This window comes from Gymnoscopelus microlampas (genome assembly GCF_963454915.1).
Source record: "Gymnoscopelus microlampas genome assembly, chromosome: 18".
NCBI lineage: Eukaryota > Metazoa > Chordata > Actinopteri > Myctophiformes > Myctophidae > Gymnoscopelus > Gymnoscopelus microlampas.
In genome coordinates this window covers 23,537,676-23,669,084 of record NC_139955.1, presented here as the reverse complement: position 1 = coordinate 23,669,084, position 131,409 = coordinate 23,537,676, and the positions used below count along the sequence as shown (strand labels likewise).

The window sequence follows — 131,409 nt, the reverse complement described above, 5'->3', positions numbered from 1 at the left end:
GATTTTGTCCATGTAAGCTGCTGTTACTTTTATCGGATTTCCAAAGTGCTCCTCGAGTAGGTCTTTAGCCAGAACGTAACCTCTCGCAGGGGCCATATGAAGGCAACTGCGTACCAGGTCCCTTGACTGTCCCTTAGTAAACTGCTCAAGGTAATACAAACAGTCACCCTGGTCACTGGTTTTAGCCTCCACACAATGCTCAAAGGCTTTTATGAATGAACGCAACTTTAAGGGATCACCATCAAACTCTGGGATTTGCCTGCGTGGTAGGAAGTGAGAAGCTTGTGTTTGCACAAGGAGTGCCATCATTTCATTTTGTCTTTGAAAGAGATCTCTTGATGGTTGGTTGTAGTTTGGAGATGATGATAGAGTTGCATGGGGTGATTTTTGCCTTGTTTTCCTTTCCACAGGCCCCCAAGTAGATGTGGGAAATGGCGGCTTATTTTGTCGAGGGTTGAAACGATCCTTATCTTTGTGATGCTCGGATGCGACAGACATTAGTGGTGGCTGAAGCTGTTGTGAGGACTGCTGTAGGCCAAGAGTAGGCACTGTTTTAGGTTTAGCACCTTTCCTAAAATAGGACTCCATACCATCAGATTTCCTGCCAGTAACACTGCTACTGGCCTCCCGGAAGACTGTTATTTTAGCATCAGAGGCTGCTATTTGAGCGTTCAGCTCCAGCTGCTCCTTTCTCCTCCTCAGAGCCTCAGTCTCTTCCTCCTGTGTTCTCCTCAGAGCCTCAGCTTGTTCCTCCACTGCATGCACCTCCTTTAGCGCAGCAGCACGAGCCACTAGTGCGGCCCTTTCCGCCTCTGCTTTTATGCGTGCAGATGAGGTGGATGATCTTTGGCTCGACCTTGAAGCGGTGGATTTATGGTGTTTTGAATAAACTTTGGACGTAACATTTGAAATGCTGTCATGGGGCTCAATAGTAACCTCATCAACATTTCCACCATCATTGGTGGCAACAAAACACTCATTTGCATTTTTACCTTTGCCGGCGGCAACAAAACCCTCATTGTCAACCTCACCATTGTCATCATCATCATCAAAATCACCATCATCATCATCATCAAAATCACCAGGGGAACCTTGTACCTTGCATGTAAACCTGCCTTCATTCACCGCCTCGATAAACCCATCAAAATTCAACATTTTTGCATTATACCATGTTTGGTGTTTCTTTGCTTCAGCCTCAGGCAGCAAACCCATTAAAGTACCTTGAACCTTTTCGGCTTCACCATATAACCCCATAAATGATGTGCGAAATGTACCATTTGCCTCATTTGCATTTTGCTCCTTAAACAAGGCAATGATGTCTTCCTTAATTTTCAAAAGTTTATTCAGTTTAGCCTTTCGCTCCTTCTCCAAACCATCAATTTTCTCCAACAATGCTTTAGGTGTCATTTTTACCATGCGTTTTCCCAAAGCCCCATCCCCACCAACGTCAAGTTCCACCTCTTCATGAGCGCAAGTTTGCGCCTCCTCTTTCTCCATAATAAATAAATAAAGTCAATGCTCCGTGCTCCACCCGCAATACAGTCTAGTCCAAACAATACGCCTTAACGCGCAAAAGTCTTTTTAAGGCGCTTGTTACCAATGCATTGGATTTGTTTATGTTAGTGTGCACACATGTTTACAATGGCCATTGTTTTATTGTCTTATCGGCGCTGCGCCGCTAATCGTAGGCTACCACTAACCAAAACACTGACGTCCGTCAGCGTACGAGAAGGTGGTGTAGGTCGGAGATGGTGCGCACCCGACGTGCGGTACGGTCCAGTCGCGCTCACCGCTGGGCTGGCTGTTGCTGGCGTGCGGTGTCGTCTGTCGGATGTCCCCGGTTCGCTCCTGTAGCTCCGGGTGGCGATCCCTCACAGTACGGCACCTCGCAGCTGACCGCCCGCTGATGGCCCGCTGTCCGCTGATCGTCCGCCGTGGGTCCCCGTCTCCGCCGTGGCTCCGTCGCCGGTCGCCTCCGTCCACACAAACACACACGGCACGGCCTGTCCGTGCGCGTTCCTAACGAGCCTCGCTGATGTGATTTGCTCCCAATAAGCAAATCACCCCGAACTGAGGCAGTTTTAGACCTAAATGTAGCGTCAGTAAGTCCTATACTTTTTAGCCACTACATGGATGCCTGTGGCCAGGTATTACGTTCAGACGTGCGCTCTGTAAGAAACTGAATTCCAAACCGTAAAGTTGAGTTTAACAAAGGGGTAATTTATTCTCCGTCACTGTCAGCATACAAAGCATATATGTAACTTAAATGCAAGGAAATATACGCCAAACAGTCCTCTCAAACATGGCTCTCAAGAGCACAGTCTAAAACTGTGTGCCTCTGCCACAAGCAACACCTGCACTTGATTACAGAACGTGTTAAATACCATGACAACCCTTGGCCTTGGCCTTGACCGCGCCCCGCAGACGCAGTGACGTCATCAAAAAAGTAAAACAACAGAAAACGTAAATATGGCTCTAACACCGGCGGTTTTACTCTTATGCTTATGTTCCCAATTGTAACTTGTATGCCAGCGTGGCTTAAAGGATAAATACGTGGTTCATAAACCCAGGGTTCCAGGTTCAAAGCTCAGGTTTAGGGTTCAAACCTCCTGTAGAACATTTTCACTGTCCATCTAACTTCTAAAAGGTGGGTTAAGTATGACGTTCCCAATTGTAACTTGTATGCCAGCGTGGCTTAAAGGATAAATACGTGGTTCATAAACCCAGGGTTCCTGGTTCAAAGCTCAGGTTTAGGGTTCAAACCTCCTGTAGAACATTTTCACTGTCCATCTAACTTCTAAAAGGTGGGTTAAGTATGACGTTCCCAATTGTACTTTGTATGCCAGCGTGGCTTAAAGGATAAATACGTGGCTCATAAACCCAGGGTTCCTGGTTCAAAGCTCAGGTTTAGGGTTCAAACCTCCTGTAGAACATTTTCCCTGTCCATCTAAATTCAATATGGTGGCCGGGTTAAGTATGACGTTCCCAATTGTACTTTCCATGCCAGCGTGGCTTAAAAGATAAATACGTGGTTCATAAACCCAGGGTTCCTGGTTCAAAGCTCACTCAAAACAACTCAAATAACAACTAAACAAAAACTGAAAGGGTAAAACAACTAAAGTGAAACTGTGGTCAATACAAACTGGTGATGGAAAAAAAAAAACTATAAACAATGAAAAAAACACTATACAAAAAAAGAAAAAACATCGATGAAACTAATGTGAAAAAACTGCTCATAAAATCGCAAAACAGTAAATAAAAAAAAACTTTGCATAATATCTAAATTTCTTAAGCTCCTCCCCCTGGAGGTGGACTCCCACCATGCTCCTCCCTCTCCTACCGGAGCTAAAAGAGGGCGTGAGGAGGGAGGCGGGCTTCATCCATGCTTCTCGCCTTAAAAAGACCAAAAATTGAGATCTTCCCTGACCAAGATTCAAACCCACAACCATCCGCTTGTGAAGCCTATGCTTTTCTCTTGCACCACCAGGCCTTTCACATTATTTAGGATTTTGAGGTTATATTTAAAGTTAAAGCAAGAGGTGACAGGTCAAAAGACAAAAATCCACAGCAAACACCTCTACCCCTACAGAATGACTAAATCTACTAGATACACCCTCTGATGATCAGGGAAAGGGTTCATTATGCCACAACTGAGATTTAGGTTGTTTAAAACCATCTGTTAGAAAACCATTACTCTGACTGAGTCTGAACCCAGATTTACACCTTCATTGAAAGCAAACAGAGAGATGTTTCGTAATGTCATAAAAATTCAGACCCTTTTTGTCATTTATAAATTCCTTAGTTTCAGATGATCAAAACTATAGCAGTTTTGGTGTTAAATCAAGTAGGCTACATTGTTCTCACTTTGGACTGGACATTAGAAAATATGTCTGTAAAGTGTTCAACTATAGTTCCTCAAACAGAGCTGTATTATGACCACAGATCCTCTTTGATTAGCTGAATTAAGTTTGAGAAAATACCACTTTGCACTCATGGCATGCGGCATATCAATCAAATCAATGATCAATTATAGGCCGAGCTCCATACTTCGTTTTGAGGTAGTCTAGTGACTCAGGGATAACAAATTACGTAAATTGAATCCAACCACTTAAATGTAATGTATTTATTGCAACAACCAACCAAACGGCTGAGTTTGTAACAAAATGAGGAAACAAAGAAGGTTTAAATGATTTTTATTAAAACTAACTTAACCCCATATGGGTAACCGGTGTCCCTCAGCCCTCAGGGCTCAATACTAGTGAATTTTCTGTTTTGTGTTATTGTGGGGAAAGCTTTGGCTGAAAATAGCCTATCGACAAGCTCACAGCGTGTCGTAGTGAGCTTGGCTATTTTCACAATCGGCTATTTTCTGCTATACGTAGCTATCCCCACAATACGGATACTGGGGTGGTTAACAGTGCTTAAAGGGCAAGACCACTTTGGTAGACGTTTGGGTTGTGTAGTTACCTTTCCAAAGGTGGGCAAGAAATCTAAAATAATTGCTCCATTGATAATTCAAAATATGGTCATTGAATTACATTGTATATGCTGAAACAGCTCTCAAAGTCACTCTTTTAGCACAAACGAAGGCAAATAAAGTTGATTAGACAATATAAAACATCACCAAACCCAGTACCGTTTGTTTTTGAAATAAGGCTAACATCCTGTTGATTTTGCCATTTTTATTAAAAAGAAAACCCGGACTGGATCCGCAGACCAGGATTCAGATCTTCAAATAGTAAAATCAGCAGGAAGTTGACATTTTTATTAAAAAAAAAGAAAAGAAAACAGTACTGGGTTTGGTGATGTTCTATATTGACTGAATCGCTTTGTTCGTGTTCGTTTATGTGCTAAAAGCGTGACTTTGAGAGCTGTTTTACCGTACAATGTAGGCATATTTTGAATGATCAATTTCTATTCAATGGAGCAATTATTTTAGATTTCTTGTTCACCTTTGGAGTTACGTCATGTCAAGGTAGCTACACAACCCAAACCTCTACCAAAGTGGTCTTGTCCTTTAACAACCAAAATCCAAAAGGCGTGCTCCCAGTGAGCTTCATGGTGAGAGAGAAGACAAGAGTGAAGTCCAGCCACCGCTTTTATAGAGGACAATCCAGGTGGGCCAGATCTCCACTGATGACACACTCCGCCCTCCAATCATTCTGAAACACAGACTCCAGGTTAGTAACCATGACAACCACACCAGTTAGACCCAAAAGAGTCTTGAGTCGAACCAATTACTCCCGCGGAGACATCAAATTTCTCTTTTGGGCCTTAAGTCCCAAGACTCAAGGCTCAAAAGAAAAATTTGATGACTCCGCGGGAGTAATTGGTTCGACTCAAGACCCAAAAGAGAAATTTGATGTCTCCCCGGAATCATAGGAGGAAGTAAAATGTATAATAAGCCCCCCATTACCTTAACAGGGACCCGTGGGGTAATATGTGTGTGTGTGTGTGTGTGTGTGTGTGTGTGTGTGTGTGTGTGTGTGTCTGGAGGAACTCGACCATCTAGTCTCTCACTTCCCGGTCGACGGCTCTGGAATCATCCTTCTGGGTGACTTCAACCTCCCGACCGAGAAGCAGCTAGACCCACTACTGTCGTTTCTCGCCGCCTTCGACCTAGTCCTTTCCCCATCTCCCCCTACCCACGAGAAGGGCAACCAACTGGACCTGATCTTCACCAGAGGCTGCTCTACTGCTAACCTGTCCGTCACTCCTCCTCCCAGTGAAAAGGGTAAGAAACTCTCTGATCACTACCTCATGTCTTACTCTCTCTCTCTCTCCTCCCCCCCCCCCCACAGCCCCTCCCTACCCACATGATTTCCTCACGTCGCAACCTTCGCTCACTATCCTCCTCTGATCTTTCCTCCTCTGTCCTCTCTGCTCTCCCTGCCCCCGAATCCTTTGCTCTACTATCCCCCGATACTGCCACTGATCTTCTTTTCTCTACTCTATCCTCTTCCCTGGACCATCTCTGTCCCCTCACCACCAGGCCTGCACGCCAAACTCCACCTGCACCCTGGTTGTCGGACTCAGTGCGTACTGAGAGACGGAGCCTAAGAGCAGCTGAGCGTAAATGGAGAAATGGCAACCTCCCGGAGGACCTTCTTACCTTCCAATCTCTCCTTTCTACCTTTTCCTCCTCTCTATCAGCTGCTAAAGCTGCTTTCTTCTGCACTAAAATTCAGGCTTCTGCTTCTAACCCTAAAAAACTCTTTGAAACTTTCTCCTCTCTCCTGCAACCACCTCCCCCTCCTCCCTCCTCGTCCCTCGTCCCTGACGATTTCGCCAACTTCTTTGACAAGAAGGTGAACGATATCCGATCCTCATTCCCTCCTCCCCCGGCTGGTGCCCTGCGCACTACCCACACCCGTCCCTCTTCCACCCTCCCCTCTCTAGCTTCATCTACTCCTCTCTCCCCACCCTCCACCTCTCTATCCCACTTTTCTCCCCTTTCTCCTAACGAGGTCCTTCTCCTTGTTACCTCTAGCCGCCCCACCTCATGCTCTCTGGACCCTGTCCCATCCCCTCTGCTGCAGTCCACTGCACCTGAACTTCTTCCCTTCTTAACCCACCTTATTAACACCTCTCTGACATCTGGTTACTTTCCCTCTACTTTCAAGACTGCCAGAGTCACCCCCCTCCTCAAGAAACCGACACTTGACCCCTCTGAAGTCAAGAACTACAGGCCGGTTTCCCTTCTATCCTTCCTATCTAAAACTCTCGAACGTGCTGTGTTCAAACAACTGTCCTCGTATCTCCACCAGAACAACCTCCTGGACTCCAACCAGTCTGGGTTCAAAGTGGGTCACTCGACAGAGACTGCCCTCCTGGCAGTGGCGGAGTCACTCCATGCCGCTAGAGCGAACTCTCTCTCCTCTGTCCTGATACTCCTGGACCTGTCTGCAGCGTTCGACACAGTGAACCATCAGATCCTCCTCTCCACCCTCGAGGGGATGGGTGTCTCAGGCTCTGCACTCTCCCTGTTTGCATCCTACCTGACGGGTCACTCCTACCAGGTGAAGCTGGGAGGGTCTGTGTCAACCACACAGGCTCACTACTGGGGTTCCCCAAGGCTCGGTTCTGGGTCCTCTTCTCTTCTCTCTCTACACTACATCTCTTGGTGCTGTCATCCGCTCCCATGGCTTTTCCTACCACTGCTATGCCGATGACACCCAGCTGATCCTCTCATTCCCCCCCTCTGACACACACGTGGAGGCACGCATTGCTGCTTGTCTGGCTGACATCTCGGAGTGGATGTCGACGAACCACCTGAAGCTCAACCTGGACAAGACCGAGCTGATGTTCATCCCGGGGAAGGGCTGTCCTCACCGAGACATGGCCATCACCATTGAGAACGCTGTGGTGACGTCAACTCGGACTGCGAAGAATCTGGGTGTGACCCTGGACGATCAACTGTCGTTCTCGGCTAACATCGCATCAGTGACACGGTCCTGCAGATTCCTCCTCTACAACATCAGGAGAATTCGGCCCTTCCTCACGGAGAAGGCAGCCCAGGTGCTCATCCAGGCTCTTGTCATCTCCCGCCTGGACTACTGCAACTCCCTCCTGGCTGGCGCTCCGGCATCTGCCATCAGACCCCTGGAGCTTGTTCAGAAAGCTGCGGCTCGTCTGGTGTTCAACCGCCCCAAGTTCTCTCACACAACTATCCTTCTCCGTTCCCTGCACTGGCTCCCCGTAGCGGCTCGCATTCAGTTTAAAACCCTGGTGCTAGCCTATAGGGCAGCGAAAGGAACAGCTCCCTCTTACCTCCGGGTATTGGTCAAGGCCCACAACCCTTCCCGACCACTCCGGTCGGCCACCAAGGGGCGACTGACTCCCCCGCCACTCAACGGTCCTTCTGGTCGATCGACACGGTCACGACTTTTTTCTGTTCTGGCCCCACAGTGGTGGAATGAACTTCCCACTGATGTCAGGACAGCAGAGTCACTGCCCATCTTTCGCCGCAGGCTGAAAACCCACCTCTTCAGGAAACACTACCCTTCCTCTTTGCCTGGCCTACTTGTTGTTAACTAGTTGTACGAATGCTTGTTTTATTGTTGAATTGTTTATTGGATCTTGTTTAGTCAATACAATTATTTGTTTTTAGCTCCTGCTCATTTGACTACTTTGTCTCATCTGTTTAAGGAAATAGGTAGCTGATATATTGCACTTTTACCTTAGCGCTAGGTATGCTCTTGGTTGCTTGTTATTGCAGAAAATGCACTTATAACCTCTGGTGATTAGTAGCTTTCGTTCCCTACCTTTGTTGATTGCACTTATTGTAAGTCGCTTTGGATAAAAGCGTCTGCTAAATGACTGTAATGTAATGTAATGTAATGTAATGTGTGTGTGTGTGCGCGCGCGCGTGCGTGTGCGAGTTTGACACTTTTACCAGCCTTTACTTACATAGGATCCATTAAAAAGTTAAAAGTAGCAATAAAAGAGCCATATTTAATAATAACCACTAATTACTTTAAAATGATTATCTCTTTAAAATTCTATAACAACACTACGGTAATTACTTAAAAATGACTATCTCTTTAAAATTGCATTGGACTGGAGTTTATCCAGACATAAAGCGACAGTAAAAGAGTAACATTCCCATTTTCTCAGAAAGAGAGTTTTTTTGGGGTGTGTGTGGCAGAATCAAAGAGTGAGTGAGTGAGTGAGTGAGTGGGAGAGAGAGAGAGAGAGAGAGAGAGAGAGAGATGGGGTCAAAATAATGGGGTCAAATAACAGGGGTCTCCTGGTGAGAACAGAAGGGTTGGCAGATCTGTCTCTTAGTAGTGTTGAAGTGTTTTTTTTGTATGTTAGCCTTTAGTTAGAAAAGTAGAAATACTCCAGCATTTAAAGCTGCTTTATGTAACTTTCCTGCTCTACCCTGGATGTCTTTTAGATCTTTTGAGTTCTTCAGTAGTTTAGCCTTCAACATTTCAGAGCACACCAGCAATGAACTATGAGAGGAGTGGGACTTGAACATGAACTCTCTGTGCCAAAAATCAGACCATTAGACCACCACACCATCACTCAGTTATTTATTCTCAACATGTGCCCGTTAGCACTGTTGAAGTGTTCCTTTGTATGTTTACATTCAGTTAGTAAAGTTGAAATACTTCAGCATTTAAAGCCTCATTATGTAACTTTCCTGTTCAACCCCGGATTTGTCTTTTAGTGCTTTTGAGTTGTTCTTTGTAGTTTAGCTGGGCAAAGCTGGCAAAACTTTAAAGTACTCTAGCATTTGGTTCAACTACAGATGGCCTGGGACTTGACAATGGAAACTCTCTCCTGAAAGACTGAGGGCCCTATCTTGTGCGGCGCCTTATCCCTTATGCCCTTATTAGGCATAATACAAAAAAATACCTTATAAAATACCTCTAGTTTGAATGATAATGCAAAGACCAGCAGGTGCAGCCGGTGTATAAGGTGGATGTAAGGTGAAGCCTGCAGTGCAGCCGAAAGCATATAGGCTACTAATGTACAACATACTACACACAGTCTGCTATTTTCAGCCGACTATTTAGCATCTACTAAGTGGTAGGGTTGCACTTTGGACACACTAAAAAGTAGCCTGGGATCAATACCATTTTCGGGTTTCTGATTCGGTCTAAACCATATCACACGGCTAGTTTTAGAACGAATACCAGGCTTTCCTCCGCGGTGGAAAGACTGGTGACGCGAGGTTAACTATAAAAAGTAATTGGCATACTATGTAGGCCTATGTGGTTTTGGACTCAACCCTGGTCTAGCCTATTTCAATATATAGTAGCTGCAAGGTTTCAAGTTGAATTTTGCCCTCGCTGGCTAACATCATGAGAAACATCCCTGTCACTGTTCTGTTCTATAAAAGTATTGAAAATTGGAAATACTCCAGTAAAGTTAAAAATACCTAACAATAGTACTTAAGTACAGTACTTGAGTACACGTAAGCCTACTTGGTACTTGAGTAGCCTACATGTAAAGCAAAAATACCTAACCATTGTACTTGAGTACATGTACTCAGTACGTAGTTACTTTCCACCACTTACTATTGCTGCTTGGTTTGACAACCTACAGAGGGCAGTATAGGATATTTTATTCAAACAAACAAACGAGAAGCTCTGGGTTTGTTTGTTTTGTAACCCATTAATGTTAGATTACATTAATTGTACTTTTTTTTTATCCAGGTGAGGGAGATTTGCAGTCCAAACAGAGTACTGCAGGTGGATTTGTGGAAGGTCTGCTTGGGTCACAATGTTTGATTCTAATGAAATTTAAAAAAAGAAAATTAAAGCTTAATAATCTCAAAAATATGTCCAAATAATAATAACATTGAAATGTAAAGGTTAAAACTTCAAAATAAATAAATAAACCAAAAGGACCCATGGTAAATATTTCCTTTTTATTTATCTGGCAAAATAATGAAAAGGGAAGCATTTGGAAACATCCTCAAAGTTAACAGTCAGGAAATACAAAAATATAGATAAAGCAATTCTAACTGCTGATTGGATTTCTCTCCTCTCCAAATTAAAAAAGGGGAAAAAAGCTATGTTTCTTTGGATCAACATAATATATGGACTGTATACTTATCAGACATATTTTACACAGGATGTACAAATTTGTGTCCAAATCATGCAACCACTGACCCTCCAACATGAATCACTTGATCCAGCATTGTCCTTCCATCAGCTGGCAACTCAAACCTCTCCTTTCATTTGTCACATGACATAATTCTTCCATAATGCACACATAAACCCCCCCACCCATTCCCTCCCTTATCCTCTGACCCTCCAGTCCATCTCTGGTGAAAATGATCACAGCAATTCCTCCTCACGGCGCGTTAGGAAGCCTGGAGACCGACAGCATTTTAGCTCAGAATGCTCATGGCTCATTTACGTATTTGCCAGCCTAGCACGGTGCTTAGGTGCAGTTGATAGAGAAGGCCTGAATTGGATATGCATTAGGCCATGGACCCCATTTGAAAATATTTTGTGGCAGGGGCCCCCATAACATAAGATTTTCGCTGTTAGATTAGATTTAGTACAGAATTCTACAACTGTCTATGTGTAGTCGGGTGTGGAGAGAGAAACATCTAATAATCTATTGATCTGAATAGTCATTTTTATAGATTCTCTCAGTAGGCTAACTTCTAGCTGGTGAAATAATTATGAAATTATACTTATCCTCGTACTGGGGAGCCCCTGCAACCCCCTGAATGACCCCTGGGGGTCTCCCGATCCCAGTTTCAGAACCACTGACCTAAGTACAGCGCAAGGCTGTGACACGGTTGGTCTCCAGGCCACTTGTCTCTGCTCTGGATCACTCGTCCTCCAACACCACCCCACGCTTGGATGGCGGTATCAGGTGTTCAGGCAGCTTGTCAGGAAGCTCATGACCTTCCAGCTTAACCTTGATCAGATGTTTTGCGAGGGCAAACTCGTCAATATCGAGGAAGCCGTCTTTATCCACGTCTGCCAGCTTCCAGATCTTCCCCAAGACTATGTTGGGGAGCTTGGACTTCACCATCTCCTTCTTGGCCGTGGTAATCGACACTTTACCATTGATGGGAGAGAGAGTGTTGAAGATCTCATCATATGTGGGCTTATCACGGCCCACCACCCACTCCAGCTCATCAATGCCCTTGTTGGCCCCCTTGCCATATCCGTGACCGAAGGGCACGCTCATGGTCCACTCGAAGGCTCCACCCTTCACTACCTGGCTGGGCATGTTGGCCTCCTCCTGGCGAACCATGGCCATAAGGCGGGAAATGTCATTGGCCAGCATGTCCTCCACGGCTTCCAGCAGTTCGGGCTTCAGCGGTGGGAACTTGGCGAAGTCCTGGCCCTTCAGCAGCTCCTAAAATGAGGGAAAGGAAAGGGAGGGATTGAGGTAAAAAACAGGAATTGGTGATGGAAATAGATCTGTCTTGCCTGGCTACCAAGGGGAGTAAGTGCACAAGGAGCAGGATTTCCTGACACCAGGAAAAATAAATCTCATCTCCATCCTGCCCTGGAGGGGGGCAAGGGGAGGAAGAAGAGGGCAGAGAGGGGAGCAAGTGTAAAGGTTGGAAGTTCATTTTACTCCAAAACCAATATCGGTATATTTCACAACACCACTCCCTTAGGTACAAACTACAACCCCTGCAACTTGTTTAAATGTCATCTCACCTGCATCTTGATGATGTTGGGGAAGTCTCCAGGTGGGATCTGGTGTTCCTTTTCAATCCTCAAGTAGATTTTGCCCAGGTTGGAGATAAGCTCCTTCTTTTTGGAATCCTTCCCAAACACACGGGGCATCTCTTTCTTCAGGGAGGTGATGATATAGGCTTGCACCTGGACAGCACATCAAACCACAGATTGACACTTTCCCATTGCTTTACATATTCAACAGAAATAATAAAGACGGGGTGAATAACAGCATAGCTCCCATCAAGTGGAACTCAGACTTCATCTGGCCAGTCTATGACATCAGAAATCTCAGACGGTACTGTATGACATATAGCTCCATATTTGGGATAGGGTTCAGCCCAACCTGACTGCCATTCTGCTCCATCCACTATAAAATCAAACCTGGGGCGAAGCTTGGGGCCATTCCGGGAACAACACAAGTCGTTTCATTTATATAGGAATATAGTATACGGCACAAACGTGCCAAAGGTCTGCCAATAAGTTAAGCCAACGTGTAGGGTTAGCCAGGCACAAACGATATGTGACACTTCGCCAATCCGTAAAGATGGCGGTTTGGGTTGGCCAATCAGGGAAGGCGAAGCATACAAGCTCCCAAACACACCAAGACTTTCTGTGTCTTTCTCAGACCTGTGTGCTGACAGATACAGATATTCATGACATAGGTGTTTTTCGGTCCTCGGGTCATACAGTATGAGAGAGACACACACCAACTTTGAGACCAAACAGTCAGATGCATTCAGAGTTATGCCCGGGACAGACAGACACACACACACACTGAAAGAGATGAAGCCGTCTATGAGAGCATCTGTCTTTTCCGTCTGTCCAGAGATAATCTCACAAACCGCTGGTAGGGATGTGTAAAAGTGGAATTCGATTACTATAATTCTATTAACTAGACCATACCCGGTCGGTGCAGCGCATCCGTGGGGGGATATGCGCACATGATCTGGCAACCCGGGAGGCAGTTTGTCCCATAGCTGGGCAGCCGCAGCTATGGGACGACATTCTTTGACACAAAAACGCTAATTAGAAGCTGGGATTTGATTAAATTGAAAAACGGGCTTCACAGTTGTGTTCAGATGGTAATGGTCAATGGCTGTGTGCAAAATCAGAGCAATTGGTCCAGCCAGTGAGGAGAACCGGGTAGCTTCACCACCACCACTACAAACGCACGCACAGAGGTTACTAGAATTATAGTAGGATAGTAGGATAATGATTATTTGAATATTTGGATGACAATATAGCCGTTGCAACAGAATTATTATCATTTTTTACAAAGAAATTAAATATTCAATTATTCTGACCCATCCCTAACCGCTGATCAGCGCCAAATTGATTTAGCACACTGTCACTAGGCTAACATTCCACTTTTTGAAATATTTAACTAACTATTTTTAAAGGAAGTTAATGGGGCTCAGATTGCGCAAATCTGGGCATGGATAGACTCTTTCGGAGCCTAGCCGTCAATAGGGAAGTGAAAGGCGGTTGAATAAGAGTGAAACCTTTCCCAAAAACTGAGTTATACGTCATAGACGGGCCATAAGAAGTCTAAGATCCACATGAAGTCACGCCGTTGTTGTCCAATGTCCAGACTTGTTTTACAGACGGATACAGTGAGAGAGACAGAAAAGGCAGGGGAGAAAGGGGATAACATGCAGTAAAGTGCCTCAAGACGGATTCAAACCAGGTTGCGAGAAGGACTAACCTTGGCGAGGCGCGCCCGTTTAATGAGGTCATTAAGCTTGCGAAGCGCTGCATTGCGTGGTAGGGATTGGATGTCCAGAAACAGGTCTTGCGCCTCTGCTTCAAACAACTTCCTGTTGTCAGGGACCAATAGCGGCTGGGCCCAGAATGAGCCAATATACACACGTACCACCTGGAATAAAGTTTGACAGTTAGATTACTCCCCATCAAGTTGTCATTTTCAGTCAACACCCCCAGGGGAAGGAAATTCTTGACATGGGTCTCAGGCATGTTGACGCCACTGTCCAGTTGAGGTATGTAGTGTAAATGGCTACGAAAATACTTACGTGTACCAAAAAAAAGACACTCAGGATGTCAAGAGATGTACACAGGATGGTCAGGTTGACAATAAATCAACGCAGAATAATAACAAGCACTTTTATGCACAGTGTGCTCGCGTAGAGTGGGTGTGCAGTACACTGCTCTTCCAATGTCAGTGAATAATTATCCAGACCATCCAAAGGTTACAGTCTGGGTTTGGTTTATGATTATCACTATAGTCCAAACATTAACCAAACTAATCATAAGACATGGTAGGCCATGTGATTTCACATGATCTATATAAATTAATATGTGGTAATAAAACCTGTAACGCTGCCACTTCACTTGAATTGTCCACATTTGGGAGCTTTCCAAACGTCCTACACTTGAACACCTGTCACATCAAAAATCTGGTCCAGGACGACCCCTCTTATTACAATTGCTTACCTTCTTCTTTTATCACTGTACCCTTGAGCAAGCCTATGCACTAAAAAGGTTTTTTGTGGCCGCATTCTTCCTTCTTAGAATTGACAGACTGCTGACAATGCCCTGTCACACCTTCGGTGACCTCACCAACCATGTGCAAATTGTTAAGTGAATATAACAACTATTCCCACAACTGATTTCACAAGGCACAAGCTTGTATTCATGGTAGAGAATTGACACCAGTTCAACACTGGTCAAATATGGCTGCGGAGGTTACATACTGTGTATCCTTTGCTAGCTACTTTATCACTGTTGTGCAATTATCAGTTTTTGTGAAAATTAATGTAGCTGGCGAAATTGTACCTTCATTGTGTTTAGCCAACAATACTACCCAGACATTGCTGTAGAAGAAAATGAAGGATGAAAATATAAAACTACAGCTGTTTTCGTTTTAGAAAATTGAAAACACGTGCCGTTTTCTATTTTTGTGTGTGAAAAAACAACATCGTCATCTGAATAAAAGGGGGGAAATGCCATGGTTTCCCTTTAAAAGAACTCTGCCTTAGAAGAACCTAAAAGAGGGGTGCCTACCTCAGGCGTGTTGATGATTTTTCCCAGGGACCACATCAGGGCGCCATAGACCCTCATCAGCTGCTGTGTGCTGATCTGGTCGGCCTTATTGAGTACCACACGCATCTTGTCCTCGTGGTTCTTCAAGGCTCGTATGACCTCGGAGAACTCGTCAGAGATGTCCAGCTTATGAGCGTCAAACAGGAGGATGATGCGGTCTACACGCTCAGCGAACCACTCCAACACGGCAGCAAAGTCATACCCTAGAGGTAGAAAGGGGCATAATTAGTGTTTTTATCCCCCCCAAGAGCTGAACATAGAGCAGTGGTTCCCAAACTTTTTATCTCAAGACCCAAAAGAGAAGTTTTATGCCTCCCTGGACCCAAACTAGTGAAAATAGCAGATCTACAAGCTCACAACACGTCGCACGTAGATCTTTTTACTTCTTCTAAGTATTTGTTCACCCCTCTAATGAATTAATTTTTTATGGAATTCTTTTGAAAAACATTTGAATTTGTTTTGAACTTTTTTTGAAAATCTTTTGAAACAATAATTAAAAGACAAAATTTAGGAAACAAAAAAATAAAGGGGTATTTACTTGTGACCCATAACCCACTGTTTGGGAAACAGTGACATAGAGCATGGCGCTGATTCACTGTCAGGACTGCAACTGGCATTGGTTAGGAATTTATTAATTGTAAAAACAAGTTTGGGGTTTTCCCCTACTCACTTGTTGACTGGCATTTGGTTGTCATCAACTTGAAAGAAAAACAATATATTTTCTACATAAATCAAGCTCTGCAGCAGCTTACGTAGCTAGTTTAGACCCATTTAAGCTTTAAATATAACATTGAAGTCGGTTCACTTAAGGAAGGTGTACGGGCAGTGGTTCTCATACTTTTTAATATCAAGAACCCCCATAACTCTCAGATTTAGTAAGAACCCCCACAGGGAACCCAGAGGGTCCCTGGACCCCACTTTGAGAACCACTGTAATAAAGTAAACAGTATAAGAACTGTGTCTGAAGCCAAGTATGCTACTGTCGCTATCCAAGCCTCCAGAGGAGGGGCGCAGTATCACTAAACCTTCATATTGGCGAATACATGGGAGACTTTGTAAAGATGTTTATGTGCCAAGTCATGTACATTGCTCTCCCCCGTCTTCTCTTCACCTTACAGTGGGTGTATTTAAATAAGAGTTAAGATTAAATGGAAAGGTACATTCAAAAGGGAAAAGAAATGAGGGATAGAAATGGAGGACAAAGAGAGATAAGGAATTTGAATGAGAGATGGAAGAGGTTTCACTACAAAGTGCTTGTTTAGAGATGACTGAAAAGCTATCACTGTGATACTTTTGTAATGCACTTGTCGCCACAAATGCATTACAACAGGAAATGACACACCCACGCATGAGGTGTTCTACAAACACATTGCTAACCTATTCAAATATACTATGCACTTACATGCCTTTGGCCAGTTCTGAAAGAAGAATTGAAACAGTGAGAAAATGATAACACATCATTTTTCTGAGCATACCTCATTTTATGGAGTTGGGGAGAGAGAGGGATAGAATTATGGTTTTGATTAGTGTCTGTATCATCTGATCTGAGAAGAATGCTCTTGGTCTAAATATCTAAGCTGCCATACAATCAGTGCCAAATCTGCTGCACATGCATTCCAACAGACTGAGCTTTTGTCTGTGCCAGTGAATGTGTACGTGTGTGTGCCTGTGAGAAAGAGGAGGTAGACAAAGAGAAAGGGGGGAAGAGGGTCCAAAGTGAAAATGAAACCAAGTGAGTAGAATCAAGTCTAGTGAAAGAGAAAGATGTGCAGGAGTACAGTAACAATCCACAGAAAGAGTCAGGGAATATATATGAGTGAGTGAGTGAGTGAGAGAGAGAGTGAGAGTCAGCGAGAAAGAGAAAGAAAAAGAGAAAGGGAGAGAGATGTTATGGGGATAAAAGTGGAATTTTGGAAGTCCAACATTCTTGTGGGACACAGCTGAGGACATTCCCTGCTTCTGTCAAATGGCTGCTTTCAACACACATCCCTGTGCGGGCAGACAATGACAGCTGCTCCTCTCTCCCTACGGTCTGGTATCTCCCCACTCTGGCCCCTGCTTTACTAAAGACCACATTGACAACTGCTAGCGCACACACGTGTGCGTGTTAGCCAGGAATGTGCCCATACAACTTTTTCATCTAACCGATCCAAATACATGACCATTAGAAATTGGCTGCTACTTTAGTGCTGATCCTCTCAATTATATTTTGTGAACAGCCTGCACCATTTGTTAAAGAAACACTGAACAATATAACTCATTGTTACTGTGGTAATAGAGATAAGTCTCAACGTCCTTTTATCAGTGGAAAAAGGTGTGGCAACAGTGGTATCATATTTTCCAAATGGTGTGGCATCATATTCTCCAAGTGGTGTAATTCTCTTACTCATGCCATTACTATGTTTTAGTCTGAAATCAGCCCCATACCAGTACATTCCTTGTAAATACACACACAAGCCTGTCATACATCAGCTGAACAATCCAGTCAGCCATGTTTATAGTAGACATATGGTACAGTATGCCTGTGGAGTACAATACTGTATCTGTGTTTATACAGAAACACAGACAGATATGAAGATAGTGTGTGTGTGTGTGTGTGTGTGTGTGTGTGTGTGTGTGTGTGTGTGTGTGTGTGTGTGTGTGTGTGTGTGTGTGTGTGTGTGTGTGTGTGTGTGTGTGACGTGCAATGAAACAGGAAGAGTGAGAGAACCTGTGTGTACTGCATGGATGAGTGTGACTCCAAATGTATGCCTGCACAGTATCTATCTATATATCTGTGTGTGTGCGTGTGTGTGTGTGTTACGTGCAATGAAACAGGAAGAGTGAGAGAACCTGTGTGTACTGCATGGATGAGTGTGACTCCAAATGTATGCCTGCAGAGTATCTATCGCGCGCGTGTGCGTGCGTGCGTGTGTGTGTGTCTAGGTAAGTGACAGAGTGGGGACTGTGTGAGTGTGTTAATATAGGAGAGAGTGAGTATGTATCAATAGAGCCATAATTGTCTAAGGTATGTGGTATTCTCTGGCATCAGGTTACTTCTCTTTCTACTGAGCCTCAAAGTCTGGAAAGGGTCACCTCAGCGTACACAAGTCACTGCAGACTCACACACTTCCTAGTGTGGCTTATCAGAAGCCACTTATGCACGCTGACACTTGTCTGTTTACAGTCGCTTCATTGGCCTTTCAGGGTCTAAGCCAGAGATCCTTCATGCACTTTCTCTTGTCCACATCCCTGCCTGCTATGTCCTTTGCATTCTCCTTCACCTCGTGATTCAGTCCCTCCGTCTCTCTTATGCTTATGAGAAATTTGAGTCCATAAAGAGCGTATTGACTGACTATGTCGGGCCACTGTTTTTGGCTACACCTCTGCATTACTCAGCTTACCCTCGCCAAAGTAGAAAAAAAACTGTCACATCATGCTCTGCAACAGTATGTAATGTGTCCTCTGTAAGAGGACACATTACATACTGTTGTAAAGAGCAGGTACAAAAAGCAGAAGTCTATGTTTACTTCCCATGATACCTTCTCTTGCCATTCTGAAAACTCAGCAACATAAAAAGGGGATGGAAAATGTACTCCTGGTTGAAAGAAGGGGTGTCAGAGAAAGATGACATGTTATCACATGTCCTGAAGAAACCCAGGATGTGGCAGTTATGCAGTCAGCACACTGAATGGCAGAGGGCCTGTAGCCTGTAGTGACACTTAAGTGACCCTGGAAGTGAAGGAATTGTTTCAGTGAGTGAATTATTCTCTCTGGAATAATTTATTTCCTGAAAATACCAGAAAGACAAAAATAGAGAGAAAGGTACGGAGGGAAAAAAAGATACGACCAGGACAGAAGAGTGTGTGTGTGTGAGTGAGTGAGTGAGTGAGTGAGTGAGTGAGTGTGTGTGTGAGAGTGAGAGTGAGTGACAAGAGGAGAGATTATGATGACAGAGTGCATTTTCATGGACAAAATACCAGAGAGAAGTGCAAAACAAAAGAGAAGACAAGGAGGAAGGGGGGAGAGAGTGTGTAAAAACAAGAATATGTAGATTGTTGAGTATGTTTGCATAATGGAACATGTTTACTCTGGGCCTCCCTGAGCATATGTGACTGAAAGGCTTGGGATCAGGTGTGTGCAGATTCTTGAGAAGTAGGTATACAAATACTAAGGAAGGGTTCCGTGTGTGGTGTGTGAGAGAAAGAGCGAGAGAGTTGGCGTGCGTGTGTTAGAAATACCTCTGCTGATCCTCTGTTTCTCCCCTGAAAGGATTCCAGGAGTATCGATGATACTGATGCTCTCCAGGACTGCATTAGGCATCTGGGCACACATGAACCTGGTGGGTGGGTAGGGGGGCGGAGTGGGGGGGGGGGGGTCAGAGATGCGAGAGATAGCACGAGAGAGAGCGCAACAGAAAGTAACAGAGCGGGAAAGGGAGAGAAGGAACATGGGTGGGAGGGAGACGGGAGACAGAACCGGTCAGGTGAGAATGTTGATACACAAGCTTGGCATTAAAACAGACCTGTCCGCTTTTCACTGATGGTTGGCTTGCAGTGGAATGAATGACTGCACTAGAAAAGACAACTGGAGCACAAAGGGCCCTGGCTTCCTGTGAGATTCAGTCCCGCATGAGTTGTGGAAATGGTGTTTCCCCTTGAAACTCCATGAGGCGGTGGGGTGGGGGCTGTGCATGAACTGAATTAACACTCACCCCTGGCCGTTACTTGTGTGTAAACTAGGACTATATATGAATGTGATAACTGTGTCATATTTGGCGCCATGGAGACACTGTTACAAAGTGAATATTGGGGAAACATGAAAGTCAGTAAGTCACCCTAAGTACAATGGTTTCAATTCAGCTCTGGGGTTTTAAACTTTAAAAGGCTAAGCGGGGGTGTGGCATTGTCCAGCTGAGAACACGCACACACAGATAAATCGCATGTTATGAATGATGAGCGGGCTGCAAAGAACCTTCAGAGTACCGTACTGAGGACAAAGAGGGCGATTGTAAGACCAGCCCCACGCTTCAGAGTCCTCCTCGCTCTAGCGCTCATTCAGTCACTCTGAACTAATATTCAAAACATAAGCTTAGAGACACAAGGTCAGACATGGAGAACCCGGTCTTTACATTCCTGCGGCAACCGCAGTCAGGAAAGGCAGGCAGGCAGGCAGGCGCACGCACACACACACGCGCGCACACACACACACACACACACACACACACACACACACACACACACACACACACACCACAACCTCTAACAGAGGTCTCATACCACATGCAGGGAAAGGGGGAAAAAATCCAACGACAAACAAAAAGTCAAAGACATTTGAGAGCATGCATGTATATAGTGATCCTATACATAGTATTTTACTGCAGTGAACCGTCCTGCCAAATAAAACAAAAACATGTCGTTTTTTTCCCTCTGTCTCTCTCAGCCTATCGGTTTCGGGAATGATATCCAGTCGGAATCTTGGCTAAGGTTTTCCACTTAGCCATCTAGCCCAACATTTTCCACACACAGCCTCCAGCAAAGACAAAAACAAAACAAAAAAAAACCCTGTGATGAACTCTCCAGCAGAATACTCGGAAACAAGAGACTCCTGCAACGCACTGGGGCAGGAGAATCTCCTACTGGCTGAACTCCCATTCTGTGGAAATAATGTGAGGCGAAAGTGTGAAACCCGCCCCATTTGTGGGGCCGGGGTGCTCGCATCCTGGACAGGGTGAACATTCTGTGTCATACAGTCATGTGATTGGACATCGGGCTCCACTTTGACATATGGGGTTTTCCTTTTGTACCCTACCCCCTGTCCTATGACCCCCTCCCTCGCGCCGTAGACACAACTCTCCCAGGACAAGGGGAAATAGGCTGGCTGGCGTTAGCACTGAGGACGTGGACAGAGAGATTGCAACTACAACGCTTTTCTACATGTTTGCTTCCTGTAACATCTTGATGTGTGTATTTGTGTGTGTGTGTGTGTGCGCACGATGCACACTGCTTTTTCTGTGTGTTTGTGTGTGTGTGTAAGCCCCTATCCGAGTAAAGTTGCAGAGTCAGAGTCCTGGAATAACAGCCTGCGAATGGGACAGGACGGATCAGGACAGTGCAGGCCTGGGGTGGGCCAGAGCGGATCTTGCACTCTGCTGACTCGGGCCTTGCTGGCTACTGGCTCACAGAGAGCAGTCAGCGCACACAAACACACTATGGGGGCCCACAGCCTGCTCTGCCACACAGAGTAGAGGGCAGGAGGGGTATCAAAGAGTCAGTAATTTATGCTTTGGCGAAAAACCTTTTTTTCCAGTTGACTTGAAATATTTTTTTTTGTTTTCTTTATTTCTTTGCAAAAGCGTAAATTAGGATTTAGCCTTTCTGATCTGAGGTCTGGATCATTGCGATTGCTGTGGGGGGGGGGGACCCCAAATTAAAACTATGATGATATATTTGAAACTAGTGGAAAAACATGGAAATTCATAAAGTCAACCATCAGCATCCAGGTTTCTCAATCACACGAGTGCTATATTGTATATGTGGAGATCACCTGACCTAGCACTGTTTACTCTCCTCATAAATTACTGCTTCTGGTATGTGCCAGACCTATCAAGGTCCGGTAGTTAAAGGATAATCTGCAGGCTGAATAACTATGGTTAGAGAGCTGCATTATAGACCCATCATCATCATCATATAACTAGGCCCAGGGCCTGATACAATTCCGAAAATGTATCATGATTTCATTTCCCCCCCAAACCAGCAAATTATCAAATTGACCCTAGTTATTCACTATCTAGTTTTATGTGCAAGGAGATGCTCAGCCAAACCATACTTGGAGGCCAATCTAACAACTGTTGGCCTTGTGTAAGGAAAATGGAAAATTACAGAGGCACAGACAAAAACAGCCTAATTTAAAATGTGGTTCAATTTGCATGCAGTATGTAGGCCTACATTATAAGGTTATATGCCATCATGTCTACAGTGGTTATGTATTGGGACTCCACATACGGCGCTGTACAGATACCATACATCTACAACTGCAGTAATACTAACATCTTACCCAGCATGATTTACAATAGGCTCTTTTAAGTCCAGTGTATGACCATTGGACCCTCTATTTTGTGCCTCTGACGCAAAAAAAAGGCTGAATTCAAAGAAAACCACAAGTCCTGTGGTACCATGTGATTCAGTCCAACAATTTGACTAGGGGGGCTACAATGGACAATAGCCTATATTTACACAAGTTGTTAGCTGCTTCCTTCTGGGGTCTCTAGCAGGGGTGGGCAGCATTTATTTCCAGAGGGCCACACTATCTTCGATAAAATGAGTGAAGGGCCACACATTCATTGTACAATTGAATTGAAACTTGAAACACATACTGTAAGTGCTGAATGATGTTGAAACTGCATGAATTTGGTAGACATGCCAGACTACATTAGAATAAGGTCCTTGCTTTCACAACAACAATGTTCATCAACAAAATGTTGATCTTTCTCTTTCTTTTTGTATCACTCTGGTGTACTCTGTACGAGATTACAATGAATAGATCACATGAAACAATCCACGTCAATGCCGTATCTTATCTTATCTGATATGCACCTCTCCATAGGTCACTGATAAAACACATTGCATTCACATCGCATTCATTATATGATGAACTCACAGCAGACTGTTTCACTGTTACATTGTAAACATACAACATTTGAGTACATACGGATGGAGGAATGCAGGTATGTACTCAAATGGCAATTATGAATTAATATTAATTGGAGTTTAATTAATTTGTCTCAAAACCCGTAACATATGGCAGCCTTTTAAAATGTAGATATTTTTTTTTTTAAATTGGGGGGGGGGGGGGGGGGGCATTTCTCTTTTTTTTATGACTTGGCGGGCCGGATTGAGATGGTCAAAGGGCCGGGTCCGGCCCCCGGGCCGTATGTTGCCCATGTGTGGTCTATAGACTACTAAGGGATGAGTTATGAATTGTGTGGCTGTAGTCCAGGGGTGGGCAGCATTTATTTCCAGAGGGCCACACTATTTTCGATAAAATGAGTGAAGGGCCACACATTCATTGTACAATTGAATTGAAACTTGAAACACATACTGTAAGTGCTGAATGATGTTGAAACTGCATGAATTTGGTAGACATGCCAGACTACATTAGAATAAGGTCCTTGCTTTCACAACAACAATGTTCATCAACAAAATGTTGATCTTTCTCTTTCTTTTTGTATCACTCTGGTGTACTCTGTACGAGATTACAATGAATAGATCACATGAAACAATCCACGTCAATGCCGTATCTTATCTTATCTGATATGCACCTCTCCATAGGTCACTGATAAAACACATTGCATTCACATCGCATTCATTATATGATGAACTCACAGCAGACTGTTTCACTGTTACATTGTAAACATACAACATTTGAGTACATACGGATGGAGGAATGCAGGTATGTACTCAAATGGCAAATATGAATTAATATTAATTGGAGTTTAATTAATTTGTCTCAAAACCCGTAACATATGGCAGCCTTTTAAAATGTAGATATTTTTTTTTTTAAATTGGGGGGGGGGGGGGGGGGCATTTCTCTTTTTTTTATGACTTGGCGGGCCGGATTGAGATGGTCAAAGGGCCGGGTCCGGCCCCCGGGCCGTTTGTTGCCCATGTGTGTTGTAAACATAAAACATTTGAGTACATACGGATGGAGGAATGCAGGTATGTACTCAAATGGCAAATATGAATTAATATTAATTGGAGTTTAATTAATTTGTCTCAAAACCCGTAACATATGGCAGCCTTTTAAAATGTAGATATTTTTTTTTTTAAATTGGGGGGGGGGGGGGGGCATTTCTCTTTTTTTTATGACTTGGCGGGCCGGATTGAGATGGTCAAAGGGCCGGGTCCGGCCCCCGGGCCGTATGTTGCCCATGTGTGGTCTATAGACTACTAAGGGATGAGTTATGAATTGTGTGGCTGTAGTCCAGGGGTGGGCAGCATTTATTTCCAGAGGGCCACACTATCTTCGATAAAATCAGTGAAGGGCCACACATTCATTGTACAATTGAATTGAAACTTGAAACACATACTGTAAGTGCTGAATGATGTTGAAACTGCATGAATTTGGTAGACATGCCAGACTACATTTGAATAAGGTCCTTGCTTTCACAACAACAATGTTCATCAACAAAATGTTGATCATTCTCTTTCTTTTTGTATCACTCTGGTGTACTCTGTACGAGATTACAATGAATAGATCACATGAAACAATCCACGTCAATGCCGTATCTTATCTTATCTGATATGCACCTCTCCATAGGTCACTGATAAAACACATTGCATTCACATCGCATTCATTATATGATGAACTCACAGCAGACTGTTTCACTGTTACATTGTAAACATAAAACATTTGAGTACATACGGATGGAGGAATGCAGGTATGTACTCAAATGGCAAATATGAATTAATATTAATTGGAGTTTAATTAATTTGTCTCAAAACCCGTAACATATGGCAGCCTTTTAAAATGTAGATATTTTTATGACTTGGCGGGCCGGATTGAGATGGGTCCGGCCCCCGGGCCGTATGTTGCCCATGTGTGCTGTAGTCCATAGTTGAGTTCAGTCAAGCAGAACAAAGCGTGTTTAAATCTAGGGCTAGGCTGCTCTTTGAAATGGATTGAGTCCTGCTTTTGGGATTGATTTATCTTCCTGGAGCATAATATTTGCCAATACAGTGTTCAAAAAGTGAAAATACCACCCACTTAGCACTCCAGGCAGGCTAAAACTAATTCTAAATAACTGAAGGAATTTAATGGTATATTGTGTGAATTAATCCTAATTGCCAAGTAGGACTGTGTATTAGCAAGGACATCATGATACAATACATGATGATATACTCAACACAGAGCAAAAATGTATAAACAGAGCTACAAATACAACTTAACTTACTGCATACCACGTGGGTACTAGACCAGTATGATAATACTGTAAATACAACACATTATAGGATAATAGATCACAACTAGCTTTCAACACAGACACTCGGGTGCACATACACTCGGGTGCACATACACCATTAAAACAGCATTTAGCTGTCGGTGTCCACACTTGACCTAACACAAACGTATCCTAAAATCATCCTATTCAATCAGCTATTTGATAACTATCTAGCTAGCCAATTCCAGTGTCATCCCTACCTCAGCTGGCATGATCCTCTCTCCTAGGTATGGGAATAAAAAAATGAGCCTAGAGCCTACACCTAGAGTCACTCTAGGTGTAGTTTGTGATGTAAATAGCATCTGATCACTCAGGACTAGTACTGAACACAAAATGGCAAATAATTATATCAACATTACATGTTATTCTATCAATATAAAATGTATAATTACTCTATTGCTCTGGGTGTTGTCCTATTAATGCATCCTAATCCTACTGAATTAAATGTTTCAACTGCGGCGTGGGAACTTAATTGTCTATTTGTTCTGCTTTACCTGTTGAGAAACGAGTTCCCGAAGACGTTGAGCTTGCGGAATGGCTTCTTGGGGTCGACCACCAGAGCGTTGCCCGGTATCTTCCCCTCCTGTTCGCCGTGCATCACCGCGATGAACGAGTCCGTAGTGGGCTCGGGGCCGATCCGCATGCCGGGGAAGTCCTGCTCCATCAGGTGCCGAATGAAGGTGGTCTTGCCGGTGGAGTACTGGCCCACCAGCAGCACCATGGGCTTGTTGTCGAAGTCGGCGTCCTCCAGCGCCGGGGAGTGGAAGTCGTGGAACCGATACGCGTCCTCCAGAGGGAAGAGTTTGTTACGGTAGAGCTTCTTCAGCCCCTCCGACACATTCTGGAACAGCTCGGGGTCTTTCTTTCCGTTCTGTCTGAACATGGTGGTGTTTTTTGTCCTGTTACCGGAGGTACAAGTCCTTCAAAGCTCCTGTGAACCGGGTTCAATTGCGCGGTGTGGTTCTTCTTGTCACACCGTGTCAGGAGAGCAGCTGCCTGGTGGAATGAAGTGACGCTAAGGGCGAGGTCTTGGAAGTTTGTGTGTCCCCACCCTCCCTCTCTGCTCACACACACACAGCCACACACAGCCACACAGACCCTCCTCTCTGCTGCTCACACAGCCACACAGAACCAGTCAATCGTCCGGAGAAGGACACCCTCTTTTGCTTTGCGTTAGCTAGGATAGCTATAGCTACAATATACAAACACAACCACAATACACAACCACACGTAACTTCGAATTAATCTCGTCCACAAATAACTATAAATGATTAAGTATAGTCAATTTAACCCTGGTTCTGAGAGGTTAGCTTGCTGTGCTACTACCGGAAATGCACCCGGGCATCAAATTATTGCGACAAAAAACGAAATATATCCATGTATTCAAGGCTTCATGGGGTGTGCAATTGATAACTTCCCAGATTTTTGGTGTTTGCAAAAAGACTGCTTTCAATAAGCTTGTAAAAGTTGACCCTCCTTCGGTCTAGGGTGGTCATAGCTCAGGGGTGGGCAGCATTTATTTCCAGAGGGCCACACTATCTTCGATAAAATGAGTGAAGGGCCACACATTCATTGTACAATTGAATTGAAACTTGAAACACATACTGTAAGTGCTGAATGATGTTGAAACTGCATGAATTTGGTAGACATGCCAGACTACATTAGAATAAGGTCCTTGCTTTCACAACAACAATGTTCATCAACAAAATGTTGATATTTCTCTTTCTTTTTGTATCACTCTGGTGTACTCTGTACGAGATTACAATGAATAGATCACATGAAACAATCCACGTCAATGCCGTATCTTATCTTATCTGATATGCACCTCTCCATAGGTCACTGATAAAACACATTGCATTCACATCGCATTCATTATATGATGAACTCACAGCAGACTGTTTCACTGTTACATTGTAAACATAAAACATTTGAGTACATACGGATGGAGGAATGCAGGTATGTACTCAAATGGCAAATATGAATTAATATTAATTGGAGTTTAATTAATTTGTCTCAAAACCCGTAACATATGGCAGCCTTTTAAAATGTAGATATTTTTAAAAAAAAAATTGGGGGGGGGGTTATTTCTTTTTTTTTTATGACTTGGCGGGCCGGATTGAGATGGTCAAAGGGCCGGGTCCGGCCCCCGGGCCGTATGTTGCCCATGTGTGTCATAGCTGAATGGGTAGAGAGTCCCCCTGGGAAACTTAAAGGAGGGGTTCACCCAAAAAATGATTTATTTTCTATCAATTGCACACCCCATGAAGCCTTGAATACATGGATATATTTTGTTTTTTGTCGCAATAATTTGATGCCCGGGTGTATTTCCGGTAGGAGACACAAAGATTCTACTTTGTGTCTCCTACCGGATACATTAGCCGGTAGGTAGTGATAACTGCCATTAAGCTACAAGATTGGAAGGGTTATCATACCAAAATATAAACTAGAGACATGTAGGAAGACAAAAATACAAAAACTTTACGGTCACCTTAGGTGGTACCAAAATATGGCTTGGCCCCTGGACTAACATGTGTGTCCATGGATGGGAACGCAAAGAAGAACGTGATGCAACTGCTCCTTGGACATAACTGTAATTTCTGAGTAATGAAGTGGAAAGATACTTCAGAGAGGTTTCCTCACTCCTGGAAAGTGGAAATTAATCCATATGAATGGTGGAATGTTAACAGCCTCTATGATCTCATTGTCCCTTTCCTCAGACTGGCAGTGGCTACCATAGCATACAGTATGCCATCAGTGAGTAACAGGGATGTCCATTGCGTGCCATCTGCCGGGTGTTCTCAGCAGTGCAAACTAGATTGATACCTAAGCATGCTAATCTAATTTAATAAACATTATGTAGACTAATCTACAAGCAGCCAGTAGCCTGGGTAGGGTCAGGCAGCCAACCACATTTGAGCTGCACAGATTACGACACAATTGTTGTTACAAAAGGAGCCTAAATGAATGTCTACTATTCTGATAAATATTAATTCTGTGCATTTCTTTTCCCAGATTGGGCATGCGGATCACTGTATTTCAGCCTTAGATTACATCATTAATAATAATAATACATTTTGTATTGTTTTTATTTTAATAACGTTAATTAACTGAATATTGAGGACGGGCTAACAGATTGCACAACTATCTATTAGTGACATCCCTAGTAACATTAACAATTACCGTAGTGGTGGGAATTACCATTCATTTCAGTGTTCAAACCATTAGTTCAAATGATTCGTTCAACGTTCACCCCTCCTCACGTAGTCCAATGACAAAATAGGAACTTTTCTCTTCAGCCAGATAACTGAACCTTGCGTCACCAGGCTTTCCATACAAGGAAAATGAACGACTCGAGGAACAATAAACTCTTGAAGTGACCGAATTCATTCACGTTCAGACAAAAGACCAAATCATTTGAACGAACCATTCATGAACCTCACAACACTATTAACAACTTTGCCCAAAGCACCCAAAACTTTGTTAATTTCTCGTTTGTAACACTGGCCCTGGGAAACTACATAACACTATCCAAATCGATTGTTGGTTAGCCAACAAAAGTTTTTGCTTTTCAATTAATTATTGTTTTAAATTGACTATGAGACAACCACTTCCTAATGGTGTGAACAGCTGACAGAACGTTGACAGTTTTTACATGTCTCCTAGAACAATAGACTGTGGTCTATATTTGGTTTCCCACTCAGCCTTGCTACAGCCCAATAAATATTTTTTAAAGTAAAACAGGTAAGTGGACTGCCCATCCCCGTTTTACAGAACACATTGCACAGCAAGAATACTGCATTTCATCTCCTGATTTCTCACCTCGTATTGATCGTAAGCAAACATGCTGGCCCACCATGCTCTCATCTCTGGGTTGGTGAAGTCTGGGTAGCCTGCATTACCTGGAGAATGCAACAAAAAGAAACAAATTAGGGAAAGAGTACAGACAGTTCTGGGGTTAGAAAAATATTGCATGACAACCATGACTACCAGTACACTCCGATTCATTGTAAATGTAATCCGTTTACTTGATTTATGTTACTTGAGTGCAGTGCAACATCATTATTATCTCTGACAGTAGATTGAATCAAACCTGGCCAGCACCAGCCCTCATAGTCTCCACCATCTTTATTCTTAATGTAGAAGCCTTTGGAGCGGATCTCATTGTGGATCTTGTAGTTGCTGTCTACTTTGATATGAGGATCTACAATAGCCACCATCTATGGACAGATTCAGATTCAGATTCAGATGACTTTATTTATCCCCGGGGGGCAATTCAGTTTCTACAGATCTCACCAAGACATGACATACGTAGAGCAACAGTAAAAACACAAAACAGAGAACGCTCAGATTGATCGACCTAGTACATTGTACATTGTTCCTTGTATTTAAGAGTAGAGCAGCAGTGCATAGAAAGACATAGATATATGTATTCAAAAACACAGTAGAAAAAAGTACATAAGGTGCGTATACATACTGTAGTGCAGGTTTTTAAAAGTTTCATGTTGTCGTTGAGGTATACACACATAAATAAATATGACAGAGAGAAAGAATAAGAAGGACCATACCGGCGGTCTGACATGTTTAGCCCATTGAATACAACTCAAAGCATTATACCGTAGATTGTTTGATTTTCAAACATTTCATTTGAAGACCAGCACATTTAACTAATTTCAGTACAGTATGAAAATCAACTGGCAGAGAGTTGAAAGTTGCTTGAGATAGATAATCCAAGACACTCATAATAGTTACTCATAAAAATATTATTGCCTTTAAAAGTGTAGGTTTATTTGAAAAGTCTAGCCGAATATCCCGATAGAAAACTAACATTGGCTCAATTGTTCAGGGAAATGAAGAAATGTTTTCATACTCTAACTATCGAGTAAATGTAAACATGTTAAATCTAAAAACAAAGCCATTAACTAACAAATGGCCAAAGCTGTGAATACACAATATTAGTGGTGGTAAGGGCCTTCATGGGCAATGAGGATCCCGTTAAATTTTCACCCCTGGGTAGCTGCTGTTGTCACTTGGCACAGCGGTACAATGTTAATCGTCTTCCATTACCTTGCGTCTCTTGTCCATGATACCCTACAGCATCTCCTTGGGTGTGGCAAACTTGTGAGGGTCCCAGGTAAAGTAGCGCTTGCCGTCTGTGTGCTCGATGTCCAGCCAGATGAAGTCGTAGGGGATATCATGCTCATCAAAGCCAGCATCCACTGACCGCACATCCTCCTGGTCATTGTAGTTCCAGCGGCACTGGTGGTAGGCCAATCCAGACAGGGGAGGGAAGGCCTGGGTTCCTGAGCAAAGAAAGGACAAGACTAAGTAAGTAGGAAAAGGACAATGACAGCCGGGTGGACAAGCGTATGAATAGACACCATCTTTGAATGATGGTGACCGTTGAAAAATGATCAGTTTCAAGACACTTTACTTTCTGATCTCTTATTTGTCAATGTGCACGCTATATTATTTTCTTTAAGTATTTAACACATTGAGTGCCAGTTTTTTTTAAAAACAGGGTACAGTGAGTGCCTGGATTTTTAACCATTTTTTAACCTTTTTCAAGTAGTCACAAAATATTTTCAGTGATCACCGTCCTCACGGTGATCCCTCATTACACACACAGGGGTCTCGTACAATGCCATGAGATATTTCATTGGAAAAAAAAAAGTACACAGGAGCCGAGATACAGGCTTTTGAAGTCATAAGTTAACCAGGAAGTGGATTAGAGTCTAAATCTTCACAAAATGATATCTCCTGGTGCTGTGAAGGAAAAAAAAAAAAAAAGAAAACGGTCATAACCGTTTTTGGCACTCCTCGTTTGGATTATGAAAAACAGTCCAGACCGTTTTTGGCACTCAATGTGTTAAAAGAGCACAGGTCCAGCGGTTTGCGAGATGAGCTCGGACAAGCACACACACCCCGTCATAGACGGCTAGCCTCTTGCAGAGCCACACTATAAATAATATTGTTTATGCATGAGCCAGTCCTGCCAGCTCTTATTGACTTCAATGCATTCCATCGAACTTCCGGATCCAGTTTGCCTCCAAGTGCATCTATGGCACATGCTATGGTGTAGAAAATCTGTCCTTTCCTTATTTACAAAGCTTCACACAACTGGTCCAAGTCTAGACTGAGTACAATGCTCAAAAAGGACCATACTGGTGGTCTGGCATGCTTAGCTTATTGACTACGACTCACCATATACTTGGTGAGTTGGACAACGGCGACCTCTAAAAATAAATTAACAGCCAAATGGATTTATAAATGAATTACATTTTTCATTCATACACATCCATTTGTATTTTTGATGTATGGACAAAGCTATGAGTAGACAATGACATTTAATGCTGAGTTAGTTTCAAAAATCAGTATTGACAGTGAAAAAGCAGTTATTGGTGCACACTTGTAAAATTGCCAGGTTCTGGTTCAATATCAGGGACCAGCTAAATATGGAATTTGCACCCGAGTTGATGCCATGGAGACTACAGTAGTGTCTGCTGCCGTTCCAGTGCCTTTGAGCAAAGCAGTGATGCCTCATGTGGCCTGAACCCCTTCACTCAGACCTCTCTGAAAACACTATATAATTTTCAGAGCGGCGTGTGCATGTCAGTAAAAAAAAAAGAAACGCCGGTTAAATGGCCAATCAACTGATTTTCCTCTCACCTGTGAGGGAGGCGTACTGGGAAAAGACATCGTACGGCGTCGGTCCCATCATGATGAAGACGTCAATGATGCCGCTCTCAGAGATCCAGCGCACATCTGTCTGCGGTGTCTCGCTGGAGCCCTGCACATAGTCCAGCATCTTCCCAAACACTGTCTGCAGAGACACAAGTGCAGAAGGGAGCTGAGTGTCAGGGGGCGAATGTTTGAGCGTTTATATTTGTGCTCTGTGTACATATACGTACTACAAAGTGAGAGGATTTGCGGTGAACAGATTCTATTTGTGTCAATGGGTGTATATATATATTTTACTACTACGATGTATATTGCAAAACGTTGAGAGTTGCTTTTTAACTGTTGAGAGACTACTTATATTTACTCGACTGTTGATAGTTTGCACTTTGTCAACAGACCTTCAAGTATATGGATGAATACATGTGCAGACTGAGTGAGTGAGTGAGACTGAGATATATATTATCATAATCAATGTTGATAGGCTAGACACACTGTACACACATCCATTCTTATATCTAATCCACCAGTAGACTCATTAATTAGGCGGATTTCCATTGGCATGGTACCACACCACACCACACCACACCGACCACCACAGCAGCGGTTTCCACTACAATGAAGTGGGTAGAGTGGTGTGTAAGTGGTACTAAACTGGTGCCTAAAAAGTACCCAGTCCTGGGTAGGTCTGAGCTAGGCCAAGCTGGGCCACATGCACAGGTGATTTGCATTTGTATACAGGACAGTTGGCCACTCACCTACATTACATTGTTAGGCAAAAATTTACATTACAAATGAGTGTGAATGACCGGAGTCTGCTACTCATACCTGTGGATTTGAGCAGGGGTACTTTTGTGTAATGGAAACAGTAGATAATTTGAAGCGGTGCGGTTCTGGTCTGGTATATGCTGGACTGGACTGGTCTATAAGCCGTAATGGAAAAAGGGCTATTGTGTGTACATATCTGAATTTATAGTCACTGGTGCTAAATGTATATTAATTAGCTGTACATTGATATCTACTGATATATATATATGTTCTCTCTTTTAACAAAGATAAATCAGCGCAGTATTTTATTGTATCTTGACACATGAATCCCCCTCCAGGAATCAATAAAGCTTTATCTTAACTTAAGTGTCATGTGTCCGTTTAAAACTTTGTCCTGGCTGTTGACCTGCTGCTTACCTTTCCTGCAGTGTTAGAGCTGATGTCCACCCACGTCTCAGCAGCATTGAGCCAGAAGATACCCATGGTGCGCTGGGCATTGTGGGACAGCATGACTGGGACAGCACCATATAGAGCCATGGGGTTGTACAGCTCATACTGGAACACATCTAGGTTATACAGTCGGTATGGGTCTCCGGCACTGAAACAAACAAAACAAATAAACCAACAAATCTTAGAATTACAATACACCAAATACAGCAACTGCACTGATTTAGTCATCTCTACATACTGTAGCATGCAGTGGGAAGTACCAAAATGCTTATTTATCTACATCATTTATGTATAATTGATCTATTCATCTACCTATACTCATTTATTCTAATCGATCTATTCATCTCACTATTCTTTGATAGTCTTTAACCCATTAAGACCTGGAACTGTGTCATTTTTAGATTTGAGCTAAATCAAAAGCATTATTTTACACTTTGGGCTATTCAAAAATAGCAGATCTACGAGCTTGTAGCGCGGCACTCGGTGCCGCGCTATGAGCTTGTATAACTATATTTTTGAAAAATCGTGAAAACGTGTGCACATCTTTGAATATATTTTTTTTTAAAGAGCACATTTTTAACTCAAATCTTTGCTTCTGGGGTCCCTGGAACAAAATATTTTGATGAGGGTCCGCGGCCAAATACATCATTTTGGGGGTCCTTGACATGAAAAAGATTGAGCACCACTGATATAGAAACATACGTTTTTCCAGAATACTGTTGAGATTTAGGAGACATGTAGAATCGGCTTCAGGTCTCAATGGGTTAACAGCCTACTCACAGGTTCCACACAACATGAGTAGAGACTTTCAACCTGGCGTCACTATTTTTAGCATGCAATTGTAGGTAAACATTTTTACAAACTCAGGCTTGTTGTATACAGGGCTTAAGTAGTTGAGTGAGGTATGCACACAAACGTAACAAGGACATTTCAACACTTGATAGTTGATAGATAAGTCTCAGACTCACTCTGTGGTTTTGAGTTTGAGGTTGTCTGCGTGCTCTGGAATGCCATAGACATGTTCAACTCCCGGTAAAGAAAAGTCTAAACTGACAGACGAGGGTCCTGTGGAGAGAGAAACAACAATCAGGCAATAGAAACAGAGACGCTAAAAGCCTAGTTATACTTTTATGCAAAAAAAGTGCTAGGAAATCTGAAGTCTAAGTGGCCGCATGGTATAATGTCACGGACGATGACTTGAGGTTTTCAGTACCCGTCCCGGATACGTTAATGCTGATCAACGCAATGAGTTACATAATCAATTTAGTAGGGCTGTGAATCGTCTGCCATCTAACGTTTCGATTCCGATGCTTGGGGTCAAGATTTTTCAGATTTTTTAAAAACAAACGATTCTCGATTCAAAATAGATTTCTTTACGATTCAAAACATAGGATTTCAGGATCTACCCCAGTCTGCTGGCATGAAAGCAGAGTACATTTACGTAGATTTTATAATGGTTTATAAAAGGTTTTATCAACTGATAATAATGTAAACACACAAAGGTAAATCCAAGATCCAAAAATAAAATAATAAAAAAATAAAAGAGAATGTGTCTTCCAAACGGCGTCTTGCAAGACTTATTTTGGATTAATAACCTGGAGAACTCACTAGTTGAACATTTCGGGATATGTCACTCCTGGTCATTTAAATGGGTTATTTCCCCAACTACATTTAGGCAACTGTAAAACCATCAACATCAACTTTGGAGACCTACCATTGGGTTTGCCGTCTGAGTGTGATTTAAATGTTTCCTCCCACATGCCATCTTCTGATTTCTCCTCTTCTGTGTTCACTGCCTGGTAGGGGGTGATGGAAGGGGGAACAATGATGTTTTAAGAGCAGGGGAGAAAGACACGCATGTTAAGGAATATTGTATTAAAAGGGTTAAGAGTAGAGACAGAGATACTATAGGTTTCAGTTTCAATGCACAGTTTCTTACCTCCTCGCCCTGGTTTTCCGGATCAGCCTCCTCTTTCTTCTCAGCCTCAGCCTCGGGCTCTGCTTGACTGTACATTGGAGGATCGAATGGAAACAGAGGTGGGGTGGGAGAGACAGACAGTGAGAGACGTGTCACAACGGCACATCTTTTTAAGTGTGTATAGAGATCACATATAAAGGAAGCAGGGAACACAAACAGCCTGATGGATCTCGACTCTACATAGACTACCAACTAGTTAAGCAAAGTCCTATAGGATTTCACTCTAATGACAAAGGGGACCGAGCAAATCCCACCATTGTGGCTATTCCAAGCAAGGCATCGTGGGACTGCAACTCTAGAGTCTGTGAGATCAAACACTCACAAGGCTGCTTAAAAGAACCAACTCTACTATAGGGATTTAACATACAGCACAGTATAGAAGGGCCATGACCATCAGGAATACTGCATGTACTAGTCTTAATTCTTATTATAATTCTGTCAGGCACCAAATTTGGTCCCCCTCTGTATAGTTGCTTGCCAGTTAATCTTTGGCGGTTGAAGCCTGGCTTTGAGAAAACTTTTAGCAATATGGGAATTCTTTAAAGCTGTAAATAGCATCATAACCACAAAGAGATGTTGCCATTGGATTTGTGATACTTGGTTGTATAGCCTGAAAGTGAGACACAAATAAGCAGGTGGGACAAAGCCTACGGCATTACACTACTGCATCATTGCCCTGTGTATTACAAATTAATTAAAATAAAGCAAACGTAAGTTGCACTTCAGCCAGATTTTTTTCAGCCATCATAACTAGCTCTTGCAATTAAGTCGGCAAGAGCGACTTTCATAACTTAGGTAAGCCTGTTAGAATTGTTTGTGAAGCTCGATCAATCATGCAAATTAACCATCAGAGCAATTTGTTATAGGAAGGCTACTAGAATGACATTCTATGAAAAGTATGTGATTCAGTTACCATTGATGTGACAGAACAAGGACAAAACGGTGAAAATCACTTATGGGCCCACAGCGGGCCTTTATCCTTCAAGGTGATCATTCATTGTTCTTTCAAGATTATCATTCTCTTTTTTAAATATGGTGGGGGTCACCTTTCTAAAGATACAATAACTTTTAAATTGTGCCCCTAAAATATGAATATACCCCTTGAGATATTAACGAATCGATAGGCCATTTTTACCTGCTTTAACCCATTTAGACCTGTGGCCGATTTTAAAAACTCCTTCCTTTTTTTATAAAAAAACAAATATATATATATTAAATCGCAACATTTAAAGTGACACAGATGTTTTCCCAGTTTTAAAAAGGTATAACAACGTATAGGCTTTCCCGGTCTTAATGGGTTAAATACAATTCTGGATCATAGACTGACCTCTTGCTCTGTCTTATACAGTATATACACAGGCACAATCAAGATTTTAGGTGCTGTACTCTGTACTATGGCATATCTGTGATATCTAGCAGCATTGCTGCAGTATTGTAGTTCTTTGTCACTTACTACTACCTACTGGTTGGTTCGTTAGGGAGATGTAGGCGAGTACGTGTCTCCTCCGTTACACGTCACGCCGCCAGTCCCCTTCTTTTCACCAGACACTGAGGAGTCCCCCTGATTGTAGGATTAGCTAGTGCAGCAACAGAGATTGCCCTCCCCACCTGGCTTCCTACATTCAAACATGGCCAATTGTGTTGATTGGGACGCCCAGCAAAGCCAGATGCACCGTGGAGGATTTGAACCCCTAGTCTCCGCGGTGGTGGGCAGGAACTTTACCCTGCTCCACCTGAGCGCCCATTCCTAGATTTCATACAACTACGGGCAGCATTAGCACAAAAAACAGAACACACTTACAAAGCTTAAGGATCTTTACCTAGTGAATACCCTCTTGATATTATCCCACACGCTAGCCACTGTGCTAGTTACTTTATAGGAGAAACTAGGATGATAGGAGAAGAGGACAGAACAACGAGTCAGAGACAATACCAAAATAATAAAACACTTTTATGGGAACAAAAAGAGAAACATCCACTTTGTGAGGATGTGGATTTAAGAGAAAGGGCTGGTCAAGAGGTGTGTATGTGTTTGTGCGCGTATGGTCTCTCACGTGTCCTTGCGCATCCTCAGGTGCTCAAAGGCCAGCAGGCCACGGGAGTTAAGTGACATCAGCACTTCGCTGCCCTCCATGATGTCCAATCGGAAGGGCCGGGCACTGACGATGACCCTCTGGGACTCCGACCCTAGGGACAGAACCACTCCGTTCTCATCCTTAGATATGAGAGACAGGCTGAGAGCGCAATGGAGGAGAAAGAGAGAAGGTGACAGTGCGGGGGAAGTTCAGATTGGAAGTGAGATCATGGACAGTGATTGTCATGCACATGAAAAGACTTAAAATAAAATGTCTCATCAAACAATACAAACTCCGAGTCCACAAACAATACAGCCTAGTCGCAGAGTATCACGTTTTAGCTATATTCCCAATTGTAGTCAAATCAGTGAAAATGTCTCATCAGAAATTATAGAATTACAGCATAGATAGATAACAGAATAACAAGCATACGGACACACACTCGCACCATGTTCTACCATTGTGCACACTGACGTATCTGTCCCTCTGACAACAGCCGGCCACTATGTTATGAAATGTTATTTATTTCTGTGTGGACCCCAGGAAGAGTAGCTGCTGTTAAGGTAGTAGCTAATGGGGGTCCAAATAAACAAATAAACCTGTGAAACCCTTCCCTCCCCGAGCATCAACCAAGGCCCAGGGAAACTTACGGCTCCGTTGGCGGCTCATGGATGAGCACATCTGGGACCTCGTAGCGAGGCTTCAGGGGCTTCAGCTCATTAATCTTCACCCTTGTCATGTTGCCCTGGAGACGGTAGAGCTCCAGCAACAGACGCACCTGTCAGGTTGGTAGAGAGTAAGGTGCGGGATAGGGGTCAAGCTTAAAAACAAAAATAAATTCTCCACACCTCAAGTGTCTTGGTGACTGGCGCATAGGAGGAAAATCTAAAAGAGGTCAGGTCAATGTAAAAAAAGAACAGATTCCTGCACTGTAGGCTACTTTAACAGTGCAGTTTTGGTTACAAGGCCTTCAACGGTCAAGAATATAAAAATTAAAGTGGGGCAAGATATATAGGCTTTATTGCCAACCTGATTACCTTTTATCTGACAAAACCTTTTTTGAACAATGTTTCTAACAACATTTCAGTATGCATAATGTAAAGGCAATATGCAAAACAAATCACAATTTAGGCATAAGTGAGTGATGTGTTGTTGTTTACTACCTTGTTGTTATCATTGATGAGCTGCAAGGTAAGTCTAGTGTTGGTCAGCTCCATGGTCTCCAACAGGGCTCTGTATGGAGAATGGCCGGGCATCAACGCGCGTTGACGTCTAAGTGGATACACACAAGCTTGTATTAGTGATGACACCATTGTTGAACAACACTTTTATTTTGTCATAGGGAAAGGTCACTTGCGACTTAACCCATTGAAACCAGGAAAGCATCCGTGTCATTTTAGACAAAAATAGCAGACATAAAAGCTCACAGCGTGTCACTTCGTGCCGCGCTGCGAGCTTGTACATCTGCTATTTTTGTAAAAATCTTGAGTTTGAGAACTATTGATTTAGAAGGCATTTGTAGAATCGGCCTCAGGTCTTAATAAGCTAAGTATTGTGGTCATTTATTTGTCACCAGAGGAACTCACTTGCAGAAGGCACTCTGGTCGCAGGTCTTGAAATTCCCCCTGTCCACGGCCCATGCCCCACTGAGGCACACAGACAGCAGAAGCAGGACAGGCGCCATCCTACAAAGAAGTAAAGCAGCAAAGTCACATATAGCAGAGGTTCTCAAAGTGGGTCCTGTGGGGGGGAGGGGGGTCCCCAGCAAAAGTAGTTAATATAGTGTCACAATCATTTTAACCACTTGTCTTTTAACCTTTTATACTTTGGCTACTGAAAATAGCAGATCTACCAGCTCATAGCGCTATGATATGAGCTATTAGATCTGCTATTTTTCAAAAATCTGAAGTTTTTTAATACTTTTTTTTTTAAACAAATCTGTGCTTCTGGGGTTCCCTGGCACAAACTCTTTTCAGATGGGGGTCCGCGCCGCGGCCAAATACATATCAATTTGGGGGTCCTTGACATGACAGCGTTTGACAACCACTGACAAAAAGAATGATGCCACGTCCATGTCCGATAGATAGCCAGTTAAATAATAAGACCAGTGAAACACATGACCAACTAGCAGCCATGTGGACTTTGTTCTGTCTGGCAGAGTACAATAGTACATGTGTACTCTACTCAAATGAAAAGGTAGTGTCACAAAATGTCAGAGCAGAAGCAAAGCCACAGTATTTTCCGTGTCCACATCCTGCGTAAACATCCACACAATGTACAATTAAAACGTATTACACATCCATCTTCTATACTGGATAGACTAACTTATCGTCGAGACTGAGACTCTCATAAATGCAATGTTAATGTACTTGGATTGAAGCCAAGTAAATTCATTAACGTTAGCTAGGTATAAGCTAACGTTAGGTTATTATCAACCACAGCAACACACACCAACTATACCGGCCTAGTCAACACTACACCGCCAAACACCGCCATAACTATAACAGTTTTCATTCATTAGTTAACTGGATGTTATTATCTGCCTGTCCAAGTGGACCCCTGGGACATTAATTTAATAGCTCACAATTAAAGAAAGTTAGCATGCTAACCTGGCTAATGCTGTATAGCGGGCTCACTCAGTGCACACTGCTGGCTCAGTGAGTGTGCAGTGTTGCCAGGTTTTGTGAGAGAAATAAGCAACCATGTCCAGGAAAACAAGCCCAAAAGAAGCGACTACAGGCCACATGAGCACTTGCTTTAAATGCGTTGTGAGCTTGTAAATCTGCTATTTTCAAAAACTCTTGCAATAGAATGTGGAATATTGGGAATATATTTTTGAAACATTCTAACAACACAAATGCTCCCTAGACACTAAACATTTATGGAAATATGTGAGAACCACTTGTTTAAATAATTGTTAGAAAAAAATGGAAGCAAGCCTAAATAAGCAACTACACTTAAGAAAAAAAACGAACTTTACACTAAGACAAGCCCAAAGTCCCTTATAATAAGCCGACATGGCAACACTGCTCAGTGTGGCTGGCTTGTCAAGCCGCTAATTCAATCCCGGTTTGACGAGATTCGTCATTCTAACAGCTATTATTCACATCCATACCGGTTACCGTTTTCTTCTGATTTGTAACGTATCTCGCCTCAAATGTAATATGTGGCCCGGCGTACACTGTCAATATATCAAACAAATGTGGTACATATAAAGATTTAAAAGTGGGAATCGCTTTGTTTTACCTCTCTGCGAAGGCGGCCATCTTGATAGAGCTCAAGTTCGGCGCAGTGTTGCCATATTGTGCGAGAGAAATAAGCAACCAGGTCTATGAAAACAAGTCCTAAAAGAAGCCACATGAGCACTCTAACCCTATATTCATAGGCTATTTGAAAATAGCTCGTCACGATCTGCTATTTTCAAAGAAAAATCTTGGAGAAAAAATCTAGGAATATTTTCCAAAAAATCTTGTATGGGTGTCTCTGGCACAAAATATTTTCAGAAGGTTGGGTCTACAAATAAAATATATATATTAATTTGGGGGTGCTTGACATGAAAATGTTTGGGAACCACTGGTTTTTAAACAACACTAGGAAATAAACCCAAATAAGCAAATACACTTTAGAAACAAGCCCAAAAAAACGCAACCACCATATTTACAAGCAACTTTACAGAAAAAAATAAGGCCAAAGTCGCTTATAATACGTGGACATGGCAACCCTGGTTCGGCTCCGCCTCATTTCACTTACTGCTCGTCGTACGACAGAGCCGCGCGCCTAAAATAGTTGATCTACAAGCACACCGCGCGTAGCACCGCGACGCCTTGCGGACTTGTAAATCTACTTCTGACGCGCACGACGAAGCAAAGATGGTTGAGGAGACGAGATTTCCCCCCATACAATTTAATCTAAATGTTGATTTCACATTTCACCAATGGACTTAATGTGGATGTTTTTATTTTATAATATTTGCATAAATTATTTGCGTGTATGACTGACGCATATAATGTAATATAGACATTATCTGGTTTGTGTAATAATCGGGGAAAAGAAAGGCTCATCTTGTTGCTGTACATCTTTATCCTCTCAGGCTCGGACACGTCAGCTTGTAGCTGGAGGCTGTCAGCTCAGATTCAATCAAGTACACTGCACTGGATTTATGTCATTTGCATGTGCTTCATTGCAGTGAGGGAAAAAGTACTAACATTTTTAATAGTACTTGCAATACTGCAACGTAGAAATACTCTGTTACAAGAAAAAGTCTGGAATTAAAAAGTACTATTGGTATCAAAATGTATTTAAAGTACCAAAAGTATGCAGAATGTCCCGTTTCCAGTTTTTACCTAGTAACTAAAGTTTTCAAATAATTGTAGTGGAGTAAAAGTACAATATTTGCCTCCGAGATGTAGTGGAGTTTCTGTAAAAGTACAGCAAATTGGCAATACAAATAATATTTGTATTTCCAATAATAATAAATAATAATAAAAAAAGACCTCAAAATTGTACAGTACTTGAGTAAATCTACCACAGTGCAGTAGGATGGAGAATACATGTATGTGAATAGTTGATAGGAACCATAGCAGTAATTTAAAGTAATATAAAGTGATTGATCTACACATTTGTGTGTATTCGCCTAAATGCTGACATGACACAGTATTGAACAAAACATTTTATTTTTTTGACAAGGCATGTTTTGAATGATACCTGGGACAATAGCAAGAACTTTGTGTAAATCTAATAATAGTAGTGATCATCAGTAACCAAATTTGAGCTCCATTTCTTGACCTAGATATTACGCGTGGTACTTATGCAGAGTTCACAATAGCAGTGACAAAACAACAGGCTACAAGCCATTTTCAATGGAAGCCAGGGACATGAAGCTACAAACGTACACCTGACACATGGTGCTGGCGTGACAGGGTTGACACACTACAAAAAAAGCTCCAATGACGCATTAAAGCGTCAGTGTTTTTGTTTCACCATTTCTCACGCTCTGTTGCATGAATGGAAGAAAAACATTCTTGTCATTAACCCGTTCCCTGTGTCGTTTAAACCCATCCTTTTCATTTATGCAGTGTGGCTTGAGCAACACTTCACTGTCTTAGCGACATTGTAGCTGACCACATGTGTCATTTTGTAACTTTTGTTGCTGCTAGTGTATACACAGCATTACAGTAGGTCTCATTCATTTGTCCTCTGTAAAACATTCAGTTGAAAAGAATCTAGAAGTCTAAAAATATGGTACAAAATGTAATGTACACTCTGTCTCACACAGACAGACTGACAGACAGACACACAGACAGCTATACTTGTGTGGAACTTTAGTAGAGTGACATCAACTTTGCAATCCACAAGAGGTACTCCCCTCTCCCGGACCATATTCACATGGTAGCAATTTTGCGCCAACTTCATACTCGTTTCCCACCTACCCAGTTATGAAGTAAGAACAAAATGGCCACCATGTCAATATGACCTGGTGCAATATGACCTGGTGTTTAGGGTAAAGTTCAGCAAATATTTTTTTCCTATCCTCTTCAGTTTTCTTCCAGCTATTGCTCTATCTCTCAGAGTTGGAACCGCCAGCAGAGGTGTCCCAGTCGATCAATGTTTTTATGCAGGACACTATGAATGGGAGACACATATCTTGCCACATCCCCATCCCGTGAAAAATCCCTGCAGAACAGACCCTTCTCCGAGCTGAAGACAAACTTCTGGGGCATGGGTCCATTGCCCCTGACATACTCCCACACAGCCAGCAGGAGGAGCCTGACCTCAAAGGGTGTGAGGTAGGGAAAGGCCTCGTGTACATTCCCCAGCACAGGAGGCAGGAGCTGACCCTCTCCCATGCAGGACACAAGGAGGCAGGAGGCCTGGAGGTGCCATGGGGAGTCTGTGGCCGAAGCTTCCCGGGAGGCCTCCCAGTGGGCCAATAGCGTGGCCAAGAGTCCCCGGAGTACTGCCGAGCAGTAGCAGAGAGCCGGGCGCCCAGCAGCTACCACATGGAGCAGGGGGAAGATGACAGGGTGGGCTTCAAAGCAGCGACGGATGTGGATATCTCGTTCCACCGTGGTGCGGGCATGCTCTTCCGGTGGCCATGACAATTCACCATTGGCCACATCTGGACAGATGTTTTCCACCAAGGTTACTGCGATGACCTTGGCTGCCTCTGCGTTGATTGGCAACGGCTCGTCTGGGTCAGATGGGGTATGTCGAGAACCATTGATGCTGCCGTTAAGACCGGAAGAACTGCAGCACTGGACTGTCACTGCCAGCAGGGTCTGAACATTCTGGTGACAAATAAAAAGAATTGTTCTGGTATTAGAGAGGCAATGTTCTGCAGTAAATACAATAAATAGAAACAAATGATAGTAACATTGGTTATTGTGTATCCAAGCATACGATGAAAATGAGACAGGGAGATTACAACTTTCATCCAATTCAACTAAAACCACACAACAACATGACTCACCTGGATAACCAGAGCTGGGTCAGGGGTTAGTTTAGCACAGCGGACCTTCAGACCCTTGCCAATCACTCCAGCATGGAAGACAGACCACACACTTCCAGAAAAGTTGACCGTAGTGCCAAACCGACAGTTGATGTCCAGCAGGGAGGCTCCCAGGTCAGGGGACATGGATGGAGAAACTGGGGGATCACCAGCCATGTCGGCAATCTGCCCCCCAAATAGGTCAGCGTTGCCTTTGTGCAGGGCTCCCTCCACCAGCTGCTGAAGCACTGACTTGAGAGTGAGAGGAGAATAGGCTGCCAGCCGGGACAGGAGCAGGACTGAACAGCTCACCGCCTCTCCCGCCTGCCCTCCATCTCTCCCCACTTCCCCTCTCCTTCGCAGTGCCAGGAAGAAGTAAGTGACGGCGGCACGGGAGAGCAAAAGAAGGCGTGCTGGCGAAGCGGTGCGAGGGAGGGGGCTGGAGGACAAGAGGCGAATTGTGGCATGGGATACAGCCGGGTCGCCATGGAGGAGGAGCAAGCAGAAGTCGTGGAGATGCCCAGAGACTGCCGAACCCAACTGGATGGCCATGGAAGACTGGGCGCCTGCTGCTCCTCGCCTCTCCTCATCCTGACTCTGAATGGCTGTGGCCAAGTTGAGCAACAGCTGTCGGAGCTGTCGTGGACCCAAGGTGTGAGTGTGAATCTGAGCCACACACCGGGTCACAGCAGCAGGGATGAGGCCTGGCAGGCAGGCGGAGAGTGGCGTGTGCAGCTGCCAGGCCAAGGCCAGTTCCTCTGGGTTACGGGCTTGGGTGAGCAGTTGACAGAGGGCCTCAGTGGCCACACTAGGACCTCCGTACACAGACAGCAGGCACAGAAGCTGGTGCAGCCATAGGTGGCGCTTCCTCTCCAGTCGCAGCGTCTCAGCGCAGAGCTCACCCACATGGGTCTGTAGCTCCTCCAGAAAGGGGATGACCCTCCCGGCTTGGGAGGAAGCAGAATGATGGTGGCTACCTTCCCCTCCATCAGAGCGGTTATAGACCAGCTTATGGAGGTGCAGAAGCAGCATCTGCAGCAGGCGGTCGCAGGCCTCACGGACACCTTCATGTGGGGAGGGAGTGGGGCCGGACATTATGACCGATGCAGGCGTGGCAGTGTCCGCCAGGAAACGGAGGACCCGAGCTCCTCCCGATGGACTCTGGCTGATCAGGTGGACGGCCAACCCAAGCATGTTATCCAGCTCCTCCCGGGGGAGACCCTGAAGCAAAGCCTGCAGTTGTAGCAGGACAGGTGGTCTGAGGAGCTCAACCAACTCTGCGGACACAGCGCCCAACAGATTGGGGGACAACGCAGCCAGCTGGAGTAGAAAGGGCACTGCTGCTCGGCGAAGCTGAGGGGAACTCTCCCACGAAGAGGAGGATGAAGAAGGAGACAGAGGGCTAGAAGGGTTTAGGCTCTCCTGGAACATCCTAAGCAGCTCCTTCTGGATACTGTCTGAATGATGAGCTGCGAGGTGACCCAGGATTCCTACCACCGAGCCGATCTTTGGCACCCTGCTGCCTTTATCTCCTCGTCCTTGGTCTCCTTGATCCTTGGAGCCATGAGAACAGAAATCCTTGAGGCCACAGGCCAGCACTCTGCTGATGATGGTGCCCGGGAAAGCTGAGCCAATGTGAGCTACCACCCAGTCGAAGTGAGGAGAGTGCTGCACAGAGGTGTCCAGCAGGGCATCCACGCAGGCATCGGGACACCACGCCAACATGGCAGCTAAGCACTGGGAGTAAGCCTCCATCAGAGAGCGGGTGGCAGCACAGGACATCCAGAGCTGGAGCAGCTCATTTAGGCTGGAGGAGTGGGGGGCAGCCCTGCGGCCAGCATGCTTGCTGCTCAGCTGTCCCAGTAGATCAACAGCCCAGGCAGACACCAGTGGGGCCCAGGCCCGGGGGTTGAGACGGATGAACTCTGACAAGACGCCATGGATCTCCTAGAGAGAGAAAGAATTTTAACTCACATCCGGTGAATATAAATGTCAGCTGAATATAATTTACATTCAGTACCATTCCCAAAAGTTCATTTATTTATTTTCATCTATTTTCAACATTGTATAATAATAGTGAAGACATCTACAAACCAAAAGGTGTTAAACCCATCAGAATATATTTTAGAATCTTTCACAGTTTGCATTGGTCATCTTTAAAAGAAAACACTGCAGATTTTCTGCCGAAATCCCATTGTTCTGATGTGAGGAAATCAAATCCATAATGTAGCGTGGGAAAAAATACCATGTCTTCTCCACAAAATGTTGACATCTTGAAAGAATGGCGTCAAACATGTTGTTTCAGGTCATTGGGCTTATGGAATGCCCAATTAAACAAACCCATCTAACTATCCATCAGGCTCACATTGGAAAAATGTAATCACAGATCGCCATTACCATTTGAGCAGTAGCAAAGGCATTAAACAAATGATAAAAACAAACATTTCCACAAAAAATATTATTACTGTCGGCCTCTGGCTGGAGGCCTACAAGATATAGACGGTTGGATATGAAATATATATTTTCTCATTTTATTTTTTCATTGCTTTCAATAATGGAACTGTCTAACTTTACCTGAAAGGAACAACATATTCTGTTAAAAAGTTAAACTGTTTGGTTTGTCTGTCCGTTTGTTTGTCCGTCTTGTCTGTCTTTTCTTTTTCTTTATTGTCAAGTGATTGTTATTATTATTTATTCATTTTTTGTCTTGTCATTTGTCTTGTTATGACCTTGGTGGGAGGGTGGGGGATTGGGGGAATAAGATGTCATACATAATGTCATATGCTTGTATTTTTGTCTACAACATATGGAAAAATAAAAACAAAGTGTTTAAAAAAAGATATATATATTATTACTCATTTACCATAACCATGCAGCCTTACTTGAATGTGTAGCTGTGTCCAAAGTTATCGTTTGTCTGGTATTGTATGTATTATAGTGACTTTCTGTGACAAAGTGACTTCCTGGAGCCAGGTATAAAAAATGGGATTCCTCCATACCTGTATGATGTCCTCCAGGTTGGAACTGACTCCAGTGCTTGCATCGCCTTCCATCTCCAGGTTGTGTAGGAACGAGGAGACGTGCTCATCGTAGACTCCCCTCAGATGCTCTAGCACTGCCCCCCGGCATGGCGGAACAGAGCGCAGCAAGCGTACAGCACAGCGGGCATGCTCCCTAACGCTCAGCTTACGGCCCTGAGCCGTGTCCACACCAGTGATGAATGATTTGATTTCCTGGGACAGTTCCTGGGCACTAAAGTGAAAGAAAGGGTGAGTGAATTTGGCAACATGGAGTGGTTAGGAGGGGAGCATGTCTATGTTCCCTCATGCTTTTAGGTGTCATATCCTGTGCTTGGGCAAGAACCTCAGCGTCCACATTCTGATGCTGAGGATACCCTGAGCCTTTTGCATACCATGTTTATGACGGTTCCATGTGGAAACTCAACATGACTACTTTCAAAAGTTATTATCCCAACTCGAACAGTGCTGAGGTGCTCACTGCAGGCACTCGCTTGGTAGGCACCTCGCTTAGGCGAGCCTCAAAGGCTCAAGGCCACTTCTGCCTGCACACCGGTCTTGTTTTTTTCAACATGGGCCCCATTCCTTCGTGAATATAGGGCTGATGAATGGGGCTGTCTCTAATGCTGGTGTAACGGCCGAACAATGCAGCGCCCCGGGCCGGGCTCGAACTCGAAGTCCAGACCTCACCAGTCCGGCCAACAAACCCCTGGGCCAGGGCGGAGTGAGTTACGGCCAGATATGGGGACGCTACACTGAGGGAAAAAATAGGGCTGAGGAATATACGGTCTAATTTGGGATGGAAAAAGGTTACTGAGGGAAAATAATACGGCCTACTTTAGAAAGGGGGGCGGGTCATAACTGCTGAGGGAACATAGGGCTGAGAATATACTAACTTGGATGGAAAATAATGCATAAGTGCTTAGGGATTGGGCCGAGGGAACATATGACTGACCCCGTTAGTGGACATAATGACCATAAATAGGATACATGGAGTAGTATAATAACTCCATGTATCCTGTAAGATAATAAGATCACTTTCCATTTAACTTATGTATCATATAATGCAGGGGTCTTCAACAGGGGGTCCGGGACCCCTAGGGGGTCCTCAGAGTTACTACAGGGGGTCCGCCAAATCTTTGTGTGATATGATTTTTTTCTTTTACATTAACCACTTGAACCCTAGCATCCCTTTTCTGAGGAGAACTTTAGCCAAAAACAGCAGATCTACAAGCTCACAACGCCTGAGCTTGTAGATCGGCTATTTTTGGCAAGAGTTATAGGTGTAGAGGGGAAAAAAACAGAAAAAGTTTATCTGAAACACAATTTTATACAATATAGAGGGGGTCCCTGCTTCATCTCTCTCTCTGCTAGGGGGTCCTTGGCCTGAAAAGGTTGAAGACTCCTGATATAATGTATACTACTATGCATCACACATCATCAAAATGTGTAGCAGTCATCTGAAGTACAGGCGAAAGAAAACGGCGACATGATCACTCCTATATCAATACATTGGAACTCCAATGTATCAATATTATCTTAGATAATATTGATAGGCTATGACATGTACAGCAGTACACACTGCACACATAGTGTTACAGCTAATTAACTACGAGGGGTTTAAACAGATCAGATGCTTATATTGTTTAAATGGCAATAATAATATCAATAATAATAATGTAATAAATGTAGTATGGACTTAAACGTAAGTGCTAGTTCTCACCTCAAGGCATTTTGCGGCGTGTGAGTGTGTGAGGTCTGCATCGCTTTTAGGGGATTTCCATCCACAACGACAGACATCGCTTGCTCTTTCAACATTAATGCGTCACATTCAAACTAAAACCTTGGTCACTGGGTTTTAAATGTTCAATAGAGGGAATGTGCTGGCTTACTGTGGTATTTTAGTTTAATTCTCTCAACAACATATGAAATGGGCGCTCCATAGACGGAAGTAGGCTCTTCTTCGACGACGTACCGAGAAGAATAAAGGACGCCGGGAACGGACGATTCGGTTCACTGGCGCCACCTGCTGGCCGTGAATCGAACTGGTGGCAGAGGTGCTACACAGACTGCAAGAATACAGTGGTAGAAAAAGTACAAGTAAGTATCAATACGGCAACGTAGAACTACTCTGTTGCAAGTAAAAGTCCGGAATTCTAAATTTACTTGAGTAAAAGTACAACAGTATTGGTAACAAAATGTACTTAAAGTACCAAAAGTAGAAAGTACTCATTATGCAGAATGTCCCATTTCACAAGTGTTCTACAATTAAGCTCACAATGCGTCACATCGCGATGCATTGTGAGCTTGTAGATCGACTGAAGTGGTTAATGTATATGTTTTGTAATAATAATAAAAAAAATCTACAGTAACTACAGCTTTCAAATAATTGTAGTGGAGTAAAAATACAATATTTGCCTCCGAGATGTAATGTAGTATAAGTACAAGTACCGAAAATTGGAAATACTCCAGTAAAGTAAAAAATGCCTCAACATTGTACTGAAGTACAGTCGTACAGCACTTGAGTAAATGTACTTAGTTACTTTCCACCACTGGGTTGGTGCCGGCGTAGCCATGGTTCACATGTCATGTCATGGTATGACAGTCATGTTTCAGTGCTAGTGCCAAGTGAGGCTGGGACCGAGGCTAGGCTAGTGCCGGCGGTGACGTTGGTGACGTGCCGGGGGAACGACCGCCGCTCCACACGGCTTGTTTGTTTGTTTTCTAAACTCACGTCACCACTATTTATTTACTGCTCAGTGCTCTGATCCGGTGTAGAGACCGCCTACTGTATCCACCAATTGTTCACACTCATGCATGCGCGCGTACAGGCCGTTTCCGCATCCGCTCTAAACCAGATCTTTAACCTGCAAAGCATCATTTGCATCATCAGCTGATCCTTGATATATGCTGGCTGGGAGCCATTGTAGCAGAGCTGAGCCGTAGGACAAGGTCGCACTGTGAAATAACGGTAAGTATATGAACATTATAAACGTTTCCATCCGTAACCAATGATAATGTCGCGATGCGACTACTATGTTAGCGTTATGCAGTTCTTGAAACTGAAGTTGGATAAGAGGATAAATAGCCTGGCATGGTCAGACTAATATCACTGCGTAGTTTTTTCTTCGCACTAGCAGATTCTTCTTGTTTTCCAGTCTATATATATTCTTCAAGGGTTTTCAGGCCAAGGACCCCCTAGCTGAGAGAGATGAAGCAGGGACCCCCACTACATACTGTATACAATTGTGTTGCAGATTAAACTTGTTCACAGATGTCATAGATAGCTTCAGAGACTTTTTTGACAGCGCTATCAGTGTTGTGGAAATCAATGGATTTTGTTTTGTTTGCTGACATCACCTGTAACCACTTAAAGCCTAATTAGTCAATACTTGACCGTTGCTTCTGTACTTGGTCTGCTCTTTTTTTCCCTCCACACACCAAACCTCATTGCCGAAAATAGTTGATCTATAAGCTCACTGCAAGGTGTTGTGTGCTTGTAGATCTGCTGTTTTTGGCTAATGGGACAAGGATTTGGAGACCCCCCTGTAATCTGAGGACCCCCTGTTGAAGATCCATGCTATAGATGATAACGTGTTGGCTCCCATAATTTTCAAAAGCTTTCGAACTCGAAGATTGTGGAAGAGACTAGGACAACCAGCCATATCTGTTTGCAGCCAATGAATCCTCCACTGAAAAAGAAAGCTTGCTTCAATCTGTCCTATCTATCATGTTTGTCTCAACGTTTCGACTGTTAGCTGAATAAAAATAATACATATGTTACTGAATAAGTAACATATGTACAAATATCGCCTCTATCTATGTTTTATGATCGGTGTATATTATCACAGGTGCTGAGACTCATGCAAAGTGAAAACTGATGAAGGATTACAATATAGCCTGGACACCGATCAGAGCTGAAGATCATAAATAATCTAAAAAAAGTCATACGAGTCTGAAGGAAGAAAAGAAAGCCATGGCCCCAACACTGGTTGGTACATTTTGTAATCTTAATCTACAGTACCAATTTACAGTGGTGTTAAATCATGTTAGTTCTTGAACCTTTTGTGGCTTTATTTTGTTGAGGTATTGAGTTTTTTTTTTTTATTCATCTCCTCCAATTCAGTCACTATTTTTGTAACTTGTAGCCTAGAATATTTACTGCATATTTGACTTTTAACCCAGAGTCCATTTGAGCCAAATCTGCTGTTTTGTTGCCAAACACGCAATTCTGTTTCTCAATCCAACTTGTCTTCCAAATCTTCCACAGTATGATGAGAAGGAGCCAGAGCTTGGAGACCTGATTGAAATTGACCGTGGAAATTATCAACACTGGGCATTGTACATTGGCGATGGGTATATTGTCCACTTGGCACCCCCTTGTGAGTCTTATACTATACTGATGAAGCTCCAGAAAATATTAATTTAAGATCCAGCACTTGATGTTTTGCATTTATTGTGCAAGAAAATGACTTTGCAACGTCTATGAACATATTAAATTGAATGGCACTCAACAGCATACCATTAAACGTCTTTTTTATAAAACATGCTACAAAATTCACTAAAATGTTGTATTACTTTGTCATACATCCTCACTCTTCTTTTTTTTTACCCCCCCCCCTCCCCCATCTCTTTTCCCCCAATTAGCTGAGGTTCCAGGAGCAGGCGTCAACAGTGTGATGTCTGTCTTCTGTGAAAAGGCTGTGGTTAAGCAAGAGCAGCTGTGGGACGTGGTCGGGACCAACCAGTGGCAAATCAACAATGGCCGTGACTCTAAGTATAAGCCCCGAGCAGTGCAGGACATTGTCAAAGAGGCCCGTACACGGGTGGGCCAGGAGCTTCCCTACTGTGTCTTCAGGGGAAATTGTGAGCACTTTGCCACTGAGCTGCGCTATGGCAAGTCAGAGTCTCGCCAGGTAGATATATTCAGTTTCTTCCATAAAAGCTTCTCAGTGAACTCCGGAGAATGAGTGCCTGCTAGCCTGCCTTCATGTGCACACAATACAAATATTGTTTTGTATTTAGTATAGCTCATTGTATTTTAGTACCATAAATGCTGCTACAGCAGTATTGTATGCATGTGACAATACAAAAGGTCTCATTGCAGTGGTGGAAAGTAACTTAAGTAAGGTGTCACTGTTGCTGTATCCTACTGACTCACCTGCCAGTGAGGAGCCCCCACCAGGAGGACGTAGAGCCTTCGTCCTACTCTTCCCGTCCAACACTCCCTGAGTCCCTGCTTACAGGGACTCAGGGATTGTTGAATGGGCAATGACCAGTATCCCCCTCCCCGCCGGCCCGGCCTCCCTCCCCCGAACACGGGCCAATTGTGTTCGCACAGACGCCCATCAAAGCCGGATGCACCACGGTGGATTCTAACCCACAGCCTCTGTGGTGGTGGGCAGGGACTTTACCACTGCGCCACCCGAGCGCCGAATGCTTTTAAACTTGGCAAGCAGATAAATGCTGTGGTTAGATCTTGTCGTCCCAAAGATGCATTTAAAAACCAGAGGTGACAAACTTTTCAGTAGTAGCCCCCAAATTATGGAATAAGCTACGCTCCCATATTCATATGCCCCTCACCATTGTAAAATATATATCTCACCTTTTTAGTGATTTATGTTTATTTTTGTGTTTGTTTTATGTTTATATTTAGCTTATACAGCGTAGTTATGTTTAGATGCCTTGTACAGCACTTTAGTAAGTCGTAACCCTGTGTTTGAAACATTTTCTATATACAGTAAATAAAGTTGATTGGATTACCATTTTAGTTTGTCAAATATTTAAAAAAGGAGTACTTTTTACTGTAAGTATTTTGAAGACATTATACTGGTTGGTATTTTACTCCAATTAAAATGTTAAATACAGGACTTTAACTTAACAGAGTATTTCTACATTGTGATGTTGTTACTTTTACTTAAGTAAAACATTGAGTAGTTCTTCCATGGCTGTCTCACTGTATTTTTTAATGTGTGTGCCATGTTTCTCTGCAGGTGCAAAAGGCAGGGGAGGTTGTCATGGTAGCAGGTGCAGCCACAGTATTGGGCCTAGGCCTTGTGGCTCTGGCAGGCGCCCTCTTTGGAAGTGGGAGCAAACAAAAGAAGAACACGCAATGATTGACATCCCATACGACCTATTAAGCCGCTTGATTGACAGCAAATCACCAGCAAAGCCTAACTGATACTTAAAATGATTACTCTTCTCCACAAACACTGCCTAAGTCATGTATAAGCATATAAGATTGAGTGTGGTATACAGTGTACTGTATTTCTTTGGGTTCAGGGCTAGTTGGTTTTGGACTACTTTTCAAACTTTTAAAAATATAAACCGACAGCACACTAAAGCACACATATATAAATATATGCAGTAACAATATGTTTTCTACAATAACAGTGGGTGAAATATTTGCCAATAAATAACGTGCCACAGCATAAGTGCGCTAGAATGTTTTTAAATATCAATTTTGGGTATATTTCTGTAGAACATTGAATATCTTTCCTATCAATTTAATTGATTATGACCCAGATTCCTCTGGACTACTTTAACACTGGAAGTAACTTAACACCTACAAAACTAATTGAAGATAAGAGGACTGGATATTTATTTTTCTTTTTTTTTTAATATTTAAAACAATGACCAACAATTTAAGATTTACTAATTATATACATACTCAATAGAGTTGTAGTATAAAACACAGAGAAGCCATTTAACAACAGCGATGTTTGAAAACTGGCTCAGACTCAGACTGGTAATTGAAATCTTATGGGAAATATAATAGGATACAATTGGAAAGGTCATGGCATTTCCTCATGTGTTTCTCTGATGGGTGATTACAATTACAATAGTGTTTGAGTCCAGTCCAAGGCTAACAGTGTTTGTTTTTTTCCCCTTTGGACTGATCATGATCAAATGTATAAAATTGTATTTAGAATTACATAGAAGTTGGTGTTAACCAGTTTGCACATATTTGGAATAAAGAGTAATTTCAGTGTGAATGTTGTTTCCCCCAAGCTCAACCTCACCTACCTTTAAAGGACATTGGGGGCGGGTTGTTTTGTTGCCTGACTTGACGTTAATGCCTGACTTGACTTTAACGTATACTCAGGCTTTTTTAAACATAGGCCAAATTAGCAATCTGATATATTTACTAAAAGGCTACTGAGTAAGTATGCCACAGAAAGTACTGATTAATGATTATGAACAATGGATAGGCTACTGAAAACCATTGTGCTTTCATTTAAAACAAAAACAAATGCAAACATGTTTTTTACGATATTTTTTTAATTTTTGGATAAGCTCACATGTTACACATATACGATATTCTCTAAAAGAATCCATCATACTGTTCATTTTGGCATGAAAAGAAAATATTGGGCATTTGTACTATATTGGGCATACTACTTAAGAATGAAGCAGCACAGTTCCTTACCTGCCTAACACTTACCAGGGACATGTGGAATGAACATAATGCATTGACATCAAGTAGACCTGGATTTTATCTCGTCACTCTACCTGAAACATTTACTTCTTGAGCATCAAGAAGTAAATGTTTGAGCAATCAAACAAAGGCACAAAGAAAATAAAATGATACAATTCCCTTTACCCTGAACTCCCCCCCAATGTCATGCCAATATTGTTGATTGGCCCAGAATTGACATGCATTGCACTAGTTTTTACCCCGGGTGAAGCCACTGGTGTTTTTGTTGGAGCCTACAAAATTGTAGGACATTGTCACAATGCCATGACAAAATTCCCTCTTACAAAAAAAGTAACAGTCTTAAAAATAAAACCAATTTCCTTCCCATCAACACTCCACCACCACCCTATTACAACTCACTGGAAATGTAAGCAAAGCCACATAAATGGCAGACTTACATGAATGAGCATATTGATATTAGACCAATAGTACAGGACATCAAACCTCAATTTGAGATGTGGCATATTTCATGGTATGCCTGGTGCCCGTTATGGCTCTAACACAAGTGTATGTCATTCGGCATTAAGTGCAGACTATAGATGTGGAACAAGTGAAGCTCATCACCTTCCAGGGGTGGGTTGGAACGGTAGAATACAGTACAGTGAACCAAAGAAACTAGAAATAACTTGGAAGATCACACACACAAGTGCATGCATGCATAGACTTTAACAAAGTCTTAAATCTGCAATTAGTGACAGTAGAGCTAAAACATTCATATCCTCTGTATGTGTGTCTGTGTTCTGCATAATACACCTTTGTATATAGCTATATATTTCAACCTTTTAAAAAAACATGTGACGTCATGTCATTTAAGACAGGATGCGTTGCCTATGTACAATACATTTTACAACTGCAACTGAAATTTGCATTTAAAAAAATGAGACATTGTGTGATGCGAAAGTTCCTCTGATAGTCGGATCAACTCATCCTCTTCTGCCAGAAGTGTAGTGCGGTTTTCTACTTCACCTTTTATTCTATGCTTTTCTGTGTCTGCCTTTTCTTATCAATATTTTATTTAGTAAGAATAGAGCCAGTGATCTCTGACTTGACAAACTCCATCCACACTATTGCGCAAAAGTGAATACACTGCTTAGATACAAACCAGGCCAAGAGCAGCGATTTGTTACGTCCTATCTGTTCCCCCAAAGATATGAAGACAGAGAATCAGAAAGCAGAGCAACTGTTTTATTCTCCTCTGCTCAACCAGCCTCCATGGTAGTGACTGCACGCAGGTTCACAGCATCATCATCTGCCACCCTTACATGCTCTCCTTGTCTTTCATTGTTCATGGAATGTTGAACTTTCCCTACCTGTGCATTGCCTCCATTCCTGCGGGAGTCAGTGTCCAGTCATTGCACTCAATGTTCTTTCCTCCCTCCCCCATTTCTTTCAAGCTTCCTGTTCCGGTCAGTCTAGTTTGCGCGCACCCAATTTGAGAGGACCTTTGGCAGCCTTGCGCTCTGCCCGCTTGGCCTCCAGTTCTTTCCTCCTCTCCTCTCGTTTCTTCTTGGAGACCTCCGCCTTGCTCAGACCTGGTGGACAGACAAGACAGGAAGGCAGAATGTTGACAACAGTGAATTATCTGTGGGATATTTTGCAATAACTAAAAACAATCGTATACATGAGACACGTCGAGCAATCGCACAAGTGTTTACGACAAAAATAAGCAAATTTTCATCAAGTGACATTCATAAAGTATAAATTAGGCTTACTGGGTAACTTAACAAACAAATTCTAAGAAGAGTATGTACATGGACATTTCATAATGCTAACAAATGATTATGTATTGAAATCAAGTGTTTATTTCAACGGTTCAGGTCAGTACTCTGAAGTATAGTCCTATATCATACCATGTTCGTGCACTCCCGGGTAGGCCTTTCACAATGATTACATAATCGCAATTATTTGAGATAATCGCAATAGTTTTTAGCATAATCGTCATAATCATTATCATGTTAAAAATGTTCATATATTTTCAAAAATAGTGGAAATAGCAGATCTGCAAGCTTATAACTAGATTGGCTATTTCCACTATTAATGTTTTTTTGAAAGTATAAAGTAATTGCCCTGAACAACTTTTGTTTACGATGCCTAAAAGCTAAAGAGAAATTTCTATTCATAATGTTTTAATGTTCAATGAAAGAGACACAATTAAATTGTTAATCACAGTTATTTGAGTGACAATTAATAAAGTACAATTTCTTAATCGTGACAGCTCTACTCCCAGGTGACCACTGTACCGATTCAGAAGAGGTTTCACTTGAAATTGAAAAAGGCCTTCTCGGCAGCAGAGGTCCTGAATCAGTGGCGATGATTTTTCAATCAAAACGTAACGGAGGACCAATCCAACTGGGTAAAAGCGGAAGGTTTGTTTTGCCCCAGTTGCATACTCTCAGCCTTAATCATCTGTAAGGAACTTGGAAGGTTTAAGACTGGATCTTTGTAACGCTCTCACTACAGGATAATCTTGCCAGATAATCACCCCTATCAGGCTTAGGCTAGAACGGGGAACAACCGTTTCGAGAGTACCCTGATTAGCTTGTAGGGGGGGACCACCTTAAGTGTGACTTGGCCCATCTAACCGCAGCTCAGGATTGTGAGTTCCTGATGAGAGCTGATCATTTTAAGTCTTACCCTGGTTTCCATCCACTGACTCCCAGCTCTCCTCAGCGGCCCACTCTCCTGTTGCCTCTGAGCCCCAACCATCTCCAGCCTTACAGCAAGAATAAAACATGCACAAACACATTAATCAATGACTAGTTCTTAATCATTCTGTTATATTTCTTGCCATTTAAAACACTTTGTAACTTTGATTTGAAAAGTGCTATATAACGTTTATTATTAATTTCTCTATCCTTCACGCTCTCACCCCCTGCTTCCTTCTTCCCATTCCTTCCATCAGTTTCTCTCTCCTCCTAAAGCCTCTCAAGCCATGACTATCTCTTCCACAATCTTTGAATGTTAGAGTTACAGTAGTAATTCCGTACCATAAAAATTTAACAGGAAGCTGTCATCTGCTTCTTCAGACTGACCAATCACAACAGTGTTTATGAAAATGTATATTACTTTATTTTCTATTCATTTTCAGAGCATCCGAAGTATAGACTGTAGAACATTTTAAAAATAAGGGAGCCAAATGTCAGAGAGACTACCTGCCTATCATTCCATCTACCTTTTCTTCCTCAGCCTTTCATTTCTCCCATTTTTTTTATCCATCTACCCCCTTCTTCCTCACCCTTCCATTTCTCCCATATTCCATCCAGCTAGATCCTCCTTGCAATCTCCTTCCTCTCTAGCCCAATTCTTGCATCGTTCACACTCATCTTCTTTCTTTACAATCTCACCGTGGTCGTGGTGGCGGCAGTGGGTGTGCTTCTCTGGGATATACTGGCAAACAGGTCATTCTGACTGGCTGATTTGGACGTGCTAGTGCTGTCCCAGTCGTATTCGCTAGCTAGACGCACACCCTCTGGCAAAGGGACATCCTTATTGGTTGTGGTCGTGGTTGTGGTCATGTCTGTCTCCTCTTCTGCCCAGTCATTGCCCCAGCCTTCCTCGCCAGCTGAACTCTGTCCCTGGCCCTCCTTCTCATTGGACCAGCTGTCATCTGCATCCCAACCTGAGCTACTCCAATCGGAGCTCTGCTTTTTCACTGCATCAGCGGACACCCGGCCAGCCTGGAGTTGATAGAGTATTACTACTATTGTAATGGACATTAGGCCGCTATGTGTAACATATATATACACGTATATATGTAACAATAACAATTTTATTTCAAGTATAATATTTTGTAGCGATCTGATCAATGACACTTTGCTTTAACTTCTGATTATAATCAATGCTACAGTTTTATCACATTGTTGGAAGCTCTTTACTTCAGAATTCAGTATTGTGGAAAGTCTCCAATAATATTACACTATGTAGTCTAATATTGGTTCAAGATCAAATCCACTAGTGGTGCATCCAAAATGCAGTAGTTGTTATTTTTTTTAAATAAAAATGATAGAAAATCAAAACTACACAATGAAGAATTTAAACATACTCCTCTATCATTGGCCTTCTTTCTTGATGACGCCGCTCCTGACCAATCAGTATTCCAATCATCTGGGTCTGCATGAGCCTTCTCTGGTTCCTTGGTGAAAGTGTCAACAGTTTCGGATAAATTATAAAGATTATTTGGGGGCCAACCTGCAAAATCCTCACGGCCCAAAGGTTGAGAACCACTGATCTAAAGCAATACTCAAATCCTGTGTCCTACCTCCAAGCTTCCCCAGTCTTCTTCCTCGTCCCAGCGGTCTCCTATTGGTTCACTACTCTTCTCGGTCTCTTCTACAGTATGGGATTGTTGGGCTGTGTCAGAGGCAGTGTGGTGAGTCCGAGAGGCCTGTGGTGTTTTGGCTACAGAATCTGTGAGGGATAAAATGCAGAAAGTTAGAAAACCATAGAGGAGATAAAGATCCGGTTGATAATGCTTATACATTTGTAAATGCAAGGTGTGCACATTATTAAAGCAAGATATTTACTGTATATACATTGATTGTATTACTGTGAAAATTGTCTTGTGCCAAATTGAGACATAAGCTAATTTAGACTGGTATCAGGACAACATTACTCAGCACCAGTATTGGTACTGGTGTAGCCCTTTTCCATACCAGGGACCGGTGCTTCTTCAGTGGGAGAATTAGGGCTGGAGGCATGGACCGGCTCACTGGGTTCTGCTGTTGTGCCTCCCTCTGTTCCTGGTGCGTTGCGAATCAGCTTGGAGGTCAGTGACGAGACGCCAGTCACTGCCCAGCCTGCCCAGCTGGAAGACGCACCCACAGGCTGAGTCGAAGACAGGACATCCTTTTCTACAGAGACACAGAAACAAAAAATAACCATGTGATGAGTAAGAATTAAGTCTCTGCAAGTTGATTTTCATACCGTACTGAAATGAACAAAATCCACTGGCTTCTCGAATATCAAACAAGAGCTATCTATACATTACATACCTATCTCAGCAAGCATGGCTGGGTCTTCTGATACCGTTTCCAACTTGGACAAGAAACTCCTAATGGCTTTGAAAGCCTGATGAGGGAGAACACAAAGTGAGCAGAATCCAATTGATACCACCAAAAAAAGTTTATAACAGATGTTTTGTCTCCCACAATTCTAGGTGTTATATGTTCAATTATCTCACTATCGGGAGAGGACATAAAACTCATGGATTGCAGCTTTAAATCAAACAAAGCCTTTGATACTCTGTACTTGACATTGTTAGAGTCTGCTAGGTGACTGGAGCACCTGCCGTTTGTCACCAACAGATGATGCCAGGCCACTATGTTTTCTTTTGACAAATGATATACTTAGCCTCCTAGTTTTAACCTGAACCAGGTGTCTGAGATCCTGTGATCAACATGTGATGCTGTCTCACAAGGTGAACAGAAAATGTTACTACATTTTCATTTGTCATGGTATGTTTTGCCATGTCTTTCTACCAACAAACGCCTACATTTATCACTGTACATTCAAGTGTATTGGGGGAAAAAGCATATTATGAAAAAGGATTCAATCCAAAAGGAAAGAGACAAGTATCATTTGAAGAAAGCAAATTGTCCTTGTGAGAATTCAAGTTAATACAAGGAGGTTCGCACTTTCAGCCGTCCAGACTTCAGCAATGTGTCACACACTGATGAATGCAATCCGCCACAATGTCTCACCTGTTCCCTGACGTTCTTATCTGGGTCAATAGTGAGTGTGCAAAGGGTGGGCAGGATGCGCCTGGCGCTCTCCAACACGCTGTAGTAGTTGTGTGTGGCAGCAAACCCCAGCACACCAGCAGACCGTGAGGCTGGAAACGGGTCCTTGGTGGCCCGTGAGAAGGCCGAAATCAGCACACGCTGTCGGGTCTAAGAAGAGACAGTTGATGGTATGAGAGTCGAAGGAGAATGTTTTTTTGTTTTTTTTGGTTAGGAGCTGGGTGAAGCTGAAACAGAATTTCCCCCACGGAAACAATGGAATCAATAAGGGGCTATCTTTGATAAAGCTAGCAGTTGGTTTATTGCAATTTATAGCAAAAGCATATGCATCCTGTTCAGAGGGCAGAACATAAACACCATCCCTTCTATAGGTTTAAAAACATGGCAGAGGACCAATCCTACCAGTAAACAGAGGTAGGGCTGTTTTGCCACCATTATGGACTCGTTATACTTGACTGGATTAATGCAACAACACACCCCTTTTCAGTTTTAAGTTTCTCCTCAAAGGAGGAAAAAAAAAGAGTAGAAGGAAAGTATTCTAAAGCAGCCTGCTCATGAATGACAGTTATTCAGTGTGTTTGTGTATTTTCGTGGGCTTTACCCCAGCATTGAGGTAGGGTGCAATCTTTCCGAGACAGACGGTAGTGTTGCAGCGAATGGGACCCTGCTCGTCTTTGGCCTGCAGCCTGGCAAAGTGCCGCATCAGCTCCTGGTTCAGGTTGGTTTCATTCAGCTTGGGAGCCAACAGCAGCATGGACTGCAGGATGGAAGAGAGTAGAGAGCAACAGCATTGGGGTGGATCGGACAGAGAAGATGAGAACGAAAAAGGCAAGTTTTAACATTGAGAACGGACCAGTTATCCCAATAACACACGGTATTAATCATGAGCAGGAAGTAAGTAAATTGTTGAATAGCCACAAATGAAAATAGATAAATAATTGAGTGTGTGTGTGTGTATAATACCTTTACAGTCTGTTCTCTGATAGCAGGGTTGGTGTCTGTGAAGCCATGGACAACGTGAGGGAATATCTGAGAGTTGACTGCTGCCTCATTCAAATACTGAATGAACTGTTCCATCTGAGGGCGAAAAAGTATAAGGTTTAAGTGGTTAACTCTGGGAACAGTTGACCTGAGACTTCTCAAGTTCATAATGTAAATTATATGACTCACTGGAAGCCAGTGCAGAGATGTGAGGATTGGTGTCAATAAAAGCAGTTGCAAGATGGTAACATCATGATCATTCGCAATACGTGTGCCCTGTCCGACCCTGTCCAAGTACCTGTTGCAGCAGTCGTATCCTCATGGCTCGGTCAGTGGAGGAGAACATCTTAACGATAACAGGAATGATCTTCTGTTGGTACTCATCTGCTGACAGGAATTTCCCCACCTGGCAGACAGAGAGAAAAAGCGACATATAGACAGAAAAACATAAAAGTGAATGAATCAGTGATGCAAGAAATTAATTAACAGAACACACTCTGGTCAGTTCCTTGGAACAATGAATAAGAACTGCAGCATAATATGGATATCCTAACACATTCTCACCTCAAGGCGTCCTTTTAGCGTCATGTTTACACACTAGAGGACATCAATATGCTATCTATAGAACATGGCACAGTGTCTAAAATAGATACTGTAACTCATGCAGAATGAGGAGCATGGTATGAGCATGGCATGCAACTCAAATGCCAGAAACTAACTTGTTGAGTTTGTTTCTGGCATTTGAGTTGCATAGGCAGAGAATAAGTTATGATCGTTACTTCGGCGTCAACATGGTGTGTGAAAAGGGCACCCACGACATCAGTATCAGACATGAAAGGTACCTTGACCAAGCGGCACCATATGATGCCTTGGGAGTGAGAATGCGTTGGGTATCCTGGTCTAAATTCTGTCTGAAGCATACCGACTGTGATATCAGCCCCTGTTCATGAAATTATGCAGGGGGGGGGGGGGGGGGGGAGAATATAAACAAATAATGTAAAATGTTATAAATAAATAAAATTGAACTGTTACCTTGAAAAGAGGTGTGAGGACCACAGCACCAGCATTGCCAAATTCAAAAGCAGTGAGCAGCTGGGGCAGCACCTTGTGTTTGCAGAAATCCTCTGGGAAAGAGTCCAGGTTATCGCTCAGATCCTGGAAGAATTGCTGCTTCTCTGCTGGGTCCTTAATCTGAACACACACACACACAAAATTGTGTTTAGCTGGCTGCTGGTTTTAAGTAAAATAATAATATATCCATAACCGTATCACCAGAGGACTATTAGTCGAATACAAACGCTGAGCAAATGCATTTAATAATAAATCAACAATTGGATGAGCAGTAATTTTCTTCAATTAAAAAAGACAATAGTAATTGTTTTTGGAGCCAGAGAAGAACAAAAAGAGAAAAAATAATAAGAAATTATTAAGAAAAGTGAGAAAAACAACTGCAGTTGATTCTGAACACTGCTGCTCGAGTCTTTACTTATACCAAGAAAGGGGATAATGTCACTCTTAGTTCTCCAAGTCTCTGGTTCTTAGATCTTTATACTGGCTCCCTGGCTGTCAGAATGTATTTCAAAATTCTACTGTTGGTGTATAAAGCATTGAATAGTTTAGGGCCAAAATACATTTCTGATCTTGTTGAACAGATTAAAAATGTATTTTAGAACAAGACTTGTTCTACTGTATTGAAAGAGCCATCCAGACCTCTCAGGTCGTGTGGGACAGGTCTGCTTTCTGTGCCCAGAATCAGAATTGAACATGGGGAACCAGACTTCAGTTTTTATTCACAGTCATTTTATTGCACGCTCTTAATATCTTATTGCTTAGTGTTCTATGTAAAGTACTTTGAATTGCATTGTTGTTAAAATGTGCTATACAAATAAACTTGCTAGTTGATTTTGGTTGTGAAGAACATCCTGGCACATATCTTTTTACTGTGGGGTGTGACTTCACAGATAGAGTGTGAAAGCCACAGCTGTGTGTGTGTGTGTGTGTGTGTGTGTGTGTGTGTGTGTGTGTGTGTGTGTGTGTGTGTGTGTGTGTGTGTGTGTGGGGGGGGGGGGGGGGGGGGGGGGGGAATCATCAGTAGCAGACCTGAATCTCCTCCAGGAAAAGGTTGCTCTCCACAAAGCTGTTACTGAGAAAGCCACCGGGGGCCCTGCAGTTCTGGAGGAAGCGGGCAGGGTTGGGCCGAGCCCGTGGGTTGGCCCCCACCAGCTCACAGTAATGGGGAACCAAGACTTTGGGAACCTGAGGACACAGAGTAAACAGAAGATTAAACAACGGCACTATTCACATGTCCTCAACCCTTTACCTAAATGTTTTCTGATAGTCGCACAAATCCTAAGCAGTTGTGCTAATTGCCTTTACTTATAAGAAATCCAATGGCCCAGGGTAAATGTACAAACTTAGAACAAAATTAAACATTAAGTAGTCAGAACAACAGTACAATCAGTGTTCCAGCAGTGAGCAAGAAAATGGTCCCATGCCCTCTTAAAGTTTTCACCTTCATTATTTAATCTAGCCAACTCGTGCTCATATGACATTATTTCAACATAAAATCTACTTTTTAAGATTTGGAGATGTACATTTTTGATACATTGGGGAATTCTGTTTGGTGCCCCAGTTGTCCCAGTTAGGTCTCAGTAACAGTTGGAATCATTAATCAGAAATATTTCAATCAGATTGAAGAAATATTGTCCACGTGGGAAAACTCTGTAAGCTACAAATGGAACCAAAAGGACCCGTAATTAAAGGTCCATTTGGTTCCATTTTAGGGTAATAGATAATGTCAGTAAATACATAAAAAATGACACATTGTAATTTAGAAATGACATGAACTCCCCACGTAATACTGGTTCTGTGTGAATAGGGCTTTACTCAATGGGTGCATCCACACATGTACGTCAAGTTGTCGTACGGAAGTCGGAAGTCCCATCCACTCCCATGTTAACTCATTCTGTGCCACATGACGTCTAAGACGTCACGTGGCCTGACGCCCTGAGTGCCACATGACGTCTAAAAGACGTCATGGGAAAAAAAAATATATATATATATATTATTTTCTTTTTTCTTTTTTTTTGTTGAAAAAAATGTTCAGAACCCAAGATATCATGATTTGAAAATATTCTGCTCCAGTCACTCTTTGTTTTACTTCTTACTGAAAAAGGCTGTATCTCGGCTCCTAAGCACTTTTTTTTTTACAATGAATTTTGGCTGTGGCACTCAGGGCCAAACTGCCATAAATAAGCTGGGCACTGAATGAGTTAAGTTAAAAAACGGATGTACCGTTCCGTTTTTTCCTATAACATGGGAGTGGATGGGACTTCCGTACGACAACTTGACGTACATGTGTGGATGCACCCAATGTGGGCAACAATAGCCTAGGCCCTATGTGTACTATGACAGCATGGAATCAGCTTAATAGTGATGGCCTATGAGTTAATCAACAGGATGTGTAGTACAACATCAGCTGCTTTTGGTGTGTCATACCTTTCCCAAAGAGCGTAAAGAGGATGCACGAGGGAGTGGCCCGTTGAAAACTTCCCAGATAAGGCAGCCCAACCGCCACACCTCCCCTGCCCTGGAGAGCAAAACACACACACAAATTAAATTGCATGGGAAGACATACTGTAGGTGATGAGCATGTGACATTATGAGAATATCATGAATCCGTAAAAATTGTACTCTGGCTGTTCAGTGTTCCATTTCCACTAAAATGCATGTTCTCCCTAATTGTATTCCTTTTTCTCACACTCTTGAATAGTTTTGTTCCACACATAAACCATCTCCTAACCTCATCCTTTTTACTCTCACTTTCTCTCACCATTTCTCTCCTGTGTTGCTGTTCGGAGTCTCTGGCGGGTCGTATCTCTCCATGTCAGGATATACTGCTTTAGGGGGTGGCAATGAGGCGCCGTTGGGATCCCCTTGCTCTGGGGACACGTGGTCAAGGGCACCAAGCTTCCACTCACCTGCCCGATCCACAAAAACAGCACACATGCCCAGGTTGTTGTGGAGCAGGTGGCAGTCATTTATTAGGAAGCTCAGCGCTTTCTGCAGGTGCATACAGAAAACAGGGGTGAGTGGTCAAGACATGGGATTGTGTATTTGAAATACAATGTGCATATCATACACAGAGAGAGACATCAGCAAGAATAGATTGGAGAGTGGAGGTGCAATGAATGCAGTTTGGAGTGGGAGGCAGGGCAATTGCTTAGGAAAAGAAAGAAAACATGACAGATAGAAAAAACAAAATATACAATGGTTGCTGTGCTTGGAACCTCTGCTTACCACAATCTGGTGCAGTCCCCAGGACACCTCCAGCTCCCCAGAACCCCCCTTCTCTGCCTGGGCCTTCAGATGGCTGGCCAGAGGGGTGACCTGCTCAGTCACCAAATAGAGGCTCTTCTCTGTCTACAGTAAAACAAACTATATTAAAGGTTATTCAATTAAACACTGGTCCATTATAGATAGCTGTGGTCATTTGCTTGCCCCTCAACCATCATTGGCGAAACAGTTTGGGTGGGGTCTTCTACACTATTAAAATAATTGATGTTTTGAATGTTTCTCCTGCAGCCATGGCCACATGTGCGCCTACACCAGCTACTCCAAAACCTTCCGGTTTAGAATTTATTTCTGTACGAGGACTACGTGATAAATGTGGGTTTTACGGGAGAGGAAATGCTTTTGAATTTATTGTATATAATGTGTTATAGGGCAGTGATTCTCAACCTTTTTAATTTCAAGGTCCCCCAGTTTGATATGCATTAGGCCATGGACCACAATTTAATTTGATTTTTACCTCTGGGACTCTGTAAAATTAAATCATCAGTGTTAATTTAGCTCAAAGTTTTAGACCCATATGGGTCTATTTGGTTCCTAGCTATCAATCAACTGGAACCCACCCATGGACACCTGGGGGTCCTTCGAACCCACGTTGAGAACCAATGCTTTCGGTAGAGAGGTTGCAACTGAGGGTTTCTTCCTCACCATCCATGACAATGTCACAATCCTCTGATGAACCTACTACTATATCTAGGAGGCTACACAATTACTAGCATTACAGTGTAACTAGCTAGTATTAACCCGATTTACATGACAAGACAATAACCAGAATCATACTCACCTCAAACTGCATGGCAATAATACAAAGAAAAAAGTTAAGTGAAACTGAAAACACTGTGGTTACCTTAAATTAAATGATTTTGCCCTTACTACCAAAATCTTTACTAGATTTAGACTCTTTAAAAAATAAAGTAGTGCAGTAAGCAACTAGGCAAGTTTACATTTCCAGGGTTTCAACATTTCAGACAATGGTACTGAGTGTAGATTGTAAAGATGCTCTTGCTCCCATACTCACATCCAAACCATCAACATAGGCCAGAATGTTAGGGTGCCGGAGGGTCTTCATGCGTTTGAATGCTGCCTTGGCTAGCTGTGTCTGCTGTTCTGTTCCTTGGGCCCCGTCGTACACGAACACAGACACCGGCTCTCCGTTTGTCTAGTGAAAAGATTTGAAAAGAATCCCTGTATTTGCATGCGCTTTTAGCATTTTTCATGGCTTGCGACTTGCGAGTTAGTAAATTCCAATTTAAAGGAGGAGTTCACCCAAAAAATGACTTATTTTCTATCAATTGCACACCCTATGAAGTCTTGAATCCATGGATTCTTTTTTGTTTTTGTGGCATTCCTAAGCTAATAATTTGATTCCGTCTCCTACCGGCTAATGTATCCGGTAGGAGACACAAAGTAGATTATTTGTGTCTCCTACCGGATATACACACGGTCATCAAATTATTGTCTTAGGAATGCCACAAAAACAAAAATAAATCCATGAAATCAAGGCTTCATGGGGTGTGTAATTGATAGAAAAAAAGTAATATTTTTGGTGAACTCCTCCTTTAACAGATTCCAGATCAGGGCACAGAAAGAGCTTGGATTACCGGAATTTATTCAGGATGAAGTGCACAAACAAAAATCACACCCTGTGTGAAGGTAGCGGCGCCTTTGAATACATTATGTCATCGATATGTGTTTATAATGTGTTTATAGCCATGTGTCATGTGAAGCTTGACCAATCACTTTGTTGACGGGTCTGACCAATCAGAGCGTCGACGACAGATAAAGTTAAATTGAGGATCTAACTTTAAATAACTTACCTAGAAGGAGACTTTAGCCAAATAAAAATATATACAAAAAAAAACATGAGGAAATAAAAAATAAACCTTGACATCATAGTGATGTCATGAATAGTCCCCTTGCCTGACAAATCACAACCTTGACGGGCCTGACCAATCAGAACCTTGACGGGCCTGACCAATCAGAACCTTGACGGGCCTGACCAATCAGAACCTTAACGGACTCTTGGATTCTCGATCGTCTCTATCAAACCATTCTGTCATAACGGATGACTGGGTCCCGAACTCAGACTTTCTATACATTCACCCTTCATCTGTTCTTGTATCTTTCTCTTTCTATTCGTCATATTAACTTTAAATAACTTACCTAGACGGAGACTTTAGCCAAATGAATAATAAGATGAAGTCATTGTCATCGTTTATATAGACATCGAATTCTATATTCATGACATCATAGTGATGTCATGAATAGTGACCAATCACAACTTTGGCGCACCTGACCAATCAGAACGTTGACGCACCTGACCAATCAGAACGTTGGCGCACCTGACCAATCAGAACGTTGACGCAAAAGCCAGGCATAGAGGGCTAATAGCCGCTCTATACCTAAAGGTATAGAGCGGCTAGCGCCGCTAAAAAAGTAAAGCTATACTCCCCAGCCAACTAGTTAAACTAGCTTGCTCAGTGAAGTGCTTGCTTGGTTATCACTACAGCTAGCGCTCCAGTATTATGTGACTGAATCCTGGACTGTCACTTTTGTCACAGACAATCCAGGATGCAGCTCCTTCATAGAATCCTGAGCGTTAAAGGATGGTTCATTATAAGTAATGTTGTGCATGTGAACAAACAGGCATAGATAGCCGTGAATCAAGACTATCATGGGTGTATTTTATCGATTTTGACATTTGCATATCATAGATACGAAAGTAAAGGTCAGACTCGATAAAATACATATGTTATAGTCTTGATCCAAGGCTAAAACAGGCACAAAGTACACGGAGGCCAGTCTGGGATGTCAGTCATCTATGACGTCATACCATTGTCAACACTTGGGAGGCCAGTCTATGACAGTAAAGAGCACAGCTGTGACGCACCAACTTGGAGAGTTTGGTATTGTCTCCATAATTTGGACACATGTGTCCACAGTGACAGACAGACACAAACTTCAACTTGATTATGTAGCCCTAACAATGACAATGTAGTTAGTGAGACATCAATTAGGCTTTAATTGGGTACAAGATTATCATGTTGACATTCTGGTTTAGTGCTGGGTGACGTGGCGAGAAGGACGCGTCTCCCAGCGTAAACATGAAGTCATGAACTATCGTCAGGAAGGCAAGTAACCAACAAAATAGTCGGCCAGTGAATAATATCATGTGTGATGAACGTTGACAACACATCGACAGAATAAATGAGGGAGAGGCTGACATATGTGTTGAATAAACAAGTCAGCTGCAACGTCCAACACCTAAATAATACTAGCCAAAGAGGCCTCTGCCACGAAGCTAGCTAGTTCCGTGTGTTATGCCGAAATTGGTGACCTGTCGAATTATGTGACGACAAATATATACACTTGATATCGAAATTCAAATGACATTATCAGCCTTTTGAATCTGGAAAACAGGTCAGCGTTTTACATCGTACATTTATGAAGGGACTAGCCTTGGCTCAAGACTATCATATATGTATTTTATCGATTTTGACATTTTTTACGAAGGTAAAAGGCAGACTCGATAAAATACATCTACGATAAGTCTTGATCCAAGGCTATAAACGGACAGTAACAACAGCAAACCCAAACCGACATGAGGAACAACATAACTCTATGGTGGAACTACATAACTCTCCAGCTGACTCATTTTGGTGTAAACAGGGTTAGCTTGTTGACAACGTTGACTGTGGGTCTTGGTTCGGCAGCAGCAGTGCATTGAGTTACCTTTCTCTTCCCTCGATGAAGTGTCCATATTCCAGACACTTCTTCGGTGTCTGGCAGGATTTCATAATTAAAGTCTTTGACTGGATCCCTGGCAAAAAAGGACCACATATCTTTCCTCCTCCACACCGCATCAAGCACATACACAAAAAAGAGAAGAATACCCCCCGAGCGCAGTAGGAAGCTAACGGTGCACAGTGCACACTTGGTAATAGTCCGTCAAAACCTTCTGAGCAGACTTTTGTTCCGCTACTTATTCCATGATAAAGTAAGCCATTTTCATGTAGGTAACCATCATTAAATGTTTACATTTTTTAAATTTTTCATTTGAACTTAAGAGAGTTAGCCATATCAAGTTTCTCAACAAATGCTGAGATGGACGGGCCTTTGCCCATTTCATATGCAGATAAAATATAGATGTAAAAAAAGGTCAAAATTCCATTTAATAACAAATAAGCAAGGTGCTGTAGATTATGTTTTAAATCAGTTCACACAAACAACTTGATTTTGATTTGACCCATTAACAGCATTTTAATTTACAGTTTTATATCACTGTAGCCAGACAATGTTCTTCTCCCATATAAAATGTATATGTTTGAATTATTTATCCAACATCTGTGACACTCATCCAGATTCAGAGAGGTGAAATGTGCTGGCAGTCGAGGTTGGCTTTCAAGTAGCTAACTTTGTGACTGTAATGGAAAGAAAAGAGGGGCAATTTATGTCTCCCCCCACAAAGCCAATACACATCCCATTCAAACTGCTCATCTGGAACAAATCTACAAATATGTCTCTCATTTGCCTATTAATTCACAGTATAAATCACATCAAACTACTTTCATATAAAGTGTCCATTGGCATATTGCTGCCTCCCACTGTTGGTGTTAAATACTACCCATCATTTATATGTAATAGGCCTACCACGTGTTCTTGAGTTGATGCTGCCCTTGTCAAAATTCCATATAGGATTTTCCAGTGTTCTATTAGAATCAGATTATTAAATTCCTATAAGAATCCAATAGGATTTCTGACTAGGGTGTAACAAAGTGGTTCTCAAACATTTAAATTTCATGGACACCATAATTCTGGGTGTGCACAAATGGAACCAAATGGACACTTACAGGGTTAACACTTTCAGAGTTAAAGGTAAGAGATATTCCTTTGTTAAAATAAGTGTGTTCAGTGCAGGACACAGGGTCTCCCTGTCTCTCCAGCTCTTTAATAAACAGAACATGCATTTTCAGGTCAGGATCAAACTTGCGCCACCAGGCTTAGGCCAGGATACCAATTTTATCCAATCAGGAGGGAGAACTCATACAGAATACAGGATAAACAAGTGAAATAGGAAGCGATGACACAAAGAAATTAGCATTGGAACTGGAACAATATAAAATTGAAGCTGATAACTCTCTGTTGATTGGTTGAAAAGTTACCACTCATCTGAAAATGTATTTTCTGTTAATTAAAGAGCTGGAAGGGTGGGGGGACCCCTGTTATTGAACAAACACAATGAATGCTATCAGAATATAGTGCTTTAACCTTTTAACAAAACACGTTTCAAAAATATCACTTACCCTACCTTTAAGGGTCCATTTGGAACCCCTTCAAAGAACCCTGAGGGTCCCTGGACCCCACTTTGAGAACCACAGCACTAGCCTATAGCTTTGACATTTCATATACGTTATTCCTGTCATACTCACAGGACAGCCTTGCTTTCTATTCATATGCGTTAAAAGTTTAACTTATGCCAATACTCCATTGGGATACATGTTCCTTTTCTGTCCTTTTCCCCCCTTTAAAAAGAATAATCACCTTATTAATTTTGCAAACAAAACCCCTATGTGAAAAACACACTCACATTTATACCAGGACGTGGGAAAGGGAGAAGAGAGAAAAATGGACTGTAAGTGTGAAAGGAAATAAATAGAAGGGGAAAAGGGGAAGGGGTATTCTACTCAATGCTAAATATTGATATTTCAAATATCTGCCTCAACAGGATGCTAGATGGATGGATATGGGCATTAGCCCATATATCTGAAGGACAGTAGTAGACACAAACTATATATAATCTATTTTCATGCAGACAAGAGATTCTGAAAGGGGCACTGTTATGCATCAAAGTAAAGCATACATAATTTCAATATTAGATCAAGTATTTTGCACTTCTTTTTGTTAGCAGTTACAATGGTACATACAGTACATATACCTTTAAAGATAGGTGATACATCAGCCCAGGTAGACCGGTTGTTGTAAAAAGTGTACTGAACAAGTAAAAGACAAATAAACAGTCTTTTGTGGTTCAACTGTTATCTTAACATTTATGAAAGAGGATAAAGATAACAGGCACAATTCCATTTGATAACTCAAAGGATCAGTTGACACAAAACATTTTCGTAACAGTTTAATCATGTTAATTTAACATACAGACTTACAGAAGCGTATTTGCTGCCATGGCAGAAAAGGAAAAATGGATCGGTATAACATTGCAAAATGTGAAGTTAGTTTTTCAAGTTAAACAAGATATTTTCAGGTTATGTGAAACCCATTACAACATGTTAGCTTATTGTTATAACATAAAACATTTCATGTTTTATGTGATAGCAGCATATTGTTAGTGTGAAACATTTCACGTTATATCAATATTAAAGTTATCACGCTATAATATGAAATGTTATAACAATACAAGTTATGTTATAACATGAAATGTTTCACATTATATCAAGATAAATAGTATATTGTTCAATATAAGTTTGGATGTTATAACATGAAAATCATCTTGTTATAACAAACATTTGACGTCATCTTGTGACATTGATCTGTTTGTTATGTTTTTTTCCTGCAGCATTATTAGATTGTAATTGAAGCCCTCTTCAGTTGTATTTCTCTACAGTAGGAGTAACAGAATTTACATTCAACCTGTGAGCATACATATAACCAAAAGAAAGCTGGCTCTTTAGCTCTCAGTTTGGACTCAAGTGTTGGGACCATGTTCACAATATCCTGTCTCTTTAGTACAGACATTTATTCAAAATACACTTATTGGATATTTGATATTAAAGATACCCATTTAACAGTAAGCACATTAAAGCCCAATAGTTTCTCACTACTAGATGGAATTAGTCTCCTTATTCTTACTGACCAACTAGTTTACAACAATAGAAAAGCAAGGCTTGGATCCAGTGTTGTGTTCTAGGTTTTTTCGGAGGGTATGCGCTACGATACGATGCGCGTGGCCGTGGGTATACGCTCTCGCGTTTCCAATGGATGAAATGGTTATTAGACTGTATACGCTTCTTCCCAAAATAATCTGGACTGTGTACGGCGTATACAGCGTCTGACGGTAGAACACACCACTGCTTGGATCCATGGTCACAATCAGAAATATCAGACTCTTGTGGCCATTTTTGGGAAGGCAAGCTCATAAGAGGTCTATACAGGGCCAGAGACATGATCAGTTCATGTGCAGCTTGGGGCTGTACAAACAGACGTTTATGTGTGTGCAGGCAGTGCAGCTTTTAGGATGAGATTGGTTCAGAACGAAGATGTGTTATTCAACAGCCTTCATGTTATGTTATTGTCATTAGTTGTGTCTTAATTTTACAAATTGAGGCTTCGCTTCACCACATCACTAAACTATAAATTACAGAGTGGCAACACAGCAAAAGTTGTGCAAAATAGTTATCTTCCAGGGATTTTTATTTATCATTATACTTTATGTATTTGTTTATTTATTTACTTACTAACCATATTATAATACTCTGCTTTCAACTGTCTTGGAGTGTTACGTTTCAGTGCCATTAAAATATAGAACACAGACTGTCTCAAAACGATTTCATTTGCAATTTTTGGAAAAGCGAAAAAAACTCTATGATGGTCAATTATTTCAGTCTTTCAAAGTTGATAACAAATATACGTTTTGTGGTCCAAAAATGTTATAATAAATGTTTAATTCATTGTCGTTTATTTATTAAATTGTGGCATTTATGATTTAATGTTTGGACCTGAAAACGTCCATAGATGTTCTATGGACGTGTTCTGACCTGAATAGCATGATGAGGATGTTGGTTAGACAGAAACCGCAATTCTGCAATGTGACCTGCATATTTCATGTTTATAGTCTATTCCAGTGACTGCACTGACAGAAATGCTTTGTGACTATTACTGTTACTTGGATTAGAAAAAAGTATTTGGTATGAAAATATGCATTTTAGATGTAACCAAGTATAGGCCTATTGGATCCATCACTCCATCTGGCATTTGTTACAAACTTAAACCACTTGAAGATCGGTTGAAAATTCAGGGAGTTGCAATGATTTTAATGGAGAGACCGTCTGTGTCAATGGACATAAATGCATTAGAAGGCTCGCCTTCCCGAATATGGCAGCCGCGGATACAGGTCCAAGAGGCATCGCCCTAGTTAATCTAAAAGACATCCATTTAACACTGGGCCCACAAGCTTCCCACTATATGAAATGGATTTCCTGTCTTACTGACCAACTGTAGTTCCCAACAAAATGAAAGCAAGACACCGCAGGGAATTGAACCCCGTCCTGAGCAGGTCAGGAGTGCCACCACCGGAGTCTTTTGCTTTTTTTTGCTGCGGTTTAAAGAAAAGGGCTAAAAGCAAAACCTGGAGGAACAGAACCCAAAAGCTTGTTCCCCCAGGAAAAGAAAACCCGTGGACTGCTATACTATCCTGTCACCACCTTAGGCATTTTGCTTGGTCCCGAGGCTGAAACTAGAGGAAAAGAGACAACTGGTTTCCCCAATCCCCATCATATCCCCATAAATTATTGTATTGCTGCTCTACTGAATTCACTAGTTTTCAGTTAACAAATCCATGATACCAGTACATTAAATATTCTTATATACACACATATTGAATGTTCTTATCCAAAAGTTTGACTTATCAGTGACACTCATCCAGATTCAAATGTGAAATGAGCTGGCAGTCGATGTCTGCTTGCAAGTACCTAAGTGTAGCTGTAATGGAAAGAGAAAATGGACAATTTATGTCTCCCCTGCCCCCCACCCACACAAGCCCAATAATCATCCCATTCAAACTGCTCATCAGTGACACTCATCCAGATTCAAATGTGAAATGAGCTGGCAGTCGATGTCTGCTTGCAAGTACCTAAGTGTAGCTGTAATGGAAAGAGAAAATGGACAATTTATGTCTCCCCTGCCCCCCACCCACACAAGCCCAATAATCATCCCATTCAAACTGCTCATCTATGGAACATATGCATCTATATGGCTGTCATTTACCAAGATCAATGCACAGTATACATCACAGCAAGCTACTCTCCATCACCAATGCTCAATACAACAAGACATGGGCTTTTACACTAGAAGCTGGCTGACCCGAGTCACGAATCCTCCCACGAGTCCCTGTGGCTGTTAGTCGCCCTGGCTCAGTTGTGATTTAAGCTGAATCAAGAGAAATCTGAAAGGTAGAGAGAGAGTGTTGCCCCCCCCAAGCCAAATCTACTGAAATGTTTTACAGCGACTTCATGAGCAATATGTAATCAAAATGTTATGCAGAGTTGATGTGCATGCAACGTTTTGAGTTACACAATTAAGCCATGGTATGTTAAAAGAAAAATCAAGGGAACCGAAATGACTTAACTTAGCACCCATGAGACTGAAGTGATGCTGAATTAGCAAGACAAGCCTGTGGCTCTTGATCTGAATGGGACTGGATTCTCAGTGTTCCATCACAGGGTTAGGGCCATTCCAGAAGCCAAATTCAAGACAAATTTAAGTTGAGTAATTTAACCTGAGAAACCAAAAGGGAAAGAGAAAAGGCACACACACACAGCACACAGAGAGGGGGAAACTTCTGCGAAGGATGTCAGGGAGGGTCACGTTTAAGCTCAAGCGCACAGAGGGGTTGGTACTTCATTCAGGGGGCCACACTCATTTGCTGACAGCTTCCACAGATGGTTTTGCATTCAGAGGGAGGCGCGATCGAGTAGACAGACGAAAATGATCTGAAACAAAGAGTGACCTACACAACAAACCCAACCACACGGTAGTAAAAAGCCTTCGAGTTCTAGTCATCTTATGGCTTAAGATGCAAAGCAGTAGGGCTCTATGGCGAAAGAGGAACATATGCCAGTAAAGCATTGTTTGATGTTATTGGCGATTTGAGGTTAACATAAAGCCAGTTCAAGATGTGAGTTGTCAAACTACATTGTAGGAGTCAAATTGGATTTGCCTACAATTTTGAAAGATAAGCCAAGATCTTACTACATGCTCAAGGTTAGAAGACCTCACTTGTGCTTGAACCCGTCTTGCACATTGATTTCTGAAAAGAGAAAGTGCAGGAATACCCCCCAACCAATAGCAAAGAATAACAAACTGGAAAGCAACACATTTGCACTGCATTTCAGTCCAGATCAAGGCTGCGCAATGCACAGCATCTTACCTCAGCTACATAAATTTAGAATGCCATCGCACAGTTGCATGACTGCAAAAAAAATGTTTTGCAAATTAATAAAGCCTACAATTACTAGACTGCCTCTAACACATTTGCGCAATGGCTGGTAGCTGAGGGCTAGTAGTTACATCTAATTCATGTAAAAAAAAAAAGACCTGTCTTCCATTTGTTCAAATTGCATGTCGGGCTGAATTCAAAGGGTCGGATGATTCCTGCGGTCTCCTAGGTAGACTGTAGTCTTCCTTTCGGCGCGTGCAATTCTGCAAGATCAAAAAGGCAAACAAGCGACAACACTATATCCCCACCCTCAAAGAATCAGAACTGACTATAGTTATCCTTCCCCAAACAATGTAGGCTTTACTTCAGATAGCACTGGAATCACCATAATGGGATTCCATCAAATCTTCCCGTTATCACTAAGACTTGCATTGTAAGAAAGCACAGCAGTGCAATTTCTACATTCAAGTATTGCACGATACTGCTTTGAATGTAGATGCTTTCGTGTCAAGACCAATCAGGGCAGTTGAGCCCATTCAAAACATAGTGTCCTCACTGGGATTGATAATCATTTCCACTTTTGGACATCAATATTTGATGGATTCAACTTATCTGCCTTCAAGTTCCACTTAAAGAGCTGTCATGAAGCCCAGGTCACATCCGTGCGCTACAAAGCTCCAAGCTTTGGTCATACCTGAAAAAGCACAAGAAAAGCTGCCCCGCACAAGCCACCCAACTCCCCAAAAGAACAGCTGCCAAAACTGTATTCAACCACAACAAGCTATGCATTTATTATGCAAAAGTTTCATCCTTTACAGATAGTTCAGTCATTGTATTATCAATACAAAGCATCGTAACTAATTGCAAAGGAAGTGCAATGGAGGCAATTTATCAGATAATGAATGTTAAGAGAAATGTGAACACATTTAGTGACCTTACGTGATGTTTGATGCACAAGTACAACCGTTACATACAATGAGTTAGGAGAGTTCCTGATGGTCTTGAGTATTGGAAAGCGCACAGGACACAGCACACTGAAAAATGCAAAGGGAAAAAAAAGAAAGCCTCCCTCCCACAGAGAAACACCCACCCAAAACAACAAACACCAGTACAGAACTCAACTACAACTGTAATACCACCAACACAGAATTTCACTACTGCATTACCATGAATACAATTCAAAGAAAATCCAGGTCAACTGTTTGCCAAAGTAAACATTTAAATACCACAGGCCTGAATGTGAAGGCTTTCCTCCGCAGGGACAGTAGGTGAACTTCAAAGTAGGTTTATTTTTGGAGGGATGCAACATACAACTTAATCTGCAAAAGTCACAAAAGGCAGACCCATCCCCAAACCCCAACATGGCAACTTCAAAGTAGGAGGACATAATTATGATTGGCATCTATTGAAAAGGACTTATTACCACACTCCCTGGGAAATCAAACGTGTTGCTACACCAGGAGGCCTAGTTTGATATGCTTGGAGTTGCTACGCTGCAAGGCAAAATGTCCGCTCGAATGAGACGTGGTGCACCTGGTTGACTCCTACTCAAACCATTTGGATCTTTTTTGCATCGCGTTTCACAAAGCTGTAAAGTCTAGGAAGAGATGGGTTAACAGCCCACAGCCCACCCCCCTCCCATGATAATGTTGCATGTGCAAGACCTCAAGTTCAACACGAAAACAAATGTTATGTGAATGAAAATCTTATAATGGAATTATTCCAGATGGGCAATACCTTCCTACATTCCCTTTAACGCAGCAAATGCACTGGATCCCATCCTTACTGCTATAATATGAAGAGAGTTCAACTCGTTTTGAGGGGTTGGCCTGTGAAAAGAAGAACTCAACACATGTTGTGAAGCCCCACCCCCACCCTCCCAAGTCAACCCCAAAGAAATGTACTGAGCCAAGAATGACTATCAATTTAATTACACATAGGGGTTCACTTAATAGTATCTCACATAGACTACAGCAAGTACAATTGAAGCGATGTACAAGGATAGTTACACCCACATGTACAGTCCATGCAATTAACTCACTGCTCACTTTAACCAGTACATGTAGCTGCTCTGTACCAATGGGGGCGTAGTAGCACAGAGGAAAGGCTTTCGTATACACACAATCGGGCGTACAGGCGACCATCCACTCACACTCCACTTGCAGACAACTTCTGTGGGACCTATTGAATTAAACAGAAAAACTCCCTCTCCTTCCGGCTGGGGGAACTACATCTGAACGCAGTAGGTTGAGAAGTCCTTAAGACGTTCCTCTTGTCCGCACACTACCACGACCCAAGGCACACACCACAGCAGACACCACCACACTCAAGTCAGCGCACAACAGGAGGGGTGACCGGGGGACAGAACGCTTTACACGCCTTGCCTGGAAAAGGAAGAGAGAGCTGTGCGAGAAATTGTGTTCTACAAAGATGTTTCTGGAAAGTTGGATAATACTTTTATAGCGATACCACTACCCGACATACAAACCAATATGCTTTTGTCTAAAAGCTAGACCGTAGTACTGGCGTTCCCTTCTCCCACCCACTCTGCAGCTGGTACCCTCCCGTCACTGGCTGGCTGGCTCGCTCTCTCCGGGACAACTGGAGGACTGCTCCACTGGTGGCCATCCTGTGCTGCTACCCTGCCCTGTGGCTCCCTCTGGTGTACACCCGGCTGATTCTTCCTGCTCGTCTGGATCCCCTCTGCTCCTTCCCCGATCCCCTCTGGTCCTGCCTGGCACGCTTCTGGTCCTCCCCGCTTCCTACGGCCTCGCTGGTCCTGCGATCTTCCTCTAATAACTAAGTCCATTTTTCCTGACGACAACTCAGTCCTTCTCTCCCCAGGAATAAAAAGAAAAATCTTCTGTCTTCACTAGAGCAATAAAAATAAAAAATAAAAAGCTAATAACCTAAATAAAAAGTCCATATGGGTTCAAATGAGCCTGCAACTCTTGGAGCTTTATCTGGTTATTTGGCCTAACCTGACTCACACTTTCATTTTTGCTGCAATATAAAGGAGCCGAAACCTTATAATTCTTTTAAGAATCTTGTGTTCTTGAAGCTTTTATCAATCTTTTTTTCATTTCTTGAATCTTGTTTCTTCTTACTCTTTTCTTGATTTTTCTCTCTTTCCTTTTTTTTAAAATATCTTTTTTCTTTGAATTTTTTTCTTCAAGGTTATTTTTTTTTCTTTGATTTTTTTCTTCAAGGTTTCTCTCAGATTTGTTCTTTTTTTTTCTTCATGGTTTCTTTTTTTTTCTTGGTTTCTCTTTTCTTAATCGTTTCCTCTTGATTTGTTTTCCTTTTTCTTGAATCTTTTAGCTTGACAATAGATGCCTTTTTGTTACAGGTATTTCTCAACCTGCTGTCCCTAGCCACCCCCCCAAAAAATCTTATTCTTTATCTTGAGCCTATAGCTTGACAATAGATGCCATTTCTAAAAAATCTTGTATATAGCAATGAATATAATACAATGGCTTGATCTATTCAACATTGCACACACCGAGTCTAAATTATTGGGTTGTCACTATTGCAACAACAGCAGCCACCATCTTGCTGAAACTTAATTCAATTTGCTTGGATGCCAGAATAAATTCCCTAATTTAGTCAGTTTATTAAATTAATCTATGCACTGTTTAAATTACAGGCACACATTTCTGAATTAAATAACTGTCTGAATCTGAAAGAGTTGATTCCTCAAATTACTAGACCACTGTCTCCATCTCCCTGGAATTGTCTTGCATGGCTGCTAGAGTAGCTGTGACTTTAAAGCTGTACCTATTTTTTGCTCAAATCTATGACCATCGTGAGAACTCAAACATAGTCTGCACTCTGCAACGATTAACGGAATAACAGCTGGCATGAGGTCCCTGGGCGCTCCGTATAGACGTCTGGGCGTCATCTTCATTGGACTCGATTCTACCAGAACAAACTAGTAACTTAAATGATTCCTTACTTTCAGCCCGACAGTCACTAATGTTTCAAAAACGTCACTGTAACATTCATCTATAATCGATATTTCAGTATGCCATTTCACGTAACAGCTGGTATCCTTAATAACAAGCCATCGTTAGATACATAACTACCCATATAGCCTACTGTAAACAATTCAACGTCAACAATGAACATAAATAATTCCAACATTGAATTCACGTACAATTCCAACATTGAATTCACGTATACTTCCAACATTGAATTCACTTACTGTTGACATTTGCTGTACGTACTGCATTAAACTCAAACAGTCAATTCATACCATAATTGTTTGTGCCGAAAGTTTTAGGCTTCCTTCCACTAGATTAACGAGAAGTAACGACACCCAACTTTGGTGGCCGTACGCCCTCATTCTGCTCAGCAACAAACGTTATGAGTCGTACTGATATTATACTGATTATAAGTCAAAATGACCTCTATGGCTTCAGGTTCAGTGCAATAAAAACAATAACAAAAAGCTTTCAGTTACAGCAGCTAACGACACCCGAATGAATGCATACGGAGTTTCAAAAAAAAAAAAAAAAAAATCGCTGCGACCTGCATGAAAACACGCCACGCCGAATCGCATCAATGCAATATGTGATTAGAGCTGCGTCACGAACGGAACTTATACCAGAGGGGTGATTAGGCTGGTGCCAGAGAGTATACATCCGACAAGAAAGTAGATCCACTTAGTCTCGAAACAAGTTGTCCTTATTATCAACACATCATCACTGAATAAAAATAACGTACATTGGACTGATGGATCATAAATTCAAAACATGTGAGCAAAAGTAGCTTAAATGTGTCCCCTTCCTGTAACTTAAACAAACATATATTAATGTATAATGATATTTATGTCCGCATTGTGTTTTGATCTGCAACTAAATACAATTAGCAAATACCAAATACAACCATGGTATGTAAAACTGCACAAGCAAGGTCTTAAAAACGAGTTACTAAAAGACTTTCAGTGAAACTTTAAGCCCGGTTATACTTCGTCATACGGTGTCGTGCGCCCAACATAGCCAATCTACAAGATCACAACGCGTCGCGGATGGAAAGCTTGTGGGCTTGTGGATCTGTGTTTGCCCGCGCGACACAGTCGTACGGCCGAAGCATAAATCAAGCAACAGTCACAAAACTGTCGACGTCATAAATAACTGCTGCGGATGGTTATTGAACTGGCTGTAACACATCTCCACAAACCGGATAAAACCGGAATGTGTGTGTTGGCATTGCCGGATCTACTTCCAGTTTACTGCAGTGCTATGTGATAATGTGATTGATTTTGAACAATAGAAAATAGCCTAGTCATCCACTTCTTTTATTTAGGTAGCTCTTATTCAAGGAGACTATCTTTAGTCTTAGTTTAGATATGTCATTTAGACTAGAGCAATTCTAAATGATTCACAGCTATAGTCCCAGTTTTTATTTTACACAGACTGCAGTAAGTGAATGAATTGGCTACCAAACAATAGTGTTTGTGACACGAGTCACGACAGACCAGAAATACCCAGAATGAGTATGACCACTAATATATTATGAACGGAAAACACAGACAGGGTATGGAAAAGTACCAGGAGTGGTATATGAGTTATACTGTTGAGCAGCAGAGGGAGTATTAATATCCCCCCTCCTCCTCTCCCTCTCTGTACTTGATTAAAATAGACTAGTTTGGGCAGCTTTTTCTCAAGCAACCTTATAACAGCTATATGCCATTGATTAGATTGTATCAGTCCCCTGCAACCTCAAAGAACTGATCCCTATCATCAGTTTCAGTGGGACATGGCGGCCACTGGCCCGTGGGTTTGGGGGTAACATGTCATATGGAAAATGAGCCAGAGTATTTGTATTTTAATGAGTTGATCTTCAGAGGCTTCTGTTCTTGGCAGACCTCGAGGTGTGGTGTCGTGTGGGGTGACTGTGAGGCTCCTGCCAATTTGCATTGAGTGCCCCCCACTGCTCAAGGGGCAGTGTTGGAGGAAACAGGGATGGGATTTGGACTGGAGGATACAGCTACAGTTGTGGTATGCTGGATAATGGATTAAAAGGTTATGAAGATGAATGATGATGATTATTATATATATAGAACACAGATTTGGAAGTTGTGAAACAACACAAGGCCAGTGATTTGTTTTCTTATTATTTGAGGAAAAGTTAAAGGAATATTTCACTTTCAAAAAAACTTTTGGTAATTTTATCATCTACTCATGCAGGCTTTTGTGAGCCCCCCAGACAGTTTTTAAGTTGCTCGATTCAGTATTTAGATATTTGATATTCATTTTATCAGACACGCCCCCTTCCCATACAAACCCATTGTAACTTCAAACTCCATTTTAACCATGTTAAATTCATCGAAAACACCCGTCCTTGGTTCTGGTGACTCACCCTGCACTCCTAATGCGTGAGGGGGCCGTGTTTTTCAGATTCATTTTTTCATTTATTATTATTATTTTTTTTATTGTATATTTTTTTTTTCATTTTCCAAAAAAAAATATTTAAAATAAATGAAAAAAGTAATTGAAAAAACACGGCCCCCTCGCGTATTAGGGGGGCGGTATGAGTCGGGTGAACCAAGGACGGGTGTTTTTGATGAATCTAACATGGTTAAAATGGAGTTTGAAGTTACAATGGGTTTGTATAGGAAGGGGGCGTGTCTGATAAAATGAATATCAAATATCTAAATACTGAATTAAGCAACTTAAAAACTGTCCAGGGGGTTCACAAAAGCTTGAGTAGACGATAAAATGACCAAAAGTTTTTTTGAAAGTGAAATATCCCTTTAACTAAGGTGGTCATCCAATACAAAGCAAGCAAAAAATACAAAAAATAAAAACAATATGATCTATGCATATAGCATGCAATAGTATTTGCTTCATATCTGTATTTGCTCTTTGTCTGTCCTAAATAAAAACATTATAGGCCTACAGTAGTAACTGTCAACAAAACTGAAAAATGGATACATGAGAGTAAGAGAGTTCCTTTATTAGACCTATATGGAACAGCTACTGTACAGGCATAGGGTGACATGACAGTTCATCCATATCAGTAGGGAAAGTGAAACTAGTTAATGATTATGTTCTGGTGGACCCTGTTCGATTATGTCCTGTAATTATGCTTTTGGACAGTTCAATAAGAGCCCCGTGACATCGCGCATGACGCGATACATCGGCCACACACCAAAGGATTAATACATCTCTATGTGGGTAAGGCCATTATTCAACAGCCAGCCACTGGGGGAGACAGATGGATTCTTAGACAAAATATTCCAACTACTGCATACTTCCCTGAGCTTCCATGGATAATTAGCATCACTTTATAAACTATTTTGAAGTCACTTTTGAGAGCAACATTTTTGCGTCAAACGTGCAAGCCTGGTTGGACTGAAAATATTATTTGATATTCATATTGACTACCAACTTTACCATTCCATCTTATGATGAGAATGTTTGTTGAAAGCAGCATACTGTACCATTGTCTGGTCTAGAGCGATGAAGACCCACAGACAGACAACTGGACAGTGGACCAAAGGAAACGGCTAACAACCAATATTTCACTGATCAACATCAGTACCAAGTGGTCAACCCAAGTCAAAAGAACAGCATCACAAGTTTGTCCCCAGGAAAGCAGCCTGTGATGGAGCACTTTTTCACACCTGTCCACAGCCCCCCTAACCGGGATGAGATAACGCCACAGAAGCACCATCACCAGCATCATCACCAACATCCTCCCCATCATCGTCACCATCCTTATCACCAAGATGCAGAGTTACAAAGGTAATGATAATGATCTTTATTGTGTGTATGTATATTTTGTATATTTAATTAAAAGGTTTTCAAAGTGTTGCAGAGAAGCTCTGTCTGAACCCCAGAAGCCTTTCTTCCCTGGGCAAGGGGTATTCTATGAATGACTGGTAGTTGTTTGGTTTCTTTCACAGGAGACCAGGTTTTCTTCCCATGATATCATTACATAAATGAAGGCACATTGCATGTATACGTTTACATTAACACATTCTAACTGTAGAGTTGTTCAACATTCCCTGTCCTTATGTTTCAGTTATACTGGCTTAGATGAATATGATAGAAACACAGATGATAGCCATGGACACCATCAGCATGATCAGCACCATCAGCATGGTTACCATCTCCATGAGGACCATAAACACCATGACCACCACCACCACCACCACCACCACCACCGTCCTCATCATGGAGAGCAAGATGAGACAGCCTCATCTTCCTACTTCTCATCCTCCTCTTCCTTATGTTCATCCTCTTCATGGTACACGGACGCAAGTGCCAATGACCACGGCGAGCAACCACAGCATGCCCCCTCTTGTTCTAATATTGTAGAAGGGCGTGGGGGCTTCCAGGAACGTGATGGCAGGGAGCCCATAGTCTACGCCAATGTCAGTCATGAGCACCCAGCAGGTACCTATGACCACATACACGGGAGGCCACGAAAGATGGAAAAGCATGTTTTTAATTCTCTTCACCGGAGCCACAGTCGTAGCGATGAAGGCATGCTGCAGACCAGGGAAAACGAGCTGGGGGGAGCACAGCATGGGGGACCTCAACTGGAACATGGACCACTCTATAAGACGGCAAGCATGAGCAGAGCAGTGTCCTCCAGCCCGCTACCTGGTAAGGGGATTCTGAAAAACAAAGAGCCACCTCTAGATATCCGCAAGGCCAAGTCATTGGAAGTGTTGTCCCCAAGAGTGGCTAAAGAAAAAGGCCAGGGTGGAGAGAAGGGGAAAGGACCTTCGCAAATGGAGGTAGAGAGAGCCAGTGAGGATTTTGTGAAGGGGAAGTTGCAATTCTCAGCCTTCCTGGATGACATTACAAAGCAGGTTATTAGTCCATCTTATCTTAACATTTTGGGGGTTACCAATGCCAAAGCTAGTGGGAAACCCTTTGCCCCGGCTTCAGCCCAAGCTACTGGCCTGTCCAAACCTCAGCTTTCCCTGGAGAAGCACAAAGAGAGCCCAGGAGAGGAGAGGGAGGAGCAGCCTAAACAACAAACCACACAAGGCAAATCAGCTCATAGCGACCCTCAGTCACACACCAGAAAACACGCCAACCACTTTATTCCTGAGAAGATCATCTCTTATGCTGTTAAAAACCACCGTGGTAGCCCCCCTCCACATCACAGTGGGTACCGCCCTCACTCTGGGGGAAACCGAAGAGACAGGAGGTCACCCCCGACCGAGGGGCCAGCAGCAGGGGACAGATATAACAAGTATGGTCCTCACCTCACTGATGGAACTAGCAGTAGTCCAGAACTCATTCTGCCGAAAAGAAGTGACCATCGTAAGCAACAAACCGATGCATCCTGTAGCTCACCTCCACATCCCCAACACCAAACCAACCCGGGTCCACCTAGCCCCAGGCACCAAGGACTAGTGAACTCACCCCCTCCCCCAGCTTCAGCTGTGAGACCAGGCTCTGAAGCACCCAAGTCTCCCAAAAGTAGGTCTGATTCCTCCAGAACCTCCTTCAGAACCAGAAACACAGCATCCAGCGCCACCAGCCAGAGCTCAGAACATAGCGACCACCACCGTGCAAAAGTTACACACACTGGTCACCCACAACAGCACAAGGTGAGTCTATTATAGATTACGTTCATTTTACATTTATATGGCATTCTCTGCTCAACAAAGGCCAGCCAGGCTCAAACCACATGGCTAACCTCACCCAGTCTGTCAGGACCCTCCAATGACCCCCACTAAATGAAGTTCTCAGAAAGAGACATTTACTGAATCTACATAGTCTTACAGTAATTATTCCTTATCTTCTCATCAACTCTAAAGGATAACAGAGTGGTCATGAACAATATTGTTATATTGAAGACTCTCAATAACATTATCATACAACTACACCTACAATAAGAACTGCATCGCATCAAATGCTTAAACAGCTATGAAATTCCAGCTAAAAAGAAAAATATATAAAATGTTGACCCAGGAGTAGACTATCAGTATTGCAATACAAGGCCTAATACTGTATACACTATGCCATATCACTTATACTATGACAAATTAGACAAACTATAATTCTATGTAAGTATGTTTGATCTTTGAGTCATACTGTCTGTCAGCAAAGAAGATTAATGACGTGTTTTAATGCAGAACGAGTCAGCTTTTAGGATTATAACATGATGACAGCTCTGTATTTTGGGAAATGGACAATTTTACACTCAAAGTTCAACTAAACCTCAGACTTGTTCTGTGTAGTCAGAACAGAGAGAGCATAGCAAATAGCTGTGCCCCTCCTCTGCAGAGGCAATGCGGCTGAGTCACTCTCAAGCTACGTGGGATCTGTCGACTGCCTCTGAGCACTGCAAGCTGAGTCATATAGTTCAACTATGCAGCAGAAAACAGCCTTGTGCTTTTAAGGGAGTTGCAGTGTCATTGCTCTATGATCATTTAAGTTTTTACTGTTATATTTTACATGGATATAAATCACATACATCTTTTATGTTGTGGTTGACTGGTTGTGCTCCAAGCATTAGTATGTATGTACTGTGAATCATCAACAATACACCTCCTCCACAACATGCTACAGTAAAGAATCTCTATAGTACACACTAGCAGCCATTTCAGCAGCGCAAAGCTCTGCAAAAGGATTGAGTTGGTTGGTTAATGGCTGGTGTCACGTAGCACTTACATAAGTAGGCCTACCTCTACCACAGCTGACACTGTTGTATACAACCAGTGTTGCATTGCTGAATTGGAACGTGGTTGCACTCTATTTTAATGACGTGACGCGCACACCTACACTACAGGCCACACAATGGCCAATTGATATGCATCTAGGCTCATTCCTATGTTAATTCACCTGGTGTGAGTCGGGAGCCTTTGTAAACTTTGTTGAGGTGTGAATTTAAAGTTGTTTTAAATCTATGCATGTGCCTGCGCCTGCACCTGTTCAAAAAGGTTGTTGCACGGCGTGTTAGGGCGTCCCATGAGCAATGCAACCCTGGCCTGTATACAACCCACACCCTGACCCATATTAGGTAACATTTATACTTTATATTTGGTAAAGTTTGGTAGGCCTATATCACTTGGAAGGGAAATCTTTTCCATATGAATAGTTTCAACCTGTCATTTCTATTCACAATGGCATTCAGTCAATATCTCTGGAGAGGGTTAACTCTGATAACTCCAATTCACCGCATGGACACGTGCAGAAGCATAGGCTATTTGTTAAAATTCAATAATCAAATGACTGCCATGTTCTTTCTACTGTACATTGTTCTCTATACCCCTCTGTCCATTAGTTTTTCAACGCAGTGCTTTTGCCTCGAGCCATCCCTGATTCAGGGCCTGGGTTTATTGACTTTTAAATGGGTAACCACAACCAGAGTGAAATGCCACCCTAACCAGTCAGAGCCGGTTTGAGCAAATCCATGTAGATGAATTAGACATTGTAATTAGCCTATCAAGCTAGAAGTCCCACCAGCTGTAGTAGGACTACAACAGCTGAAGTAGTCTAGTTAGGGCCTAGCCTTATTAGTGTGGTAGCCCCTAGGGGCAACACAGTTTAGTTTTGGGCGAATTTATTTCTTTATAGATACACTCAAGTTTCCCACGCTACTCCTCCTACAGTTTTGGTGCAACACACATGAGTCATTGGTCAAATCGACCAGTTTACAGATCCTACAGATTCCTACATCCTACAGATTTTGTCCAAATCTCACAAAAATTGCCACATCATGCAGAATTTTCATAATCCATGCCATTTGGCCGTAATTGGCTTCCAAAGTTAGTGGGAGAGGCATATTTCACAAAAACTGCTGAAATTCATGAACGAAATGTCCAATCAACCCCAATTTTAATCACATATGTCAAGGGTGGTGGAATGCAGCGCCAAAAGCAATTCCATTGTCACCCATAGGGGGCCACAAATGCAAACAAATTAACCGTTTGTTGCAAAAACATTATTTATTTTTGGGAAACAATTCCCTCCAAATTATTTACACATCTCAGGGGTGATGTGACAATGTAAATGCCTTGCAAAAAAAACAAAACGTCATATATTAATATCATGAACGCAGGATCCGATCACGGCGATCAGAATCACAATGTCTCCCAGTGGATTCCTCAGGTCGCAAAGGCATCGGTGTGATCAAGGCAACCACACCTGCAATTTTCCTAAATTGCAACTACAACAACAATTCTCAGTCCAAATGCTGGTGAAATTATTTTAGCTGGTGCACTCTAACTTGTCAACCTTTTGAAAATTGCTTCCATTCACTCAAAACCATAAATATATGTATGTTAAGTGGTTGGATAGATGGCTTTCTTTATTTTATTGTATACATGTTTACAGATAATATATAATTGGGGTGTCATCCTGGACCTATTTAGGAAAATGGCACAGATCTCCTAATAACCCTGCAACAATTGGTACCTCTAAATTAATGATTAATGATGGAAAGTAACTGTAGATGCACAAGAATATCTGGCTGCAGTATTTGTTATTTGTTGAGTCTCAAAATTGAGGCTCTAATACGACTTTTAGTATACAGTACACCATAATCATAATGAGTTTGAGGTAAATGAAATAGAGCATTTTAGACAGAATGATGAATTCAGTTAATATATATGGTGCAATTGACATTGTTCATTCCCTTATTTCCCTTCTTTTGTTACCTCTAGGACTCATTGTGTGACGACCATCTCCAGTAAGTGTGTATTGTTATCTCTGCTTCTCAAATAATTTCTTCCTTCCCTTCCAATTTTGCCCTTCCCTCTTTGCCTCTCTCTCCTTGGTGCTTTTTATTTCTTCTTATTTTTCTTTCATATTGGAAAAAGCTTGTTCACTTTCCCTCTGTGTATTGATTTTTAAAGAGCATTCTTTGCATCCTGACGAGTCACTGACTATCGAAGACTAATGGGCATCCTCTCTCCATCCTTGTTGGTTATGAAACACTTTTAGATAATCAGAGGAAACCAGTACAAAATATTTTTACTCTTCTGTACTCTTACACAAGATACTATAATAAGAAACCATGAACCTTGAGATTATTATAATGAATTCTGTGGCAGAGGATGTAAAGCTGTTGCGTTGAACTCTGATATTAGTAAGATATATACATTCTAGCCCCATTCAGATGGTTCTGAAATCTATCTGTCTGATCCACACGTAACCAGCCTCTTATGACAAGGCTTATACAATTATGAGAGCAGACATACGCAGATCGAGGCAAATCAGAACAGGCCTGTTTGAGTTTGAGAATAATATTTTGCCACTCCACCACATTACTAAGTCAGTGCCAAATGATTTGCTTGATCAACTTGATATTTACCACACCTATTTGAGGATTATTCAAATGAGATTCCAACTCTAAATAGAATATGAACAGCACCAAAGTGAATACTTGTGCTCACGTAACTTACTTGACCAATACTAATCTTAGTAGTAACTTTAATTTAGACTGCAGTCTTTGTGCTCTAGTGGTTTATGTTCATATGTTTGGTAAAACTTAAATTCCAATAATTTCTCTGTGTTCAGGGTCTTGCAGGAGGAGAATGCAGATCTTCATCAGAACCTGCTTCAGACAGTGGTGTGCATCGAGAGCCTGGAAGCAGAGCTACAGAGGACCAAGGAGGAGCTCAGCGCCGTCAAGGATAAATATAAAAGGTTAGGAATGATACTATGCTAAATTAAGTATAAGTTTGCTCATGTGTGTCAGTGATTAGTTTGCACTTATATTGGATGACATAGGACATGGCTCTCTGATGTAATACATGGTTGTTTCAATTGGAAAATGCACTGATGCATGCAGTCCTGCCCCATCCAAATCCGCTTCACTTCCCATTCTACCATCAGAGATCAATAAAATGTAACTATGGTTTTGTTCAACAATCCTTATAGATTAATTGATCCATGAAACATGCTTGACAAAGAGGGCAAAGATAATTTGCTCCCACTGCTGTCAAATATGCAATGGCTCTGCCAAGGGCCTGTTTTCCGTTGACCATCTGGCACTGGGGAAACAGAGAGAGGGATTCAAGGCATGTGGCCTGTCCCTTTCCTGCCAGACGTTTGGCTCAGCCCTCTCAGGACTGTATTTGCTAGTCCTCAGCTGTTGCTGTGACAGTTAACAACTGAACACTGAATACATACAATCTACTGACTAACAGCAGAGGAACTGGAGTGTTCATTGAACTCAGGGTGACCTAGTTCCTTTATTTGTCAGTGATTTTGTTTTTTTGATTGTATACATGATTGTTAACAGTACACAGGTAGTTCAGTCAAAGTTTATGTTAAAAGGATAACACAAAAAGCCCCAGCGGGGTTGTTTCCATTGGTCCATTGTAATCAATTAATAATTAATCAATACAATACAATACAATACAATACAATACAATACAATACAATACAATACAATACAATACAATACAATACAATGCAATACAATACAATACAACACATATTGGATAAAGCTCAGAAGAATCATAAGGTATATTTACAGAGAAAGGGGTGGGTGCAGAGGATTCTACTTTCAATGTGTTAAAGGAGTTAAACTGTTCACTTGTATTTTAAGTATGTAGGTATGCTTGAATGATTTTCTGGTCCCTGATACAGAATATACCAGTGTTTTTGGAACTTAAGTTAAGCTTGATTTATGCTTCATTGCTTGGTGGTGTCATTCAGGCACAGACGGGATTAAAACACAAATCTATTGAACAATACGGACTAATACAGTGCGCACAGGTTCTAAATGTCGAGTTAACATCTGTTGCTACCGGGTCAGCACTTTATATGTTTCTTTTGTACATGTACGGAGAAGTACCGGCTTTGCGCGCGGACCGAGTCAGACTCGATAAAATACATATATGATAGTCTTGATCCAAGGCTAGTCTCATTTGCCGAAAATAACAGTGTTGTTCGTCGAGTGAAACCATTGTGCAACAAAGTATAAATTAGACTTTAGCTACACTGCTAAGCTGTATGTCCATGATGATGTCCATCTCTGGAACCACATACACCTTTGCTGACATAATAAATCCTGTCAGTATCATCTCCCATGTGCCTTTTTCCTGGTCTTATCGTTATTTCTCTCTGTCTTATTTTGTTTCCTTTCTGCCTCCTTTTGTCTTCCCATCAATCTCTATGCCTGCCTATTTAATTTCAGCCTCCTGGAGACGCACACAGGGACAAGACAGGCCAACAGCCTGCTGGGAGAGCACCTACACATCGCGGTGAGAAGGCTAGATACATCAGGGCTAGCGAGGGGGGAAAAGGGATGAAAGGGATTTAAAATTTTCCTGATGCACTGCATTCACTCACAACACACTAGTTACTGTTGTGCTAATGTCTTCCAACTCTGAGTATAAATGTCTATACTGCCTGGCCCTCTCTCTGTGTCTGTCTGTCTGCCTGACCCTCTCTCTCTCTCTCTCTCTCTCTCTCTCTCTCTCTCTCTCTGTCTGTCTGTCTGTCTGTCTGTCTGTCTGTCTGTCTGTCTGTCTGTCTGCCTGTCTGTGTCTGTGTCTGTGTCTGTGTGTGTGTGTGTGTGTGTGTGTGTGTGTGTGTGTGTGTGTGTGTGTGTGTGTGTGTAGTCTGAGAGTCTGAGTAGTGAGAGGAAGTACCTGATAAGCCGTATAACCCAGCTGAGCTCAGAGCTGGAGGATGCCAATAGAACCATTGCAGCTATGGATAACATCAGTGTGAGTACAGCACCATCTACTGCCCAAATTGCATCAGACATGCAGGCGTACATGTGCATATACATGCTACTGTTTGTACATATACAAATATACATATACATACAAACCGTTACCTACAGATGGCCATACTGTAGATGCACAAATAATATGTCAATTTGATTAAAAAAAATAAACATGAGTTCTTTCACCTAACATACATGGACATTTGAACACGCTTCTCCTACCATATATATTTTTGCTTATATTGCCCTACTTTGCAGCTGGATTGTAGTTAGCATATTGTTATAGATCAATGCCAAATAAATTGTTGAACTCCTTTAGGTGACCACAATATAATGCGTTGATTGTGGTTTTTCCATTTCATGATAACTGTAGTCACATGCTGTGCTTCTTTGGTATAAAGTCATTATTTTGGCTCCATTTAAGTTTGCGAATCTGGTTTGTCTAATTTCAATTCCCCAGGTGCCCTGTCTGATAAAACAGTTACTGGAGAAGCACTTTGACTCTACTGAAGCCATTCAGAAGTTTCTGACAACTGTCACGCCAGTCAGCCATTCTGCGATTCCACCACAAGTAGATAACCAGCCCCTTCCCTCCAAATTGGAGGAAATGCCACATGACGTGTTGAAGGGGTCAGAGGCAGACAGGGCCACAGCCTTCATACACTGGAGACAAGAGGCACCAATCACAGGAGGTGAAAACTGTGCTTCAGATCTGGCTGACCTCAGCACGGCTATCTACCAGAAAATAGCTGTGACTAATGTAGACAATCCCAGGCCAGTGCACCCCCAGCCCTGCTACCAGCAAACTTCGATGTGTACTAACCACACTGACACCATTCCCAACTGCCATCACGCCTGCTCAGATAGTAGGGGTAGTGGCATGGGAGAGGAACATTCAGCCCAGCTAGAGGTGGGGCCTGATGGTGTCACCTATGTGTCAGCCCAAATGATCCTGGATGACTTAAAGCAGCAACTGCACCCGCATAAAGAGAAAGAAGTGAAAGGGCAGGAAGAAGGGCCGGCCTGAGTGGGAGGGTCAGAAGACGAGATGAGGAGATTGGCCGAGTCAAAAGAGACATGAGAGTAAAAAAATCACTAGGCCTATCTAAAATAAACAAATAGGTGAATAATAAGTATATAAGAGTAGCATTGACCAAAATACTAAATCTAGCACTTAAGGCATTGATGACAAGTGTGTTTTAAATATAAAATGCATTATTATTATTACCATTATTATTATAATTATTACTATTATTAAATCATCAACAAACTTAATTGTTATGTATTTGTTTATTTGTCAAATGTCTTTAATTTAATTTACTTTAACTTTTTCATTTCATAATGGAGTCAAAATGAAAACCACCCACTATTGTGCATTTGAATATATTAGCATATAATGAATAGATGTGAAAATTGTAACAAGTCCTCTTAAGAAATGTTGTTTAGTTTTTGGCAGAAATTATTTTCCAATACTGTGTAGAATAAGTAATTATAATAAACCATAAAAAAAAAACCCCACAAAAATCAGTCCTGGGATTGCAGATAAAATGAAACCTACTGTAGCAATGACTTTTGTAGGGTATAGAATTTGCCTCCGGAAATTAGTGTGCACAAAGTACTTATATAGCAGATGAAAAAAATATTCATAGTTTTTTATATAGTTGTATATATTGCAATAATAATGTGTGGTTCTCACAAAATCCCAAGGCACACCTGGACTTGTCTCACGACATACCTTTTGGGAACCACTGCACCACATTGATCAGGTACTCACTAACATCTTGAAGCGATAGGATATGTCAGTCTGGTAGAATGTTCTGTTTTATCGACATAACCACCCACACAAAACACAGACAAAATTATCCCCGTGAACATTTATGAAACTGAATGACATCATTGTTTAGGTGGTATGTTAAAAACTGAAACTGAAATATCACTTTAACTGGGTGTACATTTTGATAACTTGTATATTGTATTTATGAACATGCAGAGTTTTGTGTAAAAGCATATTCACTTTATGTTAATGTTTACATTCTGCATAACATTCTCACCCGCTGTTCCTGATTAGAAAACCTATACTGAGGTGGTATACAGAAGTATGAAGTAGCAATATATAAAGCTTTAATCGTGTATTAAATCAAAATATGCAGATTAGAGACTGGTAATGTGTATTCATTTTAAGCTGTATCTGTCCTAACCCTCAATAAATCCATCCAAACCAACTCAATATGTAATGTACTACCAATATGTAAGTAACTGTTCCAATACTTCTACTATATTTCTTTACTATTTACAGCAATAAAATGTGTCTAAAACAATTGCTTAGATTTAGCTTTATTTGACATCACTAAATTCTTTTTACAAAAAAAGCTTCATATTGACTCTACAAAAATAAACAACATGAAGGATGACAGAACATTCCTATTAATTAATAATCATTTCATGTTAAATGACAGGCTTGGAGGCATAGACTAGTCTATCTATAGCATTGTCACTGATTCAAGATGTCATAAAGACTTAACTGTGTAATCCTTCCGACCCCCCCACACACACCTCTCACTGTGCTTATCCCTTACAAGTGTGTGAACTCCCTTCTCCATTTAATTAATTTCACTTTTCATTACATACTAATTGATTATTATTATTATTATTATTTTACAAGATTCCTGTTGCATCCTGTTGGATCCTTTCCTCTTTCATGACCTGTTTTTCACAAACCCAGGCAGGGAACAACAATCACAAAGGAAATAGTGTTTTAAATATAAATCCACAAATTTCTATTAACTGCTTATACTTTGTGGGTTTTGATGGGACTTAATATTTAAGACACACGCACGCACGCACGCACGCACGCACGCACACGCACACGCACACGCACACGCACACGCACACACACACACACACACACACACACACACACACACACACACACACGGAAGAAGTGGGTGGATTTTTGTTTATGTGCGTCCATCATTTGTAGTTTTTTTTAGAAGAGAGAGGATAGAGGTATTGTAGAGCAGGAGAGGTAAGAAGAAAATAAAAATATATACAAAGAGGTCAAATAATCAAAGATATACACAGATAGCATGTGTAAGTTAGCTGGTATGCATGTCCTTTTAGGAACATTAGCATCATATGTTAGTGTATATAACATGCCACCCTGAGGCAAGGTTGAAGAAGTATTCAGCAGGTACAGTGTTCTAAGGTGCAGTTCAATAGACCGGTTTGTTCAACAAGGCCAGGGAAGGTACCAACCACATATTCACATGGGTAAATCGACCTCAGGTATTAAAACACTACGCAAGGTAAATCCGCATGAGTAAGTATGAGTGTGTAATCCACAGGAAGATAATCCAACATAGGAAGACTAGACAGACATAGGGAAAGTATTCCAGTGTGACAGGCCAGCCTGGCGACAAGCAGTGTTCAGGCCATGATCAACAGTCTGATTGTAGCCGGGTAGACACTGTTCAGAAATTGGGTGTTCAGGCACTTGATACTGCTATAGAGTTTGCCTGGCCTTAGTCGCAGTAGTGGCATGAACGTGTCTAGGGTGATGATTGTCACTTGATGATACGCTGAGTGGGGGCATTTAGGTCGGGGGGTAGGGGTAGGGGGATTTTTTAAAAACTGGATTGACAAATAAGAACCCCGGTTGGGCAGTTGACAAACATGACAAACATGACAAACATGACAAACATGCCCACGCCTTCATTTCAACCCCGGTGAGACTACAGCATCCTCCATGGCATCACCTCCAAAACCCTCAATAAACTCCAATGTTCAAAACTCAGCTGCCCGCCTGCTCACCAGCCACCCGCTCCAGAGACCACATCGCACCAGTCCTCTATCATCTCCACTGGCTGCCTGTCAAACAAAGAATTCACTTCAAAATGCTCCTCACCACCTATAAGGCACTCCACAACCTGCCTCTCCCCTACCTCTCTGACCTCCTCGAGCCACATGTCACGTCCCGTTCCCTCAGGTCCAGTGATGCCGGCCTCCTCGAGGTCCCGAAGACCAGGGGTCGAACCTGGGGCGACAGGGCCTTCTCCCTCCCTACCTTCAAAACCACACTGAAAACCCACCTGTTCACAATTTCCTTTCCCAGTTGACTTTGTTTCAACTCTTGTTTTTAGTGTTGTATTGCTTTTATATCTTACTGTACTTGCTTATCTTAGAGTTTTTTTTCCTAATAAAGTTGTTGTTGTTACTTCACCCCCCCCACACACACACACACACACACACACACACACACACACACACACACACACACACACACACACACACACACACACACACACACACACACACACACACACACACACACACACACACACACACACACACACACACACACACACACATACACACACACATAAAGCGACTTTGGGTACTCAGAAAAGCGCTATACAAATTCCAGGCACTATAATTATTATTATGAAATATGTGTTGGAATTGTCAATGGTTGTACTGTGCAGCTGACATGCTTGTCCAAACCTCCAGCTATGTAAACATACATTTAAATAAAAACTTCATCACAAAAATAAGAATTTTACGGCAAAGCTTTTTACATGCCATTTTCTCACTAATACTCATGTTGTCATGTAAATAACAGTGGCTTTTGACACTGCTGAACCTTCATTTTAGATTATCTTTTACTCCCTCAGACACACTCACAGTCCCAATACCTGACAGGTGTCACAATAAGACCAATCATAATAGTCCAGGATATCTCAGGTCCTTTCATACTACCTGTCAATCAGAATAAGTTTGCTGATCAGACACTGGCCTGCTTTCTTATTGGCCCCTGGGCCTTAATAGGATCCCAGTGACTATCTGTGTGCGGAGATTACGGCTCCAAACCTTCTACTTTGGCCAATCTCTGTGTCCTGCAAACATGGGTGCTGCGGTTTAGGGGCGAACCCAGACCCAGAGAAGCACCAAAAAAGGACAAATAAGAAGAACAAGAACAAATCGTGGGTTCAAACTCGGAGAGGGACTATGGTGAAGTGATGCCTTGAGGGACAACTTGTCATCAACAAGAAAGGGATTATCTCAACTACCACATTTCGTAAATTGATTGATTTTGACTTTTTATTTTTTTACTTTTACCTTTTATACCTACCCTGGATTAAATCATATTTTTTGTTCGGTCACTTGTGGAATTCAAAGTGAAAGTTTTTGGATTATCCTCTGAGGTCAACTGTGCCCTTCATCATCTAAGGGATCTACCTGCTTATCCCCTCCAACTGGAACAACTTAGATGAGCTCAACCCATTAATAACTTACCAAAGCAACAACACAGAGACCTGTTCTCACCCTTGAATACCTGCAGTATAGCCTGTGGGACGACCTCAAAGCCACCTTATTTTAACCTCTTTGTTAGGGTTTTGTTTGCATCACATGCAGCTGGCCACCTCTGGATTGACTCCGTTATTGTCACTTCAGTTCACGCATTCTCTATCATCTTGTCTGTCTTGCTGGTTTTACTTCTCCCATCTGTCTGACTAGTGCATGACTGTGAGCCATGGTTCTGTTGATGGTGAAGTTTCCGCTGCACCGGCGTGTGCGCTTGGCACAGGGCCTGTGGCTATTGTCTTGGCTGGCAGTGTTGTCTGGGGCCTTCACCTTCTGCATGGGTGTCTACCTTAAAACCGAGCTACTCCGCAGGGATGAGGTAGGGGGGGGGGGTTGATTGGGTACAAAAATACATGTGTGGGCAACTGGGCATACACGCTATATGTGCAGAGATAGAATGATCCATGCTGCCAACCCAAACAAACACACACACATGCATGCATGCACAGTACACATTCAGCAGTGCAAACTTAAAAACACTAGCAGGGATCGAGGTACCATAACACACACACTTTCCTTCTGCTTAAGGTTGTTCAATGATTTTATTATATAGGCATTACTGATGATTATTTATCATAAATCTCATTGTGTAAATATTATGTGGAATAGTCGTCCCAATATCGTCTTAATATCTATAGAGGTATTTGGTCAAAACATTTGTGATGACTATCACTCACTGTCTCTTAACAGTGAGCTGTTATGGCTGAACAATCGATTCAGGAAAGTCAAGCACAAATGCTCATTCATAGATGTGGGCCATAGGGCATAGCAGTGGCCAATCATAGAAACCCCATTCATTTTTCCTGTGGAGATTTCAGAAAATATTTATATAAATTATTTTAAGCCTGGAACCAAGCCATCCAGGCTCCTGGTGAAGCATGACCATAAAACATTTGATTCTGTGTCCAAAAATATTTGAATAATGTAATTATATTATATACTATATTTAATAAATACGTTTTTTTGTGGTTTTCAATTTTTTTTTGACACAGAATCAAATGTTTTATTGTCATGATTCACCTGGATCCTGGAAGGCTTGGTTCCAGGCTTAGCATAATTTATATAAATATTTTCGGAAATCTCTATGGAAAGAATGAATGGGGTTTCTGTCTGTGGCACCACAAAATGGCCGCCACTGCCATGCCTATACATGCACCCCTACCCCATACCCCCCCCCCCCCACACACACACACAAAGACAAACGCACGCGCGCACGCACGCACGCACGCACGCACGCACGCACGCACGCACGCACGCACGCACGCACGCACGCACGCACGCACGCACGCACGCACGCACGCACGCACGCACACACACACACACACACACACACACACACACACACACACACACACACACACACACACACACACACACACACACACACACACACACACACACACACACACACACACACAGAAACATACATAGTGACACGTGACCTTTACCAATAATGATTTCGGTTGAATCTGTATTGGATTGTGGGCAATCTGTTATTAGTAAGTGAATGTCATAATCTATTATCTATACCTGACTTGTACATTTCCCAAATCCAGCTGGCCAATGGGGTGGATTGATTACTGATTTCATTAGGTTGGAAACATTGATTGCCCATAAGCTACACAGGAAAGCCTCAGGCCACGGATGCATGCCATTGGACCATTATAGATCTTAATAGGGCAGTTCCAACGAGGCAGCCAAATCTAATTATCATAACTGTGCAAAAACTATATTCAGAAATACATATTGAAAGAATATCAAGTTTGGTTTGGGAATTATTCATTTCTCTTCTGGCACTAAGTATGAACTTAGTCAGCTGTTGAATCAGATGTTGATTAGTGACCTTGTGGTTGATCAAATACTGTACAGATTACTTTCATACTGATTCCTAACTAGATAGTCTAGTATAGTTATCTAACACAAGCGTTCTATTGTTCAGACCTTTAACGGACTCTCAGCTGTCAACCGTTGACGGATAACCAGAATAGACACCTTTGACTGGCAAAAATAATTATACCTTCTTAGGGGATAAAATAAAATAACATCTAGAGAAATGCGTGACCATCACAAGGTTGTAACAGCTTTGGGCTATAAGAGCAATTTATCACCAAACACCAAAATAATTTGACAAAAGCACGTTTTATCCTTTAATATCTGGGATTTCATCATGTACTGAAGTCTCAACGGTCAATTCAGAATGTCACCAGTTAATTCAGTATTTTAGTTGCTAGAGTATTTTTCTTTTCTTTTTCTTTCTTCTTTCTTTTTCTTTTTAACAAACTAACCAGCAATAAAACAATGACTATGGGATTTGTCTGTTGTAAAAAATAAAACATATTCTACTGTTTATTTTCCAGGTGATGGACAATTCAGAGATCCATGTGGTGCCCAACCTCATGATGGTGGTGGGTCTAGCCTACATTGGTACCAACTGGTTTGCAGGCAGAGTATGTCAGGACTCCCTGGACTTGACCCGTTTCCCTCGCTGGAAGCCATACATGCTGCCCTGGTTCTTCGGGTCTGTGGTCCTCTGTTCTCTGCTCCTGGCCGCTCTGGTGCTCAGCTACGCCCTGCAGGGACGCTTAGAGGAATCCCTGAAGGTGAGGCCACTCAAAGCATGGGGGGCATGGAGATTTTAGATCAGGGTGGTAAGACTGGCTGTTGAAGGCACAGACAGTAGTTGCATGGGGTTATTGTCAGAGGGCCAGAGCTGGGGAGAGGGGAAAGGCTTAGGAAGGAGCGGGGTTAAGGTAGTGCTTAGAATGGGATGAGGTAGAAAGGTGGAGAGTGGTAGAGAGAAGTGAAGAAGACAATGTGGTGATGATGCTATGATGCCAAATAGACTGGGATATATGTACTGTACATGTTTTAATAGAATAGAAACAGATCAATATAATATGGTGACATAACAATTATGCTGTAAGTTATTGTGAATTAATTTATTAAAAATAAATAACCTGCTATACATTGTTTATGACAAAAAGACAACATTTTACTGTTTTTAAGATTGTATAAAATCCTTCAGAATTGCTGTTTTACAGAAACAATTAGGTAAGAACAGCGATCAATTTGTGGATATCACAATTTGGAGGGGAAGACTTGAGCAAACCAGGAAAACAGGCACACAAGTCTTTACGAAGCAGCAGATAATGTACCTTTTATTTTCTATTTTTCCATCCTCTCACCAGGTGGGCTTAAAGAACGGTATTCGATTCTACCGTGACACAGACGTGCCGGGCCGTTGTTTCCAGAAGGAGACCATCGACCGTTTGCAGATACAACTGCGCTGCTGTGGGAACACCAACTACAGGGACTGGTTTGAAGTCCAGTGGGTAAACAACAGATACCTGGACTTCACAGCCAAGGAGGTCAAGGAGTGAGTCAGTAGGAATAAGGAAGATATATTTTGAAATACTGATAGGTTGTGTGTTACGGGTTCAGAAAAAGTACATGAGAGGAGAGGAGACTTATTTGATGTGAGGATGAGTGACAGACATTTGGGCTGCTTAATCATGAGTGCAGAGGAATACACAATAAAAAGTGTGAAGTGAGGAGAGGGAAGAAGGGAAAATGTGATGGATTCTCAAATAGAGTGGAGGATATTTGTTTAAAGTGGGTCTGAGGTGGATACAAAATAGAACATCCAATGAAGACATGATATCAGTGGACTACAGGGATGGAAAAACGTTGGTATGAAATGAAATAAGAACATGAATTGGTACAGGGAAGGAACAGGTGGTTGTGATTGAAGAAAGCAAGGGGGTGAGTAGACTGGGCGAACCGAGTGGTTAGGCCACGTATCATATCAGCTCTAATGCACGGCAGCGAGGGGGTGAGTAGCACACAGAGTGAAGTAACTGAGGGAATTATGGAAAATTGAAATTGTTAGACCTTATTCTGACCAATCCCCTATTCCATCGCTCATCCATCCATCTATCCATTCCAACTCTTTTACGCTCTTTGTTTTCCAGTCGCGTTCGTAGCAACGTGGATGGCCGTTACCTGGTAGATGGTGTTCCTTTCAGCTGCTGTAACCCGGTCTCTGGACGCCCCTGCATACAGTACAGGCTGTTGAGCAACCAAGCCCACTACAACTATGAGTACCAAACAGAGACGCTCAACCTGTACAACCGTGGCTGTAGGGAGGCTCTGTTCAACTACTACTACTACTTGATAAATACGATTGGCCCAATGGTTCTGGCAGTTATCTTCCTGCAGGTAGGTTATAAATTAATAGAAATGTGAGTTTGTCAAACAGTGGGTGGGACCTATAAGTTGGTCATGGGGTATTCTGAGAGAATTATGCACAAAACGACTTTAATAACTAGACCTACATACCAATATTGTGTTCATTTCAGTTTTGGCTTCATCATGGTCAACATAAGGTTTGATTCGCAGTGTAGAATAAAGAACTACTGTCCTAAAATCTACTTAAAAGCCATGACTAAAGTACCTGATTCTTTACATCAAAGTTTGAATTTCAACAAAAACTAACTTTTAATGCATTACTTTTCTTCACCACTAACCCTATAAATGCACACACACACAAGTGTGTCTACACACAAGTCTTATTAATATGTCATAAAGGGCAACATTGTTGCATAATGGAGTTTCTAGCCAAGGCTAATTTGCGACCCATGGTCCTGGTTAATACATAAAACAGACATGGAAGACAACAGCAACACATGGACATCCAAATCCATTTCTTCTCTGCAATCAATCCTTTAATCAAAGGATCAGACTTTAAACTATGAACCAAATGGTGCAATTGACAGCACAGTCCCTCTAAATAACAATGAGGACTCTGCCTGTGCTAAAATGTGTTAAAGATGAGATGACATTGTCACATGTAGCCTGTGGCTAACAATCTATACCTCTTGATTTAGTATCTCTATAGTTTTTCGACATAGCAATGACCCTTGACCCCTTATGAAGAATTGCCTCAGGCTTCCAGCGTATAGATGAGGCCAAATTTTCAACATTCTGTCTCAGCACTTCCCTCCTCATGTTGAATTTTAGTAGCAAAGATCAAGTAAAATGAGCAGAGGAGGCCATGCAGTCTGTAATAAAAGCCCTAATAAATCTGCCTTCACCATTTCCTGATATAAACTTTATCTGAATTCTCTATAGCAGGCAAGTAGTAGCTGATGTAACCATGCGGAATGATAGATGCATAAATGTCACAATTTTGATGCCCGCTTTCAGGAAACTGAATATAAAAAGCAACATTATCTTCACTGTCCATTGTTTGTTGTTTGAAAGGATGACATTGTTTATATAATTCTTCCTCAGGTAACTTTTACAATGTGGACCATGAAAACTCATACAAAATCATGTTTGCCATGGCTTGGATGTATGAATTTATTTGATTAACCTCATATTAGCAACACCCATTTTGATTAACAGATTAAAACCTTTTCTTCTCCTTGAGAGATATCAGTTTTTATGGCCTTTTTAACCACTTATAGGCAAAATGATAGATCTATAAGCTCATAATGTGTCGAGATGTGAGCTTGTAGATCAGCTTTTTTTCTGCATATTTTTGTTTTTATTTTATTAAAAAAACACCAAACACTGTTATTATTCATTTTTCATTGTGGAACATAGAGCTTAAGTGGTTAATGGCGGAGATTAACCACATAACCACATAACTTAACTACAACTATGGATGTATCGTTGTGGACTGTTTGGTAATTCCATAAAAAAGTGTCTGTGTACTGTTCTAAAGGTTCCCCAATGGAATGATTCTGTCCCAGTGGAGCTAGCAACAATGCTGCCTCAGCAACTCAGTGATTTTCATTTTACAAAACAGCAGATTATACAAACGGATGACAATATAAATTGAAAAAAAAAAACATATTGGGCCATCACAAGCTGCTAGAACAGCTTCAATGTGTCTTGGCACAGTCTCTGGAACTCTACTGGAGGGATGGAACATCATTCTTCCAAAAGATATTCCTCATTTGGTGTTTTGATGTTGGTTGGTCCAACATTTCCCATAGGTGTTCAATGGTATTGAGATCTGGCGACTGTGGAGGCCTTAGCATATGAATCATTTCATCAAACCATCCAGTGACACCTTATGCCATGTGGGGGCATTGTCCTGAAAAAGACCATTCCCATGTTTTCATCATAGGAGCCATATCTCCTATGTGATCACTCTCACCCTCTATGACAGTGCCAGTGGTTCTCAACCTCAAAGGGTCGGTACCCCCAGGGGGTTGACAGTGAAGTGACAATTTAATGACTTTTAAGACCCTTTTAATGCCCCCCCCCCCCCAAAAAAAAAAGAAAGAAAGAAAAGAGACCATAAGACCATTACTGCATCTATAGTATTCAACAAACTATACAATAAAAAATGGTCAAACATTGGCCATTCAACAATTGCCAAAGTGTCAAATAATATAAGAAAGTGTGAAAATAGCCGTGCACAACGCCTTGCATTGCGAGGCGTTGTGAGCTTGTAGATCGGCTATTTTCACAATATTTATCTGCGGAACCGAGTTAAACTAAATGTAATGCCTCAACTCCTACATTCCAAGTGATTGTCAGGATGAGGGATCCCCAGTTCAAATATGATTATTTTGGGGGGTCGCGGCACTGAAAAGTTTGGGAACCCTTGCTCTATGAGGCTAAGTGGATCCACTTCAAAATCATGCACACACAGAGCATAACAGAGACACATGTGGACAAGCTACAGTATCGTCCCCAATCAGTTCCTCTTTCTGCTGAACAGGCTCACTGATCAAGCTGGCGTCGCTTGCGTTGTGACAGAAATCGCCAATCCCACCCACAAACACAGCCAGCACCTGGCCAAGCTGGGTTTACAATGGACAGGAATATTTCACCTGCGCTAACACGGACGGCTCTCGAATGTGCTCTTTTGACAACAATGTCCAATGTTGATGTCTTCCCATAGATTTAAATGCATATGTCCCTTTAGTCACTGTTTCTATTGAAACACAAGCCCATTTGAGCTGTCAATTGTGACTGAAGCTCCTGTCATTCGTGCCCAATAATGAACCATCTTTCATCGTCACTTCACTAGTCAGATCTTTTTCTCTTGCCATCTTGATCCAAACGCAGAGGTAAAATAGGCTTTCTCCAGCATTTTTATGTATGCCACAGAGCATTATGATAACTGGTTAATTGTATCATGCAGTCCACGTCCAGTACATGGAAGCAGATGCATTTTAATGATTCTCCACTCGATTAGGCCTATTTGGGTATTTTCTTTAATTTGTCACCCGTCTGTCATTTTGACCCTTAACCGGGTGAAATGATTCAGTAACATTATTGTTTGGTTTCAATGCTTCCTTTCCTGGTATTTATACAAAACATATAGCCTACTAACAACCACAATATTGTACATACAAAATGTACTCTTATGGCTAATTCATATTTCGTCTCTATACCCGGCAATTGTTTTTGTCAATATCTGTAGGCCCCGCCCAACATATAACATAACAAAACAAAACCAAACACTCTCATCCAGAGACAAACATTGTTGACACCAATGAATTAACAACATACTGTATTGTAACTCAATCACCTCTTCCTGTCTAGATATCCATTTTTGTAAGCCTGCGGTACTTGCAGACTGCTGTGGACGGAGCCATGGCCCTAGAGGACCCAGAGGCAGAGACCGAGGGCTATATCCTGGAGAAGACCTTACAGGAAACCTTTGAGGACACCAAAACCAAAGTTCTCACCCTGCTCAAGATCGCGCAGGTCAACGCTGATGAGGGTGAGGCTGAGGGTGAGGCTCAGGCTGAGGAAGAAGTGAAGACAGAAACCCCTGCCAGCTAGAGGAAACACCACAATAATGAATGTGTTGAGAATGAAGGGTGAAAGGGGGATGCATCTTGGGTTTCTTTGTTCTGTAATTTTGGTGGCAGGGGGTGGGATAGAACAACTGTCTGTTTTGATGGGCTAGGCTTGATTTTATGCTCCACCAATGCAGTGGCCACAACTTCCTTTCACATACCCAAAACAAGGCAACACTTGGGGAATCTTATCTGGTGCTGCACATGCAGCGAAACAAACATCCCCTCTGTGCAGGAGTGTTTACACATGTAAACATCACCACATCGGTCATGGAGATGTATAGTACATTTGTTGTAAATAGTGGAGAGCATATTCAATCTAAAACACAAGCACACACATTTGAAAAGATTAATCATTCAACAAACACACAAATATGTTCAATGTTTAATGTTCACATACTACATTGTCAGATTTTTTGGCACAAATCTGGCAGTGTCACATACATAACATAATGCAAAAACTCAAGCCATGTTCACTGTATTTGTCTCAAGACTAGCTGTAGAGTTTGTAGCCTACTAAACTAATGAAAAGCTTCAGAAACTGTTAAGAAGGCAATATGCATGAAATATATTAAAGATAGACATTTCTAACTGCTTTGTAGTGTCTGCTTCCTTTTGTACTTACTCCGTTATCATGGGTGAGTCAATTAATTGGCTAGGGGGTTATCTGAGTTCACCCAGGAGAATAAAAATGGATTAATTCTGTGTGTGAGCTGACTGCAAGTGGTGCCCTGTACTGTAGGCTATGACAATATGGAGCTGTCATCTATCTATAGAAATGCAGACCATTCATCTTGTCTGCCCTGGCAGCTCTGAAACAATCCGATAATCCCAGTATACTAATCCCTGGACTGCTGTACAAGCGTTATCAGCACAGTGACAGGACACAGGCATAGTCCATTGCGCTGTAGCCTAAGTGAAGCTATACCAAAAAGTACAAACTGCTTTTAAGGGTCATCATGGCTTTCATTATTTGCAAAGAAAATAACTTATGGTTTGTTAATGGTCTGCTACAGGCCTGTTCAAGCTTCTGAATAAAGCTCTGTCTCAGATACCACTGGATGTTTTGATTCATAGTTGTGATGCCGGAGGACGTACTACCATTCTTTTCATAAAGGAAAATAACACAGTTAATACATGAATTAGAAAAGTGGGCTTCTCTGAGCACAGGTCTACGCCTACCCAGGGTCCGAAACTTTGCCAATTGGAACGGGATCTGAAAGAATCTGAAAAAATCGGACTCTATATCTATATCTATAGGAGTAGTAGCAAAAAGTGTGTTTTGAAGAAAACGCACTATGACTGAAAATGTAATCTGGCACAAACGGAGGCCTATAAATTGCGTCATGAATGATCCAAGGAATCCAGGGGGGAAATATGTTGATTGTACGACCTAAGGTTCAAGTGTTATAGGCCAAAACGTGAAGTGGGCTGTTGTAATGCCACCATGAGATTTTAAAACGTTGGGATGGAGGTTCTTCCTTGACTTAGTGGGAATGTGCGTGCAAAGTTTCCCACAAATTCCCAGCATTCATAATGTGTGTCATTTTCAGCAAAATGGGCCACCGCAGCAAACTTCGGAAGCTAATCATAGCCAATCGGAATGGAATATGAGAAATGTGACAGATACATTTTGATCACAAGACTAAAGAGATAATGTAAACCGATTTGCGTGAGGTTTGTTCAAAATCTGTACGAGTAGTAACAGAAAATGTTTTTTTGCAAAAATCTGTCTCATCGTAGCTCTATAATTGAATTTGAAGAAGAAATTGGGTGGAGAGTCTTCCTTGGCCTACTGGGAGTGTGCGTACAAGGTTTTCCAGTCCTGTAGCATGTCGTGCAAAAGGGGCCCGCCACTGCAGCAACTTTGAAAGACAATCATAGTCAATCGGAATAGAATCCGAATCAGATACCAGTGAGGTTTGGACAAAATCGGTAAGAGTAGTAGCAGAAACTGTGTTTGGCAAAGGAAATGCAACATGGCAGAAAACTTTTCAGGTGGAAATGGGCCTGGCTTATTTGGGCGTTCTGTAATGATCCAAGGGAAGAAAAAAAGTTTCCCTTCACACTTTGGCCACACCTGCAAACTTTGGAAGCCAATCTTAGCCAGCCAGGATGGAATATGAAAAATCTGACAATCTGTCTTTATCACATGACTATACAGATAAAGAGATAATGTGTAATTGGCGTGATGTTTGGACAAAATATTTTTTAGCAAAAATTGGCCTCCTGGTGGCACTATAACAGGCTGATGTGAAAAATTTGGGAGTGTGTGTGCACAGTTTCCCACCGATCATTCCAACATGCAGGAGATTAGCTGTACACGGATGGACACACTTAATTCCCTAAAGTTTCCCTTCCCTTAATATTGGAATTAGCTCTCTGCACCACAATAGTGCAAAAATAAAATGGTGTGATGCTACAATGAGAAAAAGTAGAGACCGAATCTTGCTGTAACAATCATATGGCTGTGTTAGGTGCTGTGAGGTAAAATGATTGGGCTAAAAATTATCTTGCAACTTCCAACCAAATGATATATCGCTTCCAACCGCCAGAGGTCACAATTGCTCAATACTTGAACTAGGTTTCACAGAGAGGGTCTATGAGGGACGGTGATGAGCAGATTACTACTCACCCAAAACCCCATCGCCCATGGTGTCGCTTGCCGAAAAGAACATATCTTCAAGGGTCACTCACTACCGTACCTAAACCGCTGTGAAACGAAGTATTAAAATGAGGCATGATGAGTCATGACAGTTGTCAAGATAATGTGTGGTGTGGAAAGTAGCCAAACGTTGGCTACATGAACTTTTAAATGTATCCTTGTTGCTACTTTACTTAAGTATTTCCATGTTTTGATACTTTTACTTCACTATTTTCCAGAGGGAAATAATGTAGCCTAGCTACTTTTTTTTTTTAAACTCAGGCCTACATTCATTTGACAGCTAGCTTTAGCTATTAGGCCTACTTTGCAGATTTAGGTTATTAATACGAATTATAAATCTACTAATAAATAATGTAGGCATATAGGTTACTCTACCCAAGGCAAGCAGCACAAAGTAATTACAGGCCTACCAGCTGCATATGAATAGCCTAGCCTACAACATGATTAGATTCTGAAATGGGCATTCTGCATGATAAGTAGGCTATATACAATATACATTTGCCTTTGCTACTTTAAGTAGACTATATTTTGATGCTTTTTTAATTTGACTTAAGTAAGATTTCAAATGCAGTGGGACTTTTACTTGTAACTAGGCCTAGGTTATTTTCTTTTTTACAGTCTATCTTCTACCACTGTAGCCATGTAGCCATGGATCACACGACGGTCAACATGGATGAACTTCAATCTGGTGTTTGCACTTTCTCTCTTTTTGGCCCGCACATCTACATAAACGTTCAGATTTCAAATATAAAGAGCTCCCACATGGCCACGGATGTTACAATTACGTACGGGTCCTCAGAAGTACCCGCATCTTCCGTATTGTTCAATAAAACGCATTTTAATCCGACTGGTGGACATTTTCTCATAGAGTTATAATGTATTAGAGTGCAGTACACCTCCCAACCGATAGGGTCACGCATTTGAAAGCATATGGAGAAAAGGCCACCAATCGGATTAAAATGCTTTTTATTGAACAATACGGGAGATACGGGTCGTGAGGGGCCGTACATAATTGTAACATCCGTGGCCATGAGGTAAGCACTTTATATTTGAAATCTGAACGTTTATGTAGATGTACGGGCCAAAAAGGGAGAAAGTGCAAACACCAGGTTGAAGTTCATCCATGACTGTCATATAATATGACAATTCTCTGCGCACGAACTATAAATTAAGAATTTTGCTAGGAGTCAGAATACTCACAAATGCATTCCCCTATGACCGTTGACAAAGGCATTATTGTGGTAGGTTCGTGTGGTTTTTCTTGGAGGTTTGAGTGACGATGATGACGGAACAACGGTCCCTGAAACGCCGCACGTATACGCGTTTTGACAATTCCGGTGTGGTTTTGCAATAGGTTGCCTAGGCTACAACGTTTACCCTGACTAAAAGATTGACTAATATAGAGGAAGAGAAGGGAAAGGCCACACATGTCAAACTAGTTGCCTACACACACTTGACGCATGATGGAATCTCTCACTTATTGTCTACATAATGATAGTTTAGAATGTAGTATATAGTACAGAAAGTATTTAAGTCTTAACAATTAGATAGATAAACCTATTGCACACACAAAATGGACTCTAACATAATGGAGACGATAGAGGAATTCATGGGAAGTGCGTTGGTGCTTTGGGTAGGTTATATATTTATTTATTTATCACTGTAATTTTCAGAATATGTCGTCTTTCTTGCAATTAAGACAGAGAGAGAAATATTGTACTCATTTGTGTGGTGGAAACCTTCTGAGACAGGCCTAGACTACAGGCTTAAAATAGGCATTTGACATTTAGAATAGGATTCTGTAATTTTCCATTCCTTTCATCATAAATAAAGAGAAAAACATGGTGTGAAATTCACCGGGGCGTGAATAAAAGCCAAATAACACTGTTGGCTCCTGCTGCTATTGTGAATTGAACAACAAAACAACCCACTTCTCTTTTTGACTGCATGCCTGTTTGTGGCCAGGTTCTTCTCAGGCCTGACACTTCCGTGTCCTTGAGCTGTTGGAGCGGAAAATAATAGAACTAATCTACATCAAAGATTGTTTCAGGAGATAAACCCAACCTTGAAAATAAAACGAAGACGTGCTGCATTTGAAACAGGCTGAATTTGGTACCATGGTTTTCCTGTCAACACACACAGCCAGCCCTATATAGGGCTATAGGAGCATCCTCGTCAATGAGTAGCCTAATATTTATCAAGACACAGAAGGTCCCAAGCTACTCTGCCACTCATTATGACTCCCAACAAACGTATTATTGTATTTACAAACGTTGCAATCTTTTGGGGAAGGACTGTTGGGAATAAACCTGATTATACTGCAGTTTGGACTGGCATAGCCCCTCCTAGTTGAGAGAGACCTTGGCCGCAGTCCTGGTTGGCTCCATCTCCTTGTGAAGTGCTTCCCGGTGTGAATGCTCAGCTCCCACCTGTCTAAACAGGTGCTGCACTCCACCGTTTGAGGCCGCTTCCTGTGTGGAAATGTTTTTGTTTTTTCACCTTCCTCTCCCTCTATCCCTCTCCCTCTTTGGCTTTGCATTGACTCGCTGCTTCTGTCTATATCTCTGCTAATCCATCTTCTGTCTGTCTGTACTACGTACTTCTCCCTGCTCTCTCCTCATACACATACACCCCCCCACACACACACACACTCTGTCCTTCCTCTTTCAGGTGCAGCTGTTTGAGAGAATGGTGGAGGGGGAGGACAACGTCCATTTTTACAGCGAGTACATGGAAGTGAACTCCGTTTCCCAGCACCGCTACCTGATGCTGACCAATGGTGTCTTTCTTAATGAGGTCATGAGAGTCATGTAAGATTACTTGAGTATTACTTGTGCTCCAATCAATGCTAAGTAACTTAATGTCCCCCAACTTTGCATGTGTTATGACAGGGATACAATTTTCTATGGGGTTCCCTAGCTGTGACTAAAAAATACATTCAAATGACGTGAAGTACAAGAGCTGACCGTGTCTTCTAAATTCATAATGAAATAGACCTGATATAAAGTGGGAAGTTGGCAGTATATTTTAGACATAGATTTTAATTTCTACTCAATTGCTTTCCTCCAGAATACTTGAGTGGAGTGGAGTGCCATGATATAATGCAGGCTCATCTGTTAATTACTTGTTTTGTGTGAGATATACCCAGAAAGGTAAGAGGGAAGCAGACCAGCGATGTACTTTTACTGTATATAAATATGTGCCAATGAGTGAGTCTGCGCAAGGCCAATGAAGTGAGTGAGAGCTTTGCAGCCTGTGACAAACCTCGGAGTACTGTGGTACACTGCCTAGCCAGTGCAAACATTTGGCAGATGTACAAAATATGTTTAAGCAATAAGAGGCCATGGCACATCATGGTTATATCAAATAAACATATGGAGCTGGAGTGTGCTCTTACATTGTGATAATATAACAGCTGTGGGTGTTGTGTCCTACTAAATGCCTGTAGCTGCGATATAATATGATATATCGCAGACTCAAGTATATTATTGTTTTTATAACACTTACCAGTGATTAGCAGCAAGATTCACCCACAGTTTTACCGAAGATGATGTTGCAAAAACCTAGCCTAGCCATGGTTTGTCGTGATTATACAATGGATAACTTCAATGCATTCCAATGGCGAGTGTTGTATTGCTGATAAATGAAAAAACGAATTAATTGCAACAATGAAAACTGGCAATGGCTTCTTTAAAAGGAAATACAGGTATCATTGTCAAAATCTTAAATGAAAAGCTTTTTATTTTGACTGCCACATGTTATTTGTTATCACGTCATCTTTTTATGAGACCTGAGAGAAAAGTTGGCATACAGTATGGTTCATCATGCACATATATGTGTCAATGAGCGATTTGTGTCAATTAGTCAGCACCATGTTTGCATTCAAATTTAAGGATGGTAAAACTAATTCCCTTACAGCTGGCAAGACAAAATCTCAGACAGTATTTGCTGAACTGCTGATTAATTTGGCCTGACCTAAGCACAGTTATCGACAAATGATTGCATGTGGAGTTTCACTGCCTGCCTCAGACTCATTAAAATTTTATTCCCTCCACGCCCAAATGCACTATCTGTTTCTTAAGGTTTCCCATCCGTTGAGAAATTGTACTAGTTATTTTAGCTCCTTGCTCATCTGACAGTATGCACTAGATATATTGTCTTCCTTTGTGTGTCCGTCCCAGAGACCCAAACCCCAAGATGGAGCAGCTGTACCACAACGAGAGAGATGACCATATGCTGAGAGTCCAGAACTTCTCAATTTTAAATCGACACCTCAGGGCCTACTACCAGGTATGGTAGGAACAAAGGAGTATGGATGTAGTGTGACAAGAAGGGGAAACAGGATCGAGAGTGATTTACTATGAATCTGGAGTCCTTTCAGTCCTTTGATTTATTACGACTGTATGAGAAGAAGTTATCAGAGTTTGTTAGAAAACTTTTAGAAATACTAGAGCAAGTCAGTTTTAAAAGCCATGTAATGGTTTTGACTGTGTTCTCCATGTATTCCATTAATTGGAATACAATTAATTGACTATACTGTACATCTATATACTGTATCTATAGATTCAAGGAATCTCTGTCTATCTGTCTGTCTGTCTGTCTGTCTGTCTGTCTGTCTGTCCGTCCTTCGCATATGTTGAGAACCGTTCATCCAAACGACTTCACACTAGGGTTGTTAATATTGAAATAATCATAATTTTAAATGTTGCAGAAAAGTAGGGCATTTTACAACTTTGTGTTATGCTTAGATATATGGGCATGCCCAGATATGGGCATATCATGATGACATCGGGATTTCCATATATGGACATAAAAGGAACACAGGCAGACATACAAACAGATACAGAGATCTCCATACATGGGCATAAAACACGGTACTCTGTAGGAACAACGGGTATTACAAAAACAACTTGCATTGTTCCCGACTTCATTCGTTCCCGAGTAGGCTGGTGCCCGGCGGGCACCGGTCTAGTTTCTATAATAACAGGTGATTAAACTAAGTTTATTTTTTCTGTGAAATAGAAAAACACTGATTCGTTGTTGGGTAAGAGACGGAATAAATACTGCATAGGCCTATTGATAAAATAAAGGTGCAGTAAATTATTTTGTTGTTGTTAAAATAAGTGTTAAATAGCTCTATACTATATATATATATATATACATTGCTATAGAGTGTTTGATCAGTAATATGGGTCTCCCTATGTCTCTCCAGCTCTTTAGTAAACAGAAAATGCATTTTCAGGTCAGGATACCAATGTTGAGAGAACTCATACAGGAAGGATATAGGATAAACAACTGAAATTGGAAGTCATGACACAAAAAGCGAGCAGACTAAATTGAAACTGTAACACTATAAAATGAAGCTGATAAATGGGCACTCTCTGCTGATTGGCTGACCTTGGCAACCCACCTGAAAATGTATTTGCTGTTTATTAAAGAGCTGGAGAGACAGGGAGACCCCTGATATTGAACTAACTCTCTATAGCAATGATTGAATATAGAGCTTTAACATTTTGATTAAAAACCTTTTTTAAACCAAAACATATCACTTACACTACCTTTAAATTAACAGGCAGCAAGAACAATACTACGGGTACTTACACTACCTTTAAATTAATAGGCAGCAAGAACAAATACTATGGCTATTATGCAAATTATGACAAAACAAACAGTGCTACTCTTAGGCTTACGCAGACTAAACATCTTCGTTGAGTGAAATCAACATTTGTTTATTTGTTATATTCTCCATTAGCTGTGCCCTAAAGCACAGAGTCTTCCTGGGATCCACATATAAAAACTATACATACATTTAAAAACAACACGGTCAGGTGAAAGACAAGACCTGAGGCAACTGCAGCTGAAAAAAACCCTGTCCAATAGCGCGCGCACACACACACACACACACACACACACACACACACACACACACACTTGGAACAGCCTCGCCCCTACCTCACTGTATAATCTCATCTCTCAACTGTGCACCTGAGGATAGTTTGCATGGTTTGCTTAGGTATCAGCTTGCAAACAACGTAATGGCTGGTACATTCTAAAAAGCAACCTTTTATTAACCCATTCAGAACTGTTGTAACCCATACGTTATACGGTACCTTTCATGCCGAGAACACGTCTGTCTTCTTTTATATACAAAATAAATAAAAAATCTCAGCCTCTGTAGCAGATAAATAGACACATTAAATAAAAATCACACCCTGTGTGAAGGTAGCGGCGCCTTTGATACATTTTGTCATCGATATGTGTTTATAATGTGTTTATAGCCATGTGTCACGTGAAGCTTGACCAATCACTTTGTTGACGGGTCTGACCAATCAGAGCGTTGACGGGTCTGACCAATCAGAGCGTTGACGGGTCTGACCAATCAGAGAGTTGACGGGTCTGACCAATCAGAGCGTTGACGGTGAACCCGGACAAAGTCAAGTATAGAGCAGGATCCGCTCTATACCATTAGCGCCGCTAAAAAGCATTTGAGAGCTATCCTATATTAAAATTGGCTTAAGCGAGGGCCGCAGGGCCGGCGAATGAACATCTGACGTCACACTCATGTCACGGCCACGTCACTATATCAATATAGCCATAAACAAACCACGGCCACTTCACTATGACAACACACCTCCTCTGACGTCACGCTCATGTCACCATAGTATGGTGACACACCTGACTGATCTAAATATGGAGTGTGTTGTCTAACCTCAACAAATCAGTCGGCTCCAATGACATCAGGGATCACCATATATGGGCGTAAAAGGGACAAGGACTGACAGATACAGAGATCTCCCTATATGGCCACAAAAGTGGGCAGACAGACGGGTACAACGGGTACTCTGACAAAGCCCCTGACACTATGACTCAGACATATTGTTCTGATTGGCAGTGCGACGTAGCCTGGTAAACCCTCCCTCCGGAAATCTCATTTCCATTTGATTCCAGGAGTGAGTCTGGCATGATCGCCCATTCTGCAATATTGGCTGTGGGCTGGAGTTGGGCGGGAGTAATACCGTTGACTGACAACCCTTTCAGCCAATGATCGTTGTTCCCCTCCAGCCAATCAGCAGACCTCCAGACTAATGTGACGCAACGGGACTTTTGAGACGGCCATGCCCAAAATAGGTTACCTTATTGGGATACATGCGTGGCACTGCCCGCCCCTTCCGGTTCTCTAAATTTTTATTTTTAAATAGGCTCTGTCATGAACCTCTAGTTACTGAAAATTACTTTCCCCTAATGTTCAATAAAAAAACATTACAAAAAAAACAATAATCAAAGGAAATTGAAATAAATCAATATAAATTCCACAAATATCTGTATGTCTTTACTTTTTCTTTATTTTTTATATATTGAAAGTAACTTTCGGTAAAGCGAAAAGTCTAAGCTCTACAATGTTTTTTATTTCACGTTTCCAACTGCCACAGAGGTTGGTAAATATTTATTTAGTGAACGTGGACAATTCTGTAAAGCTTTTCAGAAAACTAGTTTTTAGAATCGGCCAGACATGACACTAACTTGTGTGCATATGATCTAATGTGTAAAACAAAACCTAAATATGTCAATAAAAAAATCTATAAGAGTTTAACCAACTAGTACTTCTGTGCCAATCAGCAGGAGCAACACGATTTAATAGACTAGTCAATAACCTAGGCACATCTCTACTTAACACTTGGCGGGTGTGTTACTGAGGACCAAGGGGAGTGTAGAGTTGAGTGTGAAGTCGATCGGATGAGCATTCATAAGAAAGCTACAAGCAGCAATACTGGGAGCCAAGCTATCGGCCTGTTATAAAGGGGTACATTCGGGAACAAACGGGAATTTGGTCAGAATTTATTGAGAGGATAGCCCCTTGAGATGAAGCATTTCATTTTAGAGGGGGTCCTAACGCATTCCGAATGGGCACTGCACAAGTAAGACTTCATATGCTTCCTCATTCCTGCTAGAGTCACTCTCTCACGTGTACTGTTCAAGGGACGTAATGTGATTCGACAAAGAAATGGGAAGTGAAACAGTGAACAGACATGTTTTTCATTTTCACAAGCAAAGCAACACATGCAGTCAACTTGACTGCAAGCCATGTCATTTTCTCAAAAGCTGTGAATGCAATTCTGTAAATACACAATGTTGCGAACTGTTTATGTGATGTATTCAATTGTTTTTTCTTCTATAACCAGCATTGTGACCACTGAATTTAGCTCACACAGACCCTTTCTTTTGAGTGCCCTCTGTTAAAGCATTGATGCATTTGTGGCGGAGAGAAATGTTTTCGTATTTCAGCGTATTCTCCTCCTGCTTTCTATTCCAATCAGTCTGCACACCTTTAGAGTGTCCTTTTAGGGACATTTTCATCAGCTAAGAATGATAGCTGAACATTGCATCACTCCTCACTGCCCAGAGGCCTTCTTCTATTCATAATGAGCTGGACGTCTTTTTAGTGCATTGAAAAATCTATTATACAAGTGTTTTATTTTTTTGTGATATGGGAGGCAGAATTTGTTCAATTGTTAGTAACTAGTGCAGTGCCCATTCAAAACGTGCGCCTTTGAAATAAGGCGACTGCTTGGCCTCAGGTATTGCTGCTTGCAGCTTTCTCGAGAGACGCTTATCCGTTTCACACTCAACACTGCACTCCCTTGGGTCCACAGCAATATACCCGGCAAGTGTGAAGTCGATCGGATATACTGATCTTGAGATATGTGAAGGATACTGACTCCTTTGTTTATTGAAGGGACAAATGGAGCTCGTTGTGTTGTGTGTAGACATACAAACAAACCACTATGCTGATCATTCTGATGACGTGTAAGGCTTTCTCATCCTTTTAACGGACTAGTGTTATGGCTCGATTCTATTCTATTTTATTCTACTAGCACTTAGCAGTAATGCACATAAATAGGGAAACGTAGAGATAAAAAAAAACTACAATAAGTTACTTTTGTAGATGGGGTTTGAAATGTTAATTTCTAAGGGTTATTAATTTGTTGGCCCCTTTCATGCATAAGTGGATAAAAGAGAGATCTTGGCCCCCAAGTTAACCATGGTATTTTGAAGGCCATTCAAATGCTAAGAAATGAGGATCCAATTAACTTCAGGAAATTACAGGCGGAATCTGATTATGACAAGTACACGTTGCTCTAGGAACACAGCTTAGATAGCACTGAAGAAAAAGATATAAATATACTTAAGAACAGATAAAGGAAACCAAGACAGCCCCCACAAGCATTAGAAACCATTAAAGAATCTAATTATGTCTGAGTAAAATGAAACCTGACAGCAATTCACATAACATGAAGCCTGCCTTATGATGGCAAGATAGAATATGACAAAGATAAGGTTGCAAATGGATCTTTCCTATAACCTCCTTGGCCAGCAACTTCTGTGAAGTTCAGACAGGGATATTAAACTGAGTGAAGGATGAAGGCTAATTCCTTCTCACTTAACTATGGTGTCATTGATAAAAGTTATGAATATGCTGCTGGCTGAACTAGCAGCTGGCCTGGGAATTATTCCTACAAGCGTTTAAGAATCATAACAGTGAAAATTGCACCATGAATTATTTATGTACATGTATTAGTGTCTAAAATTCACACTGTTATTGCATCAATCAGTAGTGAGTGATTCAAGCAACTAGAAGCTAGGATCCTTCTTTATTGGAACATCAAAGATACCGGAGAGTTTATTTGCATGGTAACACAAGAACCATTTCTCTGATATTGGTTTAGAAAGTCTCGGATATTGGTTTAGCAAGTCTCGGTTTAGAAAATAAAATTCCAAAGATTCATGCCTCATTCGGAAGGCTTTTGACACAGATCAACACAGCAGTGAAACAGCCAACATCTTGAATTCCTGAATAACCAAAAGGTCAAGGTTGTGGGGTTGTGCAAGGGGTTTTGTTAGATTCATAGCATTCTTAACCATATTTAATTCACATGAGTGGTTGGATTGGTTGGTTTTAGTTTAAATTTGTATGCCATGAATTCTGCATTGGTGGATCAAATACAAATAAAAACAGGCTTTGAGAGCAGTTGGGCTAGCAGTAAGCCAAATGCAGTGTGTAACTCTCTGGCAACAAGCTCTCTAAGAGACAAAAAGACTGAAAAAGACTGCATACGGCACATTCTTTTGGATCTTAAGACAGAGGTCATAAAGTAGAAAGGGAATGAAATAGCACTGGATTAAGCAATTTCAACAAAGTCATCTGTATTATCTGATCAGTATTATAGATTGCATTGAATGAGAAGCATAGCACCCAAGTTCCTGAAGAAAAGCAATTGCAAAAGTCCAGGTCCTTGCCAGAAAAGACAGGTTGTTGGACAGGGAACGTCTGCAACTACAGACATCCAGCAAAATTCAGTCATTTGGGCTCTGCCAGTACATTGGAATTGTGGTTGAAGAAAGTTTGCCAAAACAAAAATGCAATCCTTCTCTCTTCTCTCCCTAAATCTTCATGTTTCTTATAGGAAAGAGTCGGTTTCATGAACTATCTTTCCTCAGAGGTACTGAAGCCTAATTTATACTTTGTCGCATGATGGTGTCGCTTGTGAAATTCTTTATTTCCAGTGAGCGACATTGTCATCTGACAAAGAATAAATTAGGCTTAAGACATTTTAGGCTACTATGATACAGCGTAGTTACGCTTTGATATATCTCCCTGTCAAACTATGTTTTCCAAGAGATTTACAGAGGCATTAAGTCCACCAAACCTCCTCTTTCAGCTAGGTAAAAAAAATAAGTTAGATAAACAAGTCCTGGAGTGGCAGACTGTGATTAACTAGGTGTCTAAATAAAGGTGAGATGGGACGATAGTGAGCATCTTTTGTTAGGTGTTTATCTTTATTTTCGGGTGTTTTGACTTGATGTCAAGTGTAACATTTCCTGATACTCTATTATTGGTGTTCAGTTGTTTCATCTAACAGCTGTGACCTTTGGCTGTCCTTACGAAACTGATATTGTTGTTCACCACAAAGACTGCAATGGAAACAAATTGTGTTTCTTTTTTCTTGGTAAATCCTCAACCAGATACATGATATTATTGTCATGTTTACCTAGAGTTGTCCTATCATACTGTATGTCATTGTTTGTTACACTGCATGTATTTTATAATAAACATACAGTACAACTACTGAACTAGAGTTACAGTAGATTTTAGTGACATGTTTTGAGCATCACATAAACAGAAAAAAAACAAACACACACACAATTATAATCAAACACGCACACATGCATGCACATGCACGTACACAATTTGTTGTATCTATGCTGGCTGAAAAATTGGTCCAGGGTCATGGAGGTGAGATATATTTAGCATTTCATTGGGGACAGGAATGTTTGCGTCTTCTAGCAGTGTTTATGCTGCCTTATTTACCAATCAAACAGATCCATTGCTTGATTGAAGCTTTTAACTTAACAGGGAAAAAACTTTGCTGTGCGATTATGTCCAAACTATAATACACTTTTAAACAACACGTTTTTAAAAAATGGAAATAAGGAAAAGGTGGTGACTACTCACTAAACTACTAGTAAACTATGCAAAATACTACTTGCTTCAGAAATTAATTTAATATTTGTCAGTTGTCCTGCATGACAGAGATAATATCCTTTGAATGATAATTAGACTAGCTTGCTTGCTTGTGAGTACTGGCATGTCTTACCGCCCTACTTGATGTGTTTTTTAATCGATATATAACATTCAATGTAAATAAGTATTGCTTTAATTGTGGTGTCATAACGGAAACATTGCCTACATGAGTGATATCATATACCGTAACCGAACTCGTGCTGGGGGAGTGTGATGCTTTTCATGAGAAGATGGATTCAGAATGTCGGAAGATGCGACATTGATTGATTGATAGAGATAAAACCATTTCGAAGTGTGTGTGTGTGTGTGTGTGTGTGTGTGTGTGTGTGTGTGTGTGTGTGTGTGTGTGTGTGTGTGTGTGTGTTGGGGGGGGGGGGGGGGGGGTTATAAGGTATTTTCTCATGGACACTGCTATACATTGCTATACTATTCCCTCTTTATGTGGGACAGAATAACAATAAAATACAGAACAATTTAATAATCACCAACCAAAAGAAGGGTATTTTCGACTATCTCTGCACTTGCCCGTCAAGCATGTTTTCCTCTAATAGTCTGCTGCATTGTTTCTGTTCCTCAGGAATACCTGCAGCAGTTGATACTGATGCCCCTTCCAAACATTGCCATTCTGGGGCAGGACCCCCTAACAGGTACAAGATAACCTGATGGTATTATCTATGCCACATCTCTCAGTTGCAAGAAGGCAATTAGGTGCTTAAGTAATATCTCTCACTATCTGTGAAACGCATGAAGGTGATAATAGTAGTGATTACAATCAGGGGAGAACAGAGATGATGATGAAGATTATAATGATGGCAATGACACTTGTGTCTGTGTCCTCAGAGGCAGCTATAGAGGAGCTCAAGAGACTGCTACTGCTGTTACTGGGATGTGCTGTACAGGTAACGGCATACTGTACATGTAAACATGTGTGTGACATAGATGTCACATGCACACACACACGCACAAATCCATATGTGTGCGGACTGTGCGCACTGCTACTGATACTACTACCACTAGTACTACTTCTAGTACTGCTACTGCTGCTATTACCTCTGCTGCTACTACTGATCTTATTTCCGTCTGTGTTTGCAGTGTGAGAGGAAGGAAACATTTATTCAACAGATCCAGTCACTGGACATTGAAACACAGGCAGATATTGCCAGATGTATCCAGGAGGTATGTTGTGTTTGTTTTCCTATTGTACAGTATGTTATTCTATTTTTAATAACCATTGGTTTGGTAAATGGTCAGCATTTTGGTGGCCTGCCGTTCTATAGCTTAACAGTTTAAGCTTGCCTGTCAGGCTTGTGCACATATTCTATTCTATAACCCAGCCTTTATTTGCCTTGGGTCTGGGACATGATAAAAAGAAAGAGAGGGTGATATCAGCCCCAGGTGATAACTTTTATCAGCCCTTGGGCTGATACGGCTGTAACTGACCCATCAACACAAATAATACTGGTACAGTATGTCACCGTGAGCACCCTTGCTGTGGACGGAACTGAACATGTAGCCTATGGTAGCCATTGGCTGCTGCATTGATCAAATACTATTTTCTCATTGTTTTTGTTGACTAAATAAGGATGCAGACTTGCCCAAGGCTCGGACCAATACGCGCCCTCGGTTACACAAGTTCCCGAATTCCCAAACGAATGCCCTGGTGATAATGTACATTTATTTCCTATCCCAGTCCCATTATCATCCATAGGACTCTCAAAAGAAACATAAATGTCAAAATGTAATCTTTAAAAAAAAAGAATTCTCCCTCCTGTCTCAGTTACAATAACCGCAGGTTGCATGCCAGCACGTCTACATTACAGTAGCAGCACGCGTGAGCTACGGTGAGAACAGGTTTGAATTACAAACACAGCATGTTGCCTACCCAGCATTTTGTGCCAGATTTCTCAGCCACATAAATCATTGAGGTGAGAGGTGTTCTTCCTGTGTGGATGGATGCACCTCTGCTCATCCTTCATATGCCTTCCACCTGAGGACATTTTAGATGGGTGTGTGCATGGTCATTAGTTTTGCATGTCAGCCATTTTTGGCCACATTTCCCCGACAGATATCAGCATTCCTATGGTGATGTGAGAAACTGTGTTTCCCGTGTGCACGGACCCCCCCACACACACGCTTTGTATTCAATCATCCTTCCCAGAGCCAATGGATTAAATTATTTGTCTCCAGAGCTGCAGTTCTGTGATAGGATTCTCTCACCTTGTTGTAGAGAGCATAGAGCACTGGTTCTCAATGTGGGGTCCAGGGACCCCCAGCTAAATGATTGATAGTTAGGAACCAAATGACCCTTATGGATCTGTAATTCAGAGAGTGTACACATATGTTTGAGTCAAGTGTACACATTTGTACACTCTCTCCGAGGTTAAATTAACACCGGATTTCACAGTGTAGATTGTGGGTCCCAGAGATTAAAACGTGGTGTCAAATGGGGGTCCGTGACCTATAATGCATACTAAACTGGGGGTCCTTGAAATGAAAACGGTTCGAGAACCATTGACTTACAGTCTGTGCTTCCTCTTAGGTGACTCAAGACCCAAGGATGGTGTTGCCACTTCAATGGGAAGAGCTGGGAGGGCTGGAGGAGGGCGATCTACAGCTGGTGTTTGGTTCTATGGCCAAACAGATCCAAGGTCTCCTGGCGCAGAGAGACACACACCTGGAGGTATACGCACATGTAATTATGTAGATGATATAATTAAGTCCTTGTCTATGGCTTGTTTCCATTGGGGCCCTTTGTACTCAATTCATCGAAACATTTAATGACAGACAAATACACACTCTATGGAGTTCTAATTTGTTCCTTTACTTAATATTCTAACATTATTCCTAACTTCACATATATCCCAGCTGTTCATTTCATTACTTGAACTGTTCCTTTCTTTTTGCCCCCTTTCCTTTCTCTCCCTCTCTCCCTTCTGCTATTGTGTCACTTTCTCTTGCTCGCTATTGTGCTCCCAAATTTATCTCTGTACCTCCCTTTAATTGCCCCCCTCCCCCCTCCCCCATTGCTCTTTCTCGCTCTATCTTCTTGTCTCCCTAGAGAATAGTGGAGCTGTGCAGGGAGCGAGAGGCCCAAACTGAGTCAACCACGGTACCCTTGGGTGGTCACAGCAAGGAGCTGCCCCAGAGCCTGGCACTCCAGCTGGCAGACAGCAGGGCAAAGCTACGGCGCCTCAAACAACAACTGTGAGTGTGTGTGTGCGCGTGTGTGTGTGTGTGTGTGTGTGTGTGTGTGTGTGTGTGTGTGTGTGTGTGTGTGTGTGTGTGTGTGTGTGTGTGTGTGTGTGTGTGTGTGTGTGTGTGTGTGTGTGTGTGTCTGCACAGTAAACTCCTCAGTTTGCAACTCTGAGAATGGAACCAAATGGACTTCATTTAAATCCTTTTAGGTACACTTTTGCTTTCTCAGAGTCAAAGTAACAGAGGATTTTTACTGTGTGTGTGTGTGTGTGTGTGTGTGTGTGTGTGTGTGTGTGTGTGTGTGTGTGTGTGTGCGTGTGCGTGTGCGTGTGCCTGTGTGTGTGTGTGTGTGTGTGTGTGTGTGTGTGTGTGGTTGTGTGTGTGAGGGGAAATTAAGGACAACTGTACATAAATCATAATTATAGCTCTGAGAGACAAATACATCAGCACTTATGTATTCACAGACATTGTATAGAATTATTCATATTAGCTTAAGGGTGTCGTTTAAATGCAAATAACTTAATAATGTGAGCGTTTGCGCTGAGATATATATTTTGTGTGCTGATTTTATTGGTGCATGAAAAAATTACGTATGTTGATTCCACGATATGAACTGAAGCCCATCGTTGTTAACAGGGAATATTAACATGGAAGTTTGCTTTTAGTCATTGGTTTAAAGTAAACCATTGTGTCGCAACTGTTAACTTTTTAGTCAGAAAGTGTAAGATCTTTTGTCCTGTCATAGTGATGGTTAACACTGTCTGTTTTCCTAGAGAGGATAAAGGTGACCAGCTTTTGGATTCGACGCAGGAAATTCAGGCCATGGAGCAGCAACTCAAGAAGCTTCAAAAAGAGGTTCATACATCTGTGCACAGTAAAATTCGCAGTGTTAATTTAACTCTGAGAGTTTACAAATGGAACCAAATGTTCTGATCTCCATTGTGTGTGTGTGTGTGTCGGTTAAATGTATCTGCAGAATCGCTCTCTGCAGGCGGAGGCACGTGGCATGCGTGCACTGCGAGATGAATTGGACTGCGTCCGTGAGCGAGCGAGTCGGGCCGAGCATGTGCAGACCGAACTTCAGAGCTGTAAACACAGACTGCGCAGCCTGGAGCTCACACGCACACAGCTTAAGGTATGGACGGTACAGTATATACGTCTATACACACACACACGCACGCGCACGCGCACGCACACGCACACGCACACGCACACGCACACACACACACACACACACACACACACGCACACACACACACACACACACACACAAGAAAGCAAAACAAGCTCAGGCTAAGCTACAGGTACACATTTTAACAAAATAAAAAAGGTATAGACATAAGAACAGTAACAATGCGGCCAGTTACAGTTACACTGAGATTGTAGTCACAAACTCACATACACACCACTGCCAGCTGCATTAAAGCAATTGGGTAGCAATTATGAAGTATTAAAATACTTCATACTCATAAGTCATTATAAAAAGCTTTATAATGTGTCATGATTATGGTTCTAAAGCATTATGAGTATTTATAAGCTCTTATAACTGTGATTATACAGGGGTATGAGCATTTTATAATGCCTGATAAGTATGCTTATAATGCATTATATACATGGAATGCATAGCAAGTGTTACCACCACCTGTTTGATTTACTGTTTGATATACCAAATCAAATATTATATTTCCCTGACCATGGGTGTTTCAATCAATAGTGAGCACCAGAAGCCAGAGAATGAAGACTAAAGTATATTGTGTGAACCGTTAAACCATGAATATTTACAGCTGCAACATTGGCATTGAATGGGAGACTGGGTTTGCATACTTACAATGTTTATAATGTGTTCAAATGAGATGCAATGACACTGTTCCACTGTCACCTCCCCCTCTCATTTCATTCATTCTCCATGGATCCAGACAGCCAGACTGAACTTGATCCTATGCCCACCTGCAACCGCCAATAGTGAAATTGGATCTGTTGCATATTAAAACTCCAATGAACATTCAGAATAAACAAGTCTAGAGATAAACAGTTGATTAATACAAAGCCTAGTAATAAAAACTCCTCAACGTATTACAAAGAATAATAACAGAAATAGCTATTTTATTTATCATTTCATTGTTAGTATTTGCAAGTGTGTATGTCTATTTAGAATGCTCGAAAGCGGATGCTGAATAGACATAGCCTTTGGGCTAAATGAGATACAAACAAACAAACAAACAAACAAACAAACAGTTGTCAGTTCTGGGGGAAAAAGCAGTCACTGCTGGCATTTCAATGAGGAGGTGCAGAGTTTTCTATTTTACCTTTGCCTTATCACCACTAGCACAGTGTTTGACCTTAGTTGAGAGTGAGTTCAGAACAAAAGACGTGTTTCAAAGGTGTGCTGGCGTGCTTGCATTGTTTATGCCAATTACCATATTGGCTGGTGGTGCTTAAGCTGTCGACTGTCTATATTTGAAAGCTCAAGGAGGCTACAAGGGTTGTGGCAAGGTGCAGGGAAGATAAATGAGTGATGCAAGTCTCTTGACAAGACTAGAGTATGAAGTACCACTAGCTCAGTGCGGATAATGTTGGCATGATAAGGGCATGGTATTAGAAGACAACAATCTTAAAATAAAATGACAAAAGAAACTGCTTTGTTTCATAATTATATTACAATGTGATTCTATGAAAAGTAAAACAGATGTGTTGTTTACATCAGCTACTCATGTCCCTATAGAGATTTCCATTCATGTGCCATTGACGGCTGAGTGTATGCCAGTTTCTCATTCCAACCCAGCGCTACACCAGCTGACTTCAACAATCAATGAGAGGTGGGAGTCAATTTATAAAAAATAATTTGGTATGTGTATCGTTTGCATCAAGCCCCCAGAACCACGATAGAACAGTGAAGCTGCCGTCGCCTGGTGGTCAAATCTGGGATTGCAATACTTCCGTATTTAAAAACGCCACTGCGCATGCTTCTACCGTTTGAAACCCTAGTGCGCCTGTTCGGTGCTCAAGTCTTCTGCATTTGGGCACCAAAATTTGGTGCTGAAATCAAGAAAAATGCGGAAGTAGAGCGTTCTTCCGGGTGCTTCAAACGCTGGTGAGCAACTTTCATTGAAATGAATAGCTGGGTGCGGGGAAGTCCGTCCTCTAGATATATTATATCTATTTTTTGCATACACTCTGCTCTCCATGACACGACAGCAACTGTCCTAAACTGACTGCCGCGCGGCCTTGACATCATCCTCTGTAAAACCGACACGTTCTCTTTCTGCATGTGGCGCCCCCTGCAGGAGCAGCAGCAGCTGTGCGCGGCACTGCAGGAGACCAAAGCCCTCCTGGAGCAGCAGCTGACGGACGCCCGAGCTCGCTGCTCCTCCCTACGCGAGCTGGAGAGGGATAATCTCCTGCTGCGTCAGAGAATTATAGACGTGGAAGCGGTTGGTAGAGTGTGTGTGTGCGTGTGTGCATGTGTGCATGCATGCCATGTTTATGTGTCTGTGTTTATGAGCAGTATGTGTGTTTGCTTATGTTTAAGTGTGTGTGGGTGTTCGATATAATTGAATATGTAAGGGCAAAATCAATTAAGAGGCAGACATTGTGAGGTAAACTGCCAGAGGCACATGCTAAATTAAATACCCACATGCTAGCCAGTTACTGTACAGCATTCAACAGATAAGTTTGTATACGATGTGTGCGTGCGTGTGTGTGTGTGTGTGTGTGTGTGTGTGTGTGTGTGTGTGTGTGTGTGTGTGTGTGTGTGTGTGTGTGTGTGTGTGTGTGTGTGTGTGTGTGTGTGTGTGTGTGTGTGTTCATAGGAGTGAGACACAGAGAGGCAAAGGGTTGATGAGCTGAGTGATGCAAGTCTCTTGGCAAGACTAGAGTATGAAGTACCACTAGCTCAGCTCAAAATAAAATAGGGAGGTAGTACGGGAAATGTTAGCTTGTGAGTCACATATGTTGCATTATCATTAATCATGGCCGTGCAGAGTCTTATTCACTTCTTACTCATGTCTTAATTTCAATAAGGGCTTAATTGGTATTAGAGGACGATGATCTAAAATACAACAACACACAAAACTGCTTTGTTTCTGTAGTAACTGGTACTAACAATATGTCTGACTACACCACCTGTCCCCCCTCGGAACCTCCAAACCCTTAGATTGTTCAACAATGTGTAATGTGACAAACTATTTCTCAGTTAAACAGGAACACTAACAAAAATAGGACATAGCGTATTACAACTAGAAAGTAGCTACAGTATACAATAATTCTAATACGGTAGTTGAAAATAACAGGGCATACGGTCAGTAAGGAAAGATTACTTTGATGAAATGACAAGATACAAGATATTCTACTCTGGCTAAGAAAGGGCGGGTCGGCCCGTGCACACGGTACGACCGAACGACTAATGGGGAAAGACAGGGAAAGACATGCCTGGCTGGCACCAAACAACATGCAATCTAAAATATTCAATACAAAACCATGCAGGGATTACCATACACACCACTAAAACTATAGGTTACTGACGTAACCCCGGTTTTATGATAATATAAGCGAGATGTCTCGCTATGGGAGAGCGCCCTCCGGCGTGATCACACAGAAGTACACCTTCATAAACTTCCAGACAATCCTATTGGCTGGACTGACCTTCCTCTGACTGGAGGTCCCGCCCTCCTCCTATATCAGTCAGTGGATGGGTCATTTTCCCTAATTCAAGATAACCTTTCTCTTCTCGTTCGTAAACAAGAAGGGTGTCTTTCGAGACATCTCGCTTATATTATCATAAAACCGGGGTTACGTCAGTAACCTATAGTTTTATTTCAAATATTTCACTCGATGTCTCGCTATGGGAGATATAGTACACTCCCCTGATTATGTAGTCCAGAGCAACCAGCCTAGGGACTTGATCCCCGTGTCTGGAGGCTACACTAAGGACCGTACTGTATGCGCCACAGGGGCTGCAGTTACGTCCAAACTGTAGAACCTGGCAAATGTCAAGGCCTAAACCCAACATGCCACACTGCAGACATCTCAGATGGAGACCCCCCCGAAGAGGGCCCATGATGTCTCTATTTCCCTCGTAGAATGTGCCCTCCGTTTTACTGGGGCAGCATCCCACCACTGGAATTGGCTACTGAATAGCCTCTACAATCCAGTGGGAAAGTGTCTGTTATGCAATGGGCTAGCCCACTATCCGTGGAGCCCATGACACAAATAGCTGATCTGACTTTCTCAAAGCCTTTAGATCTGCCAATGCACATTTCCAAAGCCCGAACCGGACAAAGGCAATGTAACCTTTCATCCTCCTAAGAGGCGAAAAATAGGCGGGTGCAACGCACCCAAGGTCACAAGGACACTTGGTACCAAGGGGTTCTCTGGCCCACACCCAGGTTTGGGTCTGACAACCACCCTTGTAGCCCCTTCCTTGAACTGCGTACACTCAGCGTGTACTTGACAGTGCATGAAGATCACTGAGCTCTACAGTAGTCACCGAAGCCATCAGTAACATAGTCTTGATTGACAGTTGTTCTGTCAATCTGACACAGAGGCTCGAAAAGTGTTGGACAGGAGTCCAACACCCGGCTCAAATCCCAGGGCGAGACCGGGGACTTTTGACTCGGGAAGAGACGTTCTGTCCCTTCCATGAACCGACAAACCAGGCGGTGCTGACCCACCGTCTCGGCCCCAAGTAATATGGCAGGCTGAGATAGCCGTCAAGCAGACTTTATTGAGGAAAAAGCTCTGCCCCTATCCATCAGGTCCTGTAGAAGGACTCAATGGACTTTGGTATGGAACGGCACAGTGCGAGACGTCTCGCATCATGTCTCAAACCATTCTGGGGTGACCCCACGGCACTCAGATTCATCCCCTCATGGGCTGAGCCCAGAGAGTCAGATGTACTGGTCAGGGACAAAATAACTCGCCCCCTGCTAGCGTTAGCATGTTTCTGCGTAACGGAAGCAGCCATGAGCGGTCGTACAGGAGAGGTTTGACTGATACCCAGTGACCCCTTCTGGGGCCACCAGTATCACCATCAGCCCCTGGTCCCTCACTCTCACGAGTGTGGGAGCTAACAGGGACAGGCGCAGAGACCAGTCGTCTGAGATGAATCACAGATTCCTCCAGCGACACAGCGCTGACACACATTTCTCTGTGACCAACACACGACCGCAACTGCCCAGCCTGTCTTAGCGATACGGCTGAGGCCCTCATACCTGATATTCTCATGCACATTTTGAAGGAGACCCTCCGGCCCGTGCAAAATTGTGCCAGGCAGGACAAAAAGGACTGATCCTTTTCAGTGGCGGACTGGCTTTGAACAATAGTGAGTTCAGAGTCCTGCCTATGAAATTCGCTGTTTGTGCAGGCACCAACACGCAGTTGATCCTGAAAACTTGATTTCAGTAGGTGAGACACCACTTTCCGAGTATGCTGCCTTGCCGCTGATTTTTGAGTCGGCTTGTAGCAGCCCATCATTCTATGTAAGACGTTATGCGAGTGCCTTCTCTCCTCAGAGGGCCAATCGCAACCTGCGTGAATTCGACAAATACTCTGGGGCTGAGGACGTTACAAACGGTAGCACCGTGTATTCGTAATTTAACCTCAGAACCCTAACAACAGAGATTTCTGTGTGGTGGGTAAAAAAAGGAGCATAGAATTAGGCGTCTTTTAGGTCTATCGATGTGAACCAGTCTCTCTGACGCACCATGCGGAGAGAACGGATTTGATAATATCCTGAATTTGAACACCTTTAGATACTGATTGAGGGCTCTTAGGTCCAGTATCGGACGCAGCCCCCCCCCCCTTCTTTTTGACCAGGAATAGCACGAATAGAGCCCGCTGTTAGCTTGGTCTCTTGGTATTTCCTGTACAGTTCGTTTTCCTAACAGGGAGAATTATCTTCCTGTAGAAAGTCGCCCGCCTGTCCCCTGCTTATGAGAAGATCGCTTCCACTAGCTTGGGGAGGTCTCGAGGCGAACTGTAGTATACATCCCTGGATATAGAGTGCAGCACCTACTGTGGTGTGTTGCACCTTATCCATTCCGATATCATACAGTGGGGTTCCTACAACACTGGTTAGGCTCGATTGTGGTGCCATGGCGCCATATAGTGGTTGAACAGAGTCGACCGTGAGCCGTTCCCTTGGGGACAGGGCGTAATCGCCATCTCTTCATGGCGAGTATTCGCCCCGCTACCCTGAAGTGTCTGTGAGACCTCTGCGGTAGCGAGCGTGTGTCCCTTATGTTCTGGTTTTGTCCTGTTTCATTTCTTTTTGCCGTGCCCCTGAAATTCAGGCTGTAACGGTTTGAATTTTATTGGAGAAACAGGTAGAGAGGGTTCAATTTCCAATAACCACTCTGATGTCTTGCCAAGGAGACATCGTGGTCATAGTATCATCGAACCGGGGTTACAGTCGTAACTCATGTTTATATTCACACAACATTATCCACATAATGTATAGTGTGTAAAGTTATTCTCTCTTCCATCGGGCGGCGGAGCGTGTTCGCCTCGCCCACCCGGCCATCCGAACTCCAGGACCACCAGAGAGAGAGGGGGAGGCGGTGTCCACCGTCTCCTCCTGACATAGTCCCAGCCATGTCCCTCTCCTTTCTGTATTTCACTCTTGTAGAGTAGCTACCCGAGGCCTGCCTCTGGCTGGCTAGGGTGCTCCTCCTGGCCTGTAAGCTGCAAGCGAGAACGCCTGCCATTTAGGCGATGCGTGCTTCGCAATGGATTTGGGCTCTCGTGTCAGAGCCGTGGCTTCTGACGTGAGGTGTGTGGCCACCCCTTCTTCCACGGGTAGCGGAAGAGTAGGGCTCAGCCCAGGACACGTCAACTGTTGTCCCAGTGCTGGTTGCCAACAGGAGTAGGCATTAAAACCGTTCTCTCATACTGGCCGCGGCTCGTGGCTATAGGCTACGCCGCTGGCAACTCGAGGTCGAGTATGAGTCGTGGGGAGAGGCTCGTTTTACTGGCCAGTCGCCTGCTCAATGACCTGGTTATAGGGGACATAATCTGTACCCCGGAGTAACTTTTGGGCCTCGTCCATGTCCTCTTCCTAACTTGGTGTAGAAGGGACTGGAAATGTTTGGCCCGCTTTTCTGACGAACCTAGGTTCGGTTAGTCCACATACTTATGCGGAACGGACCTTCCTCACACGGCCCTCGGGCTGCGTGGGTTGGTCCCAGGCAAATAACACATGAGTTGTGTTCGTCGTGACCCGACATTCTATTCCCGCAGACCCCGCACTCTTTCGAGGGACAGGGGTCCCTTCGTTGCTGGACTGCAGCGGTCATTGTTCACAACACGCGTGGAGCTTGTTTGTGGCAAGGTCTGTAAACAGGGGAGTCGTGTATGGGAGAAAAACTTTCTAAGCTTTTATTGTCCCAGAGAAACAACACGATGTCGGTTTTAGCGTGTAGCTAACTGTAGCCTGCCCAGCTGGTAGTTTATGATGCTAGCTGGTGGCTTGCAGAGCTGAAAGAGAAACACTAGGAGCGTTTAACGCTAGTGTGTTTGCTCGGTTTTAGCTCGTGGCTACGAGGCCACTTTAGAGACGAAAACACGATGTGAAGCAGTGATGCTGTCATGTTTTACTCAGTGATAGCACGTCGTGTGCAAAACGTGTTGCTAGTGGGAGCTTTAAGCTCACCGATGGCAACGTGCTAAGCAAGCCGGTAGCATATTATGCTAGCTGGCGGCGTACAGGACTGTCTCTGAAGGAATACAGTAGGAGCGTACTACGCTGGTGTTTGCCCGGTGTTTAGTTTGTGGCTAAAACCCCTTCTGGGAGAAAACACGATGTGAAGCAGGTTATGCTGTCGTGTTTACTCTGTGTTAGCACGCAGTGTGTAACGTGTTGCTGGTAGGAGCTTGTTTTAAGCTTCACCGATGGCAACGCACTAAGCTAGCTGGCAGCGTATTAAGCTGGTCAGAGAAAAGACACATTTAAGAGTGTAAACGCTGGTGTGTTTGTTCAGTGTTTTAGCTCTTGGCTAAGAAACACCTCGGAGAAAAACCACGATGTAAAGCAGGGACGCTGTCGTGTTTGCTATAGCTTGCCAGACGTGTTGTTAGTGGGAGTTTATTAAGCTCACTGGTGACAACATGCTAAAAACTAGCTGGTGTCTTATGGCGCTAGCTGGTGGCGTGCAGAGCTGACCCGGAGAAAGCACACTAAGAGCGGACGACGCTGGTGTTTTTACTCGGTGTTAGCTTGTGGGTGAGAAGTCACCCCGGAGAAAAACACGATGTTTTGTCGTGTTTACCCTGTGTTAGCATGGTAGCCTGCAAGAAGTGTCGCTAGTGGGAGCTTGTTAAGCTCTCGGTGACGACATGCTACGCTAGCCGGTAGTATTATGATACTACTACCCGGTGGCGTCCCACACTCTTTTCTGCGGGACCGGGGCTCTTGGACCCGGTCCTGCTCCTCAGAGTTGTGGAGGCCACGTTCACGTTAAGCGTTTTAAGCTTTAGGGAACAGAACAGGGAGGAGGGAAAAAACGAAAACACAGGGGTTGAGCGGACTATGCTCACATGTTTGTTTTTCCCTAGCTAGCTCGTGGCTAACTGTGGCTAGCAGTCTGTGGGGCTGAGGAGAGCTCAGGGCTCTCCCTCTGGCAACCTGCTGCTAGGCTTGAAAGAAACAAACACTGGGGCCGAGTATATTATACTGGCGTGTTGTTCTTTACAGCTAGCTCAGGGCTAGCTGTGGCTAGTAATCAGGGTGAGACTAGGGAGAGTGTATTAAACTTGTCCT

At 42.3% G+C, this 131,409-nt stretch overlaps 7 protein-coding genes across 7 annotated transcripts in view; 3 read left to right on the top strand and 4 right to left on the bottom strand.

Annotated features, from left to right (window-relative positions):
- Positions 1–10,363: 10,363 nt before the first annotated feature.
- On the bottom strand, positions 10,364–26,666 carry LOC311033720 (EH domain-containing protein 1-like). Its single transcript, XM_084041330.1, has 6 exons — positions 25,701–26,666; positions 19,448–19,545; positions 15,189–15,430; positions 13,873–14,043; positions 12,147–12,311; positions 10,364–11,835 (listed from the first exon to the last, which is right to left on the bottom strand). The coding sequence occupies exons 1-6, from the start codon at positions 26,087–26,089 to the stop codon at positions 11,299–11,301; spliced, it is 1,602 nt and encodes a 533-aa protein (XP_083897456.1). The 5' UTR covers positions 26,090–26,666; the 3' UTR covers positions 10,364–11,298.
- Positions 26,667–29,296: 2,630 nt separating this feature from the next.
- On the bottom strand, positions 29,297–40,443 carry LOC311033722 (neutral alpha-glucosidase AB-like). Its single transcript, XM_084041332.1, has 13 exons — positions 40,399–40,443; positions 38,739–38,837; positions 38,316–38,424; positions 37,803–37,930; positions 37,132–37,311; positions 36,898–36,963; positions 35,039–35,105; positions 34,814–34,895; positions 34,068–34,164; positions 33,067–33,247; positions 31,873–32,026; positions 30,271–30,506; positions 29,297–29,423 (listed from the first exon to the last, which is right to left on the bottom strand). Exons 1-12 carry the CDS (start codon positions 40,416–40,418, stop codon positions 30,295–30,297), a joined length of 1,395 nt encoding a protein of 464 aa, XP_083897458.1. The 5' UTR covers positions 40,419–40,443; the 3' UTR covers positions 29,297–29,423; positions 30,271–30,294.
- A 1,365-nt stretch (positions 40,444–41,808) lies between these two features.
- Positions 41,809–48,619, bottom strand: ints5 (integrator complex subunit 5). The gene is made up of 4 exons (XM_084042060.1): positions 48,380–48,619; positions 46,639–46,891; positions 43,622–45,586; positions 41,809–43,439 (listed from the first exon to the last, which is right to left on the bottom strand). Exons 1-4 carry the CDS (start codon positions 48,472–48,474, stop codon positions 42,717–42,719), a joined length of 3,036 nt encoding a protein of 1,011 aa, XP_083898186.1. The 5' UTR covers positions 48,475–48,619; the 3' UTR covers positions 41,809–42,716.
- Positions 48,620–49,573: 954 nt separating this feature from the next.
- LOC311033703 (phospholipase A and acyltransferase 3-like) lies at positions 49,574–53,651 on the top strand. Its single transcript, XM_084041315.1, has 5 exons — positions 49,574–49,627; positions 50,508–50,647; positions 50,927–51,038; positions 51,304–51,572; positions 52,650–53,651. The coding sequence occupies exons 2-5, from the start codon at positions 50,633–50,635 to the stop codon at positions 52,770–52,772; spliced, it is 519 nt and encodes a 172-aa protein (XP_083897441.1). The 5' UTR covers positions 49,574–49,627; positions 50,508–50,632; the 3' UTR covers positions 52,773–53,651.
- Positions 53,652–53,933: 282 nt separating this feature from the next.
- scyl1 (SCY1-like, kinase-like 1) lies at positions 53,934–69,122 on the bottom strand. Its single transcript, XM_084041467.1, has 18 exons — positions 68,935–69,122; positions 66,221–66,361; positions 65,152–65,274; positions 64,685–64,914; positions 64,351–64,441; positions 62,953–63,108; positions 61,885–62,043; positions 61,151–61,258; positions 60,835–60,948; positions 60,473–60,628; positions 59,833–60,021; positions 59,125–59,200; positions 58,786–58,983; positions 58,392–58,540; positions 58,176–58,265; positions 57,478–57,810; positions 56,768–56,846; positions 53,934–55,665 (listed from the first exon to the last, which is right to left on the bottom strand). The coding sequence occupies exons 1-18, from the start codon at positions 69,040–69,042 to the stop codon at positions 55,541–55,543; spliced, it is 2,625 nt and encodes an 874-aa protein (XP_083897593.1). The 5' UTR covers positions 69,043–69,122; the 3' UTR covers positions 53,934–55,540.
- A 27,435-nt stretch (positions 69,123–96,557) lies between these two features.
- Positions 96,558–104,197, top strand: rom1b (retinal outer segment membrane protein 1b; the record flags this gene model as incomplete). Its single annotated transcript, XM_084041710.1, has 5 exons — positions 96,558–96,707; positions 98,746–98,988; positions 99,577–99,764; positions 100,360–100,606; positions 103,955–104,197. 5 exons carry the CDS (start codon positions 96,558–96,560, stop codon positions 104,195–104,197), a joined length of 1,071 nt encoding a protein of 356 aa, XP_083897836.1.
- Positions 104,198–108,307: 4,110 nt separating this feature from the next.
- The window catches only part of ccdc88b (coiled-coil domain containing 88B), a 39,320-nt gene continuing 16,218 nt past the window's right edge, over positions 108,308–131,409 (top strand). The window contains exons 1-11 of the mRNA XM_084085954.1: positions 108,308–108,512; positions 109,550–109,689; positions 111,061–111,169; positions 119,038–119,107; positions 119,301–119,359; positions 119,553–119,636; positions 121,000–121,140; positions 121,519–121,664; positions 122,429–122,510; positions 122,632–122,790; positions 124,940–125,086. Of these exons, the coding sequence (XP_083942080.1) occupies positions 108,453–108,512; positions 109,550–109,689; positions 111,061–111,169; positions 119,038–119,107; positions 119,301–119,359; positions 119,553–119,636; positions 121,000–121,140; positions 121,519–121,664; positions 122,429–122,510; positions 122,632–122,790; positions 124,940–125,086 (1,197 nt within the window). The 5' untranslated portion in view covers positions 108,308–108,452. The remainder of the gene's footprint in view (positions 108,513–109,549; positions 109,690–111,060; positions 111,170–119,037; positions 119,108–119,300; positions 119,360–119,552; positions 119,637–120,999; positions 121,141–121,518; positions 121,665–122,428; positions 122,511–122,631; positions 122,791–124,939; positions 125,087–131,409) is intronic.

Bases quoted from the DNA above. Each gene is read 5' to 3' on its own strand.
- LOC311033722 (XM_084041332.1), bottom strand. From the start codon at position 40,418: ATGGCCGCCTTCGCAGAGAG. The intron at 37,931-38,315 runs GTAGTAAACAAC...CCAACCTGACAG, and splicing joins TCATCAATGATAACAACAAG to GTGCGTCTGTTGCTGGAGCT. The intron at 37,312-37,802 runs GTAAGTTTCCCT...TTGCGCTCTCAG, and splicing joins CATGAGCCGCCAACGGAGCC to CCTGTCTCTCATATCTAAGG.
- ints5 (XM_084042060.1), bottom strand. From the start codon at position 48,474: ATGTTGAAAGAGCAAGCGATGTCTGTCGTTGTGGATGGAAATCCCCTA. The intron at 46,892-48,379 runs GTGAGAACTAGC...CTTTCACTTTAG, and splicing joins ACGCCGCAAAATGCCTTGAG to TGCCCAGGAACTGTCCCAGG. The intron at 43,440-43,621 runs GTGAGTCATGTT...ATTTGTCACCAG, and splicing joins ACCCAGCTCTGGTTATCCAG to AATGTTCAGACCCTGCTGGC.
- scyl1 (XM_084041467.1), bottom strand. From the start codon at position 69,042: ATGTGGTCCTTTTTTGCCAGGGATCCAGTCAAAGACTTTAATTATGAA. The intron at 60,629-60,834 runs GTATTATACACA...TCCATCCTGCAG, and splicing joins TCAGAGAACAGACTGTAAAG to TCCATGCTGCTGTTGGCTCC. The intron at 58,266-58,391 runs GTAGGACACAGG...ACTTTCACCAAG, and splicing joins AAGACTGGGGAAGCTTGGAG to GAACCAGAGAAGGCTCATGC.
- LOC311033703 (XM_084041315.1), top strand. The intron at 51,039-51,303 runs GTGAGTCTTATA...TCCCCCAATTAG, and splicing joins TGTCCACTTGGCACCCCCTT to CTGAGGTTCCAGGAGCAGGC. The intron at 51,573-52,649 runs GTAGATATATTC...GTTTCTCTGCAG, and splicing joins GCAAGTCAGAGTCTCGCCAG to GTGCAAAAGGCAGGGGAGGT.
- LOC311033720 (XM_084041330.1), bottom strand. From the start codon at position 26,089: ATGTTCAGACAGAACGGAAAGAAAGACCCCGAGCTGTTCCAGAATGTG. The intron at 15,431-19,447 runs GTATTTCTAACA...TTCTACCTCTAG, and splicing joins GAAACAGAGGATCAGCAGAG to GGTATGACTTTGCTGCCGTG. The intron at 11,836-12,146 runs GTGAGATGACAT...CCCTCATTTTAG, and splicing joins CCAACATCATCAAGATGCAG to GAGCTGCTGAAGGGCCAGGA.